Source organism: Somniosus microcephalus, chromosome 15, assembly GCF_052327205.1.
Source record: "Somniosus microcephalus isolate GS21.2 chromosome 15, FLI_Smic_1.0, whole genome shotgun sequence".
Classification (NCBI taxonomy): Eukaryota; Metazoa; Chordata; class Chondrichthyes; order Squaliformes; family Somniosidae; genus Somniosus; species Somniosus microcephalus.
This window is the reverse complement of record NC_141001.1, coordinates 24,502,199-24,646,377: the sequence shown is the minus strand read 5'-3', so window position 1 is coordinate 24,646,377 and position 144,179 is coordinate 24,502,199.

Below are 144,179 nucleotides of genomic sequence, written 5' to 3'. Positions count from 1 at the left end.
GTGGGAGTATCTTCACCACACGGACTGCAGCGGTTCAAGAATACGGCTCACCACCACCTTCTCAAAGACAATTAGGAATGGGCAATAACGTCCACATCCCATGAGTGAATTTTTAAAAATCTCATGCGCAAATGCTATTCATTTCATATCTCTTTCCTTGTCATCATTACCTTCAATGTCTTCATTCCACAAGCTCTGTGCTGCTGGGCGAGCAGCGAGCAGCAGGTGAGGTTACACTGGAAGCTGTAGTTGCAGATCTGCACACAGGCGGCTCAGGGCATTGGGTCGTTCTTCACTGAATGAAGCAGCCGTGGAATTCGGCAGCCCCCTGGGCTACTGAGCAGCCATTTCTCGGACAGCGCTTCTCACCTCCATGACATGAGGAAAGGGCCAGAAAAAATGCCCTAAAAGTTACCTGCTTCTCTGTTCCCTGGCCAGCATGCTGCAGCTGACAGGAAACCAATTTGTATGGTCGAAAACATGCAAAATCAAGAACCAAATCTTTGTCTCAGCATTGCTGCCTCAACACATTGCTGCGCTGATTGCCAGAGCACTGAACAGATATAAAATAGACCTTGCAGCACTAAGCAAAACGCAGCTTGCTGAAGTTAGCTAATTTAAGAAGACGTGCTGATTTTACTTTCTTCTTGAGTGGCTTGCCCAAAGAGGAACATTGTGAGGCTGGTGTTGGCTTTGTTATCAAGTTCAGTACCACAAACAAACTTGAGAACTTTCCCAAAGGTATCAATGACAACCTGATGACACATAGATTGCCACTCGCTGGGAAATGTCATGCCACCATCATCAGCGCCTATGACCAATCTAGACAAAATCAAAAACAAGTTCTATGATGATCTAGATCGCGCTATCTCTCAGGTTCCTAAGAATGACAAACTCATCGTCCTGGGCAACTTCAACGTTCGGGTGGGGTCACACGATGAAACATAGCGGGGCCTCATTGGCAAACATGGCATTGGAAATTACAATGGCAATGGCCTCCTGCTTCAAAGAAAATTAATCAAACACAGCCTGATCATCACCAACACCATCTTCTGGTTGTCAAATAAGAACAAGACATCTTGAATACAATCTTGTTCTAAACAATGGCATCTGATTGATTACATCTTAGGAAAAAGAACATCAACGATGTCAAGATCATCAAAGCAATGAGAGGTACTGAATGTTAGACAGACCATCATCTCATTCACACAAAACTCAACATTTACATTAAACCTCCTCAGAGGCCCCAGGGCAAAAAAACACCCAAGAAGTTAAATCTGAGCAAACCCAAGTCTGTTTGCTCAAGACAAGAACTCTGCAGTTAATTCAAAACCATTTGGCCAAGGCAGCATCCGTGGAGCGAGAAACGGAGTTAACGTTTCAGGTCGAAGACCCTTCGTCAGAACTGGAAAAAAAGCAGGAAGAGGGATAGATTTTAAAGCAAGTGGGGGCTGGGAAAAGGGGGAGGGGATGAAAAAACAAAAGGGAAGGTCAGTGATGGGATAGAAAGCAGGAGTGATTAGGGGACATTGAGAGATATTCAAGGACAAAGGATGGCTCTGGATGAAGTGTGAATGGCGCTGGCAGAATGAAGGACAGCTGCCATGTGGGAGGGAAGAAAAAAACCTAGACCAAAGTGTGGATTAAAAAAAAGAAAGGGAAAATATATATATATATATATATGTATGATAGGGGCCGAGGTTATGATCTGAAATTGTTGAACTCTATGTTGAGTCCAGAGGGCTGTAAAGTGTCTAATCGGAAGATGAGCTGCTGTTCCTCAATCTTACGCTGAGCTTCCGTGGAACAATGCAAGAGGCCAAGGACAGTGAGGTCTGAGTGGGAGTGGAGCGGTGAATTAAAGTGACAGGCCACCGGGAGCTCGGGGTCATCCTTACGGACTGAACAGAGGTGTTCCGCAAAGCTGAGTTTTTCCAGCGTTTTCTGTTGTTGTTTTGGATTTCCAGCATCCGCAGTATTTTGCTATCGTATTCAAAACCATTTGATCGCTGTAAATACAGCTTCTGGTGATACTGAAGCTGACTGGAACTGCTTTACAGATGCAGTCCACAGTACAGCTTTCAAAGTCTTTGGCCAAATTATTCGTAAACATCAGAACTGGTTTGATGAAAATGATAATGACATAAGAAGGTGATATGAGAAACACAACCTGCACTCATCATGGATAAAGGACAAGTTGTTGAGATACCGCGGCAAACGTGGGAGTCGAGACCAGAGCTAGTAAAACAGAACAGCTTTTTATTTCAGCCTCATGGCAAAACAGGAACTGGAAGAGCCCGCGCCTGACTTAAATACTCCCCAGACAGGAAGTGCTCCCGGCAGCCTGTCCCTGTGGGAAACAAGTTGCTGGAGGAAAGGGCCCCCGGTTGGGGGCGTCTGCTTAAACTGTCCGTACCGCCGTGAGCGGATTGTGTCCAGTGGTGGCGTGTCGCCACAGAGCTCCCCCCAGAATCCGCTTAGGAGGAGTGGACGAGTCGTGACGGTGGTCTGATGGTTCTGCCGCAGCGGCTCTGCGTCATCGCCGGTCTAGTTGGCGGGGCCTGGCGGTTCGCCGCCGGCTGTGCTGGCTTGCTGGTGGGACGGCCTCTAGTTGGAGGCCGGGCCACGGGGACCTGTTCCCCTGGTTCTGTGTGTGCTGGTTTGAGCCGGTCGATGGAGACTGTCTCGACCCTGACGCCAAGTCGCAGCTTGAAGACCTTGTCCCCGGTTTGTAGTACTTCGTACGGTCCGTCGTACGGGGGTCGCAGGGGTCCGCGGTGCGCGTCGTGTCGCACGAAGATGAAGCGCGCCTGCTGTAAATTTGGCGGAACGTGAGGTGCAAGTTCGCCGTGTCGGTTGACCGGAAGTGGGGCGAACTGCTGAGCGGAAGAGAAAAAGTTGAGCCGCTGCTGGTCGGCCGACCAAGGCGTGGTAGCCTCCGGAAGGAATTCGCCTGGGACGCGCAGCAGTTGTCCGTAGACTAACTCCGCTGCCGAGGACTGGAGGTCTTCTTTGACCGCGGTGCGCAGGCCTAGTAGTACCCACGGTAGGCGGTCAGTCCAGGTACTGTCCTGCAGGCCGGCGCGGAGTGAGGCCTTGAGTGACCGGTGGAAGCGTTCACAAAGCCCATTGGCCTGCGGGTGGTACACCGTGGTTCGGTGGAGCGTCACACCGAGGTTGCGTGCTGTGGCCGTCCAGAGTTCGGAGGTGAACTGGGCGCCTCTGTCGGAGGTTATGTCGGCCGGTACGCCGAACCTCGCTACCCAGGTGTTAACGAACGCCCTGGCGATGTCGGCTGTGGTGGTGGATGTCAGCGGCACTGCCTCAGGCCAGCGTGTGTAGCGGTCGACCATCGTGAGGAGATAAGTCTGGCCTTACGATGGCGGCAGGGGCCCGACGATGTCGATGTGTACGTGGTCGAAGCGGCGGCTGGGTACCTCGAAGTCTCCCAGGGGTGCTTTTGTATGCCGTTGTACCTTAGCCTGTTGGCAGGCGAGGCAGGAGGTGGCCCAAGTCCGAACATCTCTGCTGAGGCCGCGCCAGACGAAACGCTGGGAGAGGAGTTTGACGGACGCGTGGGAACCCGGGTGGGAGAGCCCGTGGAGCGCGTCGAAGACGCGGCGGTGCCAGGTCTCAGGGCCGACCGGCCTGGGTTGGCTGAGTGTGATGTCGCAAGTAACTGCCGTGGCTTCGGGCCCGTGCGCGACCTTGGCTAGGCGTAGCCCTGGCAGGCTGGTAGCCGCCGAGAGGAGGTCTGGGTCCGTGAGCTGGGCCGCTGCTAGTTGCGCGTAGTCGACCGCGAGGTGATTCGCGCAGATGGCGGGACGGGAAAGGCAGCCGGCGACAACGTTGTCTCTACCGGAGACGTGCTGGATGTCCGTGGTAAACTCGGACATGGCCGTGAGCTGGCGTTGCTGCCGAGCGGACCAGGGTTCGGTGTGCTTGGCCATCGCGTATGTGAGTGGCTTTTGGTCCACGTACGCGGTGAAGGGGCGGCCTTCCAGGAGGAACCTGAAATGGCAGACCGACAGGTCGAGCGCGAGAAGCTCGCGGTCGAAAGTGGAGTATTTGACCTCCGGGGGGCGCAGTTGGCGGCTGTAGAAGACAAGTGGCTGCCACGCGCCATTAACCCACTGCTCGAACACGGCCCCGACCGCGTGGTCGGAGGCGTCGGTGGTGAGCGCGACCCGGGCGTCGGCCCTCGGGTGCGCGAGCAGAGTGGCGTCGGCGAGCGTGTTTTTGGTGGCATCGAAGGCGGCTGACGTGTCAGTGGTCCAGGCTACGGCCATCTTGCCGGATTTACCTCGGAGGGAGTCGTATAGGGGCTTCATGAGGGCTGCAGCTCTGGGGGTGAACCTGTTGTAGAAGTTCACCATCCCGAGGAACTCCTGGAGGCCCTTGATGGTTGTGGGGCGGGGGAACTGCTGGACGGCCTGCACCTTGTTGGGCAGGGGGACGGCCCCAGCAGGGGTGATGTGGTAACCGAGAAAATCGATCTCGGTTAGGCCGAATTGGCACTTCGCCGGGCTGAGGATGAGCCCGTGTTGGGCTAGGCGCCCGAACAGGACGCGAAGGTGTTCGAGGTGTTCCTGTTTGGAGGAGCTGGCCACGAGAATGTCGTCTAGTTAGACGAATAGGAAGTTCAGGTCCCGCAGGACCGAGTCCATAAGGCGCTGGAAAGCCTGGGCTGCATTCTTGAGGCCGAAGGGCATCCTCAGGAACTCGAACAGGCCGAATGGGGTGATGACGGCCGTTTTGGGGATGTCCGCGGGGTGTACGGGGACTTGGTGGTAACCGCGCACCAGGTCGACTTTGGAAAAGACGGTTCGTCCGGCCAGTCGGGCCGAGAAGTCCTGGATGTGAGGCACCGGGTATCGGTCGGGGGTGGTGGCATCGTTAAGGTGGCGGTAGTCCCCACAAGGGCGCCAGCCTCCGCCGGGTTTAGGGGCGATGTGGAGGGGCGAGGCCCAGGGGCTGCTGGAGCGGCGGATGATGCCGAGTTGTTCCATGGTGGTGAATCGGCCCGCGCGATTTCCAGCTTGGCCGGGTTGAGCCTGCGGGCGTGGGCAGAAACTGGAGGGCTGGTGGTGGGGATATAGTGCTCCACCCCGTGTTTGGCGGCTTTGGCCGAAAAGGTCGGGTTGGTGAGGGCAGGAAACTCGGCTAGGAGTGCCGAGTAGTCGTCCACGGCCCTGGCGAGGCAGTAGGTCGTCGGGCCAGCCGAACGGTCCGGGGTAAAGGCACCGGGGATGGTGGCCATAGTGTTGGCGTCGACGAGGCGGTGCCTCGGAATGTCGACAAGGAGGCCGTGGGCGCGTAGGAAGTCGGCGCCGATGAGTGGGCAGAGGACCTCGGCGGTGAGGAACTCCCAGCGGTAGCGGCGGCCCGCGAGGTCGAGCGTGACCATGCGGGTGCCATATGTGCGGATGTCCGAGCCATTGGCGGCGGCCAGCGTGATACCTTGTGTGCCGCATTGGATTTCGAGGGCGGAGGTGGGGCTGATGCTGTGCTGGGCCCCTGTGTCGCACAGGAATCGGCGGTTGGTTCTGTCGTCAGTGACGTACAGTAGAGGCCCCTTTTGCCCCACGGCCATCGCGGGGGCCGGTGCGGGGGGGAATTGAAGGTACACGGTGGCGTGCAGCGTTGGGCCTTAGTGCCAAAACGGGTGTGGTAGTAACAGTGGCCCGGAGTGGTAGGGCGGGCGGGCCTGGTGGGCTGGGGAGACCGCGTGGTCGTTGCCGCGAGGTCGGGCGTGACGTCGCGCGCGGACTGTGCAGAGAGCAGCCGGTCGGCCTTTCCTGCTATGTCATTCAGGTCCGTGGAGCCGGACTCCACAATGAGCGGGCGGATGCTGGCGGGAAGCTGCCGAATGAAAAGCGTGCGAAAGAGGGCGCCGGGGGGCTTGTCGTCCGCGAGGGACAGCATGTGGGAAAGCAGGTCTGATGGTGAAGCGTCACCGAGACCGGGGAGGTCAAGGAGTTGGCAGTGGCGCTGGTAAGAGGACGTTTGAAATTTTTAAGGAGCGCGGCCTTCAGATGTTCGTACTTGCCAGTCTGTGGTGGGTCCTGCAGCACTGCCCAAACTTTGGGGACGGTAGCGTACGTGAGCGAGGAGACGAGGTAGTCGTACCTCGTGGTGTCGCCTGTGATGCCTTTCAGACGGAATCTGGACTCGGCTTGAACGAACCAGGCTTCGGCCAAGTTTTCCCAAAAGTCTGGTAATTTAACCGTGACTGCATTTGTATCCGCCATGCTAGCTTAGGATTCGTCCTGAGCGTCGGGGTCACCAGTGTTGAGATACCGCGGCAAACGTGGGAGTCGAGACCAGAGCTAGTAAAACAGAACAGCTTTTTATTTCAGCCTCATGGCAAAACAGGAACTGGAAGAGCCCGCGCCTGACATAAATACTCCCCAGACAGGAAGTGCTCCCGGCAGCCTGTCCCTGTGGGAAACAAGTTGCTGGAGGAAAGGGCCCCCGGTTGGGGGCGTCTGCTTAAACTGTCCGTACCGCCGTGAGCGGATTGTGTCCAGTGGTGGCGTGTCGCCACAAAGTCATAGAAACGTAGAAGATAGGAGCAGGAGTAGGCTATTCGGCCCCTCGAGCCTGCTCCGCCATTCAATGCGATCATGGCTGATCATCCAAATTCAGTACCCTGTCCCTGTTTTCTCCCCATATCCCTTGATCCCTTTAGCCTTAAGAAATATATCCAACTCCTTCTTGAATATATTTAATGAATTGGCCTCTACTGCCTTCTGTGGCAGAGAATTCCACAGGTTCACCACTCTCTGGGTGAAGAAATTCCTCCTAATTCTTGTCCTAAATGGCTTACCCCTTATCCTTAGACTGTGACCCCTGGTTCTGGACTCCCCGACCATCGGGAACATCCTTCCTGCATCTAGTCTGTCCAGTCCTGTCAGAATTTTATAAGTTTCAATGAGATCCCCTCTCATTCTTCTAAACTCCAGCGAGTATAAGCCCAATCGACCCAATCTCTCCTCATACGTCATTCCTGCCATCCCAGGTATCAGCCTGGTGAATCTTCGCTTAACTCCTTCCATGGCAAGAACATCCTTCCTCAGATAAGGCGACCAAAACTTCATACAATACTCAAGATGTGGTCTCACCAAAGCCCTGTACAACTGCAGCAAGACATCCTTGTTCCTGTACACAAACCCTCTCGCTACGAAGGCCAACATACCATTTGCCTTCTTAACCGCCTGCTGCACCTGCATGCTTACCTTCAGCGGCTGGTGCACAAGGACACCCAGGTCTCATTGCATTTCCCCTTCTCCCAATCTATTGTCATTCAGATAATAATCTGCCTTCCTGTTTTTGACACCAAAGTGGATAACCTCGCATTTATCCACGTTATATTGCATCTGCCATGCATCTGCCCAATCACCCAACCTGTTCAAATCATCCTGGAGTTTCTCGGCATCCTCCTCACAGCACACACGCCCACCCAGCTTTGTGTCGTCTGCAAACTTGGAGATATTACATCTAGTTCCTTTGTCTAGATCATTAGTATATATTGTGAATAGCTGGGGTCCAAGGACCGATCCCTGCGGTACCCCACTAGTCACTGCCTGCCACTTGGAAAAAGACCCGTTTATTCCAACTCTTTGCTTCCTGTCTGCCAACCAGTTCTCTATCCAAGTCAATACCTTGCCCCCAATCCCATGTGCCTTAACTTTACACGCTAATCTCTTATGCGGGACCTTATCGAAAGCCTTCTGAAAGTCCAAATACACCACATCCACTGGTTCTCCCTTATCTATTTTACCAGTTACATCCTCAAAAAATTCCAGTAGATTAGTCAAGCACGATTTACCTTTTGTAAATCCATGTTGACTTTGTCTGATCCTGTCACTGTTTCCCAAGTGCTCTGCTATTACATCTTTTATAATGGACTCTAGCATTTTCCCCACTACCGATGTCAGGCTTACCGGTCTATAATTCCCCGTTTTCTCTCTACCACCTTTTTTGAATAGTGGGGTTACATTAGCTACCCTCCAATCCATTGGTACTGTTCCAGATTCCATCGAATGTTGGAAGATGATCAGCAATGCATCTACTATTTCTAGTGCCACTTCCTTAAGTACCCTAGGATGTAGATTATCAGGCCCTGGGGATTTATCGGCCTTCAATCCCGTCAATTTCCCTAACACCATTTCCCTACAAATACTGATTTATTTCAGTTCCTCCCTTTCATCAGACCCTATGTTCCCTGAGATCTCTGGGAGGTTATTTGTGTCCTCCTTTGTGAAGACAGAACCAAAATATGTATTTAATTGGTCTGCCATTATAAATTCCCCTGATTCTGACTGCAAGGGACCTACGCTTGACTTCACCAATCTGAACGCGGCGCTGTATGTATAGCTGACGCGTCCCTACGGGGAACAAGCATTCCATTGTACTTGTTACATATGGCAAGTAAATCTAATCTGAATCTGAATCTGAATCTGAATATCTATAAAAAGTCATCAAACAAGAAGAAGCAAGCTTATTACTACATGCGTAAACATGTCCAGACCGAACTAAGGATTGTGTATGACACCTGGTGGAACACAAAGGCAGATGAATTGAAGTTCTATGCTGACCAGAATGACATGAAGAACTTCTATAATATACTTAGGACAGTATATGGCCCACAATCTAGTAGCTCTGCTTCTGTTATGAGATTTGATGAAACCACTCTTATCACAGAGAAAAATCAGATCCTGAAATGATGGGCTGACCATTTACAAAACCTTGACAAGGTTGTCGATCAGCTGACTCCATGAGTCATTGGGCCTTAGGAGGCCATGTAATGGTTGGAATTCCTGGTGTAGCCTGAAAACACCCCCAAAGCTGGCTTTTCATGAATGGTGGGTGGGCGGAAGACTTAACCTTCCCCCCACCGCCCTCACCTAACTCCCCTACCCAAACTGAATTTGGGTCAGGTTTTACATGGGGTGGAAACCTGATGGATCTGGGCGATCCATCCACTCTACATCCTCTCCAGCCCCAAAGTTTCCGATCCTCAGCCCTAAAGTATGGGGCTTGACAATCTCTGAGTTGTCTCTTCTACACCCTCATGTGAAGAACTGGAGTTGTGAAGCAGCTCAAACCTGACTGACAGCTGATCTGCTGTACATTACTGAGTCACTAGCCTCTGTGCAAGTGGGCCACATATCCAACAGACAAGTCATCATTTTAATCAAACGCCTGGGACCGAGCCAGGGTGCCCAAAGTAGACAGGCTGTCAGCAGAATATATAATGGTGCAGTGTGGACATCCTACCAGTGATGTCACTGTTGCATTCTGTAAGTACAATATCATCTCATATATTTACACAGCATGCGAAAGACATCTTGAAGCAGAACAGGCAATTAGGATGGCAAGGGGGTTGGAGTACAATTGTACAGGGCTTTGGTGAGGCCACACCTGGTGCACTGTTTTGGTCTCCTTGTCTGAGGAAGGAGATAGTTGTCTTAGAGGCAGTGCAACAAAGGTTCACTAGATTGATTCCTGGGACGAGAGGGCTGTCCTATGAGGAGAGATTGAGTTGATTGAGCCTATACTCTCTGGAGCTCAGAGGAATGAGAGGTGATCTCATTGAAACATAAGATTCTGAGGGGGAATTGGCAGGGTAGATGCTGAGAGGTTGTTTCCCCTGGCTGGAGAGTCTAGAACTAGGGGGCATAGTCTCAGGATTAGGGGTCGGCCATTTAAGACTGCAATGAGGAGGAATTTTCTGATTAGGCACTTTGCAGCCTTCCGGACTAAATATCGAGTTCAACAATTTCAGATCATAACCTCGGCCCCCATTACTTTTTTACTTATAATTTTTTCCACCCCTTTGTTTTGGGTCTTCTTCCCCCCCCCCCCTTTCCTTTTGTTTCTCTCTCCCACCTGGCAGTTGTCTCCGATCCTGCCAGGACACTTCACACCTAATCTCAGCTGTCTTTTGTCTTCACTGGCCCGTTAGCATCTCGTCTGGTTTCGAATACCTTTTATTGTCTCTTTTACTTCTTTTGTTCAATCGCAGCCCTGCCTTCGATCTATTTTCTTTTCTTTCCAGTTTTGAAGAAGGGTTTTGACCCGAAACGTCAACTCAAATTTCTCTCCACGGATGTTGCCTGACCTGCTGAGTTTTTCCAGCAATTTCTGTTGTTATTTTGGATTTCCAGCATCTGCAGTATTTTGCTATCAATCAATACACAGGACTCCTTTTAAAATGTTAAAACACAGACTAATGATTCATCGTCCTGCAGTAATCTTACCAGCACAGGCTCCGAGATCAGCTTATGATGACCTGTGAAGCCTTCCAAATTGGATATGCCCAGATCTGTCAGTGATTGCAGGGCCCTGTGGGAGAGTAAATGGAGCAGAGGGAGGGGGATTGGGCCTTGTGCCATTAGCAGCACTTACCAGCTCTCCTCAGACCACCAGCAGCTTCCTCCCATTACTGAGCCTGACAAGCTGACAGCAGCCTTCACAAAGAGGCCCCAGAGGAAGACTGCACCAACCTTGAGCTGAAAGTGCTCAGGCTCCTCTCCTCCAATTGGGGCGTATCTGTGCTTTCAATCAAATGCCAAGCTGTATTTGAGGAAGCAGAGCGTCTCCTGAATACTTGCTCAGTTCATTCAAATCTATAGTGCAGCAGCATCTTCATTCGACTGTTTGTTGGAATGTGGCAGTGCTTTTAGCAGCAGAATCAGTCTATGTCTTCAAAGTTAATTCTTGACATGTTGTAGGTGGGGGATGGAATGGGGGGGGGGGCAGTGGGGGGGGGGGGGGCCGGCGGGTAGATCTTGAACCTGCCACCTGGGTGTAAGAGACGTTGCGGATTGCAACTTTTCTTTCCACTGAAATCGATGAAGTTTCTAACACGGGCAGCAGTTCCAGGCGACAGGTTATACTTCCACCCCACTGATTTAAAGGAGCTTGACCGCAGAGTGTCACAGGGTGGCTGTTGATTGGTCCAAATGTTCCACATCGCCACGGTCCTTTTCTGAGCGACACTGTTATGGGGATATGCCAATGGTTGGAAGGGGAGGCGACTATGTACATCCCTGGAATGGGGCAGGGAGACCAGAGGGTGAGTGAGCCAAGCTATTTTCAAACTCACCTCGTGCATTGATAGAAGTCGATTGGCCGCCCCATTCCCAGTTACAGGAAATAAACCACATTGGGAAATCACAAGGAGAGGAAAACACTTAGCGATGAGCATACCCTCAAAAATATGTATATCTTTAAACCAAGCGCAAAGCCGCTACAATTTCAGGTTTTTCTAGAGTGATCTGTTTTCTCAACAGTCAACAGGTATGCCTCACCCCGTGTTCCAGAAGCTGCACTATTCCTATCTTTTTCGTGCTCCTGAACTCCTAAATTAACAGTTACCCCACTTGCAATAGTTCGTTTACTGGATGTAACATAGACTCACACTGCATTAAAAACCCTCTTCAAAATGACTGATTACCAAACACATCGGGGTTTATAAACAAACGCACTGACTGACCATATTTATATACAATTAGTAGTAACATGAAGCACAAACATAACTAAATACCAATAGTACAATGTAGGGTATGGTAGCATTGTGGTTATGTTACTTTACTACTAATTCGGAGACATGTGTTCATAATCCCACCATGGCAGTTTGTGATTTTGAATTCAGCAAATTAAATAAATCTGGAATAAAAAGCTAGTATCAGTACTGGTGACCATGACGCTATCGGATTGTCGTAAAAGCTCATCTGGTTCAATAATGTCCTTTAAGGGGAAGAACCTGCCGTCCTTACCGGGTCTGGACTATATGTGACTCCAGACCCACAGTGACTCTTAACTGCCCGCTGAAATGGCCTAGCAAGCCACTCAGTTGTAACAAACCACTACAAAAAAGTGCAATAAGAATAAAACCGGACGGACCACCCTGCATTGACCTAGGCATCGGATTCAGACACAACAACGGCACACCCAGCCCAGCTGACCCTGCAAAGCCCTCCCCACTAACATCTGGGGACTTGTGCCAAAATTGGGAGAGCTGTCCCACAGACTAGCCAAGCAACAGCCTGACATAGTCATACTCACAGAATCATATCTTTCAGCCAACGTCCCAGACTCCTCCAGCACCATCCTGTCCCACCGGCAGGACAGTTCCATTCTCAATTCCACAGATAATGAATTGGATAAGTACTTGAATGAAAACAGTTTGCAGGGCTACAGTGAAAGGGTGGGGGAGTGGGACTAGCTGAAGTGCTCTTGCAGAGAGGGCCCTGACCGTTTTTCAGCAAACCCCTGCTGAAAGTGTGTGGTCAAACAGTCCTTTGACTCTCACTATCAAAGGTAACACATGAAGAATGACCATTTCAGTAATGCAGGGGACCCTTGAAACTATTCCACAAGAAGAAGTCAACGACCTCGATTTTAACTCAGCTGCGGGCTTTTGGCGTGTTCCCCGAATTCCGTGTTTCCCACACGAACCTAAACGGATGTGGGAGATTGATGCAATTTTAACTCAATTGGCCAATTGATTTCCAACGTGTGGGAAGCCTTTGCAAATGGGTTTTTCATGACTGAAAGTCCCCTCCGATGACGTCATCATTGCTGCTACATTTAAGGTCCACAGCAAGCCTTGCTTCTTCTGCAGACTGCCAAGCTTTCTCCATTTGATGGCACAGGAAGCTGCAGGAACAATGGCCAGCGGGAGGCCAAGAGCAGCTCCTAAGTTTGATGAGGCAGCACTACAGGCATTGGTGGATGGGGCTAGGGCCCACAGGGAGGTCCTGTTCCCTTCATCAGGGAGGAAGAGGCCTCCCAGTCAGACCAAGGCTGTGTGGATACAGGTGGCTGGGGAGGTCAAGTCCTTGGGGGTCACACGGCGCACCTGGATGCAGTGCAGGAAAAGATTCCATGACCTTCAATGCACTGGAAAAGTAAGTATGAAGTTCCCATCACCCTCAAACTGATCCCCATTGCCTTTCCTCATCAGCACTCAGCTTTAGCAATCTCTTCCTCCACATCCCACTTGATACTCACATCCATGCACCCTTACCCATTCCCTCTCTATGCTCACAATCACATAACTATTCCACCATGCAGCCCTCACGCTCCCTATCACTCTGATGCTTTGATCACAACTAACAACACACAGGGAGGGCCCTTTGTCTTGCAACCTCACTCCATCTTTGTCTCCTTCAAAGTATCTATGCTATGCAATCTCTGCACTCACTCCTTCATTCTCACTCAACCTCCACTTGTCTCCCTCATTGCAGGAAAAGAGAGCTCACAATAAAAGGGAAAGAGCGAGGACAGGAGGAGGCCCACCCCCAGTAGCCCAGCTCACCCCCTGGGAGGAAGCCATCCTGGAAATGGTCAGGGTTGAAAAAAAATGCGCACATTGGGGACGGACAGACGGGTGCATCACAGCAAGCTGGTGACAGAATAGTTTTCCATCTCTCTCATTGATATTGCATGAGTCGCTGATAATGATTCTGAAGCGAAAACAGATGGACTTATGATCATCTGCAATATGTAATGTGCATGTAACCTTGACCTCACATCTCTAACTCTTTCCTTTACTCCCCCACAGGACCATCGAGAGGCATCGTCCCCACTGTCCAGGAGGAAGAGCCTGAGCTTCCAGACTCCTCAGAGGAAGCTGCAACTTCTGAGGGCGCAGCGTCAGCAGAAATAAGCGCACCCAGCACCAGCGCAGACATTCACACCTCGGTGGGACCTTCGGGACATAGAGTAGTGTTGTCACCTGGTGTATCACAGCTCACAAGTGAGCATCAGCAGATTGTGGAGACAGGGACAGCAGCTCCTCCTGCAAGATGTGGGAACTCAGGGACACTTCCTGTGTCCCTGACAACTACGTGTGCAGGAAGTGCACCCAGCTGCAGCTACTGACAGACCGCATTGTGGCACTGGAGCTGCGATTGGATGCATACTGGAGCGTTTACGATGCTCGGGATATTGTGAATAGCACGTTTAGGGAGTTGGACACACCACAGGTAGAGGTTGGACAGGAAGAAAGGGAACGGGTGACCAACAGGCAGAGTACTAGGCACAGGCAGGTAGTGCAGGGGTCCCCTGTGGCCATCCCCCTCTCCAACAGATATACCACTTTGAGTACTGTTGGGGGGGATGGCTTATCAGAGGAAGGCAGCAGCAGCCAACCTCCTGGCACGAGGGGTGGCTCTGCTGCACAGAATGGGAGGAAAAAGAGTGGTAGAGCTATAGTAATAGGGGATTCAATTGTAAGGGGAATAGATAGGCGTTTCTGCGGCCGCAAACGAGACTCCAGGATGGTGTGTTGCCTCCCTGGTGCAAGGGTCAAGGATGTCTCCGAGCGGCTGCAGAACATCGTGGAAGGGGAGGGTGAACAGCCAGTTGTCGTGGTGCATATAGGCACCAACGATATAGGTAAAAAGCAGGATGAGGTCCTAAAAGCGGAATATAGGGAGTTAGGAGGTAAATTAAAAAACAGGACCTCAAAGGTAGTAATCTCAGGATTGCTACCAGTGCCACGTGCTAGTCAGAGTAGAAATAGAAGGATACTTCAGATGAATACGTGGCTAGAGGAATGGTGCCAGGGGGAGGGATTCAAGTTCCTGGGGCATTGGAACCGGTTCTGGGGAGGTGGGACCAGTTCAAACCGGACAGTCTGCACCTGGGCAGAGCTGGAACCGATGTCCTAGGGGGAGTGTTTGCGAGTGCTGTGGGGGAGGGTTTAAACTAAAATGGAAGGGGGTTGGGAACCTGAGCAGGGAGACAGAGGAAAGGGAAACAAGGATAAAAGCAAAAGATAGGAAGGAGAAAAACAAAAGTGGCAGTCAGAGAAATCAACGGTTTAAATCAAACGTGGCCACAGTAAATAATAATTCTAATAGGTCTAAGAGCGTTAAAAAACAAGCCTGATGGCTTTGTGTCTTAATGCGAGGAGCATTTGTAATAAGGTGGATGAATTGGCTGCGCAAATAGAGGTAAACGAATATGATTTGGTTGGGATTACGGAAACATGGCTCAAGGATGGCCAAGACTGGGAACTCAACATCCAGGGGTATTCGATATTCAGGAAAGATAGGCAAAAAGGAAAGGGAGGAGGGGTAGCAATACTGGTTAAAGAAGGGATTAACACAATTGTAATGAAGGATATTAGCTCTGATGAGGTGGAATCTGTATGGGTAGAATTGAGAAATACTAAGGGGGAAAAAACATTAGTGGGAGTGGTATATAGACCTCCAAACAGTAAGGCGGAGGTTGGGGATGGCATTAAAAGGGAAATTAAAGATGCGTACAATAAGGGCACAGCAGTCATCATGGGTGACTTTAATCTACATATAGATTGGGCTAACCAAATTAGTAACAATATTGTGGAGGAGGAATTCCTGGAGTGTTTACGGGATGGTTTCCTGGACCAATATGTCGAGGAACCAACCAGAGATCAGGCCATCTTAGACTGGGTATTATGTAACGAGAAAGGATTAATTAGCAATCTTGCTGTACGAGGCCTCTTGGGTCGGAGCGATCATAATATGATCGAATTCTTCATTAAGATGGAGAATGAAGTAGTTGACTCAGAAACTAGGGTCCTCAATTTAATAAAGGAAACTACGATGGTCTGAGGAGCGAGTTGGGTAGGATTGATTGGGGAATGGCACTCAAAGGGTTGACGGTGGATAGGCAATGGCAAACATTCAAAGACCAAATGGATGAACAACAGAAGTTGTTCATCCCAGTTTGGCATAAAAATAAAACAAAAAAGGTGATTCAACCGTGGCTAACAAGGGAAATTAGGGATAGCATAAGATCCAAGGAGAGGACATACAAATTGGCCAGAAAAAGTATTAATCCTGAGGATTGGGAGCAGTTTAGGATTCAACAAAGGAGGACAAAGGGATTAATTAAGAAAGGGAAAATAGAATATGAGAGTAAGCTTGCAGGGAACATAAAAACTGACTGTAAAAGCTTTTATAGATATGTAAAGAGAAAAAGATTGGTGAAGTCAAGCGTGGGTCCCTTGCAGTCAGAATCGGGGGAATTTATAATGGGGAGCAAAGAAATGGCAGACCAACTAAATACATATTTTGGTTCTGTCTTCACAAAGGAGGACACAAATAACCTCCTAGAAATACCGCGGAACATAGGGTCTGATGAAAGGGTGGAACTGAAATAAATCAGTATTTGTAGGGAAATGCTGTTAGGAAAATTGATGGGACTGAAGGCCGATAAATACCCAGGGCCTGATAATCTACATCCCAGGGTACTTAAGGAAGTGGCCCTAGAAATAGTAGATGCATTGCTGGTCATCTTCCAGAAATTGATAGACTCTAGAACAGTACCCATGGATTGGAAGGTAGCTAATGTTAGAACATAAGAACATAAGAAATAGGAGCAGGAGTAGGCCAATCGGCCCCTCGAGCCTGCTCCACCATTCAATAAGATCATGGCTGATCTGATCCTAACCTCAAATCTTCTATCACTCTGCACCCACCCGAACCCATGTGATCTCCCAGGAGAGGCGAAAAACCAGATAAAAGACCCCATGGCCAATTTGGGAGAAAAAAATCTGGGAAATTCCTCTCCGACCCATCTAGGCGATCGAAATTCTTCCAGGAGATCACTCTGTCCCTATATTTTCTACAGTACTTACCTTCTGTAAAGGCGATCTCCACCCCAGCCAGGAACAGGAATAAAACCACCTCCTGAAATCTAACACAGAATTAGAACACAGTAGGAGCAGAACCAGGCTACACGGCCCCTGGGCCCTCTCCACTACCCACAGGGCCATGACCATTCCTAACCTAGACTCATGTCCAATTTCCTGCCCGCTCCCCATAACCCTTAATTCCCCTTACCTCTAGGAAACTATCTATTTCTGTTTTAAATTTATTTAATGATGTAGCTTCCACAGCTTTCTGGGACAGCAAATTCCACAAACCTACCACCCTCTGAGTGAAGAAGTTTCTCCTCATCTCAGTTTTGAAAGAGCAGCCCCTTATTTTAAGATTATGCCCCCTAGTTCTAGTTTCACCCTTCATTGGGAACATCCTCACCGCATCCACCCGATCAAGCCCCTTCACAATCTTATATGTTTCAATAAGATCGCCTCTCATTCTTCTGAACTCCAATGAGTAGATTCCCAATCTACTCAACCTCTCCTCATATGACCACCCCCTCATCCCCGGGATTAACCGAGTGAACCTTCTTTGTACTGACTCGAGAGCAAGTATGTCTTTTAAGTATGGACACCAAAACTGTATGCAATATTCCAGGTGCGGTCTCACCAATACCTTGTACAACTGAAGCAATATCTCCCTATTTTTATATTCCGTCCCCCTAGCAATAAAAGCCAACATTCCATTGGCCTTCTTGATCACTTGCTGCACCTGCATACTAACTTTTTGAGTTTCGTGCACCAGGACCCCCAGATCCCTTTGTACTACAGTACTTTCCAGTTTCTTGCCATTAAGATAATAACTTGCTGTATCGATTTGTATGTGGGTTCAATGACGACACATTCATGAAAGAGAATGTCTTTTAATCTAAAGTATGTTCAACTCTGTTAACAGCATTACAGGAGACACCATCTTAGAGATCCATCTAAAACGAAACTAAAACTCTCTCTCTCTCACATGCCCTCTGCTGGTCAGGCATAAATAATCAAACAGGCAAATATGCTGATAAGGCATGATAATCAAACAGGCAAATACCATCACTATTTGCTGATATCATTACATCTCCCTTTCTTAAAACAAAAGTATTTTACTTTTATCTAACTACATGTTTTCTTTGTATTACTCTGCATTTTAACTTTAACACTTAATGAACTTACATTATCATTATCATGATCAAGGTTTTTTAACCTTATTTTGTGTGTTCACATGAAATATGTAAATACACTAGAACTTGAAGAATGAATAAGATAACATTACTTCCTTCTATAACAATAGTCCTTAAATTTGCTCAATGGGTCTCTCAGGAGGCTTCACGTGTCTTGAGGATTTTCTGGTTGATTGTCCTTGAATCTGAGTTGTTGCCTCAGATGATGGTTTCTCAGCTGTGTGATCAGGTTGTTCAACAGTATCAGTCTTTTGACCTGCTGTGTGATCAGGTTGTTCAACAGTATCAGTCTTTTGACCTGCTGTGGCTGGTCCCATGAGAAGATCCCGACGATTTCTTCGCAGAACAGCACCCTCATCTGTCTGAATGGTGTATGATCTTGGTTGAACTTCACTCAGGACAGTTCCCTTCTGAGTCCATATGTTTGTTTTGTCTTTGAACCTTACTTGGTCACCAGTGTGGAGTTCAGGTAGGTTTTGTGTTCCTCTGTCATAGTAGTACTTTTGCTTTTCTTTCTGTTGTTCTTTGAACTTCCTCACTTTCTCCCCCTCTTTTGTTTTCAGGAGGTTCTCCGGGATGGGTAGGTTTGACCTTAGCAGACGTCCCATAAGGAGTTGGGCTGGTGACATACCACACTCGAGCGGCATTGTGCGGTACACAAGCATGCTCTGGTAGAAGTCAGTTCCACTGTCTTTTGCCTTGTACAGCAGTCTTTTCACTGTCTGGACCGATTTTTCCACTAGTCCATTGGACTGTGGAAAGTGAGGACTTGACGTTGTGTGGACAAAGTCCCACTCTTTGGCAAAGTGTTGGAAACTTGCATTGTAAAACTGGGGTCCGTTGTCTGTGAAGACCTCGCTTGCCACGCCATGTCTGGAGAATATGGCTTTCATACACGTTATCACAGCATCTGCAGTGGTGGTGTACAGTCTACAAACCTCTGGATACAGGGAGTAATAGTCTGTGACGACAAGATAGTCCTTCCCTTGACATACGAATAGGTCAGCGCCTACCTTCTGGTAAGGTCTGTCTGGCGCTGGGTGTGGCTTTAGTGGTTCTACCGGATTGCTTGCTCGATATTTCAGGCATATTGTGCAGTTTGACACCTCATTTGTCACATCTTGGTTGATTTGTGGCCAGTACATCGCCTCTCGTGCTCTTTTCTTACACTTTTCGATTCACAGATGTCCTCCATGGATCCTTTTTAGCATCTCTTTTCTCAGACTCTTTGGGATAACTATTTTACTTCCTTTGTAGATGATGTCTTCGACCACTGATAGTTCCGCCCTGCAGTTCCAGTACTCTGCCATGTCAGGTGAGCAGTCTTGCTTCATGTTGGGCCATCCATCCAAGATGCTTTTCCTCAGTCGTCTCATTGTTTCATCTTTGTTTGTCTCAGTCTTTATGAGCTCCATTTTTGCATCTGCTATGGGCAGTGCACTTGTGATCATGTCCACATAGGCGTTCACTTTTTCATCCATTTTGGTGTTTGTGGGCTCACTTGGGTCAACAGCTCTGAACAACGTGTCTGCTATATACATCAGTTTACCCGGAGTGTACGCAACATTCAGTGTATAGCGTTGCAGCCTGATCATCATTTTTTGTATTCTAAGCGGACAGCTATTTAGTGGCTTTTGGAACAATGCAATCAAGGGCTTATGGTCAGTCTCTACACTGATTACTTGTCCTGCCACAAACTGGTGAAATCTTTCACAGGCATATGTGATGCTGAGCAGCTCCTTTTCTATTTGAGCATATCGCGTCTCCGCGTCTGTCATTGAGCGCCATGCATATGCAATAGGTTGCCAGTAGTCATATTTTTGCAGAAGAATGGCACCGAGCCCACTCTGTGATGCATCTGATGATATCTTGATGGGTCTCGCTGGGTCATAAAACCTCAGAACTGGTTCCTCTGTGGGCAGTTTCTTTAGATCGCTCCATGACTTCTCATGCTCATGATTCCATTCCCATTCTATGTTCTTTTCAGTTAGTCGTCTCAGTGGCGCCATCTTTTCTGAGAGGTTGGATATGAATTTACCCATATAGTTGATCATTCCATTAAACCTCTGCACGTCCTTTTTGCATTGTGGCTTTGGCATATTCTCAATGGCGGACACCTTTCTGGGATCTGGTCTGATGCCCTCACTGCTAAGGATATCTCCCACGAATGTCAGTTCTGTCACCCCGAGCTGGCATTTCTCTCTATTCAGTTTCAGGTTTGTTTTCCTTGTTGCTTCCAGCACTTTTTCCAGTCTCTCGTCATGCTCAGTTCTCGTGGTTCCCCATATTATGATGTCATCCATTGATGTATCAACTCCCTCCAGGTGCTCATAGATCATATGGATAGTTTTGTGATACACTTCAGGAGCTGAGGCAATGCCAAATGGTAACCTTAGGAATCTGTATCTGCCAAATGGACTGTTTAACGTGCACAGTCTTGAACTTGCCTCGTCCAGTTTCATCTGCCAAAATCCTGATGATGCCTCTAACTTGCTGAAATACTTTGCATTTGCAAACTGTGACATGATTTCCTCACGTGTAGGAAGCTTGAAATGCTCTATCTTTATTGCTCTGTTTAGATCTCTTGGATCCAGGCAAATTCTGAGCTTTCCATTCTTTTTGTCCACAATGACGAGGGAACTCACCCACTCAGTTGGCTCATCTATCATCTGAATCACGTTCAGGCTTTCCATCCTGTCCAACTCTGCCTTCAGTTGCTTTTGAAGAGCAAACGGAACTTTTCTGCATGGATGTATGACCGTTGGCATACTTTTATCTACTTTGATTGTGTGTTCTCCTGGAAGGCAGCCTAGACCCTGAAATAGGTTGTTGTACTCTTTCATGAGTTCATCATAGACTGTCTCTCCTTCGCTTTCCACAATGAGGACTCTCTTTACCAGGTTCAGTCTCTCACAGGCTATTAAACCTAGTATGGCCTGCACATCCTTTGGCACCACGATTAATGCTAGCGTGTGCTCTCTGTCCTTGTGTGTCACTTTGACAATGCATCTTCCTTTCACTGGTATATCAGTACCTGAGTATCCTGTCACTTTCACTTTTATTCCATGTATCTTTGGTCTGGGTCTAATTTTCTTAAAATCAGTCTCTGATATCACATTAACTTGTGCTCCAGTATCCAATTTAAATGGAATGTGTATGTCATTCACTTTTAGTGTCAACATCCAGTCTCTTTTTTCTTCTTTGTTTTCAGACACAACATCTACATAGAATTCCTCTATCTCGCTTTCATCTACTGCATGGACCTTGCTTTGTTGCGCTTGGTTCTTACAGCAACGGGCATAATGGTTGTTTTTGTTGCAACTATTGCATTTTTTACCATATGCTGGACACTTTCTTGGTGTATGCTGTGTACCGCATCGACTACATGGCTTTCGATTGCCCCTTTCATGTTTGTTCGCTGGCCACGCCTCTTTTTTCACATTGGCGCTCTTTTTGTTAAACGGTTTGTGTCCGTTCTTTCTCACTGCATCCACGTTGCAGCTATTGTCACTGAACAGCTCCTTTGCCTGCGACTTCAGTCTCTGTAGCCCTACACAGTGCTATGGCTTTTCCCAGGTCTAGATTTTGCTCTCTTAGCAGTCTTTCCCTTAGACCATTATCTGGAATACCACACACCAGTCTGTCTTTTATCAGCGAGTCTGTCAGTCCCCCAAATTCACATGTTTTGCTTCGGTTTCTCAGTTCAGTCACATACTGATCAATAGTCTCACCCGTTTTCTGTACACGTGAAAAATCTGTGCCTCTCAAACATCACGTTACGTTTAGGTATGCAGTAGGCCTCAAACTGTTCCATTATTTTATCTAGCTTCATATTGTCTCCATCAGCAGCGAATGTGAAGCTATTATACACCTCCAGCGCTTCATCACCCACGACATGTAAGAACACTGACACTTTCATTTTATCACTTTTCTCGTCAGCTCCGATTGCCGCTAAATACAACTCCAAACGTTGTTTAAACCTCCTCCAATTTTGAGCCACATTACCTGTCAACTGAAGCTTTGCCGGTGGGTATAAACCTTCCATTTTGCACTTCGTTGGCTATTCTCCAATGGTAAGTAACGATGTTCTCTTTTGGCTTGCTAATATGTGGAGAGCTGATTTAACTTCAGATTTTTCCTCTTCATCTCTTTCAATCACTTCTGACACCATGTATCGATTTGTATGTGGGTTCAATGACGACACATTCATGAAAGAGAATGTCTTTTAATCTAAAGTATGTTCAACTCTGTTAACAGCATTACAGGAGACACCATCTTAGAGATCCATCTAAAACGAAACTAAAACTCTCTCTCTCTCACATGCCCTCTGCTGGTCAGGCATAAATAATCAAACAGGCAAATATGCTGGTAACGCATGATAATCAAACAGGCAAATACCATCACTATTTGCTGATATCATTACACTTGCTCTATGATTTTTCCTGCCAAAGTGCATAACCTCACACTTTCCAGTATTGTATTCCATCTGCCAAATCTCTGCCAACTTACTTAGCCTGTCTATGTCCCTTTGCATGTTTTTTATGTCCTCCTCACTCACTACTTTCCGTCCCATCTTTGTATCATCTGCAAACTTTGATATGTTACACTCGGTCCCCTCCTCCAAATCGTTAATATAGATTGTAAAGAGTTGGGGACCCAGCACTGACCCCTGCGGAACACCACTAGTTACTGGTTGCCAATCTGAGAACGAACCATTTATCCCAACTCTCTGCTTTCTGTTAGAGAGCCAATCCTCCACCCACGCCAGAATATTACCCCCAATCCTGTGATTTTTTATCTTAAGCAATAATCTTTTGTGTGGCACCTTGTCAAATGCCTTTTGGAAGTCTAAATACACTACGTCCACTGGTTCCCCTTTATCCACCCTGTATGTTACTTCCTCAAAAAACTCAAGTAAATTTGTCAAACATGACTTCCCCTTCATGAAACCATACTGAGTTTGTCCTATTAAATTATGTTTATCCAAATGTCCCGTTACTGTCTCCTTAATAATGGACTCTAACATTTTACCAACCACAGATGTTAGGCTAACAGGTCTATAGTTTCCAGCCTTCTGCCTACTACCCTTTTTAAATAAGGGTGTTACATTAGCAGTTTTCCAATCTGCCAGGACCTTTGCTGAGTCCAGGGAGTTTTGGAAAAGTATTACCAATGCATCCACAATCCCTACCGCCACTTCCCTCAAGACCCTAGGATGCAAGCCATCAGGTCCAGGGAACTTATCTGCCTTGAGTCCCATTATTTTACCAAGTACCACTTCCTTAGTGATTTTAATCGTATTTAGTTCCTCCCCCCCTAGAGCCCCCTGTTTGTCCAGTGTTGGGATATTCTTAGTGTCCTCTACTGTAAAGACTGATACAAAATAATTGTTCAGTGTTTTTGCCATCTCCATGTTTCCCACCATTAATTTCCCGGTCTCATCCTCTAAGGGACCAACATTTACTTTAGCCACCCTTTTGCTTTTTATATAACTATAGAAACTTTTGCTGTCTGTTTTTATATTTTTTGCTAATTTACTTTCATAATCTATCTTCCCTTTCTTAATCAATCTTTTAGATATTTTTTGCTGTCTTTTAAAGACTTCCTAATCTTCCATCCTCCCACTAGATTTGGCTACCTTATATGCCCTTGTTTTTAGTTGGATACTATCCTTAATTACTTTACTTAGCCACGGATGGCTATCTTTTCTTTTACACCCTTTTTTCCTCAGTGGAATATATTTTTTTTGGAAGTTGTAAAATAACTCCTTAAATGTACACCACTGATCATGTATCGTCTTACCCTTTAGTCGATTTTCCCAATCCACTTTACTCAATTCCGCTCTCATACCTTCATAGTCTCCTTTATTCAAGCTTAGCACACTTGTTTGAGATCCAACCTTCTCACCCTCTAATTGAATATGGAATTCAACCATGTTATGGTCACTCATTCCAAGGGGATCCTTTACTAGGACATTTTTAATTAATCCTGTCTCATTACACAGGACCAAATCTAAGGTTGCTTGCCCCCTGGTCGGTTCAGTTACATACTGCTCAAGAAACCCATCCCTAATACACTCAATGAACTCATCCTCAAGGCTGCTCTGCCGAATTTGATTTGTCCAGTTAATATGATAATTAAAATCCCCCATAATTATAGCTGTTCCCTTATTACAAGCCTCAACTATTACCTGATTAATACTCCGTCCAACAGAGTTGCAACTGTTCGAAGGCCTATAGACTACCCCCACTAGTGTTTTTTTTCCCTTATTATTCCTTATCTCCACCCAAACTGTTTCACTATCCTGCTCCTTTGACCCAATATCATTTCTCTGTATTATAATGATTCCTTCCTTTATTAACATAGCCACCCCACCTCCTCTCACTTCCTGCCTGTCCTTCCTGATTGTTAAATAACCTGGTATGTTTAATTCCCAGTCGTGGTCACCCTGCAGCCATGTTTCTGTAATGGCCACAAGATCATACCCATATGTCGTTATTTGTGCCGTTAACTCATCCATTTTGTTACGAATGCTACGTGCATTCAGATAAAGAACTTTCAAATATGTTTTGTAACACTTAGTTCCTGTTTTTTCCCTTTTTAGTACTTTACTTTTTACTCCATACCTTCTGTCCCTTCCTGACACATTCTGTTTTTTAATTCCCCCACTGCTACCTAAGTCTATGACCTTCTCTGTTGTCATTTCTATTATTTGCTCTCTAGAAACCTCCCCCCCACTAATTAGTTTAAAGCCCTCTCTACAGCCCTAGTTATATGATTCGCCAGGACTCTAGTCCCAGGAGTGGCCAAGTGGAGTCCGTCCCAACGGAACAGTTCCCTCCTGTCCCAGTACTGGTGCCAGTGTCCCAAGAAGCAAAACCCATTTCTCCCACACCAGTCTTTGAGCCACGCATTTAACTCTTTAATTTTATTTATCCTAGCCTAATTCGCTCGTGGCTCAGGTAATAACCCAGAGATTATTACCCTTGAGGTTCTGTTTTTTAATTTGACCCCTAGCTGCTCATACTCCTTTAACAGAACCGTCTTCCTTGTCCTATCTACGTCGTTTGTACCAACATGGACCACGACAACTGGATCCTCCCCCTCCCACTCCAAGTTTCTTTCCAGCCCAGAAGAGATGTCCTTAACCCTGGCACCGGGCAAGCAATACAGCCTTCGGGACTCCCACTCTTGACTGCAGAGAACCCTATCTATCCCCCTAATGATACTATCCCCTATCACTACAACATTTCTTTTTACTCCCTCCACTTGAATGGCCCCCTGTACCACGGTGCTGTGGCCAGGTTGCTCATCCTCCCTGCAATCCCCACTCCCGCCCTCACAGGGAGTAAGAACCTCGATCCTGCTGGACAAGAGCAAGGGCTGCGTCTCCTTCAACACTACATCCTGGATCCCTGTACCTTCCTCACTCATAGTCACACCGTCCTGCCCCTGACCACAGACTACATCTGCAGTAATTAACTTCATAGGTGTGACCATCTCCTGAAACATAGAGTCCAGGAACTTCTCCCCCTCCCTGATGTGTCGCAGTGTCTGAAGCTCGGTCTCAAGCTCCATAACATGGAACTTGAGTTCCTCTAGCAGCAAACACTTGTCGCAGATGTAATCACCGTGAGCCTCAATGGGGTCCACCGGCTCCCACATCTCGCAACAGTAACACATCACCTGCTCCATTCTATATAATTAATTAAATTTCTTATTATTAGTTATGAAGACCCTGCCCGGATATAGATGATAATATCACACCACTATTCAAAAGGACTTACCAACTTAAAGGTATAAAAGAGAAGAGAAGGAAGAAAACCAACCAACCAGCTGATCACCAACCTCCTCCTTGAATACTGTCTGTGGGGCCTGTTTGGTTGACTCGTCTCGCTGCTCCGCCTCCGCAGTGCTGTCTAAGCCTGGGAGTGGGAGAAAAACAGAGCAAAAAACACACCCTCACCTCCCACTTGCCCGAATTCTCCCACTTACCAATACTCCAGCAGCACTCAATGCACAAAGCACTCCGTGCACAGCACTAGCCCTGCCCCTTTTATACCCGGATTCTACTTCCGGTTTAAACTGCCCAATAGTTTAATATAACCTTAAAAAATTAAACTTACTTCAAATAATTGACTTTTTAACACACTAAAATTCACAAAATACACTTAAATGATTTTTCTCCCACTTACCAAAACTCCAGCAGCACTCAATGCACAATTCAATAAAAGGTGGCAGAGAAAAAGCGGGGAATTATAGATCGGTAAGCCTGACATCGGTAGTGGGGAAAATGCTAGAGTCAATTATAAAAGATGTGACAGCAGAGCACTTGGAAAGCAGTGACAGGATCGGACAAAGTCAACATGAATTTACAAAAGGTAAATCATGCTTGACTAATCTACTGGAATTTTTTGAGGATGTAACTGGTAAAATAGATAAGGGAGATCCAGTGGATGTGGTGTATTTGGACTTTCAGAAGGCTTTTGATAAGGTACCACATAAGAGATTAGCGTGCAAAATTAAGGCACATGGGATTGGGGGCAAGGTATTGACTTGAATAGAGAACTGGTTGGCGGACAGAAAGCAAAGAGTTGGAATAAACGGATCGTTTTCCGAGTGGCAGGCAGTGACTAGTGGGGTACCGCAAGGATCAGGCCTAGGACCCCAGCTGTTCACAATATATATTAATGATCTGGACGAGGGAATTGGATGTAATATCTCCAAATTTGCAGACGACACAAAGCTGGGTGGGAGGGTATGCTGTGAGGAGGATGTCATGAAACTCCAGTACGATTTGGACAGGTTGGGTGATTGGGCAGAAACATGGCAAATGTACTATAATGTGGATAAATGTGAGGTTATCCACTTTGGTGGCAAAAACAGGAAGGCAGATTATTATTTGAATGGCAATAGATTGGGAGAAGGGGAAGTGCAAAGAGACCTGGGTGTTCTTGTGCACCAGTCGCTGAAGGTAAGCATGCAGGTGCAGCAGGCGGTTAAGAAGGCAAATGGTATGTTGGCCTTCGTAGCAAGAGGGTTCGAGTACAAGAACAAGGATGTCTTGCTGCAGTTGTACAGGGCCTTGGTGAGACCGCACCTTGAGTATTGTGTGCAGTTTTGGTCACCTTACCTGAGGAAGGACGTTCTTGCCATGGAGGGAGTGCAGTGAAGATTCGCCAGGCTGATACCTGGGATGGCAGGAATGACGTACGAGGAGAGATTGTGTCGATTGGGCTTATACTCACTGGAGTTTAGAAGATTGAGAGGGGATCTCGTCGAAACCTATAAAATTCAGTCAGGTCTGGACAGACTAGATGCAGAAAGGATGTTTCTGATGGCCGGGGAGTCCAGAACCAGGGGTCATAGTCTAAGGATAAGGGGTAAGCCATTTAGGACTGAAATGAGGAGGAATTTCTTCACCCAGAGAGTGGTGAACCTGTGGAATTCTCTGCCACAGAGGACGGTGGAGGCCAGTTCATTAAATATATTCAAGAAGGAGTTGGATATATTTCTTGAGGCTAAAGGGATCAAGGGATATGGGGAGAAGGCAGGGACAGGGTACTGAATTTGGATGATCAGCCATGATCTCATTGAATGGTGGAGCAGGCTCGAAGGGCCGAATGGCCTACTCCTGCTCCTATCTTCTATGTTTCTATGTTTCTATGGAGAGTCCTCGTCGGAGGGCGCAGGACTCTGCCAGCTCGGCTCAGCTGCATGTCGACCCTCTGCCTCTGGGTCCATCCATAAGATCAGAGGTGATGGAACTCCATGCACAGATGCAGGAGTCTCTGGCAGGTTTTGTCTCTAGGGTCGCTGCGAGTGTGGAGCGAATGGAGGAGTCCATAGCGAACATGAGCAGAGCCTTTGTTGTGCATCAACACGGAAAGGATGGCTACCTACGTGGAAATGATTGCTGCCTCCGTGGTAAGGCTGGCTACGGTAGAGGAAAGGAGGGCTACGGCCATGGAGGAGGTTAGTCACCAGGGTATGGAAAACATGGTGAGTGTTCAGAATAGAATGACATCTCTTGAGGAGCGATGGGCATCTATTGAACATAGAAACCAGACCTTCGTGGAAGTCCTTCTGAGTAGGACTGCCATTGCAGATACGGGTCCCCATGGCCCCCGTGATGTGCAGCAAGGTGCTCTCCAGCCACTTGTAGGCACGGAGGGGGAGCTGACCCATGAGAGGGAGGTTGGTGGCAGACCTCAAGGAAGTGGGTGTTCCTCTCCAGGCGTTCACATTTCCATGCCACTGCAGAGCCCTCGGTCAGAGCCCCACCGGAGTCCACACCTAAGTGAGATAGACGTCTCAACCCCTGCACAGCCACAGGAGCAGCAGACTGTTGACGAGCCCTCACAGGCTCACCACCCCAGAGGACGCCCGCCAAAGGTGTCGAGACAGGAGCAGCAGGAAAGTGAGCAAGGGGCCTGCCTCCACATCTGCTGAAGCCACAGGGGAACCACGATGTAGGAGCATGCGTAAGAGGAAAATAAAGCACAAGTAGTCACAAGGGTAGTCACTTGGGTGAAATTTTATGTATTGTTAAAAAAGCCATCAGATGAATTCTGTCAATAAAAAGTCTGATGGCTACTGCTGTATTTGTGGCATGTGTCATTTCGCAAATGGGACTTTCACATTGAGGGCTTAGAATTACTTGCAATTGTCAGTATGCTGGACAAATAGCTAGGAATCCGCAGGGTCTTGGCCAATGTCGATACTCAAGTAAGAAACTGCGAGGCAAAAGTGCTTGATTGGCTAGGCTAAGCAAATCTGGCCAGGATGAGTGTGTTCCTTGCATCCCGGGCAGCGATGATCTGGTGTAATGATGCCGCTGGTTGTTGGTCCTCTGCAGGATGGTCATTTTCGCTCCTCCTCCTCCCCCTCATCATCTGAGGAGGGTATGTGAGGAGCCACTTAGTCCTCAGGAATCTGCAAACCACGACGATTCTGGAGACCCTGGCTGCTGAGTACTGTAGGGCTCCACCTGATCTATCTAGGCATCTGAAGCGCATCTTCAGCAAACCGATGGTTTGCTCGATAATGGATCTGGTGGAAATGTGGCTGGAGTTGTAGCGCTCCTCAGCTTCGTTGGCTGGCCTCCTCAACGGCGTCATTAGCCAAGTCCTCAGGGGATAGCCCTTGTCTCCAAGTAGCCATCCGTGAAGTTGGTCTGGCAGCCTGAATAGCGGAGGCACACTAGACTGGCGCAGTATGAAGTAGCCATGGCAACTGCCAGGGTACATGGCACAAACATGCAAAATCTCCTTCTTGTGGTCACACACCAGCTGAACGTTAAGGGAGTGGAAGTCCTTGCGGTTGACAAAAATACCTGGATTGCGATGGGGTGCCCTAAGGGCCACATGTGTGCAGTCAATGACGCCCTGCACCCTTGGAAAGTCTGCCAGATGAGCTAATCCAACCACTCACGCCGTCACACTTGCGCGATCCTTGGTGAAATGGATGTGATTATGCACAAGGGCAAAGAGGGCATCGGTTACCTGCGTGATGCAAGTGTGTGAGGCCGCCTGGGAAATGCCGCTGATGTCTGCTGATGATCCCTGGAATGAGGCTGAGGCAAAAAGGTTGAGTGCGGTGGTGACTTTGATGGCCACTGGTAATGCTTGTCCACCTGGTCCTCTGGGCAGCAGGTCTTGCTGTAGCATTGCGCAGATGTCAGTCACTGCCTCTCGCGAAAGTCGGAGCCGCCATTGGCACTGCTGCTCAGTCATGTTGAGGTAGCTGACCCTGTGTCTGTAGACCCGGTTTGGGGGGTATCTCTGCGCCGACGGGCTTCCAGGCGCTGGCCCCTTCTGGCCTGTGCTGCCTCAGGTGGGTGAGCAGCAGCCTGTCGCTCCTGCTGCTGCTGTTGCTGTTGTTCCTGTTCTGCTGCTGCCGCACCTGGTGCTCGAGCTCCTCTAATGCCCAGAAGGGAAGGAAAAAAATGGCTCCTATGCTTCTGGCATATGCCTCCATTGAGTTAGCGCTGAGTGAAGGTGGCGAGAGGGGTTTCCCAGGAGTTCACACTGGAGATGGGTGTGAGGCTCCAACCTTCCACAGGTGTGGTTAAGCCTGGTAAAAGTTGCCCCAGGCCTGAGACACAAAATCCTGCCACCTGCAAATGATGGCTGATCAAATCTCCTCTTTAATGGTTGACCTGCAGCTGATAGTCAGAAAGCCAATAGTGCTCCCGCCAGGTTTCACAGTCATGATTCCCACCAGGCGTGTTTTACATGGGAAAAGGGTTAAAAGTGCAAGGGACTGTTAAAATGGCATTATAGAGGCCACTTAGTGGTGGTGAAGGGCCTTAAAGACCAGTCCCGCCTGTTGGATGCGGGACGGATTCGGGACCATCAGACACGCCTGAGTAAAAATGGCTCGGAGTCGGGAACCAGGCCGGCTGGGGGGGGGGGGTCACCAGTTTTTGCAATTTTAACCCCCCGCACGCCTCCAAGCCCGCCTCCAGGGCTCAGTTAAAATCAAGGCCAACACCTCCAGGAATATGGGGGAGGGAGGGTTTAAATGGTGGAAGAAAATGGCAGCAAAATAAATAATAATACTGTGCTTTATCCCAACAGTCTGGGATAGAATCTAGTGTAGATCTAATGGGATGAAAAGGCTCCGTCTGCTGGTGGCAAGGATCCTGTTTGGGATAAATTTGGGCCAAACTCAACCGACTGCCCGCTGGGCACAGGTTACAACACAAAACTGCCCCTCAGATTGGCCCAGTAATGGGTTGTGCTGGATCTGGAAGTGTCACACGAGAGCAGTAAGAGAAGCACCTCTGAAGTAGGGGATTAGGAAAATCTCTCCCTAAACTCCTCCACCTTACTACCTCTCTTCCCCTGCCCCCCTTCAAACTTCTTTTGTATCTAACCTGTGCGATACCTTCTGGGAGTGTTTGATGAGACAATGTTATGACAGCTTTACTCTGTATCTAACCCGTGCTATACCAGACCTGGGAGTGTTTGGTGGGAGAGTGTTATGGCAGCTTTACTCTGTATCTAACCCGTGCTATACCTTCTGGGAGTGTTTGATGGGACAATGTTATGGCAGCTTTACTCTGTATCTAACCCGCGCTATACCAGCCTTGGAGTGTTTGTAGCTGATTCAGGTGACAAAAGTATTCATTCCTTGTGACTGGATACTTCACCTATAAATAGTTTTAAACAAAGGAAAAATCACAAGGCTTCCTGTCTGAGCGTTCAGTGACAGTTTTCATGTCTCCTCAGCTTCCTCCAGTACATAATCTGTAGTGAATTTGTCGGGCTCTTCTGAAGATCTATGACACTTCTCTATTCACAGCTAGCACTGGTTGTGCCCGGACACTAAAGGTTGCGGGGATAGAACGACTTGCAGAGTTGATCATTGATTTTCATTTTTTTCCCATTTTCTCAATCCCCTGTGAACTCAGTCATCATGAATAATGAATGAAATGCTCCCTCTCCAGGCTGCTTGTGGTGACCTAACATAAGCTGCCACTTCAAAGGCAGCATTCATGTGATACAATGACAGACAATGAAAGGACATGTTTGTCTCGAGAATTTCCAACCCTGCTGACAGTGCCGATTGCTGCAAGGACTAAGGGTTTCTGTTTGACTTTCAGTCTCATTAGACTGTTACTGAATCACGTCACAGGACATTATCTCTATAGCAACCCCCATTTTAAACTCTTAAAGTGGAAACTTTGTCATTAGGGGCCTTTTATGGAAGGAGTTCAACCACAGACACCCATTAACAGAAAGACTGACCACAGACACCCATTAACAGAAAGACTGACCACAGACACCCATTAACAGAGAGACTGGCCACAGACACCCATTAACAGAGAGACTGACCACAGACACCCATTAACAGAGAGACTGACCACAGACACCCATTAACAGAGTGTCAGGGCGAGGCTGGTTCTGGACCCAAGTGCAGAGACGAGGCTTGAGGCAGGTATAAAGTTCAAACAAAGTACTTTACTTAATAAACACAAAGATACAATTACACTTTAGAAGCTCTGACAAGCAACCACTTGGCACAAAGGCTTGTCAAGACTGAGCACAGAGAAGGGGAAAAACAGAACTTATATACCACAAATCACAGGTGAAACTCATAAGCCCAATAACAGTCAATTAGGGATTTAACACAGGGGTAACCACTCATGAAGGTGCCACCTAGGGGTTACTAGGAGAACTAACCGGCACCCTGACACAAGCTCAGTCTGTTCCTTGCAGTCAGAGGAGCAGGTTGTGTGGCTGAGCTGCTCCTGCTGCTACTGTGGGGAGAGAGTGTGTGGTTGCCTTGGCCTGGGAGTAGAGTGGAAGGAAGGAGTGACCCCAGGCCACCACCACTACAACCTTCCCACACCAACCCATCTACATCATCGACAGAGGTGCCTGGAGAGGAAGGAGTGGAGGACAGAGGAGGAGGCCAGCATTACACCTGGAGAGGCCTCTTTTTCATCACTGCCTCCCAATTCGGCCTCCAGCCCAGGAGAGGGAGAGAGGGAGAGAGGATACAAACAGCTCCACTTGGAAGGAGGGGAGGAGCTGCAACTCCAACATCTGCAGGTGGGTGTCTCTGTGTATTCCCCCTAAAGACTTTTGCATTCTAGGCGGGGGGAGGAAAAGAAGACGGTTCGAAAGCCTGGGCTGGGTTGGCTGGAGCCTGCCCAGGTGAAGCTGCTTCCCTCATCGAAAAGACCTGGTGTGGGCTGAACCTGGGCTGTCTCCAGTCTGCCCAGGCGAAGACATCTTCTCCCCCTGCCCGAAGACCACCTGAAAAGACTTTGTTTATACCATCGGGGGAGTACACCCTGCCGACACCCACCCACCGCCTATCATCGTCCAGTGGGGACCCTGCCTTTGCGGCCCCCCCCCTCCTTCCCACCCCCCTCTCTCTCTCTCTTTGTCCTATCTCTGCCTCTCCGATAGGCACCTCCCTTATTAATTTCCCAATTGAGCAGAGGGAAGAAAGGGCCCCCTCCCAATTCATACCATCAAGGGGAGAGGTGGCCCAGTACATTTACGCTCCCTCTGCTCAGGAAAGACCTTGTTACACCGAGGCCATTTTTAACACCTTCGGGCCTGTGACTTTTGGGGTGTGTGTAGCTCTTTTTTAAAATCCACCCCACGATGGCATCTACATCTGCGGCGGCGACGGGGCCGGCGAGAACTTATGCGGCAGTGGCGGCCAAAGCTGCGGCCGCTCCCGCTTCCGCTGCTGCCCCGTCGCCGTTCCGATTGCTGACTGAAAAACTTGGGGTGAAGAGCTACACCCACCCCAACATGACTATTGAGGCGTGCGTAAAGGCTATGGCCGGGGTTGTCGGCCCTCCGGCCATAGTCGCCGCCTCAAAAATGTATGGGAAGGCTGTCTTTTTCCTGGAGTCCGAGCGGGCGGTGGCCCTGGCCATCGCTCAGGGGCTCACCGTGGGCGGGACTTTCCTGCCGGTGGACCCGCTGGAGGCCACCGCGCAGAGGGTAGTTTTATCAAACGTCCCGCCCTTTATCACCTGTGAGCTCCTCCTCCCCCACCTACACCAACTCGGGGAGGTGAGGTCGGGGATTTCCCCGATCCCGCTCGGACTCCGGGAGAGCAGCCTTCGCCATGTCTTCTCCTTCCGGCGCCAGGCCTTTATCCAGCTGGCGCGGGAGGGGGAGACGGACGGGGCTTTCACGGTCCTCCACGGGGGGACCTCGTACCGCGTCTTCTGGACGACGGACGGCGTGCGGTGCCACGCCTGTAGGGAGGTGGGGCACGTGCGCAAAAACTGCCCCGCCTCCAAGGCCGCCAAGTCATCTGCCATGGCCAAGGCTGGCGCCGCCGCCGCTCCTCTCTCCGGGTCTAGCCGCGCCCCCGCTCGATCCAACGCTACCGGGGCGCGGTCGTCGTCGGAGGTCGATGCCATCCTGGCCTCCGGCGGGGGGGAGGAGGGAGGTCCCGTCCGAAAGAAGGCGCGGGACAAGACGCGAAACCGTGGGGTGGGTCCCCCCGCGGAGGGCGTCCCCCACAACATGGAGCCCCTGACGCCGGAGAGCGTCGCCGCGCTAATCGCGGAGTGCGGAGGGGGGGGGGCCCTCGTGGCCGAGCCTGTGGCCGCAACCGCCGAGGCGGTAATGCCAGAACCTGCGGCCGGGCTCGGGCCCGGGGGACCCAAAGAACTCGCTCCTCCTGAAGGAGCAGGGGAGGCCCCTGAAGAAATGGAGGCCTCCCTTTACCCCTCCGCGCTTAAAAGAAGGCGCGACCCCCTGGATGAGGAGGAGGACCGGGAGGAGGAAGGTCCCTCCGGTCAGGGGGAGTCGTCGCCCGCCGCGGGCGCTGCGCCCCACCCCACCGCTAACACCATTACGGGCGAACGGCAGGGGTCGCCTGTCCCTGAGGAGGCTGAGGCAGAAGCGTCTGCCCAGCTCGTGCCTCCCGGGGATGGGGACGAGACCCTGCCCGTGGGGGGGGTCGCGGAACAACCCGCGGCGGGTATTCATCCAGTACTGGTGGCATTGCCCCTCGACGGGTCGGGCGGCCAGGGGACCGGGTCGGGCGGGTCGTCTGAGGACGAGCCCGCCCGGAGCGACCCGGATTTTTCCCAGGTGCTGCTCGACCTCGTCGAGGTGTGTCAGAATTTTCCCCCGTCTGCTGGGTCAGAGGCCGGTGGCGTCGCTGAGGAGGGCCCTCGGTCTGTGTCTCCGGCGCCGGGCGGCTTGGAGGAGGTCCGGTTTTTGTATTCTCCGGTCTCTCCGGCCTCTCCGGTCGTTCCGGCGCCTGGGGCGGAGGGGGTCTCCGAACCGCCGCCGCCTGCTGGCCCGGCCCCCCTAGAGGAGCCCGGGGGGGAATCCTCCGCTACCGATCCTGGGGGTGGGATCCGGGCGGAGGCGGGGCCGGCTGTCGCGGCCGGGCCGCCCGATGCGCATTGCGTGGTGGACGGTTCGGCCGCCGGTGGCGACCCCCCGGAGGAGGACGGGGACTCGGTGGTGGGGGCGGAGGAGGACTTAGAGTCCGTCGCCGACGAGGCGATGGATGACCTCGCGCCCCTCGCCGGGACCCCCCTCGTTCTTATTCCCATCAGGGAGCTCCGGGAATTTGTGGCCACGAGCCAGGGTCGCCGCAGGACCCAGCAGGCCCTCGACAGATGGTCGGGGCTGGCGCTGCTCATCGGGTCGGCCCGCGTCGCCTACAAGACCATGGGTGCGGACGCGGGCGTGAGCCCGTCCGAGCTGTGTCGGTTCCGGGCATTCCTCACCGGGCTGCTAAGGGAGTGGCGGTCGGCTAGCGGCCGCCCTCCCTTCCCCCGTTAGGTTTAAGTAGGGGTTGGTTGTGCTTCTGAAATGAAGATAACCATAGCCAGCCTCAACGTCAACGGCAGCAGGGAGGCTAGCCGCAGATTTAATAACTTTTCGGTCCTTCGGGACGGGAAGTATGCGGTGTGCTTCCTGCAAGAAACCCACACCGTTCCGGGAGACGAGGCCACGTGGCTCCTGGAGTGGCAAGGAGGGGTCAACATGAGTCACCTCTCCAATGTTTCCAGTAGGGTGGCTATCTTGTTGGCCCCGCATTTTCAGCCGGAGATCTTGGGGGTCAAGGAGCTCGTGCCGGGCCGCTTGCTCCAGGTCACTGTTCGCCTGGGGGGCGTGCCGTTCCATCTAGTGAATGTGTACGCCCCCGGGGCCGGTGCGCAGCAAGCGCGCTTCTTTGAAGAAGTGTCCACTCTTTTGGGCTCCATCGACGCGGGCGAGTGCGTCGTCCTCGGGGGGGATTTTAATTGTACCCTCGAGGCGAGGGACCGCACGGGTACCCAGCCGAGCCCGGCGTCGGTGGGGAAGTTGAGGGACCTGGTCGGGTCCCTCGACTTGGTGGACGTCTGGCGTAATCTCCATCCCGACTCCAGCGCCTTCACTTTTGTGAGGTCTGGGGGAGGAGCGTCCAGGATCGACCGCCTCTACATTTCCCGGGCATACGTCTCCTGCGTTCCGACGGCTTCCGTGCGGCCGGTGCCGTGCACGGACCACCACCTGGTGTGGGCGGAGCTCGTGCCGCCGCGCGCCGGGGGGCGGTCCGCGTACTGGCACTTTAACAACCTGCTGCTGGAGGACGCGCGGTTCCGGGATTCGTTCGGTCGGTTCTGGGCCGGCTGGAGAAGGAAGCAGGGGGGCTTCCCCTCCTTGAGGCTATGGTGGGATGTGGGCAAGGCTCACATCCGTCTCTTCTGTCAGGAGTACGCGAAGGGGTCGACCAAGAGGCGGGAGGCCAGGGTCGGGCAGTTGGAGAAGGAGGTGCTCGACCTGGAGTCCCGTCTCGGTCAAGTCGCCGAGGACCCGGCCCTGCGGCTGGCGTACGAAGAGAAGAGGGGCGCGCTGAAGGACCTGCAGCTCGTCGGGTCCCGAGGCGCGTACGTGAGGTCGCGGATCCAGTTCCTGCGGGACCTGGACCGCGGCTCCCCCTTCTTCTACTCGCTGGAAAAAAGACGGGGGGTCCGTAAGCAGCTTTTGGAGCTGCTGGCCGACGACGGATCTCCGGTCCCGGATCCGGAGGGAATCCGCGCGGAGACCCGCGCCTATTACGGGGCTCTGTTCTCTCCGGATCCGTCCAGCGAGGACGCGCGCGGAGTTTTGTGGGAGGACCTGCCGAAGTTCGGCCTGGAGGGCGCCGAAAAATTGGACGCTCCTCTGAGTTTGGAGGAGCTGTCCGGCGCCCTCCGCCAGCTCTCTAGGGGGAAGTCCCCGGGGCTGGACGGGCTGACCGTGGAGTTCCACAGGGCGTTCTGGGGCGTCCTGGGGGGCGACTACGTGCGGGTCCTGGGGGAATGTTTGGTGACCGGGGAGATGCCCCTCTCGTGGCGCAGGGCGGTGATCGTCCTGCTGCCTAAGAGGGGTGATCTCCGCCTCCTTAAGAACTGGCGCCCGGTCTCCCTCCTCAGCACGGATTATAAAATCTTTGCCAGGGCCATGTCTGTTCGCCTTGGCACCGTGCTGGCCCGCATGATCCATCCCGACCAGTCCTACACGGTCCCGGGCCGGACCATTCACGATAATATCCATCTGGTCCGGGACCTGGTCCACCATTCCCAGAGGGCTGGTCTGTCGGTCGCCTTCCTTTCCCTGGATCAGGAGAAGGCGTTCGACAGGGTGGATCACGAGTATCTTTTCGGGACTCTGCGCGCTTTCGGGTTCGGGACGCATTTTGTCGCCCGGATCCGACTTCTGTACGCTGCCGCGGAGTGTCTGATTAAAGTTAACGGGTCCTTGACGGCGCCCCTTCGCTTCGGGAGGGGGGTGCGTCAGGGATGCCCCATGTCCGGCCAGTTATACGCCATTTGCGTGGAGCCTTTCCTGCGCCTCTTGCGGAAGAGGTTGGCGGGATTGGCTCTGCAAGGGCCGGGCGTGGAGGTGGTCCTCTCGGCTTACGCCGATGACGTGCTCCTTGTGGTCACGGATCCCGTTGACTTGCGGAGGATGCGGGAATGCCAGCAGATTTACTCGGACGCATCCTCCGCCAGGATCAACTGGGGGAAATGTTCCGGACTCCTGGTGGGTCAGTGGCAGGTGGACTCTCTGCCGGAGGAGTTCAGGCCCTTCGCCTGGAGTACTACGCACCTCCTCTACTTGGGAGTCTACCTCAGCCCGGCCGAGGACGCCTGGCCGGCGAACTGGCACGAGCTGGAGGCCAAAGTCGCCGCTCGCTTAGGACGCTGGACAGGATTGCTCCGAGTGTTGTCCTACAGGGGTCGGGCGTTGGTCATAAACCAACTGGTGGCCGCCATGTTGTGGTACCGGTTGGTTACTCTGACCGCCCCCCCTGCGTTTGTCGCCAGGATACAGAAGAAGCTCGTCGACTTCTTCTGGAACAACAGGATGCACTGGGTCGCTGCCGCGGTTCTGAGTCTCCCGCTTAGGGAGGGCGGTCAGGCGTTGGTGTGCCTCCGCACCCAGATTGCGACTTTCCGTCTTCGGACGCTGCAGAGATACCTGTACGTCGAGAATCCTCCAAGATGGTGTGCGCTGGCGACGTATTTTTTCCGCCAGCTGCACGGCCTCAATTACGACACGCAGCTCCTGTTTTTGGAGGGGAGCGGCAGGCGTGAGAGCCTGCGGGAGCTGCCTGTCTTTTACCAGGAACTACTATGGGTTTGGAATCACGTCGCCTCCAGGCGGAGCTCTCCCCCGTCAGGAGCGGCGGCTGTCCTCCGGGAGCCGCTGTTCAGGAATCCGCACCTACACGTCCGCGAGTTCGGGTGGCTGGCGGAACGCAGGGCTGTGCCTGCCAGGGTGACTAGAGTCGGGGACCTACTCGATGGCGGAGGAGCGGGCTGGATGGCGCCAGAGGAGCTGGCGAGGCGCATGTCGTGGGACGACGTCCGGCTCGCGGTCAATGCCATCGGGGCGGTGAAAGCGATGCTGCCCCCCGGCGCCACGAGGTGCGTCGAGGCGGCTCGGGCACGTGGGGAGATCCCGTCCGAGCTTACTCCCGTTCGGATGGAATTCCTTATCGGCGCCTTTCCCCGAGACTCCCCTCGGAGATCGGCGCCTCACAACTTGAGCCGTCTCGAGGAAATACCCTCCGTGCTTTTTCATTCTGCGCGGAGGGGTTTCCTGTACGGGCTGCTCTTGCACACCTTCCACTTTGCCATCTTCGCCTGCCGTCCGGACACGCCGTGGCGTGCCGTTTTACCTCCGGACGGAGGCGGAGGTCCCCAATGGGGGGCTCTCTATGCGGGAGTCCTCCCTTGTTCTATCGGGGATTTGGCCTGGAGGGTGTTGCACAGAGCAGTCCCGTGCAATAGATTTTTAAGTAGGTTTACGGACTCCCAGACCGCCTGTTTGTTTTGCGGTCTGGAGGAGTCCGTCTTTCACGTTTACACGGGGTGTGAGAGGTTGCAGCCCCTCTTCCATTTTTTGAGGGGGCTGCTCCTCAAATTTTGGTTGCACTTCAGTCCCACGCTCCTGATCTACGGTCACCCCGTGCGGAGGGGAGCGGGCGGGTCGGAGGACCTCCTCGTGGGCCTGCTCCTGGGCCTGGCCAAGAAAGCCATCAATTGGTCCTGGCAGCGGGCGAGCGAGGGGGTCGTCCGACCGGATTGCCTCCCCCTCTTCCGTGGCCATGTTCGCGCCCGGGTGGCCCTAGAGATGGAGCACGCGGTGTCCGCCGGCACGCTCGAGCTCTTTCGTGACCGGTGGGCGCCGCGGGGACTGGAGTGCATTGTTAATCGGGACAACCAAATTTTAATTTGATTGGTGGAGGGTTATTTAAAAGGGTAATTGGGTTGTTTTGTCACCTTATTTGTGAAATTGTTTCTTTTTTTGGGTCCAATGAAAAGAGAGGGGTAACCACTCATTACCCTCCGTGCTTTTTCATTCTGCGCGGAGGGGTTTCCTGTACGGGCTGCTCTTGCACACCTTCCACTTTGCCATCTTCGCCTGCCGTCCGGACACGCCGTGGCGTGCCGTTTTACCTCCGGACGGAGGCGGAGGTCCCCAATGGGGGGCTCTCTATGCGGGAGTCCTCCCTTGTTCTATCGGGGATTTGGCCTGGAGGGTGTTGCACAGAGCAGTCCCGTGCAATAGATTTTTAAGTAGGTTTACGGACTCCCAGACCGCCTGTTTGTTTTGCGGTCTGGAGGAGTCCGTCTTTCACGTTTACACGGGGTGTGAGAGGTTGCAGCCCCTCTTCCATTTTTTGAGGGGGCTGCTCCTCAAATTTTGGTTGCACTTCAGTCCCACGCTCCTGATCTACGGTCACCCCGTGCGGAGGGGAGCGGGCGGGTCGGAGGACCTCCTCGTGGGCCTGCTCCTGGGCCTGGCCAAGAAAGCCATCAATTGGTCCTGGCAGCGGGCGAGCGAGGGGGTCGTCCGACCGGATTGCCTCCCCCTCTTCCGTGGCCATGTTCGCGCCCGGGTGGCCCTAGAGATGGAGCACGCGGTGTCCGCCGGCACGCTCGAGCTCTTTCGTGACCGGTGGGCGCCTCGGGGACTGGAGTGCATTGTTAATCGGGACAACCAAATTTTAATTTGATTGGTGGAGGGTGATTTAAAAGGGTAATTGGGTTGTTGTCACCCTATTTGTGAAATTGTTTCTTTTTTATTTGGGTCCAATGAAAAGAGAGGGGTAACCACTCATTACCCTCCGTGCTTTTTCATTCTGCGCGGAGGGGTTTCCTGTACGGGCTGCTCTTGCACACCTTCCACTTTGCCATCTTCGCCTGCCGTCCGGACACGCCGTGGCATGCCGTTTTACCTCCGGACGGAGGCGGAGGTCCCCAATGGGGGGCTCTCTATGCGGGAGTCCTCCCTTGTTCTATCGGGGATTTGGCCTGGAGGGTGTTGCACAGAGCAGTCCCGTGCAATAGATTTTTAAGTAGGTTTACGGACTCCCAGACCGCCTGTTTGTTTTGCGGTCTGGAGGAGTCCGTCTTTCACGTTTACACGGGGTGTGAGAGGTTGCAGCCCCTCTTCCATTTTTTGAGGGGGCTGCTCCTCAAATTTTGGTTGCACTTCAGTCCCACGCTCCTGATCTACGGTCACCCCGTGCGGAGGGGAGCGGGCGGGTCGGAGGACCTCCTCGTGGGCCTGCTCCTGGGCCTGGCCAAGAAAGCCATCAATTGGTCCTGGCAGCGGGCGAGCGAGGGGGTCGTCCGACCGGATTGCCTCCCCCTCTTCCGTGGCCATGTTCGCGCCCGGGTGGCCCTAGAGATGGAGCACGCGGTGTCCGCCGGCACGCTCGAGCTCTTTCGTGACCGGTGGGCGCCGCGGGGACTGGAGTGCATTGTTAATCGGGACAACCAAATTTTAATTTGATTGGTGGAGGGTTATTTAAAAGGGTAATTGGGTTGTTGTCACCTTATTTGTGAAATTGTTTCTTTTTTATTTGGGTCCAATGAAAAGAGAGGGGTAACCACTTATTACCCTCCGTGCTTTTTCATTCTGCGCGGAGGGGTTTCCTGTACGGGCTGCTCTTGCACACCTTCCACTTTGCCATCTTCGCCTGCCGTCCGGACACGCCGTGGCGTGCCGTTTTACCTCCGGACGGAGGCGGAGGTCCCCAATGGGGGGCTCTCTATGCGGGAGTCCTCCCTTGTTCTATCGGGGATTTGGCCTGGAGGGTGTTGCACAGAGCAGTTCCGTGCAATAGATTTTTAAATAGGTTTACGGACTCCCAGACCGCCTGTTTGTTTTGCGGTCTGGAGGAGTCCGTCTTTCACGTTTACACGGGGTGTGAGAGGTTGCAGCCCCTCTTCCATTTTTTGAGGGGGCTGCTCCTCAAATTTTGGTTGCACTTCAGTCCCACGCTCCTGATCTACGGTCACCCCGTGCGGAGGGGAGCGGGCGGGTCGGAGGACCTCCTCGTGGGCCTGCTCCTGGGCCTGGCCAAGAAAGCCATTAATTGGTCCTGGCAGCGGGCGAGCGAGGGGGTCGTCCGACCGGATTGCCTCCCCCTCTTCCGTGGCCATGTTCGCGCCCGGGTGGCCCTAGAGATGGAGCACGCGGTGTCCGCCGGCACGCTCGAGCTTTTTCGTGACTGGTGGGCGCCGCGGGGACTGGAGTGCATAATTAATCTGGACAACCAAATTTTAATTTGATTGGTGGAGGGCTGGTTAAAAGGGTCATTGGGTTTTTGTCAGTTTATTTGTGAACTTGTTTTTGGTCGAATGAAAAGAGAGGGGTAACCACTCATGAAGGTGCCACCTAGAGGTTACTAGGAGAACTAACCGGCACCCTCACACAGAGAGACTGACCACAGACACCCATTAACAGGGAGACTGACCACAGACACCCATGAACAGAAAGACTGACCACAGACACCCATTAACAGAGAGACTTACCACAGACACCCATTACGATAGCAAAACACCTCGGGGGAGAAATTCAGTTGTTTGCGCCACCTGTTAGCGCCTTAAGATGGCGATAAGTGGGGCGCGAGGCGGCTAGCGCCCGGGCACGGCGAGACCTGCGCCTCTCGCGAAATTGAGTGGACATTTAGCGGCGGCGCTAAACCGCAGCGCCTGCTCAGCTGTGCACGCAGATCCTGACGTCATTTCATGGTGCAACGCCCTTGGGGCGCCCTGAACCGGAAATTCAGTGGCGCCCCCCTCCTTTCCACCAGGCGCTCCCAGCGACTGGTTGACTGGAATGGTTCCCAGTCGCTGTGGGGCTGGGAGGGCGCTATTTAAAGAGGGCTCTTCCTGGCTTCTTTGTGGTAGCCATTTTTGGATCACTCCTTCTGTGAGAGAGAGAGAGATTTGCAGAGAGACAAAGGGAGAGAGCTTTCTGCATTGAGTCAGAGCTCGCTGAGGTATTTTTGGCTTCTGACCAGAACTTTGTAGTTGGTTTGCTTTTTCACTGGCATAACCTTGAGTGGCCACATACTATGGGGGCTGCAATGGGTGGGAACGTTGGGCTTCTCCATTTCATTGAGAGGGCTCAGAGACGCAGAGAGAGAGTGCCAATCATGGCCAGGTGGAGGAGGGCCAACAGGCGTCGGCACACGAGACCTTACCGTCCCAGGGTTTTCCGCCTCAACATGTCTGAGGAGCAGTGTTTTCGGAGGCTGCGATTCAGCAGGGAAGTGGTCACTGAGCTCTGCTACCTGCTTCAGCCAGATCTGCAGCCTCAACTGAGGAGCAGGACGTCTCTGTCGGTGGCAGTGAAGGTGACAGTGGCTCTCAACTTCTATGCCACCGGCTCCTTCCAATCCGCTACTGGAGACATTGCCAATATCTCCCAGTTCGCGGTGCATTGCTGCATCCGTCAAGTCACGAATGCCATCTTTAAAAGGAGACGTCAGTACATTGCCTTCCCCATGACCCCAGACAAGCAGCAAGAGCGCGCAATGGGATTTGCAAGAATAGCGGGTTTCCCCATGGTCCAGGGCGCCATTGACTGCATGCACCTGGCTTTGCGGGCGTCGCAAGAGAATGCCGAGGATTACCGCATCCGGAAGGGGTTCCATTCGTTGAACGTCCAGTTGGTCTGTGACCACAGACAGCTGATAGTCACTGTCAATGCCCGCTTTCCAGGCAGCAGCCACGACGCCTTCATCCTGCGCCAGACTTCTGTGGCAGACCTTTTCGAGGCCCCGGCTCACCAGGAGGCTGGCTTCTCGGGGACAAGGGCTATCCTCTGTGCACCTGGCTGATGACCCCGCTCCATTCGCCCAGCACCCCTGCTGAAGAACAATACAATGAGAGCCATCAAGCGACCAGGAACATCATTGAGCACACAATCGGCGTGCTGAAGCAAAGGTTCCGCTGTCTGGACCATTCCGGGGGAGCCCTTCAGTACTCACCTGAGCGAGTCTCCCATTTTGTTGTAGTGTGCTGCATGCTGCATAACCTGGCAATCCTCAGGACTCAGCCACTGCCACCAGACATTGGAGCACCAGCAGAGGAGGAGGAGGAGGAGGAGCAGCACCAAGACGGGAGGGAGGCACAAAGTGCAAGGGCCATCCATCAGCAACTTATAGCAAGTCGGATCTAGGCCCCCTCTGAGGGAATGGCTTCTGCCATTCAAAGAACATGAATGGAACCGTGCCGCAACCCCTAAGCCGGTCAAGGTAACAAATAGTTCAAAGAGCAAACATGCACATTCTGAATAAAGACACTTCTTTATTTAACAAACTGTGTGCCCTTCCCACATGACAAAGTAATAGAGAGAAACCCCCAAAAAAAGCAGTCAGTCACATAACTGGCTCTCACAACCTGGAGACAAGGAACGAAACAGTAACCAAAAAATGACCACAATCCTTGGCCTTCAATAAAACATTTAACAGCATTTTGCCACACCCCCTACTTTTTGCCCTTCGAGGGTGATCTGCCTCGCTTGCGAGATTTGCCCCTTCCCACCCTGCAGCTCCTCCGCAATGGGACCCCAGTGGCTGCAGCAAGGCTGGGGGAAGGCTGCTGAGTGTCAGAAACTGAGACTGCAGATGCCCTTGAGGGACGGCCTGGACCAGCTCTGGGCCTGGAGGGCCCGGCTGCTGACTGCTCCAACTCTGCATGGGCGGCAGCAGTCTGTCCTACAGGTGGTGGCAGCTGCAGTGGAGAAGTGACAGTGTTGGCAGCAGGAATGCTGTCATCCTGACAGAGGATAGCAACTCCCTGGTCAGACGACACACTGGCACTCCCACGGGGCAGCACTGCAACATGCGGAGCAATCTTCTGGAGCACAGATTGCTGGCCTGCTGCGGCGCGGCGAGGGCCCCGGCGATTCGTGCCCGATCCAGCGAGGGTGGCAGCAGTCAGTGCTCATGTGGCCTCAATCTGCGTCTGCATGAGACCAGCCACTGACTGCATTGCACCACTAAGCACTTGCGTGGCAGCCGCCTGTGCTGCGCCAAAGTCCTGGAGACTCCTTGCCTGTGCTGCGCCGAAGTCCTCCTTGCCAGTGACTCAATGGATTCGGGCATCCTTGCCACTGCAGCCATGAGCTCAGTGTGCCTGTGCTCCGCCTGGGCGCTCATTTCAGCGAGGAGCCACACCTCTTCTGCGCACACTGTAGCAGGACTCGAGGCCAGACTCTCCCTCCGGGGAGAAGGCCGCCGAGCTTCCCTACCCCTCCCCCCGCGTTGCTGCAGCCCGCTGGCAGCCCCAGAGCTTCACCCTCCTCAGACCATTCCCCCCTGCTCCCCTCCCGGGAAGACGTGTCCCCATTATGGCCATGGGCTGCCTCCTCGTCATCGCCTTCAGAGTCACTCACAGTGGCAGCTTGAGGGCTCGCCTCCTCACCTGACGAATCAGCATCTGAAAGCAGGGAGGTGCAAGAGTGGCTTTAGCGTGAGGACAGGGTGGCAGCGAGGGAGGCATGAGTGCTGCAATGCACTGTATTGGTTCGATAGTGGCAAAGGATGCTGGTGTGAGGCACAAGTGGAAGGAGAGAGGTCAAAAGGTGATGACCTTACCATTGCTGTCCAGAACGGGGTCGGCATCTCCAGTGGCGACGGGACCAATCATCTGGCCTGCCATAATCCGCTGGACTCGCTGCTCCAGATTGGTGAGGGCTTGAAGGTGAGGCCGGCCTCTCCAGGTCCGTCGCTACTGCCGCCTGTTATGGGCCAGCTTGCCCTGCAAGAGAAAGGACGGGCTCTGAGTACAGTGTGAAGCCCTGATCTTGGCTGCACTGCCTCCCATGGTGGAATAGCCCTTACAGTGTGAAGTCCTGATCTTGGCTGCACTGCCTCCCATGGTGGAGTAGCCCTTACAGTGTGAAGCCCTGATCTGGGCTGCACTGCCTCCCATGGTGGAATAGCCCTTACAGTGTGAAGCCCTGATCTTGGCTGCACTGCCTCCCATGGTGGAATAGCCCTTACAGTGTGAAGCCCTGATCTTGGCTGCACTGCCTCCCATGGTGGAATAGCCCTTACAGTGTGAAGCCCTGATCTTGGCTGCACTGCCTCCCATGGTGGAATAGCCCTTACAGTGTGAAGCCCTGATCTTGGCTGCACTGCCTCCCATGGTGGAATAGCCCTTACAGTGTGAAGCCCTGATCTTGGCTGCACTGCCTCCCATGGTGGAATAGCCCTTACAGTGTGAAGCCCTGATCTTGGCTGCACTGCCTCCCATGGTGGAGTAGCCCTTACAGTGTGAAGCCCTGATCTGGGCTGCACTGCCTCCCATGGTGGAATAGCCCTTACACTGTGAAGCCCTGATCTGGGCTGCACTGCCTCCCATGGTCGATTAGCCCTTAAAGTGTGTAAAGTGCTGAATGTGCGTGTGAGTTTCATGAAAGGCCCATAGGTGTTGGATGAGGGCTGGGCATTGGGGCTTTCAGGACCCTTTGGCCATAAAGTGAGGTGGACATGCAGGGATGAAGAGGATTCTGAAAAGTGTACTCACCCTGACGACCCGAGTGAGGTCGTTGAACTTCTTCCTGCATTGCACAGGTGTCCGAGGCACCATGCTGCTGGAGGTCACTCTGTGAGCCACCTCCCTCCAAGCTTTTCGATAGTCGTTGGGCAGTGGCCTCCTGCCACTGTCCGGGAACAGGATAGATCGCCTGCGCTCCACCGCGCCTACCAGAACCTGCAAGGCCCCCTCGCTGAACCGCTGCGCTCGTTCCCTGGCCCTCTCCATGGTCCTAGGCGTAAGAATGTGGCAGCAGGTCTGTCCAGGCCAAGAATCAGGGCTCCGATGCGCAGGGTGTGGCTGCAATCCAAGATCGAACCTCCCCTTTAAGTGCTGACCGGCGCCAGCGTGTCTGCGTGCAATCGCTAACTGGCTGCACCTGCGCTGCGCCCGCCCTCGGTGGTAGCGCCTCACTTACATACATTAACAGGGAGACTGACCACTGACACCCATTAAAAGAGAGACTGACCACAGACACCCATTAACAGTTAGATTGACCACAGACACCCATTAACAGAGAGACTGCCACAGACACCCATTAACATGGAGACTGACCACAAACACCCATTAACATGGAGACGGATCAGAGACGCCCATTAACAGGGAGATTGACCACAGACACCCATTAACAGAGAGACTGACCACAGATACCCATTAACAGGGAGATTGACCACAGACACCCATTAACAGAGAGTTTGACCACAGACACCCATTAACAGAGAGACTGACCACAGACACCCATTAACAGAGAGACTGACCACAAACACCCATTAACATGGAGACTGATCAGAGACACCCATTAACAGGGAGATTGACCACAGACACCCATTAACAGAGAGTTTGACCACAGACACCCATTAACAGAAAGACTGACCACAGGCACCCATGAACAGAGAGACTGACCACAGACACCCATGAATAGAGAGACTGACCACAGACACCCATTAACAGGGAGATTGACCACAGACACCCATGAACAGAGAGACTGACCACAGACACCCATTAACAGGGAGATTGACCACAGACACCCATGAACAGAGAGACTGACCACAGACACCCATTAACAGGGAGACTGACCACAGACACCCATTAACAGAGAGACTGACCACAGACACCCATTAACAGGGAGACTGGCCACAGACACCCATAACAGAGAAACTGACCGCAGACCCCCATTAACAGAGAGACTGACTGAAGACACCCATTAACAGTTAGATTGACCACAGACACCCTTTAACAGAGAGACTGACCACAGACGCCCATTAACAGAGAGACTGACCACAGACACCCATTAACATGGAGACTGACCACAAACACCCATTAACATGGAGACTGATCAGAGACACCCATTAACAGGGAGATTGACCACAGACACCCATTAACAGAGAGACTGACCACAGATACCCATTAACAGGGAGATTGACCACAGACACCCATTAACAGAGAGTTTGACCACAGACACCCATTAACAGAGAGACTGGCCACAGACACCCATTAACAGAGAGACTGACCACAAACACCCATTAACATGGAGACTGATCAGAGACACCCATTAACAGGGAGATTGACCACAGACACCCATTAACAGAGAGTTTGACCACAGACACCCATTAACAGAAAGACTGACCACAGGCACCCATGAACAGAGAGACTGACCACAGACACCCATGAATAGAGAGACTGACCACAGACACCCATTAACAGGGAGATTGACCACAGACACCCATGAACAGAGAGACTGACCACAGACACCCATTAACAGGGAGATTGACCACAGACACCCATGAACAGAGAGACTGACCACAGACACCCATTAACAGGGAGACTGACCACAGACACCCATTAACAGAGAGACTGACCACAGACACCCATTAACAGGGAGACTGGCCACAGACACCCATAACAGAGAAACTGACCGCAGACCCCCATTAACAGAGAGACTGACTGAAGACACCCATTAACAGTTAGATTGACCACAGACACCCTTTAACAGAGAGACTGACCACAGACGCCCATTAACAGAGAGACTGACCACAGACACCCATTAACATGGAGACTGACCACAAACACCCATTAACATGGAGACTGATCAGAGACACCCATTAACAGGGAGATTGACCACAGACACCCATTAACAGAGAGACTGACCACAGATACCCATTAACAGGGAGATTGACCACAGACACCCATTAACAGAGAGTTTGACCACAGACACCCATTAACAGAGAGACTGGCCACAGACACCCATTAACAGAGAGACTGACCACAGACACCCATTAACAGGGAGACTGATCAGAGACACCCATTAACAGGGAGATTGACCACAGACACCCATTAACAGAGAGACTGACCACAGACACCCATTAACAGGGAGACTGACCACAAACACCCATTAACATGGAGACTGATCAGAGACACCCATTAACAGGGAGATTGACCACAGACACCCATTAACAGAGAGACTGACCACAGATACCGATTAACAGAGAGACTGACCACAGACACCCATTAACAGGGAGATTGACCACAAACACCCATTAACATGGAGACTGATCAGAGACACCCATTAACAGGGAGATTGACCACAGACACCAATTAAGAGGGAGACTGACCAAAGGAGTGAGAGTCGGCAGGAATCGCGGATCGGCGGCTGTATAAAAGGCTCCAGAGACCCAGGTAGGCCTCAGTGTGGAGCGACAGTCGGCAGGAATCGCGGATCAGCGGCTGTATAAAAGGCTCCAGAGACCCAGGTAGGCCTCAGTGCAGAGCGACAGTCGGTAGGAATCGCGGATCGGTGGCTGTATAAAAGGCTCCAGAGACCAGGTAGGCCTCAGTGCGGAGCGAGAGTCGGCAGGTATCGCGGATCAGCGGCTGTATAAAAGGCTCCAGAGACCCAGGTAGGCCTCAGTCCGGAGCGACAGTCAGCAGGAATCGCGGATTGGCGGCTGTATAAAAGGCTCCAGAGACCAGGTAGGCCTCAGTGCGGAGCGAGAGTCGGTAGGGATCGCGGATCGGCGGCTGTATAAAAGGCTCCAGAGACCAGGTAGCCTTACCAGTCTCCAGTCTCCGAACTCCGAGGGAAGGAGAGAAGTAAAAAGTAATCGAAGTGTGACATCACCAGAAAACAGGTAAGAGATTGGTTGGTGAGTATTTCTCTCTTTTTTAAACTTATACTCTGATTTAAGTTTCTAAAGTCTCTGTGGTGTAGCGGGGACTGTTTGTAATCCAGGGCCCTTAAATATACCATTTAACTGTAGTGTAATTGGTGGGATTGATTTGATTTAATTTAATTGCAATTGATTAAAGGGTAAGTCATGACAGGACAGCCCGGTGCCGCGCTATGCTCCTCCTGCGCTATGTGGAAACTCAGGGACACTTCCTGTGTCCCTGACAACCATGTGTGCAGGAAGTGTGTCCAGTTGCAGCTACTGGCAGACCGCATTGCGGTGCTGGAGCAGCGATTGGATACATACTGGACCATTCGCGATGCTGAGGACGTCGTGAATAGCACAATTAATCAGTTGGTCACACCGCAGGTAAAGGTGGCACAGGCAGAAAGGGAAGGGGTGACCAACAGGCAGAGTAGTAGGCGCAGGCAGGTAGTGCAGGGGTCCCCTGTGGCCACCCCCCTCTCAAACAGATATGCCGCTTTGGATACTAATGGGGGGATGGCTTACCAGGGGAAGGCAGCCGCAGCCAACTTCCTGGCACCAGGGGTGGCTCTGCTGCACAGGACGGGAGGAAAAAGAGGGGTAGAGCTATAGTAATAGGGGACTCTGTTGTAAGGGGAATAGATAGGCGTTTCTGTGGCCGCAAACGAGACTCCAGGATGGTGTGTTGCCTCCCTGGTGCAAGGGTCAAGGATGTCTCAGAGCGGCTGCAGGACATCTTGGAAGGGGAGGGTGAATAGCCAGTTGTTGTGGTGCATATAGGTACCAACGATATAGGTAAAAAATGGGATGCGGTCCTAAAAGCTGAATATAGGGAGTCAGGAGGTAAATTAAAAAATAGGACCTCAAAGGTAGTAATCTCAGGATTGCTACCAGTGCCATGTGCTAGTCAGAGTAGAAATAGAAGGATATTTCAGATGAATACATGGCTAGAGGAATGGTGCCGGGGGAGGGATTCAAATTCCTGGGACATTGGAACCGGTTCTGGGGGAGGTGGGACCAGTTCAAACCGGACAGTTTGCACCTGGGCAGTGCCAGGACCGATGTCCTAGGGGGAGTGTTTGCTGCTGTTCTGGGGGAGGGTTTAAACTAAAATGGCAGGGGGTTGGGAACCTGAGCAGGGGGGCAGAGGAAAGGGAAACAAGGATAAAAGTAAAAGATAGGAAGGAGAAAAACAAAAGCGGCAGTCAGAGAAATCAACGGTTTAAATCAAACATGGCCACAGTAAATAATAATTCTAATAGGTCTAAGAGCGATAAAAAATCAAGCCTGAAGGCTTTGTGTCTTAATGCGAGGAGTATTCGTAATAAGGTGGATGAATTAGCTGCGCAAATAGAGGTAATCGAATATGATTTGATTGGGATTATGGAAACATGGCTCCAGGGTGGCGAAGGCTGGGAACTCAACATCCAGGGCTATTCAATATTCAGGAAAGATAGGCAAAAAGGAAAGGGCGGTGGGGTAGCATTACTGGTTAAAGAAGGGATTAACACAATTGTAAGGAAGGATATTAGCTCTGATGATATGGAATCTGTATGGGTAGAACTGACAGATACCAAGGGGCAGAAAACATTAGTGGGAGTGGTATATAGACCTCCAAACAGTAATGCGGAGGTTGCGGATGGCATTAAAAGGGACATTAGAGAAGCGTGCAAAAAGGGCACAGCAGTCATCATGGGTGACTTTAATCTACATATAGATTGGGCTAACCAAATTAGTAACAATACTGTGGAGGAGGAATTCCTGGAGTGTTTACGATATGGTTTCCCGGACCAATATGTCGAGGAACCAACCAGAGATCAGGCCATCTTAGACTGGGTATTATGTAATGAGAAAGGATTAACCAGCAATCTTGTTGTACGAGGCCCCTCGGGTCGGAGCGATCATAATATGATCGAATTCTTCATTAAGATGGAGAATGAAGTAGTTGACTCAGAGACTAGGGTCCTGAATTTAAATAAAGGAAACTACGATGGTCTGAGGAGCGAGTTTAGTAGGATTGATTGGGGAATGTCACTCAAAGGGTTAATGGTGGATAGGCAATGGCAAACATTCAAAGACCGCATGGATGAACTACAGAGTTTGTTCATCCCAGTTTGGCATAAAAATAAAACAAAAAAGGTGACGCAACCGTGGCTAACGAGGGAAATTAGTGATAGCATCAGATCCAAGGGGAGGACATACATATTGGCCAGAAAAAGCAGCAAACCTGAGGATTGGGAGCTGTTTAGGATTCAACAAAAGAGGACAAAGGGATTAATTAAGAAAGGGAAAATAGAATATGAGAGTAAGCTTTCAGGGAACATAAAAACTGACTGTAAAAGCTTCTATAGATATGAGAAGAGAAAAAGATTGGTGAAGTCAAGCGTAGGTCCCTTGCAGTCAGAATCAGGGGAATTTATAATGGGGAACAAAGAAATGGCAGACCCATTAAATACATATTTTGGTTCTGTCTTCACAAAGGAGGACACAAATAACCTCCCAGAAATGTCGAGGAACATAGGGTCTGATGAAAGGGAGGAACTGAAAGAAATCAGTATTTGTAGGGAAATGGTGTTAGGGAAATTGATGGGATTGAAGGCCGATAAATCCCCAGGGCCTGATAATCTACATCCTAGGGTACTTAAGGAAGTGGCCCTAGAAATAATAGATGCATTGCTGATCATCTTCCAACATTCGATGGAATCTGGAACAGTACCCATGGATTGGAGGGTAGCTAATGTTACCCCACTATTCAAAAAAGGTGGTAGCGACAAAACGGGGAATTATACACCGGTAAGCCTGACATCGGTCGTGGGGAAAATGTTAGAGTCCATTATAAAAGATGTAATAGCAGAGCACTTGGAAAACAGTGACAGGATCGGATAAAGTCAACATGGATTTACAAAAGGTAAATCATGCTTGACTAATCTACTGGAATTTTTTGAGGATGTAACTAGTAAAATAGATAAGGGAGAACCAGTGGATGTGGTGTATTTGAACTTTCAGAAGGCTTTCGATAAGGTCCCACATAAGAGATTAGCGTGTAAAGTTAAGGCACATGGGATTGGGGGCAAGGTATTGACTTGGATAGAGAACTGGTTGGCAGATAGAAAGCAAAGAGCTGGAATAAACGGGTCTTTTTCCGAGTGGCAGGCAGTGACTAGTGGGGTACCGCAGGGATCGGTCCTTGGACCCCAGCTATTCACAATATATATTAATGATCTAAAAAAGGGAACTAGATGTAATATCTCCAAATTTGCAGACGACACAAAGCTGGGTGGGCATGTGTGCTGTGAGGAGGATGCCGAGAAACTACAGGATGATTTGGACAGGTTGGATGATTGGGCAGAAGCATGGCAGATGCAATATAACGTGGATAAATGTGCAGTTATCCACTTTGGTGTCAAAAACAGGAAGGCAGATTATTATCTGAATGGCAATAGATTGGGAGAAGGGGAAGTGCAACGAGACCTGGGTGTCCTTGTGCACCAGTTGCTGAAGGTAAGCATGCAGGTGCAGCAGGCGGTTAAGAAGGCAAATGGTATGTTGGCCTTCATAGCGAGAGGGTTTGAGTACAGGAACAAGGATGTCTTGCTGCAGTTGTACAGGGCCTTGGTGAGACCACATCTTGAGTATTGTATGCAGTTTTGGTCACCTTATCTGAGGAAGGATATTGTTGCCATGGAAGGAGTTCAGAGAAGATTCACCAGGCTGGTCCCTGGGATGGCAGGAATGACGTATGAGGAGAGATTGGTTCGGTTGGACTTGTACTCGCTGGAGTTTAGAAGAATGAGAGGGGATCTCATTGAAATTTATAAAATTCTGGCGGGACTGGACAGACTAGATGCAGGGAGGATGTTCCTGATGGTCGGGGAATCCAGAACCAGGGGTCACAGTCTAAGGATAAGGGGTAGGCCTTTCAGGACAGAAATGAGGAGGAATTTCTTCACCCAGAGAGTGGTGAACCTGTGGAATTCTCTAACACAGAAGGCAGTAGAGGCCAATTCATTAAATATATTCAAGAAAGAGTTGGATATATTTCTTAAGGCTAAAGGGATCAAGGGGTATGAGGAGAAAGCAGGGACCGGGTAGTGAACTTGGATGATCAACCATGATCGCATTGAATGGGGGAGCAGGCTCGAGGGGCCGAATAGCCTACTCCTGCTCCTATCTTCTATGTTTCTATGTTAAAGACACCCATTAACAGAGAGACTGGCCACAGACACCCATTAACAGAGAGACTGACCACAGACACCCATTAACAGGGAGACTGACCACAGACACCCATTAACAGAGAGACTGACCACAGACACCCATTAACAGGGAGACTGACCACAGACACCAATTAACAGAGAGACTGACCGCAGGCAGCCATTAACAGAGAGACTGGCCAAAGACACCCATTAACAGGGAGACTGACCACAGACACCCATTAACAGAGAGACTGACCACAGACACCCATTAACAGGGAGACTGACCACACACACCCATTAACAGAGAGATAGACCACAGACATCCATTAACAGAGAGACTGACCACAGACACCCATTAACAGGGAAACTGACCACAGACACCCATTAACAGAGAAACTGACCACAGACACCCATTAACAGAGAGACTGACCACAGACAGCCAATAACAGGGAGACTGACCACAGACACCCATTAACAGGGAGACTGACCACAGACAACCATTAACAGAGAGGCTGACCACAGACACCCATTAACAGAGAGACTGACCACAGACACCCATTAACAGAGAGACTGACCACAGACACCCATTAACAGAGAGACTGACCACAGACACCCAATAACAGAGAGACTGACCACAGACACCCATTAACAGAAAGCCTGACCAAAGACACCCACTAACAGAGAGACTGGCCATAGACACCCATTAACAGAGAGACTGACCACAGACACCCATTAACAGGGAGACTGACCAAAGACACCCATTAACAGAGAGACTGACCACAGACACCCATTAACAGGGAGACTGACCAAAGACACCCATTAACAGAGAGACTGACCACAGACACCCATTAACAGGGAGACTGACCAAAGACACCCATTAACAGAGAGACTGACCACAGACACCCATTAACAGAGAGACTGACCACAGACACCCAATAACAGAGAGACTGACCACAGACACCCATTAACAGAAAGCCTGACCAAAGACACCCACTAACAGAGAGACTGACCATAGACACCCATTAACAGAGAGACTGACCACAGACACCCATTAACAGGGAGACTGACCAAAGACACCCATTAACAGAGAGACTGACCACAGACACCCATTAACAGAGAGACTGACCACAGACACCCATTAACAGAGAGGCTGACCACAGACAACCAATAACAGGGAGACTGACCACAGACACCCATTAACAGAGAGACTGACCACAGACACCCATTAACAGAGAGGCTGACCACAGACAACCAATAACAGGGAGACTGACCACAGACACCCATTAACAGAGAGACTGACCACAGACACCCATTAACAGAGAGACTGACCACAGACACCCATTAACAGAGAGACTGACCACAGACACCCATTAACAGGGAGACTGACCAAAGACACCCATTAACAGAGAGACTGACCACAGACACCCATTAACAGGGAGACTGACCAAAGACACCCATTAACAGAGAGACTGACCACAGACACCCATTAACAGAGAGACTGACCACAGACACCCATTAACAGAGAGACTGACCACAGACACCCAATAACAGAGAGACTGACCACAGACACCCATTAACAGAAAGCCTGACCAAAGACACCCACTAACAGAGAGACTGGCCATAGACACCCATTAACAGAGAGACTGACCACAGACACCCATTAACAGGGAGACTGACCAAAGACACCCATTAACAGAGAGACTGACCACAGACACCCATTAACAGAGAGACTGACCACAGACACCCATTAACAGGGATTCAAAACATAATGTGAATATCGCCCTGATTATATGACATAAACCTCAGCCCTGATCTAATATTCAGTAAGCACATCTCTTCACTATATCATAGATACCACTCCCTCGATTTAACATGGTGGGCTGGATTTTCGTTGAGGAGGTGGGTAGGAGGCGGGACTACAACTTTCGGGGTTGTCGTCCCGCCTCCATGAAGTTGTAGCCAACCCACGCGATTTTGACTTGATTGACCTTATTGAACCCGCCCAGTGGGCTCAGCAGGCCAATTAAGGGCCACCCGGCAACAGGTGACGTCACAGATTGACATTTCATCTGTCAAGAGCTTTTGACAGATGAAATATCAGCGTTTGACAGCTGTTTGAAGCTGTCAAACACTGACAATCTGTACTGCAAGTTAATTCCTTCCTCTCAGGATGATTTAGAGATCTCTCTGGAACAGAAAGCTGAATGCTGCAACTTTTGACAGCTCGCAGCCATTCTGCTTTCTGTGCCGATGAGATGAGGGACTCCCGAGACCTGAAGGAAGGAAGGCTGTAAAGGTAATTAAAACTTCTTCAAACACTTTAAACACACCAAACACACTTACCTCTGCGCAGACACGATGGGCCGAAGGGCCTCTTTCTGTGCTGTATAACTCTATGACTCTATGACTCATGCACCCATCACTCACCTGAGCACCGGACATCTCGACCCCTCCAAGCCCTTCAGCCCGACGGTCCGCCTTGCTAACTTGGTGTGGTTTGGAGCCGTCAGGAATCCCACACTTCAAGAATGAAAATAGGGATTAGGCTAAAAACTGCCTGTTAACTACCTGTTAACAGGTAGTTACTTGTCATTAATCCCCTTCCCGCCTTGGGGAGGCGGGTCCCAGTGCGGGTTGGGTACCCGCCTCCTTTGAAACTGGCATGGAGGCGGGTTGGGGGCGGGATGGGTTTGTGCCCCCCGATTTCAAGATTTTAACCCCCCACACGCCTCCAATCCTGCCTCCACGGCTGAATGAAAATCCTGCCTGGTGTATCTCCCTCACTATATCACATCTACCCCACCCTCGATTTAACACGGTGTGCATGTCTCCTTCCCTATATCACATATAGACCGCCCCTGATCTAACACAGTGTGCGCCTCTCCCTCACTATACCAGCCAAATGCCTTACTCCTGCTCTAACATACAATACATACATCCCCTTCTTTATATCTGACATAGGTGTAGTGTATGTAACCTGTACTACCTTAAGAGGATACCTTAAAGTGATGGACTACTTTTTAATGGCTCCTGTACATTGTAGTACCGGTGGTGACCACACCGGTATATAAACCCTGCGGAGCAAGTGTACCTCAGTTCCTGCCTTGACCCTCAATCACTAAAGACCTGTTTACTTACTTCTGTTGTCTGTGTCCTGTTATTCATCATAACTGCACTTGTAAACACAGACTCAACAGTGGCGATGAGTCTGATCATACCTAGCGGCAGTTTTGCATCACCTCCCCCAGTACTGATTCTGGGGTCCATTCCAAGGAGGATCGCACGGGAGGCCATCGAGAACCCGGTTTGGTCTTCTGGCCACGAAGTCCAACGTCAGCAACAGGCAGTGATCATCCCTTCTTCGACAGCGGCGGGTAAGCCCGATCGAGCGGCATGGGGGGGAGGTCGGCCGAGTTGTCAGAGGGAGAAGGGGAGGAAAAACAAAGAGAAAGGGCGGAGGACACGACCGCAGCCGGTGTCAGGGGCCGGACTGCAATTGGGGCAGAGACGCGCAGCAGCCAGAAAGGCACTTTATTGCCACAAGGACCGCGGGAGCGGCGGGGCAACAGCGCAACAGCGCAGAAGAAGCGCTGAAAAGCAGTTTTAAAATAAACTGCAATCGGGGCAGAGACGCGCAGCAGCCAGGAAGGCGCTTTATTGCCTCAAGTACCGCGGGAGTGGCGGGGCAACAAGAGCAGCAGCGCAAGGAAGCGTATACACGGGAAAAGAAAGGCAGGAAGGACAGCTGGGAGGCGTGGACAGCAACAGCGCGGAAATCACCATCTTGAGTCGACGGGGCAAGAAGACAAGCGTGGCAAAAGCCGCCAAGCGCGGGAAAAGCCGCCATCTTTAATAAAAAAAGAAAGTCATCATATTAAATAATATCCGAAGGGAAAGAAGAATCTCAGCAAGGATGCCGAAAACGGGTAACATCACTGCCTTCGACAACGATGTGGAAGATTGGGCCACTTATGTGGAACGCATCGAAGTTTACTGTAGTACGAATGATGTACCGAATGATAAGAAAGCACTAACCCTATTAAACTCGATGGGTGCGAAGACGTACGGGTTATTAAGGAACCTGGTAACCCCAGACAAACCGGTAAAAAAGAGTTTTGCGGATATTGTTACTATCCTGCAAGAGCATTTAAACCCCACACCGCTGTTGATAGCGGAACGGTTTAAATTCTACAGAAGAATTCAACATAAAGAAGAAAGCAACGCTGAATTCCTAACAGAACTGTGCAAGTTAGCAAAGTACTGCCAGTTTGGAACAGGACTAGCAGACGCACTGAGAGATAAGTTTGTGTGTGGGCTCCTAAGGGAAAGAACTAGAGGAAAAGGATCTTACGCTGGACAAAGCTTTCAGCATTGCAGCATCCCACGAGGCAGCAGCACGGGGCGCTGCAGAGATACAGCAAAGGCCACTGGAATTCAGCACCAATGAAATGGTATTGGGCGCAGTAAAGTGCTATCGTTGCGGAAGGACAACGCATGACCAGAACCAGTGCTGGTTCAAAAACAAAGAATGCAGGCAATGTGGCAAACTTGGTCACATAGCGAGAGTATGCCGGTCAGGAAAGAAGACCAGCAGCAAAAAGTCACCACAGGAGAAGTACAAAAAGTACACAAGGTGACAGAGAACAGTTCGGATGAACAGAAGACGGATTCAGACTCCAGCAGCAAGGAACTGGGTTGTCTGAAAATACATAATGTGGGTAACACAGCAGACCACCAAACTATCTGGGTCATGCTCCAGATAGCAGGAGTCCAAGTGAAGATGGAGCTGGACACAGGGTCGGCATTAACGGTCACAAATAAGCAAGACTACAAAAGGTTATTCTTGCATTTTCCCCTGAGGGATACGAAGATTGTATTGAAAACATACACGGGGCAAAAAGTATACCCCAAAGGAAAAATAAAAGTAAATGTGGTCTACAATGGTAAAGAAAGTCAGAAAATGGACTTGTACGTGTTACCTGATGGAGGTCCGCCACTACTAGGACGGGAATGGATCAGGCGAATAAAATTGGACTAGCATTCCATAAAAGCACTGACTGTGGATGCCTGTAGGGAGGACAACGTCAAACCTAAACGACTGTCCAAAATCTTAGACGATGCTAGGGAGGTGTTCCAACAGGGACTGGGAACACTGAAAGGAATTACTGCAACCATCAAGGTTGAAGAACAAGCAAAGCCAAAATTTTTCAAAGCCAGACCGGTGCCCTATGCGATACGACCTGCTGTGGAAGCAGAGCTGGAAGGGCTAGAACGTTCAGGGGTACTGTCGAAGGTGGACTGGAGCGAATGGGCTACACCCATTGTTCCTGTCATGAAGCGTTCGTTGAGCAACAAGCCTGGGGAACCTGGGAAGGTTCGCATCTGTGGCGATTTCAAGATCACTGTTAATCCAGTTCTTCACACGGTGCAATATCCGCTTCCGCGGATCGAAGATATCTTCACTTCGCTGTCTGGTAGAAAGCACTTCACCAAGATAGACCTGGCGCAGGCGTACCTACAGATGGAAGTTGATGAAGCGTCACGACAGTATCTCACGATCAACACACATAAGGGCTTATATCAGTATAATAGGCTGGTTTTTGGAGTGGCATCGGCTCCAGCGATTTGGCAAAGGGCCATGGAGCAGGTATTGCAGGGAATCCCAGGCACACAATGCTACCTGGATGACATCCTGATTACAGGAGATAATGATAATGATCACCTCGCGAATTTGGAGCAGGTGCTCATCAGATTGAAAGAATATGGGCTAAGAGCTAATCGCCAGAAATGCGAGTTCTTTCAAAAGCGAATCTCATACTGCGGCCACGTCATTGACCAGGAGGGGCTCCATAAGTCCCCTGACAAGATCAAAGCTGTAGTCAAGGCTCCAGCACCGGAAAATGTATCCCAGTTGAGGTCGTTCCTCGGGTTGGTTAACTATTACCACAAGTTTCTTCCAAATTTATCCACGGTGTTACACCCACTAAACATTCTTTTGCAAACGGGAATACCATGGAAGTGGAGCGATGATTGTAAGCGGGCTTTTCAAAAGAGCAAGGCATTGATCACCTCTAAGGAAGTGTTGGCTCACTTTAACCCAACGCTACCTATTCGCTTAGCTTGTGATGCATCTCCATATGGTATCGGGGCAGTGCTCTCACATAAGTTTCCAGATGGCTCGGAAAGGCCAGTCGCTTTTGCATCCAGATCATTGACCTCCGCTGAGCGCAATTATGCTCAGATAGATAGGGAGGCTCTCAGCCTCGTGTGGGGAGTTAAGAAATTTAACCATTACCTGCACGGCCAAAAGTTTACGCTGCTGACAGATCACCAGCCGTTGGTTTCCATTTTTAACCCTAAGAAGGGTGTTCCGGTAATGACGGCGCAGAGGCTTCAGAGATGGTCCCTTTTCCTAGGGGCACATCAGTATGATATTGAGTTCAAAGGTACAAAGCAGCATGGTAATGCTGATGGGCTGTCGCGCCTGCCACTACCTACAGCGGAAGAGGCACCGGCAGTTGACCCTGTCGAGATATTTCAATCGTCCATCATCGAATGCTTACCAGACACCAATGTGGATATTGAGAGAGAGACCCGAAATGACCCGACACTGTCTCGGGTCTATGACTTGACAGTGAAGGGATGGCCAGCACATGGCGAACCACTGTTACCAGCATTCTCAGCCAGACGAGAACAGCTGTCCGTATGTCAAGGGACATTGATGTATGGAACAAGGGTGATTATTCCTCCTAAATTAAGGGAGAGAGTTCTAAAAGAATTGCACGAAGGTCATCTGGGGGGAGTCAAGATGAAAAGCCTTGCTAGGGCTTATGTGTGGTGGCCAGGTATAGACAAACAAATAGAGGACCTGACTAAAAGCTGCTCAGGGTGCCAAAAAGTTCAGAACGCACCTCCAATTTCACCGCTGCATCCGTGGGAATGGCCTTCAGCCCCATGGCAACGTGTGCATATCGACTTTGCAGGTCCATTCATGGATTCCATGTTTTTGATAGCGGTAGACGCACATTCTAAATGGCCAGAAGTGATTAAGATGTCGACCACTACCTCTGAGAAGACGATTGCAGTTCTAAGAACCATATTTGCAAGGAATGGATTGCCGGAGCAAATATGTTCAGACAACGGACCACAGTTCGTGTCAGAAGAATTCCAGAAATTCATGAAAAAGAATGGGGTGAAACACTATACATCTGCCCCATATCATCCGGCTACAAATGGGTTGGCCGAGAGATTTGTACAAACGTTCAAAAAGGCAATAAAGGCCATGAGTGAAGATCATATTCCACTACAACACAAGGTGGACAATTTCCTAATGGCGTATCGAAACACCACGCATGCAGTGACAAATCAAAGCCCTGCCATAATGTTCTATAACAGAAGGTTGCGGTCCCGGTTGGATTTGTTAAAACCCAATGTGCGACGGGAGGTCAAAAACAAGCAATTCCAGCATGTAAATAAAAAGGCCACTCGTAGTTTTGAAATAGGACAACCAGTGATGGCCAGGGACTATAGGGATGATAAATGGCAACCTGGAACAATTTGTGCATGACAGGGACCTTTGATGTACACGGTAGACGTTGGAGAGAACGTAATACGACGTCATGCTGACCAACTTGTGGAATCGAGCACAAGGGTCGACCCCATGTCTACGGCAGAGACACCAGTTGAAGAACTTATTGAGCCTGTAGCATCTACCTCAGACTCGAACGTATTGGATGATGTTGAATCCATAGGAGATCAAGTGGATGAGTCACCCCAGCAACGGGAACCAGAGATCCCTGAAAAGCGTAATCCGGGTGGATCAGGAGGCCTCCTCAGAGACTGAATCTTTGAACAGTTCTTGTGTGTAAATTGTATATATGTATATTATTCATGTAGTGTATTAATTGGGGTGTCCACTGTTAAGCTAAAAGGGGAGGAATTGTAGTGTATGTAACCTGTACTACCTTAAGAGGATACCTTAAAGTGATGGACTACTTTTTAATGGCTCCTGTACATTGTAGTACCGGTGGTGACCACACCGGTATATAAACCCTGCGGAGCAAGTGTACCTCAGTTCCCGCCTTGATCCTCAATCACTAAAGACCTGTTTACTTACTTCTGTTGTCTGTGTCCTGTTATTCATTATAATTGCACTTGTAAACACAGACTCAACAATAGGAATGGTGCAAACGAAGGAAACAGGCATCCCAGCAGCTCTCAAGGACCTGCCAGTGGTCAGTTGTTGAGTAGCATTAAAGAGAAGAATTTGCCTTTGTATAGCGCTGTTGCAAAAAACATTTTTTTGCCTCTGTTGAATTTTTTAACTAATATACCTGTAATGCTTGAATCAGCATGCAAGAGGTTAATTCCCATAGGTACACGCACTATTTTATTTTAGTTTATTTTGGCCCACACAATAGTAGTTTTTAGTGTTGATCAGTTAATCATCCTGGGTGATATTATTTCCAATTCCAAACATGTCATAGTATTGTTAGGGATGGTCCAATTGTCCCATAAAAGTACCGTGGAGACACCTGACTGTCTGAAGGTTTTTTTAATTCATTCGTGGGATGTGGGCATCACTGGCAAGGCCAGCATTTATTGCCCCTAATTCTCCCTTGAGAAGGTGGTGGTGAGCCGCCTTCTTGAACCGCTGCAGTCCGTGTGATGAAGGTACTTCCACAGTGCTGTTAGGGAGGTAGTTCCAGGATTTTGACCCATCGACAATGAACGAACGGCGATATACTTCCAAGTCAGGATGGGTGTGACTTGGAAGGAACTTGCAGGTGATGGTGTTCCCATGCGCCTGCTGCCCTTGTCCTTCTAGGTGGTAGAGGTCGCGGGTTTGGGAGCTGCTGCTGAAGAAGCCTTGGTGAGTTGCTGCAATGCATCTTGTAGATGGTACACACTGCAGCCACGGTACGCCGGTGGTGGAGGGAGTGAATGTTTAAGGTGGTGGATGTTAAGTATGTGTATTGTATTGAACAATTAACACAAAGACTTAAACGTATAACTCAAACAGGCCTTTACTGGTTGGAGGTAGGGACTGCACGTAGGTCTTTACTTCATGCCCACAGGCGGGAACTGAGGGGAGATCAGTACCCACAGTACTATTTATACCCCTATGGCCAGGAGTGGTACTGCGTATCACTACGCCCTACAAGTAGTGCAGTCCTGTCCATAGGTTCAAGTAGCACACATATTACATACACAACATTCCTCCCTTCTTAGCTTTACAGTCATCTCCCCATTTAACATAACGTAATAACATATATACATATATAACTTCAGGTTTACATAACAGAATAACATAGATACATAACTTCATGTCAAAACAGATCACAGATTCAGTCTCTGCGGGAAACAGTTCACAGATTCAATCTCTGTGGTGTAGTCGGTTCACGTTGCTGGAGTGACTCATTCAATAGTCCTTCCATGGATTTAACAGTTTGAACTTCCGAACTGAATTGGCTCCGTTCGGAGGGACCACGTGTGTGATCTGGTAGAGGTAATAATGGTTCAGATGGGTCATCTTCTGTTTCGACTTTTCCTTTTCTGCTTCTTGGAGACTCTCTGGGCTCCATTGTCAGCTGCCACAGCTGCCAGCTGCATGCGCAGTTCCTCCTTCTCTTCCTCCTGTTTCCGTCGTAGAGCCAGCTTCTCCCGATGTTCCGTAGACTTTTGGTGCTCCTCCATGATTTCTGCACTTTGGGAGTCGAAGTTACAAGCTGGGCAGGACAGGACATCGTAATATTCGGTGTCGTCCACCAGGTCATGGTAATATTCGGTGTCGTCCTGAGCTAGACCAGTGAGAGGGTCGTCTATTTCCTCCATACCCAGCTGGACGTTAGCCAGCTCTTGTTCCAAATCCAGACATCTTTCCTGAAGAGACTTCTTCATGTGTACCTCTGCATCCAGCTTTTTCTGGGCTTTCAGCAAGTCGTTTACTAATGACCTCATTTGAGATTTTACTACTTCAACTTCTTTTGGAGATTGATTGATCGGACTATTCAATCCCTCTACCGGAGCAGCTGTTTCAGCGGTCTGTTGTTCTACGTTGACGTGAGTCAGCGTACTTTTGGCATCCAAGGGCTGCTTTGTTGCAGTCATCTCAGTCTGTGTTGCCACCTCAGCTCTTCCAATAACCTTTGAGAGCTCCGAACCCCTTTCGTTTGAATATTGAAGTTCGTGTTCAAGTTTTTCCCATTTCAGAGTCCTGTCCTTCAGCATATGCAGGAGTTGGCTGACCGTTAACTCCTCTGACATCAGACGTTTTGTGTGCTCCTGCTCCATTTTCTCCATCAGCTGCTTCTGTTGTCTTTCCAGGTTCTCCAACTCTAAAGCAAAGAACTCTTTCGTTGCATTCAACTCTTGCTCAAAACGGCGAAGCATTTGTTCTAATTGCTGTTGTAGTTTGAAATGGAGTTGAGTTCGAGCCCGGTGTCCCTCAGAAATGGGCACATCAGTAGACTTGCCAGACTCAGAATCCACAGTTAAACTATGTTGTTGTTGCTCAGTGGAATTCTGTGCTGAAACTTTGTCTTTTGCACCTGAGTTGGGCTTACCATCATCCGTTCCAGAGTCTGGGCCGACTATCTTCACCGAGTTCTCACTCGTTATTGTTTGTAGGAAATGCCAGTCCATATTCATTTTCCTAATCCACTCCCGTCCTAGTAGTGGAGGACCTCCTTCAGATATCACATATAAGTCCATTATTTGACTGTCTTCGCCCTTGTGGACCACTGCAACCTCTATTTTCCCGATGGGGTACACTCTTTGCCCCGTGTATGTTTTCAATATAATCCCCGTATCCTGTAGGGGAATATGTTGGAATAACTTTCCGTAATCTTTCTTATTTATGACCGTCAATGCCGATCCAGTGTCCAATTCCAGTTTTACTTGGACTCCTTCTATCTGAAGAGTGACCCAAATTGTCTGGAGGTCTGCACCCTTACCAGCGTTGAGTACTCTTAAGCTAGCCAGTTCATTACAGCTTAAGCTAGCCAGTTCATTACTGCTAGCGTCTGAATCGGACTCCTGTTCGGTCACCTTGTGTACCTTTGCGTATTTTCCTTGCGGTGACTTCTTGTTGCTGGTCTTCTTCCCTGACCTGCATACTCTAGCTATATGTCCAAGCCTACCACAAGTTCTACATTCTTGGTTTTTAAACCAACACTGGTTCTGATCATGCGTTGTCTTTCCACAACGATAACATTTGCCAGAACTCACACCCAATTTGTGTGCACTGAGCTCCGGTGACCGTAGCTGCATTACTGCCGTGCCTCTCGCTGCGGCTTCGTGTGCTGCTGCCATAGTGACCGCCTTCTCAAGCGTCAGCTCATTCTCCTCGAGCAGTCGCTTTTGTGTATCCTGTTTAAATAAACCACACACAAATTTGTCTCGTAGTGCATCTGTCAGTCCCGTTCCAAACTGGCAATATTTCACTAATTTACGCAATTCCAGCAAATATTCAGCATTGCTTTCATGCTGTAGCTGCCTTCTGTCGTAAAATTTAAATCGTTCCGCTAGCATCAGCGGCGTGGGGTTTAGATGATCTTTCAGGACAGTAACAATCTCATCGAACGTCTTATCCGCCGGTTCATCTGGTGATAACAGGTGTTTCAATTGCCCGTATGTCTTCGCACCCATTAAATTTAATAATGTTAGAGCTTTATCTTGGTCACGAATTTTATTGGCCTTACAATAATTTTTTACTCTTTCAACATATATGGCCCAATCTTCGAGATCACTATCAAAGGTGCTAATATTCCCGTGTTTAGGCATTGTAGATTTGCAATTTCTCAGATTTTATTTTCTTTACTTGTTATCAAAGATGGCTGCTTCCCGCTCTTGCCGTCGTCCTCCGCCCACAAAATGGCGGTTTTCCCGCGCTTGGCGGTCTTCACCCGTCCCCCGACGCCGTCTCCCTTCAGCCCCTGAGTGCGGCCCTTATCAGCGGATGCGATCGCTGGATCGTGAAGTGGCTTCCGACCGAAGCGGCTCTCGCACCTTGAGCTTCTGCAGCCGCCGCGCCTTTCAGTCCGAGTGCGGCCCTTATCTTTGGTCCCGATCGCTGGCCCGCGCTGCGCCTCGCACTTGAAGCGGCTCCCGGCCTCTGGCTCACCCGCTCGCGCGGCTCTTGCTCGCTCCCTCCCGGGCTCTGGCTTACCCACGAGGTTATGGAGGCTTCAGGGTCCCAATGCCTGTCGCTTCCAGTCGCTGGAAGCTGTCAGGATTTCTGCTGCCCTTCAGTTTTGAGTGGGGTGTTGAGGATTGAAACCTCTCTTCAACGTCCTGTCTTTGGACGAAGCCGCCGTGGAATAACTGCCGCAGGGTTCGAACCGACTCATCGCCAGTGTTAAGTATGTGTATTGTATTGAACAATTAACACAAAGACTTAAACGTATAACTCAAACAGGCCTTTACTGGTTGGAGGTAGGGACTGCACGTAGGTCTTTACTTCATGCCCACGGGCGGGAACTGAGGGGAGATCAGTACCCACAGTACTATTTATACCCCTATGGCCAGGAGTGGTACTGCGTATCACTACGCCCTACAAGTAGTGCAGTCCTGTCCATAGGTTCAAGTAGCACACATATTACATACACAACAGTGGATGGGGTGCCAATCAAGCGGGCTGCTTTGTCCTGGATGGTGTTGAGCTTCTTGAGTGTTGTTGGAGCTGCACTCATCCAGGCAAGTGGAATGTATTCCATCACACTCCTTACTTGTGCCTTGTAGATGGTGGAAAGGCTTTGGGGAGTCAGGAGGTGAGACACTCGCCACAGAATACCCAGTCTCTGACCTTCTCTTGTTGCCACAGTATTTATGTGGCTGGTCCAGTTAAGTTTCTGGTCAATGGTGACCCCCAGGATGTTGATGGTGGGGTATTCGGTGATGGTAATGCCGTTGAATGTCAAGGGGCGGTGGTTCAACTCTCGCTTGTTGGAGATAGTCATTGCCTGGCACTTGTGTGGCGCGAATGTTACCTGCCACTTATCAGCCCAAGCCTGAATGTCATCCAGGTCTTGTTGCATGCGGGCATGGACTGCTTCATTATCTGAGGAGTTGCGAATGGCACTGAACACTGTGCATTCATCAGCGAACATCCCCATTTCTGACCTTATGTTGGAGGGAAGGTCATTGATGAAGCAGCTGAAGACGGTTGGGCCTAGGACACTGCCCTGGCAGCGATGTCCTGGGGCTGTGATGATTGACCTCCAACCACCACATCCATCTTCCTTTGTGTTAGGTATGACTCCAGACAGTGGAGAGTTTTCCTTTTGATTCTCATTGACTTCAGTTTTGCTAGGGCTCCTTGATGCCACACTCGGTCAAATGCTGCCTTGATGTCAAGGGCAGTCACTCTCACCTCACCTCTGGAATTCAGCTCCTTTGTCCATGTTCGGACCAAGGCTGTAATGAGGTCTGGAGCCGAGTGGGCCTTGCAGAACCCAAACTGGGCATCTATGAGCAGGTTATTGGTGAGTAAGTGCCGCTTGATAGCAATGTTGACGACACCTTCCATCAATTTGCTGATGATTGAGAGTAGACTGGTGGGGCAGTAATTGGCCGGTTTGATTTGTCCTGCTTTTTGTGGACAGGGCATACCTGGGCAGTTTTCCACATTGTCGAATAGATGCCAGTGTTGTAGCTATGCTGGAATAGCTTGGCTAGAGGCGTGGCTAGTTCTTGAAGACAAGTCTTCAACACGGCAGCCGGGATGTTGTCGGGGCCCATAGCCTTTGCTGTATCCAGTGCGTTCAGCCATTTCTAGATATCATGTGGAGTGAATCGAATTGGCTGAAGACTGGCTTTTGTGATGGTGGTCCTCAGGAGTAGGCCGATATGGATCATCCACTCGGCACTTCTGGCTGAAGCTGGTTGCAAACGCTTCAGTCTTGTCTTTTGCACTCACGTACTGGGCTCCACCATCATTGAGGGTGGGGATATTCAAGGAGCCTCCTCCTCCCGTTAGTTGTTTAATGGTCCACCATCATTCATGACTGGATGTGGCTGGGCTGCAGAGCTTTGATCTGATCCGTTGATTGTAGGGTTGCTTAGCTCTGTCTGTAGCATGCTGCTTCCACTTGTTAGCAGGCATGTAGTCCCTTGTTGCAGCTTCCTCAGGTTGGCACCTAATTTTTAGGTTCGCCTGGTGCTGCTCCTGGCTTGCTCTTCTGCACTCCTTATTGAACCAGGATTGGTCCCCTGACTTGATGGTAATGGTAGAGTGAGGGATGTGCCAAGCCATGAGGTTACAGATTGTGGTGGAGTACAATTCTGCAGTTGCTGTTGGCCCACAGCGCCTCATGGATGCCCAGTTTTGAGCTGCTAGATCTGTTCTGAATATATCCCATTTAGCACAGTAGTAGTGCCACATAACATGATGGAGGGTGTACTCAGTGCGAAGACAGGACTTCATCTCCACAATGACTGTGCGGTGGTCACTGCTACCAATGCTGTCATGGGCAAATGCATCTGCGACAGGTAGATTGGTGAAGACGAGGTCAAGTAGGTTTTTCTCTCATGTTGGTTCTCTCACCACCTGTCACAGGCCCTGACTAGCAGCTGTGTCCTTCAGGACTCGGCCAGCTTGGTTAGTAGTGGTGCTACCGAGCCACGCTTGGTGATGGACATTGAAGTCCATTCTATGCCCTTGGTACTCTCAGTGCTTCTTTCAAATGGGTTTCAACATGGAGGAGTACTGATTGATCAGCTGAGGGAGGTGGTAATCAGCAGGAGGTTTCCTTGCCCATGCTTGACCTGAAGACATGAGACTTCATGGGGTCCAGAGTCAATGTTGAGGATTCCCAGGGCCACTCCTTCCTGTCTGTATACCACTGTGCCACCACCCCTGGTGGGTCTGTCCTGCCGGTGGGACAGGACATACCCAGGGATGGTGATGGAGGAGTTTGGGACATTGGCTGAAAGGTATGATTCTGAGAGTATGATTATATCAGGCTGTTGCTTGACTAGCTCTCCCAATTTTGGCACAAGTCCCCAGATGTTGGTGAGGAGGACTTTGCAGGGTCGACTGGGCTGGGTGTGTCATTGTCATGTCCGTACCCGGTGCCGAGGTCAATGCTGGGTGGTCTGTCCGGTTTCATTCTTATTATTGATTTTCGTAGCAGTTTGTTACAACTGAGTGACTTGCTAGACCATTTCAGAGGGCAGTTAAGAGTCAACCACATTGCTGTGTGTTATGTATTGTGTGTTCTCCTCCCGCCTGTGGTGGCGCTGTCACAGCAGATAAATGGTTGGGTGTTCTCTTGGTTAAGTTTAGTTCTCTTTGTTCAGAACTCTCCTTTCTGAATAAAGCACTTCATGTTTGAATCTCTGGGTTCTGAGTTCTAATTGTGTCTAGGTAGAAAGGTACCGACACAACACTGTGGGTCTGGAGTCACATACAGGCCAGACCAGGTAAGGCCAGCAGATTTCTTTCCCAAAAGGACATTAGTGAACCAGATGGGTTTTTACAACAATCCGCTAGTTTCATTACTAGCTTTTTTCCAGACTTATTTAATTTACTGAATTTAAACTCCCCAGCTGCCATGGTGGGATTTGAACTCACGTCTCTGGATCATTAGCCCAGGCCTCCAGTGTTCTATTCAATTTCCTGTGCATGTGTGCACCCAGGCAGACTCCAAGAGGGGTCCTGCTCACACATCAAAGGATAGGCCCTTAATCCAGAGGTAGTAACTTTGATTGACAGCTATTTAAGAGTCCTTCGATGAGCAGCCTTAATTGGCTGCAGCCCCTTTGATTGACAGCTCAGGGGGCAAAGGCTTTCTCTCACAGAGTTATGTTGGCAGTTTTCAGTCAGAAGAAGGGAGTCAGGACATTTGTAAGTCACAGCCACCAGCTGTAATGCTGAGTGGTTTAAAATTCAGTGCCAGGTCTGGCGAGAGAGAATCAGGCTAGACTGAGGTGATATAGAAAGTGAGCGTATATATTTAGAGAGAAAACGATTTGCACTTTAGTTCTTTTACGTACTGGGGAGTGTAGGGAAAATAAACCTCACTGTGAAACCTGCACATTGTTCGTTTATCCACCTCATATGGCTCAAATTATTCATTGGTTCAAGCATCGTCTGAACTCGCTGCGAGGACTTTTCCAATCTGCCATCCATAGAGAGTCGCGAGTTCGTGTGGCAGCATGTGTTGTACGCCAGTAGCTGGTGGTCTCTGTTGTGATCCCTGGTTTAAGCTATCGCTTATCTAGATAGTGAGCCAAACAGAGCATAGGGACATGACAGCCACTTACAAGACTGGCTGCTGATGCAGAAAATACCTAGCGTTAAAAACCTAAAATCTGTGACGAGCACCTTATTACATGTCTCAAAGAGCATTGCAACCAACTTTGAAGTACTGATGGGATGTAGGGAAATGCAGCAGTGAAACTGCACACAGCAAGGTTCCACAAACAGCAAACGGACAAATAAGCAGTTTTTGTGTTTTCTGATGGTATTGGTTCAGGGAGGAATATTGGCCGAGACATTAATTTAGAATAGGTCTCCAGCTGTGGAAGGTGCATGGCATGCGGAATCTCTGGGGGGGCGGGGGAGGGGGTGGTACTGGAGGAACCTTACAGAATAGTTTATAAAAAAATTAACATTACCCCAATTATATGAAAAATGGCAAACCTGTATCGGTAAATGATGAGTGCTTTCAAACCTGAGGAGCACCTTACAAGTTACTCTCAAGTCAAGCTAAACCATGACACTTTGCCTTTAAAAATAAACCGGCTAATTAGTGGTTCAGAATCCTGTGTCACAGAGGTGCGGGGCATGGATTCACCCTTGCAATTTTCCAATGACCACTGGGCTAGTAATCTAGAGGCCTGGACTATTGATCCAGAGACGTGAGGTCAAATCCCACCATGGCCACTGGGGAATTTAAATTCAGTTAATTAAATAAATCTGGAATAATTACTAGTATCTGCCGCCCTTACCTGGTCTGACCTATATGTGACTCCAGACCCACAGCAATGTGGTTGACTCTTAACTGCCCTCTGAAATGGCCTAGCAAGCCACTCAGTTGTAACAAACCTCTACGAAACACCACATGGGCTGCAGCGGTTCAAGAAGGCAGCTCACCACCACCTTCTCAAGGGCAATTAAGGATGGGCAATAGATGCTGGCCTTGCCAGCGACACCCACATCCCATAAAAACAAACAATTGGTCTATGGCACCAGCGAAAAGTGGGCTGATAGCCAATCGGAAGCTGGTTTTGAACAGGAGCTTTTCTGGTTAATGAGTTCCCTATCTCTAATGCTTTACTTAGAGTCCTACTGCTCTGCAGACCAGGAGATAAAGCTAAATCTAAGTTTGGTTCTCTCTCTCTCTCATTCACACATATAACTATATGCATTTATATAGTGCGTTTAACGTAGAAAAAAGACCAAAGGCGCTTCAAAAAGAAAAAAATGGAAACTACAGAGCCCTTCGTTTTACATCAGTGACTGGCAAAATAATGGAATTGATCATTAGGAACAAAGTTAAACTGTATCGAAAAGCACAGAGCCTGGTAAGTGGCAGCCAACATAAGTTCAGAAGGGGTCGATCCTGCCCGGCCAATTGCCTTGACCCTTTTTTTTAAGGAAGTGACATTCCAAGTGGATATCGGAAAGCCCCATGATGCAGTGTGCCTTAAGTTTCAGGAAGCCTTAAATAAAGTTTCACATGAAGGACTGTTCTACAAGCCCCAGAACATGGCTATCCTCACATGAACTGGCTGGAAGCGAGGATGCAGTGGGTATTAGTTAGGGGTGGGTTTTCAGGCTGGGGAGGTGTGTTGGGTGGGATGCCCCTCTCAGAATCACAGAAACCCCACAGTGCAGATAGAGGCCATTTTGGCCCATCGAGCCTGCACCGACACATATCCCACCCGATCCCCGTAACCCCTACACCTAACACATATCCCACCCTATCCCCACGCATTTAATCCCCCTGACACTAAGGGTCAATTTATCATAGCCAATCAACCTAACCTGCACATCTTTGGACTGTGGGAGGAAACCGGAGCGCCCGGAGTAAACCCACGCAAACACGGGGAGAATGTGCAAACACGGGGAGAATCTGCAAACTCCACACAAACAGTCGCCCGAGGCCGGATTCGAACCCGGGTCCCTGGCGCTGTGAGGCAACAGTGCTAACCACTATGCCACCGTGCTGCCACCCTCTGTATCTAGTCTGCATCAATGGCCTAGATGCAGAATTATGGCAGATGAAATTTATCACAGATAAATGCAAGGTGTTAGAGATTGAGTTTGAGAAATACACAAAATAATGGTTTAGATTATTTCTGAGACCACACCTGGAGTACTGTGCACAGTTTTGGTCTCCTTATCTGAGGGAGGACATACTTGCCTTAGAGACGGTGCAACAAAGGTTCACTAGATTGATCCCTGGGTTTTCCTATGAGGAGAGATTGAGTAGATTGGGCCTATACACTCTGGCGTTTAGAAGAATGAGAGGTGATCTCATTGAAATATATAAGATTCTGAAGGTGATTGACAGGATAGATGCTGAGAAGCTGTTTCCCCTGGCTGGAGAGTCTAGAACTAGGGGGCATAGTCTCAGGATAAGGAGTCAGCCATTTAAGGCTGAGATGAGGAGGAACTTCTTCACTTAGAGGGTTGTGAATCTTTGGAATTCTCTACAGGGTTAGTATGACCGATAGTGTGCAGAGTAAGGGGAACCCAGGTAAGAAAGGGAAGGAGGATCCACAGAAACAGATCCTATCCAACAGGTACAATGTACTTGCTACCTGTGAAGATAAGGATAAAGGCTGTCAGAAGGACAGCCAGAATGCGGACCATGGCACTTTGGAGCAGGAAGCTGCCCTAAGTGGGGAGGAGGAGAAGAGGAAGTGTAATGTGGTAGTTGTAGGGGATCTATAATTAGGGAGACAGATAGCCTCCTTTGTAAGCAGGATCAAGAGTCCCACATGATATATTGCCTACCTGGTGCCAGGGTGAGGGACATCTTGAACTGGCTTGAAAGGATATTGGCGAGGGAGGGGGAGGATCCAGTCATTTGTAGTCCATGCTGGGACCTTCAACATAGGGAAGAGTAGGCAAGAGGTCCTGTTTGGGGAGTACCAGGAACAAGGAGCTAAATTAAAGAACAGGATCTCAAGGGTTATAATCTCTGGAGTACTACCTGAGCCATGTGCAAATTGGCATAGGGATAAGCTGATTAGAGAAGAGAACTCGTGGCTAAAGGAGTGGTGTAGGAAAGAGGGGTTCCATTTCATGGGGCACTGGCACCAGTATTGGGACAGGAAGGAACTGTACCATTGGGATGGGCTCCACCTGAACTGGTCTAGGACCAGGGTCGTAGCTTAAAGGATAAATAGGACGGTCTCAAGTACTTTAAACTAGTAAATGAGGGGGAGGACTTGTAATGTATGTACATTTAAGGGGAGAACTACTTTTTACAGCTCCTGTATACTGTAGTACCGGCAGTGACCACACCTGTATATAAACCCTGAGTAGTGATCTGTACAGTTAGTTCTAGAGTAACCCTCATTCAGTAAACACCTGTTGAATCGTTCCCTGCAGTCTGTTGTCTGATTATTGAAGGACACAACATTAAGATACACGGATCTAACATTGGCAACGAGGATGGGATTCGAACCTACCTGCAACTCTGCATCACCTCCCAGGGATTCGCTCCTGGAGAACAGTGGAAGAAGGTCGAGTCCAGAAGCACGGGCGTCGACCACGGGCAACCGCCCAGTCATCCAGCGGAGATTTGAGCATTGCAGGGGAGGCTGTCGAGAGCCAGGCTTGGCTTTCCAGTCACGGTGGTCCAGCGAAACGGGCTGGCAACAGGTACTGCGCAGACCCTTCCCGGACAGCGACGGGCTAGAGCCCGACCGAGTGGCACAGAAAAAGGCCGAGCAGCGTCGACGGGGGAGAGAGAGAGGGCAGAGCGCACAGGGTGCAGCCGGTGTTCAGGACCGAGCGGCGTCAACGGGGGAGAGAGACGAGAGAGAGCAGAGCGCAGCCGGTGTTCAAGGGCCGAGCAGCGTCAACGGGGAAGAGAGACGAGAGAGAGCAGAGCGCAGCTGGTGTTCAAGGGCCGAGCAGCGTCAACAGGGGAGAGAGGCGTGCAGGAAAACGCGAGGCGCTGCCATTGCCACGAGGACCGCAGAGAGCGGCGTTGGCAGCAGCGCAGGAGCAGCGCACAAAACCCACAGGGCGTCGCCATTTGCCACGAGGACCGCCGAGAGCGGCGTTGGCAGCAGCGCGGGAGACGCCATTTTAAGACGCAGCGGGGAAGAAAGGAAAGCGCGGGAGATGCCATTTTAAGCCGCAGCGGGGAAGAAAGGAAAGCGCAGGAGACGCCATTTTAAGCCAGTCTAACCACACCCAAAAATGCCGAAGAGTGGCAGTATCACAGCGTTCGACAATGAAGTTGAAGATTGGACGACATATGTCGAACGCATAGAAGTATACTGCAAGGCGAATGAAGTGCCAGATGACAAGAAAGCGCTGGTATTGTTGAATTCAATGGGTGCAAAAACGTATGGCTTACTACGAAACCTAGTAACCCCAGAGAAGCCAGTAGAAAAGGATTTTGAAAACATAGTGTCAATCCTACAGGACCACTTAAACCCCACACCGCTGCTGATAGGAGAAAGATTTAAGTTTCACAAAAGGAACAAGCATAAAGATGAAAGTAATGCTGAGTATTTAACGGAACTGCGCAAGCTATTGAAACACTGCCAGTTTGGAATGGGACTAGCAGATACTTTAAGGGACAGGTTTGTGTGTGGGCTTCAAAGTGAAGGAACCCAGAAACGGCTTCTATCAGAAAAGGATCTTACGCTGGACAAGGCTTTCAGCATTGCAGTATCACACGAAGCAGCAGCACGGGGCGCTGCAGAGATACAACGGAGACCGCAAGAATATGGCACAAATGAAATGTCATACGGAACAGTGAAGTGCTATCGCTGCGGTAGAACACACGACCATAATGATTGCTGGTTCAAGGACAAAGTGTGCAGACAGTGTGGGAAAGTAGGACACATAGCAAGAGTCTGCAGGTCGGGAAAGAAAACCAGCAGCAAGAAATCTCCACAGGAGAAGTACAAGAAGGCACATAAGGTGACGGAGAGTAGTTCAGACGAACAGAAGAGTGATACAGACTCCGGAAGCAAGGAGCTGGGTTGTCTGAAACTACTTAATGTGATCAAAACAGAGGATCACCAAACTATCTGGGTCACGGTCAAGATAGCAGGAGTCCAAGTGAAAATGGAATTGGACACAGGATCAGCCCTAACAGTCATAAACCGAAGGGACTACAAGCGGCTATTCTCACATATACCCTTGAGAGATACAGAGATTGTCTTGACGTGCACGGGGCAAAAAGTCTACCCCAAAGGAAAAATAAGGGTCAACGTTATATATAACGGCAAGGAAACACCAAAAATGGACCTATATGTATTGCCAGATGGGGGGCCACCACTACTAGGACGTGAATGGATCCGGAAGATACAGCTAGATTGGCATTCCATACAGGCACTGACTGTGGCTGACAAAAAGGATGATGACGTCACACCTGGGCGACTGTCAAAGATCCTAACTGATGCGAAAGAAGTGTTCCAGCAAAGACTCGGAACACTAAAAGGCATGACAGCGATGATTAAAATTGAAGAAAACGCAAGCCCAAATTTTTTTAAGGTCAGACCAGTACCTTATGCGATCCGCCCAGCCATCGAAGCAGAGCTGGAGAGTCTGGAACGTTCAGGTGTACTGTCCAAGGTAGACTGGAGCAAGTGGGCTACACCCATCATCCCTGTGATGAAAAAGTCGTTGAGCAGCACGCCTGGGGAACCAAGGAAGGATCGCATCTGTGGGGACTTTAAGGTAACAGTGAACCCGGTCCTTCACACCGTACAATATCCACTTCCATGGATTGAAGATATTTTCGCCTCGCTATCTGGTGGGAAACGCTTCACTAAGATTGATCTGGCCCAGGCGTATCTGCAAATGGAGGTAGAAGAAGCATCAAAAAAATACCTCATAATCAACACCCATAAAGGTCTCTACCAATACAACCGGCTGGTATTCGGGGTAGCATCAGCTCCGGCTATTTGGCAGAGGGCAATGGAACAAGTCCTGCAAGGGATCCCAGGGACCCAGTGTTATTTGGACGACATCGTGGTCACGGGCGAAAATGACAGTGATCACCTTGCCAACCTGGAGCAGGTGCTCACTAGATTGCAGGAATATGGGCTCCGAGCTAACCGCCCCAAATGCGAGTTTTTTAGAAAACAGATCTCGTATTGTGGCCACGTTATCGATAAAGAGGGGTTACATAAGTCCCCAGAGAAGATTGAGACAGTAGTCAAGGCACCAGCACCGGAAAATGTGTCACAACTGAGGTCGTTCCTCGGGCTGGTAAACTACTACCATAAGTTCTTGCCAAATTTGTCTACAATACTACACCCACTGAACACCCTACTGCAAACTGGGGTGCCATGGAAGTGGAGTGACGAATGTAGACGAGCTTTCCAGAAAAGCAAAACACTAATCACATCGAAAGAGGTATTGGCCCATTACAACCTGGCATTACCAATTCGGTTGGCATGTGATGCGTCACCCTACGGCATTGGAGCAGTGCTGTCGCACAAATTCTCGGACGGCTCAGAGAGGCCAATAGCCTTTGCGTCACGATCATTAACCTCAGCCAAGCGTAACTACGCCCAGATTGACAGGGAGGCCCTCAGCCTAGTGTGGGGAGTGAAAAAGTTCAATCACTATCTGCACGGGCAGAAGTTCACCTTGCTGACTGACCACCAACCACTTGTCTCCATCTTTAATCCAAAGAAGGGCGTTCCGGTGATGACTGCGCAACGGCTACAAAGATGGTCCCTTTTTCTAGGGGCGCACCAATATGAAATCGAGTATAAGGGCACGAAACAGCTTGGAAACGCTGATGGGCTATCACGCCTGCCACTGCCTACTGCGGAGGAAGCTCCAGCAGTGGATCCTGTCGAAATATTTCATTCGACTATAATTGAATGCTTGCCAGTAACTAACGCTGGTATAGAGAAGGAGACCCGAAATGACCCGACACTGTCTCGGGTATATGATTTGACGGTGAAGGGATGGCCAGCACATGGCGACTCACTGTTGCCAGCATTCTCATCCAGAAGAGAACAGCTGTCAGTATGCCAGGGGACCTTGATGTGTGGATCCCGAGTGGTAATTCCACCCAAGTTAAGGGAGAGAGTGCTCAATGAGCTTCACGAAGGTCATCTGGGAGGGGTAAAAATGAAAAGCCTAGCCAGGGCTTATGTGTGGTGGCCGGGAATCGATAAACAAATCGAGGACCTGACAAAGAGCTGCTGAGGATGCCAGAAAGTCCAAAATGCACCACCACAGGCCCCTCTACACCCATGGGAGTGGCCCTCATCTCCATGGCAACGGGTGCATATTGATTTTGCTGGTCCATTCATGGACTCAATGTTTTTAATAGCCGTGGATGCGCACTCGAAATGGCCTGAGGTCATCAAAATGTCCTCCACCACCACGGAGAAAACTATTGCAGTCCTACGGTCCATTTTTGCCAGGAATGGCTTGCCAGAACAGATTTGCTCCGACAACGGACCACAGTTTGTGTCCGAAGATTTCCGGAGGTTCTTGAAAAAGAATGGGGTAAGGCATTACACATCCGCCCCATATCATCCAGCCACAAATGGATTGGCTGAGAGGTTCGTACAAACCTTTAAGAAGGCAATAAAGGCTATGTACAATGACAACATTCCGTTGCAGCACAAGGTGGACAATTTCCTGTTCGCCTACCGGAATGCGACACATGCAGTCACCAACCAGGCCCCAGCCATGATGTTCTTTAACCGAAGGTTAAGATCTCGCCTGGATTTGCTCAGACCAAATGTACGAAGAGATGTTGAGAGTAAGCAATTCCAGCGCATCCATGAGAAGCCAACAAGGAGCTTCAATGTAGGGCAACCAGTCTTGGCCCGCGACTACCGAACAGAAAAATGGCAGCCAGGAACGATATGCACATGGCAGGGCCCACTAATGTACACAGTGGACGTTGGGGAGAGCATCGTGAGACGCCATGCTGACCAGATCCTAGAGTCACAGGAACAAGTCAACCCCATGTCTCGCCCATACGTACCTGGTGAGGAACCCGACGTACAGGTCGCATCTACCCCAGAAAAAGTAGCATCGGAAGCTGATGAACCAACCGACGACAGGGGGCCAGAATCGCCTCCGCACCAAGAGCAAGACACTCGGGAAAGGCGCTATCCAGAAAGGATCAGGAAGCCTCCCCAAAGACTGAATTTATAAATAGACTATTTTCAGCTAATGTTGCATGTTAAAAGTGTTAATTGTAATTAGTTTGATATTTAATTGTTAAATGAGTGTTATGGTACTGTTAATCTAAAAGGGGAGGAATTGTAATGTATGTACCTTTAAGGGGGAGAACTACTTTTTACTGCTCCTGTATACTGTAGCACCGGCAGTGACCACACCTGTATATAAACCCTGAGTAGTGATCTGTACAATTAGTTCTCGAGTAACCCTCATTCAGTAAACACCTGTTGAATCGTTCCCTGCAGTCTGTTGTCTGATTATTGAAGGACACAACATTAAGATACACGGATCTAACAGGACTCAGGTGGAAATTATAGTACAAGTAGCAGTTCAAAAACAAACAAAAAGGAAGAGAGTAGAGTAACAGTCAGAAATTGTGCTTTAGGCACTACATGTAAATGGAAAACTAAAAGATGTAAAGTGATTAAACCAGGAGAGAGAAATCAGAAACAAGTGAGTAAAACATTAGAGCTGAAGGACAGCCTCGGGTGTGTGGCCCAAATAAATGTGCTTTATACAAACGCACGGAGTATAAGGAATAAATTGAATGATCTGCGGGTGCAAATTCAAATTGGAGGGTATGACATGGTAGCCATTACTGAGACAGGGCTGCAAGACGGTCAGGACTGGGAACTAAATATACCAGGTTATAAGGTCTACAGGAAATATAGGGAAAATGGCAGGGGGAGGAGTAGCCTTAGTGATTAAGGATGAAATCACTTCAATGATAAGAGAGGATATAACGAGAGGTAAGCAGGCAGTGGAGACTTTATGGGTAGAATTAAGAAATAGGAAAGGATTTAAGACTGTAGTGAGAGTTGTGTATAGGCCCCCTGGTAGCAGCTGTGAAGTGCTAGATTGTATAAATGCAGAGATTAGACAAGCATGTAGTAAAGGCAGAGTGGTTTTAATGGGGGATTTTAACTTTCATATAGATTGGGATAAGCAGACTAGCACCTGTCAGAAAGGTAGTGGATTTCTTGAGTGTGTCTAGGATAGTTTTCTACAACAATATGTCCAAGAGGCAACAAGGGGGCAAGCCATATTAGATTTAGTAATGAGTAATGAGCCAAATTTAGTTAACAGCCTAACTGTGGGTGAACATTTATCCAATAATGATCATAACATGATCGAGTTCAATGTAGCATTTGAAAGGGAGAAACGTGAAACAGCTACTAAGATTCTAGATTTGGGTAAGGCCGACTTCAATGGGATGAGACAGAAACTGTCCACAGTAAACTGGGCAAATCTGTTAATGGGTAAAATGACAGAAGATCAGTGGGAGATGTTCAAAAATTAATTTAAAGTGATACAGAACCAGTTTATACCCCTGGGGGGCAAGAGTTCTACTTGCCCAAAAAAACAACCATGGGTGACTAAAGAGGGAAGAGACAGCATAAAACTAAAAGAAAAAGCATACAAAAATGCAAAACATAGCACAGATTCTGGTGAATGGGAAAGATACAAAGAACAGCAAAGAGTCACAAAATAGATAATAAGAGCTACAAAAACAGAGTATGAAAAGAAACTTGCAAGGAATATCAAAATCAATTCAAATAATTTTTACAATTACATTAGGAAAAAGAGGGCAGTCAGGAGCAATGTTGGCCCCTTAAAAACTGAAAGCGGTGATATTGTCAATGATGAGGAAATGGCAGACAAGTCGAATAATTACTTTGTGTCAGTATTTCCAGTGGAGGAAGAGGATAACATGCCAGAAATTCCAAGGAAACTAATATTGAATCAGGGACAGGGATTCAATAAAATTAACCTAAGTAAAATAACAGTAATGAAGAAAATAATGGCACTAAAGAGTGACAAATCCATAGGACCATCCCAGGGTTTTAAAGGAAGTAGGCGAGCACATCGCAGACACACCAACTATAATCTTCCAAAGATCTCTCGATTCAGGAACCGTTCCTTTAGATTGGAAAATTGCGCACGTCACTCTGCTATTTAAGAATGGTGAGAGAGGGAAACCAGGGAATTAACCTAACATCTGTTTTCAGGAGATTGCTAGAGTCTATAATTAAGTGTGACATAACACCGCGGAAATTTTCAGTTGATCAGAGACAGCCAGCATGGATTTGTGAAAGGTAGGTCATGCCTGACAAAGCTGACTGAATTTTTTGAAGAGGTGACTGAAGTAGTGGACAAGGGAATGTCAATGGATGTTATTTATATGGACTTCCAGAAGGCATTTGATAAAGTCTCACATAAGAGACTGTTAACTAAGGTAGAAGCCCACGGAATTGAGGGCAAATTATTGACCTGGTTAGGAAATTGGCTCAGTGGCAGGAGACAGGCAGTAAGGATAATGGGTAGGTACTCAAATTAGCAAAATGTGACTAGTGGTGTCCTGCAGGAATCTGTGTTGGGGTCTCAACTATTCATTGTATTTATTAACGACTTAGATAATGGTATAGAAAGTGATATATACAAATTTGTTAATGACACAAAGATAGGCAGCATTTCATAGAAACATAGAAGATAGGAGCAGGAGTAGGCCATTCGGCCCCTCGAGCCTGCTCCGACATTTAATGAGATCATGGCTGATCATTCAAATTCAGTACCCTGTCCCTGCTTTCTCCCCAATATCCCTTCATCCCTTTAGCCTTAAGAAATATATCTAACTCCTTCTTGAATATATTTAATGAATTGGCCTCAACTGCCTTCTGTGGTAGAGAATTCCACAGGTTCACCACTCTCTCGGTGAAGAAATTCCTCCTCATCTCAGTCCTAAATGGCTTACCCCTTATCCTTAGACTGTGACCCCTGGTTCTGGACTCCCCCGTCATTGGGAACAGCCTTCCTGCATCTAGTCTGTCTAGTCCTGTTAGAATTTTATAAGTTTCTGTTGTGTATTTTGAATTTGTATTAGAATTGTCCCACATGGGATACCGTAGTGGTGATTTGCAATGCACAATGGGAAATGTAGTGCATTGAGTGAAGAAGCACATTGTAAATAAAATGGGCGTTAACTAAACTCTCCACCCCGGAGTCCTTCTTAATTGTTATATAGGTAAGGGTATAAAACCCCTTGAGACACAACAGTGTCAATGAGATCCTCTCTCCTTCTACTAAACTCTAGATAAGCCTAATCAACCTAATCTCTCTTCATACATCATCCCTGCCATCCCAGGTATCAGTCTGGTGACTCTTCGCTGCACTCCCTCCATGGAAAGAACATCCTTCCTCAGATAAGGCGACCAAAACTGCACACAATACTCAAGGTGTGGTCTCACCAAGGCCCTGTACAACTGCAGCAAGACATCCTTGCTCCTGTACTCTAATCCTTTCGCTATGAATGCCAACATACCATTTGCCTTCTTAACCACCTGCTGCATCTGCATGCTTACCTTCAGCAACTGGTGCACAAGGAGACCCAGGTCTCATTGCACTTCCCCTTTTCACAATCTATTGCCGTTCAGGTAATAATCTGCCTTCCTGTTTTTGCCACCAAAGTGGATAACATCGCATTTATCCACATTATACTGCATCTGCCATTCATCTGCCCAATCACCCAACCTGTCCAAATCATACTGGAGTTTCTCTGCATCCTCCTCACAGCACACACGCCCACCCAGCTTTGTGTCATCTGCAAACTTGGAGATATTACATCTAGTTCCCTCGTCTAGATCATTAATATATATTGTGAATAGCTGGTGTCCTAGCACCGACCCCTGCGGTACCCCACTAGTCACTGCCTGCCACTCGGAAAAAGACCCATTTATTCCAACTCTTTGCTTCCTGTCTGCCAACCAGTTCTCTATCCAAGTCAGTACCTTACCCCCAATCCCATGTGCTTTAACTTTACACGCTAATCTCTTATGCCGGACCTTATCGAAAGCCATCTGAACGTCCAAATATACCACATCCACTGGTTCTCCCTTATCTATTCTACCAGTCCTCAAAAAATTCCAGTAGATTAATCAAGCATGATTTACCTTTTATAAATCCATGTTGACTTTGTCCGATCCTGTCACTGTTTCCCAAGTGCTCTGCTATTACATCTTTTATAATGGACTCTAGCATTTTCCCCACTACCGATGTCAGGCTTATCTATAATTTCCCATTTTCTCTCTATCACCTTTTTTGAATAGTGGGGTTACATTAGCTACCCTCCAATCCATGGGAACTGTTGCAGAGTCTATAGAATTTTAGAAGATGACCAGCAATACATCTACTATTTCTAGGGCCACTTCCTTAAGTCCACTAGGATGTAGATTATCAGGCCCTGGGGATTTATCAGCCTTCAAGCCCGCCAATTTCCCTAACTCCATTTCCCTACAAATACTGATTTCATTCAGTTCCTCCCTCTCATTAGACCCTATGTTCCCCGATATCTCTGGGAGGTTATTTGTGTCCTCCTTTGTGAAGGCAGAACCAAAGTATGTATTTAATTGGTCTGCCATTTCTTTGTTCCCCATTATAAATTCCCCTGATTCTGACTGCAAGGGACCTACGCTTGACTTCACCAATCTTTTTCTCTTCACATATCTAAAGAAGCTTTTACAGTCAGTTTTTATGTTCCCTGAAAGCTTACTCTCATACTCTATTTTCCCCCTCTTAATTAAACCCTTTATCCTCCTTTGCTGAATCTTCAACTGCTCCCAATCCTCAGGTTTGCTGCCTTATCGGGCAAATTTATATGTCCTCTCCTTGGATCTTATGCTATCCCTAATTTCCCTTGTTAGCCATGGTTGAGTCACCTTTTTTGTTTTATTTTTATGCCAAACAGGGATGAACAAATTGTGTAGTTCATCCATGCGATCTTTAAATGTTTGCCATTGCCTATCCACCGTCAACCCTTTAAGTAACGTTTCCCTATCCATTCTAGCCAACTCACGCCTCATACCATCGTAGTTTCCTTTATTTAAATTTAGGACCCTAGTCTCTGAGTCAACTACTTCACTCTCCATTTTAATGAAGAATTCTATCATATTATGATTGCTCCTCCCCAAGAGGCCTCACACAACAAGATTGCTAATTAATCCTTTCTCATTACATAATACCCAGTCTAAGATGACCTGATCTCTGGTTGGTTCCTTGACAAATTGGTCCAGAAAACCATCCCATATACACTCTAGGAATTCCTCCTCCACGGTATTGTTACTAATTTGGTTAGACCAATCTATATGTAGAATAAAGTCACCCATGATAATTGCTGTGCCCTTATTGCACGCATCTCTAATTTCCCGTTTAATGGCATCCCAACCTCAGCATTACTGTTTGGGGGTCTGTATACAACTCCCACTAATGTTTTCTGCCCCATGGTATTTCTCAGCTCTACCCATACAGATTCCACATCATCAGAGCTAATATCCTTCCTTACTATTGTGTTAATCTCCTCTTTAACAAGCAATGCTACCCCACCGCCTTTTCCTTTTTGCCTGTCCTTCCTGAATATTGACTACCCCTGGATGTCGAATTCCCAGCCTTGTTCACCCTGGAGCCCTGTCTCCATAATCCCAATTATATCATATCCGTTTACATCTATTTGCACAGCTAATTCATCCTCCTTATTACAAATGCTCCTCGCATTAAGACACAAAGCCTTCAGATTGATTTACACCCTTGATTTCTCTGCCTTCCACTTTAGCTTTGCTCCTTCCTGTCTTTTGAATCTATCCTTGCTTCCCTTTCCCCTGTCTCCCTGCACAGGTTCCTAACCCCCTGCTATTTTAGGTTAAACCCTCCCCAACAGCACTAGCAACACTCCCCTAGGACATTGGTCCTAGTCCTGCCCAGGTGCAAACCATCCAGTTTGTTCTGGTCCCACCTCCCCCAGAAATGGTTCCAATGTCCCAGGAATTTGAATCCCTCCTCATTGCACCATTCCTCTAGCCACATATTCATCTGAAATATCTTTCTATTTCTAATTAGTACGTGACACTGGTAGCAATCCTGAGATTACTGCCTTTGAGGTCCAATTTTTAAATTTACCTCCTAACTCCCTATATTCAGCTTTTAGGACCTCATCACATTTTTTTACCTATATCGTTGGTACCTACATGCACCACGACAACTGGCTGTTCACCCTCCCCCTCCAGAATGCCCTGCAGCCGCTCCGAGACATCCTTGACCCTTGCACCAGGGAGGCAGCATACCATCCTGGAGTCTCGTTTGCTGCCATAGAAACGCCTATCTATTCCCCTTACAATAGAATCCCTTATCAATATAGCTCTCCCGCTCTTTTTCCTCCTGTCCCGTGCAGCAGAACCATCCATGGTGCCAGGAAATTGGCTGCTGCTGCCTTCCCCCGATAAGCCATCTCCCCCAACAATATCCAAAGCAGTATAGCTGTTTGAGAGTGCGGTGGCCACAGGGGACCCCTGCACTACCTGCCTGCTCCTACTACTCTGTCTGGCGGTCACCCATTCCCTTCCTGCCTGTGCAGCCTTTACCTGCGGCGTGACCAACTCCCTAAATGTGCTATCCACAATGTCCTCAGCATCGTGAATGCTCCAGTATGTATCCATTCGCAGCTCCAGCGCCAAAATGCGGTCTGCCAGTAGCTGCAGCTGGATACACTTCCCGCACACATGGTCGTCAGTGTTAAATCCGTGAATCTTGATGTATGGTGTCCTTCAATAAATAGACAGAGACTGCAGAGGAACAATCAACAGGTGTTTACTGGATGAGGGTTACTCTAAAACTAACAGTACAGATCCCTACTCAGGGTTTATATACAGGTGTGGTCACTGCCGGTACTACAGTATACAGGAGCTGTAAAAAGTAGTTCTCCCCTTAAAGGTACATACACTACAATTCCTCCCCTTTTAGATTAACAGTACCATAACATTCATTTAACAGTTAACACTTTTAACATGCAACATTAACTGAAAATAGTCCATTTATAAATTCAGTCTTTGGGGCGGCTTCCTGATCCTTTCTGGATAGCGCCTTTCCTGAGTGTCTTGCTCTTGGTGCGGAGGCTATTCTGCCCCCCTGTTGTCGGTTGGTTCATCAGCTTTCGATGCTACTGTTTCTGGGGTAGATGCTACCTGTATATCGGGTTCATCACCAGGTACACGAGACATGGGGTTGACTCATTCCTGTGACGCTAGGATCTGGTCGACATGGCATCTCACAATGTTCTCCCCAACATCCAATGTGTACATTAGTGGCCCCTGCCGTGTGCATATCGTTCCTGGTTGCCATTTCTCTGTTCGGTAGTCGCGGGCCAAGACTGGTTGCCCTACATTGAAGCTCCTTGTCGGCTTCTCATTGATGTGCTGGAATTGCTTATTCTCAACATTTCTTCGTACATTTGGTCTGAGCAAATCCAGAGGAGATCTCAACCTTCGGTTAAAGAACATCATGGCCGGGGTCTGGTTGGTAACTGCATGTGTCGCATTTCTGTAGGCTAACAGGAAATTGTCCACCTTATGCTGCAGCGGAATGTCGTCATTGCACATGGCCCTTACTGCCTTTTTAAAGGTTTGTACGAACCTCTCAGCCAATCCATTTGTGGCTGGATGATACGGGGCGGATGTGTAATGCCTTACCCCATTCCTTCTCATAAATTTCCGAAACTCTTCGGACACAAACTGTGGTCCGTTATCAGAGCAAATCTGCTCTGGCAAGCCGTTGCTGGCAAATATGGTCCGTAGGACTGCAATCGTTTTCTCCGTGGTGGTGGAGGACATTTTGATCACCTCAGGCCATTTCGAGTGCGCATCCACGGCTATTAAGAACATTGAGTCCATGAATGGACCAGCAAAATCAACATGCACCCATTGCCATGGAGAGGAGGGCCACTCCAATGGGTGTAGAGGGGCATGAGGTGGTGCATTTTGGACCTTCTGGCATCCTGAGCAGCTCTTTGTCAGGTCCTCAATTTGCTGATCGATCCCCGGCCACCACACATAAGCCCGAGCAAGGCTTTTCATTTTCACCCCTCCCAGATGGCCTTCGTGAATCTATTTGAGCACTCTCTCCCTTAACTTGGGTGGAATTACCACTCGGGATCCACACATCAAGGTCTCCTGGCATACTGACAGCTGTTCTCTTCTGGATGAGAATGCTGGCAACAGTGAGTCGCCATGTGTTGGCCATCCCTTCACCGTCAAATCATATACCCGAGACAGTGTCGGGTCATTTCGGGTCTCCTTCTCTATATCCGCGTTAGTTACTGGCAAGCGTTCAATTATAGTCGAATAAAATATTTCGACAGGGTCCACTGCTGGTGCTTCCTCCGCAGTAGGCAGTGGCAGGCGTGATAGCCCATCAGCGTTTCCATGCTGTTTCGTGCCCTTATACTCTATTTCATATTGGTTCGCCCCTAGAAAAAGGGACCATCTTTGTAGCCGTTGCGCAGTCATCACCGGAACGCCCTTCTTTGGATTAGAGATGGAGACAAGTGGTTGGTGGTCAGTCAGCAAGGTGAACTTCTGCCCGTGCAGATAGTGGTTGAACTTTTTCACTCCCCACACCAGGCTGAGGGCCTCCCTGTCAATCTGGGCGTAGTTACGCTCGGCTGAGGTTAGTGACCGAGACGCAAAGGCTACTGGCCTCTCCAAGCCGTCCGGGAATTTGTGCGACAGCACTGCTCCAATACCATAGGGTGATGCATCACACGCCAACCGAATTGGTAGTGCTGTCTTGAAATGAGCCAACACCTCTTTTGATGTGATCAATTCTTTGCACTTCTGGAAAGCTCGTTTACATTCGTCATTCCACTTCCATGGTACCCCCGTTTGCAGTAGGGTGTTCAGTGGGTGTAGTACTGTAGACAAATTCAGCAAGAACGTATGGTAGTAGTTCACCAGCCTGAGGAACGACCTCAGTTGTGACACGTTTTCCGGTGCTGGAGCCTTGACTACTGCCTCAATCTTTTCAGGGGACTTATGTAACCCCTCTTTATCAATAACGTGGCCGCAATACGAGATCTGCTTCTGGAAAAACTCGCATTTGTGGCGATTAGCTCGGAGCCCATATTCCTTCAATCTAGTGAGCACCTGCTCCAGGTTGGCGAGGTGATCGCTGTCATTTTCGCCCGTGACCAGGATGTCGTCCAAATAACACTGGGTCCCTGGAATCCCTTGCAGGACTTGATACATTGCCCTTTGCCAAACAGCCGGAGCCGATGCTACCCCGAACACCAGCCGGTTGTATTGGTAGAGACCTTTGTGAGTGTTGATCGTGTGGTACTGTTTCGAGGCTTCTTCTACCTCCATTTGCAGATACGCCTGGGCCAGATCAATCTTAGTGAAGCGTTTTCCTCCAGATAGTGAGGCGAAAATATCTTCAATCCGCGGAAGCGGATATTGTACCGTGTGAAGGACTGGGTTCACTGTCACCTTAAAGTCCCCACAGATGCGAACCTTCTTTGGTTCCCCAGGTGTATTACTCAACGACCTCTTCATTACAGGAATGATGGGTGTAGCCCACTCGCTCCAGTCCACTTTGGATAGTATTGCTGAATGTTCCAAACCTTCCAGCTCTGCTTCGACGGCTGGGCGGATCGCATAAGGCACCGGTCTGGCCTTAAAAAACTTTGGGCTTTCATTTTCCTCTATTTTGATCGTCGCTGTTATGCCTTTTAGTGTTCCGAGTCCCTCCTGGAACACTTCTTGTGCGTCAGTTAGCATTTTTGACACTCGTCCAGGTGTGACGTCGTCATCCTTTTTGGCATCTACCGTCAGTGCTTGTATGGAATGCCAATCTAACTGTATCTTCCTGATCCATTCACATCCTAGTAGTGGTGGTCCTCCATCTGGCAATACATATAGGTCCATTTTTGGTGTTTCCTTGCCGTTGTATATCACGTTCACCCGTATTTTTCCTTTGGGGTAGACTTTTTGCCCCGTGTACATCTTCAAGACAATCTCTGTATCTCTCAAGGGTATATGTGGGAATAGCCGCTTGTAGTCCCTTCGGTTTATGACTGCTAGGGCTGATCCTGTGTCCAATTCCATTTTCACTTGGTCTCCATCTATCTTGAGCGTGACCCAGATAGTTTGGTGATCCTCCATTTTGATTACATTATGTAGTTTCAGACAACCCAGCTCCTTGCTTCCGGAGTCTGTATCACTTTTCTGTTCGTCTGAACTACTCTCCGTCACCTTATGTACCTTTTTGTACTTCTCCTGTGGAGATTTCTTGCTGCTGGTTCTCTTTCCCGACCTGCAGACTCTTGCTATGTGTCCTACTTTTCCACACTGTCTGCACACTTGGTCCTTGAACCAACAATCCTTATGGTCGTGTGTTGTTCTGCCGCAGCAATAACACTTCACTGCTCCATATGACATTTCATTTGCGCCATATTCTTGCGGTCTCCGTTGTATCTCTGCAGCGCCCCGTGCGGCTGCTTCGTGTGATACTGCCATGCTGAAAGCCTTGTCCAGCGTAAGATCCTTTTCTGATAGAAGCTGTTTCTGGGTTCCTTCACTTTGAAGCCCACACACAAACTTGTCCCTTAAAGTATCTGCTAGTCCCGTTCCAAACTGGCAGTGTTTCGATAGCTTGCGCAGTTCCGTTAAATAATCAGTATTACTTTCGTCTTTATGCTGGTTCCTTTTGTGAAACTTAAATCTTTCTGCTATCAGCAGCGGTGTGGGGTTTAAGTGGTCCTGTAGGATTGCCACTATGCTTTCAAAATCCTTTTCCACTGGCTTCTCTGGGGATACTAGGTTTCGCAGTAAGCCATACATTTTTGCACCCATGGAATTCAACAATACCAGTGCTTTCCTGGCATCTGGCACTTCATTCGCCTTGCAGTACACTTCTATGCGTTCTACATATGTCGCCCAATCTTCGACTTCATTGTCGAACGCTGTGACACTGCCACTCTTCGGCATCCCTGGATGTGGTTAGACTGGCTAAAAATTGCTTCTCCCGCGCTCTCCCTTCTTCTCCGCTGGCTCAAAATGGCGTCTCCCGCACTTTCCTTTCTTCACCCCGCGGACGCAGCTCAGCCATTGAACACCGGCTGCGCTCTGCGCGTTTTCCTGCACGCCTCTCTTATTGACGCCGCTCGGTCCTGAACCCCGGCTGCGCCCTGTGTGCTTTACCCTCTCTTTTTTTTTTCCGTCGACGCCGCTCGGTCTTCAACCCCGGCTGCGCCCTGTGCGCTTTACCCTTGCCCTTACCCCGTCAACGCTGCTCGGCCTTTTTCTGTGCCGTCGGTCGGCTCCAGCCGCCGCTGTCCGGGAAGGGTCTGTGCCGTACCTGTTGCCAGCCCGTTGCGCTGGATCGTCATGACTGGAGAACCAAGCCCAGCTCTCCACAACCTCCTCTGTGATGCTCAAGTCTTCTCTGGATGGTCGACACCCGTATTTCTGGACTCGGCCTTCTTCTTTCACTGTTCTCCAGGAGCGAATCCCTGGGAGGTGATGCAGAGTTGCAGGTAGGTTTGAATCCACTCGTCGCCAATGTTAAATCCATGAATCTTGATGTATGGTGTCCTTCAATAAATATTGAATGGTGGGGTACCGCAAGGATCAGTCCTAGGACCCCAGCTGTTCACAATATATATTAATGATCTGGACGAGGGAATTGGATGTAATATTTCCAAATTTGCAGACGACACAAAGCTGGGTGTGAGGGTAAGCTGTGAGGAGGATGTCGTGAAACTCCAGTACGATTTGGACAGGTTGGGTGATTGGGCAGAAACATTGCAAATGTACTATAATGTGGATAAATGTGAGGTTATCCACTTTGGTGGCAAAAACAGGAAGGCAGATTATTATTTGAATGGCAATAGATTGGGAGAAGGGGAAGTGCAAAGAGACCTGGGTGTTATTGTGCACCAGTCGCTGAAGGTAAGCATGCAGGTGCAGCAGGCGGTTAAGAAGGCAAATGGTATGTTGGCCTTCGTAGCAAGAGGGTTCGAGTACAGGAACAAGGATGTCTTGCTACAGTTGTACAGGGCCTTGGTGAGACCGCACCTTGAGTATTGTGTGCAGTTTTGGTCACCTTACCTGAGGAAGGACATTCTTGCCATGGAGGGAGTGCAGCGAAGATTCACCAGGCTGATACCTGGGATGGCAGGAATGACGTATGAGGAGAGATTGTGTCGATTGGGCTTATACTCACTGGAGTTTAGAAGATTGAGAGGGGATCTCATCAAAACCTATAAAATTCTGTCAGGTCTGGACAGACTAGATGCAGGAAGGATGTTTCTGATGGCCGGGGAGCCCAGAACCAGGGGTCATAGTCTAAGGATAAGGGGTAAGCCATTTAGGACTGAAATGAGGAGGAATTTCTTCACCCAGAGAGTGGTGAACCTGTGGAATTCTCTGCCACAGAGGGCGGTGGAGGCCAGTTCATTAAATATATTCAAGAAAGAGTTGGATATATTTCTTGAGGCTAAAGGGATCAAGGGATATGGGGAGAAGGCAGGGACAGGGTACTGAATTTGGATGATCAGCCATGATCTCATTGAATGGCGGAGCAGCCTCGAAGGGCCGAATGGCCTACTCCTGCTCCTATCCTATCTTCTATGTTTCTAGACAGAGACTGCAGAGGAACAATCAACAGGTGTTTACTGGATGAGGGTTACTCTAAAACTAACAGTACAGATCCCTACTCAGGGTTTTTATACAGGTGTGGTCACTGCCGGTACTACTGTATACAGGAGCTGTAAAAAGTAGTTCTCCCCTTAAAGGTACATACACTACAGTCAGGGACACAGAAAGTGTCCCTGATTTCCCACATAATGCAGGAGGAGCATGCCACGGGACCGAGCTGTGCTGCCATGACTTACCCTTTAATTAATTCAAATTAAAGTAAATCAAATCAATACCACTAATTACACTATAATTAAATGATATACTCAAGGGCCCTTGTTTACTAGCACTCCCCGCTACATAACAGAGACCTTAGAAAGTATAAACCACAAAAATTAAGACCATCTAAACTTTATAAACTATGGCCTAGAAATTCATTGACGCCACTTTTGGGGCGCTAAAGTGGGGCGTCCGCTAAAGTTTGCGGCCGCCGCCAAATCGATGCCACTTCTCCGATATTCATTAGCTTCGCCCTAGGAGTTCGGGCGAGCGCTAAAACTGCTGCTGGACGCCTCTCTTTGGGCGCTAAGCCGGAGGTGGTGATCGATAGCGCCGAGGCCGGGCACAGCGCAGGTGCGGCCATCTCGTGATTGACAGCAGACACCCTGGCGCCGGCCAGCTCTTAAGGGGGAAGGGTCGACTGTGTCTGCTGCCATGCCCTGGATAGTGGAGCCCTCCAGCTAGGCCTGACCACTGCTGCTGGACCCAAATAGCGCCTGAAGACATGGAGAAGGCCCGTGAACGTGCGCAGCGCTTCTCAGAGCGTGATCTGAGTGTGCTGCTTGCTGCTGTGGAGAAGAGGTGCCATGTTTTGTACCCGGACAATGGCAAGAAGGCGACGGTCCGCGTCTACAGGAGAGCCTGGAGGCATGTCGCCAGCAAGCTGTCAGCCAACAGCGACGTCCCCAGGACCGGTGCCCAATGCCGGAAAAAGTTAAATGACCTCACACGCATTGCCAGGGTGAGTACCCTTTCCAGTGACCTCCTCATCCTTGCATGTGCACCTCACATTATGGGCAAAGGGACCTGAAAGCTCTAATGGCCAGCCTTCATCCAGCAGCTATGGGACAGGCATGAGCATCAATTGCACATTCTGCACTTAACACACTGGCCAAGCTATTCCACCATGGGAGGCATTGCACACCAGATCATGGCGACACACTGGCCAGGCTATTCCACCATGGAAGGCAGTGCACACAAGATCATGGCGACACACTGTACTTAGAGGCCGTCCTTTCTCTTGCAGGCCAAGCTGGCGAATAATCACAAGAGCCGGACTGCGACCGGGGGAGGCCGACCCCATATCCAGCCACTCACCGACCTGCAACATCGCGTGGAGCGCCTCATGGGTTGCCGGGTGATTGGGCCCGTTGCATGTGGAGATGCCGACCCTGTTCTGGGCAGCAATGGTAAGGACATCACCTTTTGCACCTCTCGTCCCACTTGCGCATCAGATCTACATCCTTTGCCACTGTCCGACCAATGCGCTGAATGCCACCACTCATGCATCCCGCACTGATGCCCTCTCCTCACTCTAAAGCTACTCTTGTGCCTTCCTGCTTTCAGATGGTCAAGAGGAGGTCCCTCAACTTGCCAGTGACAGACCCTCCGAAGAGGAGCAGGAGGAGGAGCAAGAGGAAGGTGGCCCATCAGGGGAACCCTCAGCCGCGGCCACCCAGGCCAATGTAGGGGACACGTCTTCCCTGGAGGGCAGCGTGGCGGAAGTGTCGAAGGGGAGGGGAGCTCCTGGGACCTGCGGGCTGCAGAAAGGCGGGAGGGGGGTGGAAGCTCGGCGGCCTTCTCCCCAGAGGGGGGATGCGTCGGAGGGGAGTCCAATTGCTGGGCCCAGCGGCCTCCAGCAACGCAGGAAGGGTCGGCCAGCTCGGCGGCCTTCTCCCCAGAGGGAGAGTCCGGCCTCCAGTCAGGAGATGCTCTTCGCCGAGGAGATGGAACGCCTCGAAGACTTGTCCGCGGACTCGGAGCGCCGGCACACGGAGCTCATGGCGGCAGTGGCACGGTTGCCTGAGTCCATCGATTCCCTCTCTCGGAGTGTGGCCGAGTTCGGGCCCTCAGAGGCCACCAGTCGGGCGGAATACCGGGCAGATCAGGCAGCGAGTCGGGCGGAATTCGGGGCAGCTCTGTCAGCGACTGGCCACGTGATCAGTGGTGCCGTCCAGTCACTGGCTGCTCTGATGCGGTCAGTGAACAGGTCAACACGGGCACTCACTGCTGCCACACTCGCTGTGTCAGCCAGGCATTGCCAGGGCACCCGGCGCGCTGCAGCAGCACAGCGGTCTGTCCCTCGGCAGATTGGTGCGCATGCTGCAGTGCTGGCCCGGGCGAGTGCCAGTGTCTCAGGCGACCAGCGAGCGCCTGCCATCTGCCAGCTTGCCGCCATTCCTCCAGCCGCCATTGCCAGTCCCCCAGTGGAGCTGCCAGGAGCTGCTGCAGCGACTGATGCTGGCCAGCCACAGCTGCAGCAATCAACAGCCGCCCGCTCGACGGCCAGACCTCGACTAGGCCGACCCCCAAGGGCATCTGCCGTCACGACATGTGCCCCTCAGGAGCCTGCCCCCAGCCTTGCAGCAGCCAATGGCCTTACTTTGAGGCGGAGCAGCAGGGCGGACAGGGGCCACCCAAAAATGGCCAAGGCATCGCCCTAGCGGGCCAAATAGTCAAATGTGTGGCCATTTGTGTTTGTTTCTTGAGGCCGAGAATTGGATGTTTGTTTTTTGAAGGCCGATGATGTGATGTTTGTTTTGGACGAAGGCCGAGAATGACGGCCATTTTAGTTGCCCTATTTTGTTAATCCTCTCCAGGTTGTGGGAGCGAGTAATGTGTTTGAGTGTTTTTTGGGGGTTTCGTCTGTTTTTGGTTTTCATGTGGGAAGGGCCCAGAGTTTGTACAATAAAGCATTTTATTTATTCACATTGTCCATGTTTGATCTTTGAAGTGTTTGTTGCCTTAACCGGCTGAGGGCTTGCGGAGCGGCTGCAATCATGTTCTATCATTGGCACAAGCTATTCCCTGACAGGGGGCCTAGAAGTGACGTTCAATAAGCCGCCGACGGGCGGCCCTTGGACCTTGTGCGTCCCTCCTGGGCTGGTACTCCTCATCCTCATCGTCCTCATGCTCCTCCTGCTCCTCCTCCTGAGGTGGTGGTCCAATGTGAGGTGGCAGTGCCTGAGTCCTGCAGATAGCCAGGTTGTGCAGCATGCAGCAAACGACGACGAATTGGGAGACTCGATCCTGCGAATACTGGAGGGCTCCCCCGGAGCGATCGAGACAGCGGAACCGTTGCTTGAGCACGCCGATTGTTTGTTCTATGAGGTTCCTCGTCACTTGATGGCTCTCGTTGTATGCCTCTTCAGCAGGGGTCGTGGGCGCGCGGAGCGGGGTCATGAGCCAGGTACACAAAGGATAGCCTTTGTCCCCGATAAGCCATCCTCTTGGGGAGGCTGTGCCTGGAACATGTCAGCCACAGTTGTCTGTCGCAGGATAAAGGCATCATGGCTGCTGCCTGGAAAGCGGGCATTGACAGCTAGGATGCGCTGCCTGTGGTCACACACCAGCTGTACATTGAGGGAATGGTAGCCCTTCCGGTTGCGGTAATCCTCGGCATGCTCAAGAGGTGCCCGCAAAGCCACATGCGTGCAGTCAATGGCGCCCTGCACCATGGGGAAGCCCGCTATTCTTGCAAACCCCACTGCACGCTGCTGCTGCTTGTCCAGGGTCATGGGGAAGGAGATGAATTGATGTCTCCTTCTGAAAAGGGCTTCGGTCACCTGGCGGATGCAGCAATGCACGGCGAACTGGGAGATGTTAGCGATGTCCCCAGTAGCGGATTGGAAGGAGCCGGAGGCATAGAAGTTGAGAGCCACCGTCACCTTCACTGCCACCGACAGAGACGTCCTGCGCATCAGCTGTGGCTGCAGATCTCTCTGAAGCAGCCGGCAGATGTCTGCAACCACCTCCCTTCGGAATCGCAGCCTCCTAACACACATCGCGGCAGACATGGTCAGATAGGAGGTCTGCTGGCGGTATACCCTGCGTGGGTAAGGCCTCAGTTGGCGACGCCTGTTGCCCCCTCTGCGTCTAGCCAGGGCTGCCACTCTCTCACGGCGTCTGTAAGCCCTTCTGGCATAAGGCTGAAATTCAGCGTTGGCACCCAATGCAGCCCCCATTATATGCTGGCAAACACTGAGCTCTGAATGAAGGCAAAGATAATTGGTAAGCTCTGGCCTGAGCCAAAAATACCTGTCCAAGTTTTGGTCCAAACCAGTAAACTCTCCTCCTTGGTCTCTGTCCAAAAAACCGTTGCACAAGAGTGAATGCTGCAAAATGGCTGGCCTTTATACTGCTGGGTAAGTGCCCTTTAATTTGCGCTCCCCGCGGCCCGGCTGGGCTGTGTACCGTTCCACTTCACAGTCGCTCGGGCCGCCCGGCGCACAATGGGCCGGCGCGATTGAAGTTCCGGTTCGGGGCGCACAAAGGGCGTTGCACTAGTAAATGACGTCATGATCTGCGCACGCAGCAGGGCGCGCGCTAAGACTTTGCGCCGGCGCTAAATGTGTACTGAAGTTGGGGCGAGGCGCAGATCCCGCTGCGCCCGGGCGCTAAGCGCCTAGCGCTCGAGATCTACTCCTCCTAAGGCGCTAACGGCTGGCGCGCCCAACTGAATTTCTAGGCCTATTAACCTTAACTGTCAAACTATAGAGTAGTATAAATACTCACCTGGCCGCACTCACCCAATCAGCTGCTTCCTCTTGCCCGCGTCACTTTTTGAATCGTGACGTGGCTCTGGAACGCTGCCGCCGGTCTGCGAGATTGGTAAGCCTCTGAAAAAAGCCCACAAAAGTGAGTTTAAATACTCACTGTAACGCCGCTCTCCTGCTGCTCTCGACACTGGCCTCTGTAGACAGTGTTGATGAAAGCATAAAGTTACAAAGGGATATTGGCAGATTAATTGAATGTGCAAAATTGTGGCAAATGGATTTCAATGTAGGCAAATGTGAGGTCATCCACCTTGGACCTAAAAAGGGTAGAACAGGGTACTTTCTAAATGGTGAAAAGCTATAAACAGTGGCGGCCCAAAGAGACTTGGGGGTCCAGGTACACAGATCATTAAAATGTCATGAACAGATGCAGAAAATAATCAAAAAGGCTAATGGAATGCTGGCCTTTATATCTAGAGGACTAGAGTACAATGGGTTGAAATTATACTGCAGCTGTACAAAACCCTGGTTGGACCACACCTGGAGTACTGTGAGCAGTTCTGGGCACCACACCTTAGGAAGGCTATATTGGCCCAGAAATTTGTGTCCCAACGCGTCAGTACGCACGGGGTACTCACGCGTAGGCCCAACGAAAGTGCCAGTCTCGTGCATGCACTGCGTATGCGCGGGAAACCGGCACTTCCGTTCCCCTGAAAGAAGGGGTTCAGAGTTCGAACGCGTGCACAGGAGAGGCAGCACGTGCGCATTGAACTTACGTTTTTTTTCCAGGTTTCTCCGGGAGGGTAAGTCTCCAGAAGTTAGACATGTAAAAAACAGGCGCAAGGCCTGCTTTTAACACGGTAAGTGGTGAATTAATTAAAATTAAAACATTTTTTTCACAGGTTTATTATTTTTAAATACTTTAAAGAAAGGTAAGTTTATTTTTAGCCCCGTTAGAAAATGTAATTAATTTGTTCAAAAATTTAAATTATTGTTTAAAAGTTATTTCATGTAATTTATAGTTATTTTAAAAATGTGATTTAAAAAAAAAAATTATTTGAAGTTTTAGTGATGTTTTGGGGCTCATAGTATTTATAGGTTTGACAGCTCTTCCTGTCAAACTTATGAATGAAGCATTCCCTGCTACCATTGGCTCTCCATGGCCCACGTGATCCCAGGGGACGCATCGAACTAACTGCGCCCCTGGGGATACGCAGGCACTGCGCGCCGGCAGTTGGAGCAGGCCCAGGATCGCAATTCCATGGGGGCCCACAGCTCAATGGCCGGCGCGCAAGGTAAGTGCAGGTCGGAGGCTTGCACCCGCGGGAAGCCTCCGACCCGAATTTCTGGGCCATTAACTTTGGAGGGAGTGCAGTATAGGTTTACCAGAATGATACCCAGACTTCAAGGGTTAAGTTACGAGGAGAGATTACACAAATTAGGGTTGTATTCCCTAGAATTTAGAAGGTTAAGGGGTGATCTGATCGAATATAAAGGGGATCAAGATATAAAGGGGAACAGATAGGGTAGATAGAGAGAAACTATTTCCACTGGTTGGGGATTCTCGAGCTAGGGGGCATAGAACCAAACCCTTTCAGCAGTGAAATTAGGAAACACTTCTACACACAAAGGGTGGTAGAAGTTTGGAACTCTCTTCCGCAAATGGCAATTGATGCTAGGTCAATTGTTAATTTTACATCGGAGATTGGTAGCTTTTTGTTAACAACGGTATTAGGAGATATGGGTCAAAGGCGGGCACATGGAGTTAGGTCGCAGGTCAGCCATGATCTCATTGAATGGCGGAACAGGCTCAAGGGGCTCAATGGCCTCCTCCTGTTCCTACGTTCCTATGTTCCTATCCCAGAGGGCTGTGGATGCTCAGTCATTGAGTATATTCAAAGCTGAGATTAGATAGATTTTTGAATGCTAGGGGAATCAAGGAATATGGGAATCAGGCGGGAAAGTGGAGTTGAGGTCGAAGATCAGCCATGATCTTATTGAATGGTGGAGCAGGCTCGAGGAGCCGTTTGGCTTACTCCTGCTCCTAATTCTTATGTTCTTATGTTCTTAGTTAAAAAGAACTGCAAGAAATGCTGAGACTGTATCGACAACAGATTGCTATAGCACTCCCAAAGGCCAGCCAGCACATTTTACATTTAGATTCGCTTTATTCCCCCAAACTGGAGACTCGTTCTCTTTTTGTGTCTTGCTAACCCAAACATCGATGTTCTCTGTGTATCTTTGGGATTGTAATATGTAGCAGGCTGAGGGTCACCTTGAGAGGGGCTGGTAGAAGTTTGTGCTTTCATGACTTCAGTCTGAGCTTCCATTGCAGCACGCAGACTTTGGGTGGCTTGTGCTTGTCCTGCTTTGCAAGCTGAGACTTCAGCCATCAGACACAACATAATGGTTGGGTCCACATGTGTGTTAATGGATCTACCCAGACCTTCTACACTGGAAAGGATTGGCTCCAAACTCTGCCCAAAGCCACGTGCAAGGCTGGAGCTGGACTCCTCCATGCTCCTCGACATTGCATTCAGGCCTTCTGCAAGCCTGCCAATGCACCAAGCATTTCATTGTGCAAACCCATCAGCGTTCTTTTGTTGGCCACCCCATCAAGGTCCTCATCTGAGTTCTGAGCAGCAGAACTCGTGTGCAACCTCGCCCTCCGGGGAGCTGGCACCTGAGTTACCCTTTCCCCCGGCCCTGGCTGCAAGCCACACGTGCTCTGGTGACTCACCAGGTGCAGATCCCGCATCTAAACTATCCTCAAAAGTACGCGGAGTGTCAGTATCTGAGCTGCTGGCTGGGAGTGTGAAATCGAGTGACGGTGTTTCTTCCTCTTCTTCTTGACTCTCCTCTCCCTCTTGTTGTTTGACCAATGGCTGGGCCTGCTGGATTTCTTGGGTGTCTGAAATGAGAAAGGCACATGGGTAGGGTTGTGGTGAGGGGAGGGCGGGAAAGCAAGAGGTGCATGCTTACACCATGTGCAACTTGTACATCAGAAGATATTGTGGGATGATGGAAAAGTGGGATGTGTGATGGAGGATAATGGATGAGGATACTGGCATCTTGTATTCCTTCAGCCCCACCACTGGCCACGGGCTCAGCCATGCCCCTGCCAAGAATGGCCAGCACCATCTCCTCCAAGGGGGTGAGGTGATGCAGGCGAGCCCGTCCCCCGACGGATAAGGTCTGCTGTTGTCTGTTATGCAACACCTTTTCCTGTTAGAGAAAGGGAAGTGTGTCAGTGAGTGTGGTTTAATGTGTTTGGGTGATGTGCATGTCATGGTTGAATAGTTGAAAGTGTGTTCAAGCTGTGAGGTGTGGCTGTGAGTCTTGCAGCAGTGGTAAGTGTGTGTGGGTGAGGTGAAGCTATGAGTGTGAGGTATGAGTCGTGTTTGGTAGAGATTGTTGGTAGGTGACTGATGGTGTAGTGCATTGAGCAGTGTGTGAGGTTGGTGGTGCAGATGGTGCGATATGGTATTTGAAGATGAATTTACTGACCTTGACACACATGTGAGGTCATTAAACTTCTTCCTGCACTGAGACCAGGTCCTTGCGGCTATACTGCTGGCAGTGACCACATTGGCTGTCTGGTCCCACTGGAGTCTTGTCTACTGCCCGGAGGGCCTCCTGACCTCCTGCTGGAAGAGGACCTCTCATCATGGAGTTAACCTCCTGGACCAACGCCTCCAGTGCTGCATCAGGGAAACTTGGAGCCCTTTCTCTGGCCTGGTGAGCCATTACTCAATCTTGTTTTTCTGATAGCAGCCTTCACAATTACTTCCACCACCTGTTGCAGGCAGAAGCTCCCCTTTAAGAGGTGCAGACTGCCTTTAAGAGTGCAGGCTAGCTTTGGTTGGAGCTAGCCTCGCACGAACTTGGGCCCCCTGCTGAGCGTTCAGCCACTCAGCAGTGCATTCTGCACTCAGTTGAACGCTACAATCATGCAATTTTTCGTGCTGCCTGCAGTCCTCTGAATGGGCACGGGTTGCTGTTGCATCACAATCCCTATGCCCGATTTCAGGGTTATCGAACTTCTAGGCCAATAGTTTTACAGATAAAGATGCTTACAACCTCATCAGTCGTACAACTCGAAACTCAGAAAGGTCGAATTCTTCTGCTTCGGGGTACTAAGGAGAATTTAGGGTTAATTCTTCGCTGATGTGCTTCTTGGTGTTTTTCTGGTCTGTTTCGTAGACTTTCTAAAAATGGTTGCTTTTATACCCTTCCTGCTGGTGCAAAAACAAGCTGCTGGTAGTTTTCCAATCTCGCTCTTGGTTTAAGCGGCAGCTTTGTAATTGATGCCTCTGCTGATGCCAAATGGTCAGCACCATTTGGCCGATATAGGCGGCGGTCTGTGATAAGTGCAGACAGTGTAAGGGGTGGGGACTGTACCTCAGTACAAGGAGGAGTAAGACACAATTTTATTTTTATTTCACAGAGCCCTTGTAGCGAGTGGGCATTGAGATGGAGGGAAAGGAAATCTGTTAGAAAGGGAGAGAAAGAGGTTGCTGGGTAGAGGCCTTGGCTGCTGTGTCTGGTGCCCCTCATCGACATGTCCCAAAGCATCTGCTCCTTCTCAGGCAAGGTGTCAATGGTCCTCTTACTCCCTTCCCCTGAATCCAGACCCCAGCCTACAGGTTCTCTCTCGCCCAGCTCTGCTGGAGAAGTTCCCAGACAACTGAATAGGAAACTGTGAGAGCTGTTTTCCCTTTCACAAGTAAACAAATTAAGACTAAAATTTAATTTGATACTCCAAGAACATAAGAGATGGAGAAAGTAGGATAAAAGAAGAGTACAGATTATTTTAAATCGATTGGTGTACAATGAATATGGTGATGCCGTATAATTCTCACCATTCCACATTCCCAAAGTCTCGGTGACATCCGTAACCTGGAATAGGACAGTGTCAGAACAATTTATGTTGTTTTTATGTTGTCATTTGGGCACCATCCCAATATGGAGGCTTTTCCCGAAATAATCCATCCCAGTACAGAGTCTTTTCCCAAATAATCCATCCCAGTACCGAGTCTCTCCCAAATAATCCATCCCAGTACAGAAGGGGTAATTTTGACTTTGTGCAATAGTGTAAAACGAGCTGCCGATTCTCCATCACTTGTTTTACACTATCGCACAAAGTCAAAATGACGAGTCTCTCCCTTCAACAAATAAAGTAGCTGTGGCCCTGACCCTCCCTGACTTTGACACTAACACCTCACTAAACTTATTCCTAAATCTAACCTGGGAAGATCTGTTTCTGTAATAAGATTGTGGGAGGGGGAGGGGGAGGAGTGCAGATTTATTTTGTGACACTTGTATTGTTGGGATTAGTGCTCGAGTCCAGCAGGCGCGAGAAGAATCCATCCAGCCCCTGCTTGATGCTGTCACCGGGTGTAAATCGCGGAAAATTGTTCCACTCTCTGGCACTGACCTACATAAGAACATAAGAAATAGGAGCAGGAGTAGGCCAATCAGCCCCTCGAGCATGCTCCACCATTCAATAAGATCATGGCTGATCTGATCCTAACCTCAAATCTTCTATCACTCTGCATCCACCCGAACCCATGTGATCTCCCGGGAGAGGCGAAAAACCAGATAAAGACCCAATGGCCAATTTGGGAGAAAAAAATCTGGGAAATCCCTCTCCGACCCATCTAGGCGATCGAAATTCTTCCAGGAGATCACTCTGTCCCTATATTTTCTACAGTACTTACCTTCTGTAAAGGCGATCTCCACCCCAGCCAGGAACAGGAATAAAACCATCTCCTGAAATCTAACACAGAATTAGAACACAGTAGGAGCAGAACAAGGCTACACGGCCCCTGGGCCCACTCCACTACCCACAGGGCCATGACCATTCCGAACCTAGACTCATGTCCAATTTCCTGCCCGCTCCCCGTAACCCTTAATTCCCTTTACTTCTAGGAAACTATCTATTTCTGTTTTAAATTTATTTAATGATGTAGCTTCCACAGCTTTCTGGGGCAGCAAATTCCACAAACCTACCACCCTCTGAGTGAAGAAGTTTCTCCTCATCTCAGTTTTGAATGAGCAGCCCCTTATTTTAAGATTATGCCCCCTAGTTCTAGTTTCACCCATCATTGGGAACATCCTCACCGCATCCACCCGATCAAGCCCCTTCACAATCTTATATGTTTCAATAAGATCGCCTCTCATTCTTCTGAACTCCAATGAGTAGAGTCCCAATCTACTCAACCTCTCCTCATATGACCACCCCCTCATCCCCGGGATTAACCGAGTGAACCTTCTTTGTACTGACTCGAGAGCAAGTATGTCTTTTCTTAAGTATGGACACCAAAACTGTACGCAGTATTCCAGGTGCGGTCTCACCAATACCTTGTACAACTGCAGCAATACCTCCCTGTTTTTATATTCCAACCCCCTAGCAATAAAAGCCAACATTCCATTGGCCTTCTTAATCACTTGCTGCACCTGCATACTAACTTTTTGAGTTTCGTGCACCAGGACCCCCAGATCCCTTTGTACTACAGTACTTTCCAGTTTCTTGCCATTAAGATAATAACTTGCTCTATGATTTTTCCTGCCAAAGTGCATAACCTCACACTTTCCAGTATTGTATCCCATCTGCCAAATCTCTGCCCACTTACTTAGCCTGTCTATGTCCCTTGTTTTTTATGTCCTCCTCACTCACTACTTTCCGTCCCATCTTTGTATCATCTGCCTCCTTCACTGCCACTAATACACCAAAGGTCACACACAAAACAACAAAGGGAATAAGGAGAGAATCCATAAAAAAAGAAAGACTTGTATTTATATAGCGCCTTTCATGACCACCGGACGTCTCCAAGCACTTTACAGCCAATGAAGTAATGAAATAAGTCACAACCTCAATACAGAGAGCATGAAAATGACGAAGCTGTCAGAAACCCAACGTCTATTTAGTTACAGCCAGTCGAGAGCTTGACATTAATGCTCTTGCATTGAAGAGTGATGGCAAGGGAGGGTGGTGGGGTGGGGTGGGGGGGCGGGGGGTGGAGTGGGTTCACAAGTTACTTCACAAATCCTCCCTAGCCATGTGAACAATAGCTAGTTGTAACAAAGCCTGAATAGAAATGTTGACAGGAGCTGAAGAGTTGATGCTAGGGTTTCTGAATGAGTAATGATTCCGAAAGCAAAGGCTTCCTGTGAAATAAGACTAAAGAATGGATAATGGTAAGGATGAGGTTTCAGGTGGGTGCATCTAGACTATTGATCAGTCAGATCTGTGTGGATGGAATTCTGATACAAGTAATTAATTCCTTGCAGTTCTCCTGCATCATATGAATCCTTAGCCTTCGCGTGGTCACTCAGTTGGAATCACAAAGACCAGCTCCCACTCTCCTGTGTTATGATTCCCATCATTGCTATGATTTGGGCATTTGCCTTGTACCCATTGACCTTCCTCAACCACCTCCATGCCCCACCCAATTGGTTGTGTTGAATGAAGGAGCCCCTAAGATCCCAATTGGCTATATGTTCCATGGCCTTCAGTCACAAAGCTCGCTGTTGATCAGTTTTGCACAGTCTATTCCACATTCGCAGCAACGCACATCACAGGAATACCCTGTTATAAGAACATAGGAACAGGAGTAGGCCATTCAGTCCCTTGAGCCTCCTTCTCCATTCAATTAAATCATGGCTGATCTGTATCTCAACTCCATTTACCCGCCATTTACCGTTATGTTTTAAGGGTTTCACCAGATACTCTCGTTCAGCATATTTCCTATTATCTGGAGTGTGACTTTACACACCCAATATTTGGTAACGTGTCTGCCCTGACCTAGTGGGTAACATTCTTGCCTTTGAGTCAGAAGGTCATGGGTTCAAGTCCCACTCCAGAGTGTTGAGCACATAATCTAGGCTGACACTCCAGGGCAGTACTGAGGGAGTGCTGCACTGTCAGAGGTGCCATCTTTTGGATGAGACATTAGACCAAGGCCCCAGCTGTCCTCTTAGATGAGTGTAAAAGATTCCGTGGCACAATTCGAAGAAGAGCAGGGGAGTTCTCCCTGGTGTCCTGACCAATATTTATCCCTCAATCAACACCAATCAAAAACAGATTAACTGGTCATTTGTTTTATGGCTTTGTGAGACCTTACTGTTCACAATATTGGCTACACTAAAAAAAAAAGTATTTAATTGATTATGAAATGCTTTGGGATATCCTGAGGACATGAAAGAAGCTAAAGAAATGCAAGTTTATTCCTTCTTAACGTAGTGAATCCAGGGGTCAAACAGAAACCCATATTATTGTAATTAGCTTATTGAATGTGTCACGAGCCCTTGTGCTCTTTTGGATTTTGGATAGACAAAGAGCATGCGACTCAGTCAGTAAACTCCTAGAAAGGTTCATCAACAGTACAGCTTAAACAGCAGCAGAGGATCAATGCAGTTTAGTCCATTGTTTAGGTATACTTCCTGCTTGAATGCAAAAATAATAAAACACTTCACTAACTCTACTAATAACAGTGAATCTGGACCTATGTTTATAATGCAAACGTGTCTGTGAGGATTACTCTGTCCTCGAGGACTCTCAAGGTATATGCCTCTAACTCAGTGGAGTGGATCTTGACTTTGTGCAATAATGTAAAACATGCAATAGTGAGTCGACAGCCTGTTTATATCTCTCTCCCGATTTTTATTTCCATGACTTCAATGGGAGAGATGTAAAACGGGCTGTAGACTCGTTATCACACTTTTTACACTATCACACAAAGTCAAGAGCTACCCCAATGAATCCAGAAGAGCTGGGAGCACGTTCCATGGAATATGTCTCTCATATCCTTTTGAAGTTCAAACTGGGATTACAGGAAATCAAAAGGCATCTTCCACAGTTGATCAAAGCTGTCAAGTTAAAGTAATTGTTTCCTGAAGCTCAACTAAATGCTAGACAAACGCAAGTCCTTCACCTTAAATTGATTGTTTGTCAGAGCAAAGCAAGCAGTGTGAATTAAATGGTTTCTACTTGCTTTGCAATCAAAATGTATTTGCATAAGAACGATGCCTAGTGCATATGTAAGGCGCTGGACACATCTGGTGACTATGTGAATATTGCAGCTCACCATTGGTACAGTAAACATAATTAAAGTGACCAGACGCATCTCATAAATAATAGATATTAAAAATATAGGGGTAGCTTTTGACTGTGCAATAGTGTGAAACAGGTGGTAGTGAACTGACAGCCCATTTTACAAAAAGAAAATATTGCAGATGCTGAAATCTGAAATAAAAACAGAACATGCTGGAGATACTCAGCAGGTCAGGCAGCATCTGTGAAGAGAGAAACAGAGTTAACGTTTCAGGTCGAGACCTTTCGTCAGAACTGGAAAAAAGCAGGAAATGGAACAGATTTTTAAGCAAGTGTAGGGGCTAGGAAATGGGGGAGGGGATGAAAGAACAAACGGGAAGGTCTGTGATAGGATAGAAGGCAGGTGAGGTTAAGCGACATTAAGAGATATTCAAGGCAAAAGGAGATGGTAATGGGACAGGTTAAGAGACAAAGGATGGCTCGAGATGAAGCCTATTTTACCATCTCTCCCAATTTTTATTTCCATTGACTTTAATGGAATGGTAAATCAGGTGTGGTGTATAACGAGAGGCTAATTCAATACGCTCGGTTTATACCATCGGTCAAGGTTAAAATGACCCCCATAGATATTTGTCTGATTCAAAAGAGCCAAGAGCTGCCCAACAACGGGGGGAAAAGGCAAAATCGATCGAAGAGTTCCCCAGACTCCTGGGCAGAGATACCTTTCGTGCAGACAATTGGGGGCAGGGGAAGGGGAACTTCAACTACAGCAGGAGGCGCAAAATGGGCAGTAATAGGTTGGCCCCTCAATACCCTCACTATACACCCAGCCCCCTCACTATACACCCTGCCCCCCTCACTATACACCCTGCCCCCCTCACTATACACCCTGCCCCCCCTCACTATACACCCAGCCCCCCTCACTATACACCCTGCCCCCCCTCACTATACACCCAGCCCCTCTCACTCTACACCCTGCCCCCCCTCACGATACACCCAGCCCCCCTCACTATACACCCTGCCCCCCCTCACTATACACCCAGCCCCCCCTCACTATACACCCTGCCCCCCTCATTATACACCCTGCCCCCCCTCACTATACACCCTGCCCCCCCTCACTATACACCCAGCCCCCCCTCACTAAACACCCTGCCCCCTCACTATACACCCTGCCCCCCTCACTATACACCCTGCCCCATCACTATACACCCTGCCCCCCCTCACTATACACCCTGCCCCCCTCACTATACACCCAGCCCCCCCTCACTATACACCCAGCCCCCCTCACTATACACCCTGCCCCCCTCACTAAACACCCTGCCCCCTCACTATACACCCAGCCCCCCCTCATTATACACCCAGCCCCCCTCACTATACACCCTGCCCCCCTCACTAAACACCCTGCCCCCTCACTATACACCCTGCCCTCCCTCACTATACACCCTGCCCCCTCACAAAACACCCTGGCCCCCTCACTATACACCCAGCCCCCCCTCACTATACACCCTGCCCGCTCACTATACACCCTGCCCCCCCCTCACTATACACCCTGCCCTCCCCTCACTATACACCCTGCCCCCCTCACTATACACCCTGCCCCCCTCACTATACACCCTGCCCCCCTCACAATACACCCTGCCCCCCCACTATACACCCTGCCCCCCTCACTATACACCCTGCCCCCCTCACTATACACCCTGCCTCCCCTCACTATACACCCTGCCTCCCCTCACTATACACCCTGCCCCCCCGCACTATACACCCTGCTCCCCCTCACTATACACCCTGCCCCCCCTCACTATACACCCTTGCCCCCCCTCACTATACACCCTGCTCCCCCTCACTGTACACCCTGCCCCCCCTCACTATACACCCTGCCCCCCCCTCACTGTACACCCAGCCCCCCCTCACTATACACCCAGCCCCCCCCCACTATACACCCAGCCCCCCCTCACTATACACCCGCCCCCCCTCACTATACACCCTGCCTCCCCTCACTATACACCCTGCCCCCCCTCACTATACACCCTGCCTCCCCTCACTATACACCCTGCCCCCCCCTCACTATACACCCTGCCCCCCCCTCACTATACACCCAGCCCCCCCTCACTATACACCCAGCCCCCCCCCACTATACACCCAGCCCCCCCTCACTATACACCCAGCACCCCCCCCACTATACACCCAGCCCCCCCCCACTATACACCCTGGCCCCCCCTCACTATACACCCTGGCCCCCCCTCACTATACACCCTGCCCCCCCTCACTATCACCCTGCCCCCCTCACTATACACCCTGCCCCCTCACTATACACCCTGCCCCCCCTCACTATACACCCTGCCCCCTCACTATACACCCTGCCTCCCCTCACTATACACCCTGCCCCCCCTCACTATACACCCTGCCCCCACTCACTTTACACCCTGCCCCCCTCACTATACACCCTGCCCCCCCTCACTATACACCCCTGCCCCCCCCTCACTATACACCCTGCCCCCCCCATTATACACCCTGCCCCACCTCACTATACACCCTGCCCCCCCTCACTATACACCCTGCCCCCCCCACTATACACCCTGCCCCCCTCACTATACACCCTGCCCCCCTCACTATACACCCTGCCCCCTCATAATACACCCTGCCCCCCCTCATTATACACCCTGCCCCCCTCACTATACACCCTGCCCCCCCACTATACACCCTGCCACACCTCACTATACACCCTGCCCCCCACTATACACCCTGCCCCCCCTCACTATACACCTGCCCCCCTCACTATACACCCAGCCCCCCCTCACTATACACCCTGCCCCCCCTCACTATACACCCAGCCCCCCCTCACTATACACCCTGCCCCCCCTCACTATACACCCTACCCCCCTCACTATACACCCTGCCCCCCCTCACTATACACCCAGCCCCCCCTCACTATAAACCAGCCCCCCTCACTGTAAACCCTGCCCCCCCTCACTATACACCCTGCCCCCCTCACTATACACCCTGCCCCCCCTCACTATACACCCTGCCCCCCTCACTATACACTCTGCCCCCCCCTCACTATACACCCTGCCCCCCCTCACTATACACCCTGCCCCCCCTCACTATACACCCTGCCCCCCCTCACTATACACCCAGCCCCCCCTCACTATAACCCCTGCCCTCCCCTCACTATACACCCTGCCCCCCCCTCACTATACACCCTGCCCCCCCCACTATACACCCAGCCCCCCCTCATTATACACCCTGCCCCCCCGCTCACTATACACCCTGCCCCCCTCATTATACACCCTGCCCCCCTCACTATACAACCTGCCCCCCTCACTATACACCCTGCCCCCCCACTATACACCCAGCCCCCTCATTATACACCCTGCCCCCCCTCACTATACACCCTGCCCCCCTCATTATACACCCAGGCCCCCCTCACTATACACCCTGCCCCCCCTCATTATACACCCTGCCCCCCCTCATTATACACCCTGCCCCCCCTCACTGTACACCCTGCCTCCCCTCACTATACACCCAGCCCCCTCACTATACACCCTGCCCCCCCTCATTATACACCTGCCCCCCCTCATTATACACCCTGCCCCCCTCACTATACACCCTGCCTCCCCTCACTATACACCCTGCCCCCCACTATACATCCTGCCCCCCCTCACTATACACCCTGCCCCCCCTCACTATACACCCTGCCCCCCCTCACTATACACCCTGCCCCCCTCACTATACACCCTTCCCCCCCTCACTATACACCCTGCCCCCCCTCACTATACACCCTGCCCCCCTCACTATACACCCGCCCCCCTCACTATACACCCTGCCCCCCCTCATTATACACCCTGCCCCCCCTCACTATACACCCTGCCCCCCTCACTATACACCCTGCCCCCCTCACTATACACCCTGCCCCCCCTCACTATACACCCTGCCCCCCCTCACTATACACCTGCCCCCCTCACTATACACCTGCACCCCCCTCACTATACACCCTGCCCCCCCTCACTATACACCTGCCCCCCCTCACTATACACCCTGCCCCCCTCACTATACACCCTGCCCCCCTCACTATACACCCTGCCCCCCTCACTATACACCTCTGCCCCCACATTATACACCCCTTCCCCCTCACTATACACCCTGCCCCCCCTCACTATACACCCTGCCTCCCCCCTCACTATACACCCTGCCCCCTCACTATACACCCTGCCCCCCTCACTATACACCCTGCCCCCCCCCTCACTATGCACCCTGCCCCCCCCTCACTATACACCCTGCCCGTCTGATTGTCCTTTGCCTTCAATGGAAAGGATGATCGGGTGAGGTGTATAACAGGCGGCCGAGCCGCTCCTGCCTGTTTTGCACCCCCTGCTGAGTTGAATTTCACCCCCTTTGTGTAAAATTCCTCCATCGATGACATCACGGAGGAGCGGGGGGGCGTAGGTGATGGGCAGAAATCTCCATCAGTAGGTGTGAGCGAGAAAAGGCCTTTCAGCCCATTTAACTCAGCCATTAGTTTAGGCCTACACTCAGAGCCCACTCAGCCCATTTTCACCAAACGACACCCAATGGCGGCTTCACTGCAGAAGGAACAGTGCACAAAATACATAGTGCCGGCTGATTCTGGACAGCCATTATAAACAATGAAATGCAAGAAGGAACGACCCAGTAACTGCTCTGACACCTCTGGAACATTTAGCTTTTTTTTGGCCATTCACATGGATACACTCCTCTTTCAGTAATCATAATAATAAAAAATATATTTCCAACGAATTCTAAATTTGCACATGGGCTTAATGTTTAGTCATTAAACTGCAAAGTAAATTGAGCACTTTACCTACCGAGAATAAGTGTTATTGACTGTTCCTAAAACCTGTCACAACCAGTTAGCTTCAAAAGTGCTTCATTCCACTACATGTTACCTGATTCAGAAGGTGTTGGAACACTCAATGTGTGGGAGATAGAACAGACAGCCTCAGTCTTTATCAGTTGGTGTGGTGAGCTGTAAGTTGACATTGCTATAGCATTATGGGAGCATCAACAAAAAAAACTTGCATTTATATAGCGCCTTTAACATAGTAAAACGCCCCAAGGCGCTTCACAGGAGCGTTATCAAACAAAATTTGACACCGAGCCACATAAGAAGATATTAGGGCAGATGAAAGAGGTAGGTTTTAAGAAGAGTCTTAAAGGATGAAAGAGAGGTAGCGAGGTGGAGAGGTTTAGGCAGGGAATTCCAGAGCTTAGGGCCTTGGCAGCTGAAGGCACGGCCACCAATGGTGGAGCAATTAAAATTGGGGATGCGCAAGAGGCCAGAATTAAAGGAGCGCAGATATCTCGGAGGGTTCTGGGCTGGAGGAGATTACAGAGATAGGGAGGGGCGAGGCCATGGAGGGATTTGAAAACAAAGATGAGAATGTTAAAATCAAGGCTTTACTTAACTGGGAGCCAAGTCAGAGTATGCCGGGAGGTCATCTTACCTTCCAATGGGCAGAAGAGACATCACCAGAAGACCAAGACAGCCTGGTTGCAGAGGAGGTCACAAGGAGGGATGTGTTCAGGAGTATCTGGGTGCAGTGCCGCAAACTTTTCAATGATCTCATTAGATCAGGACACATTAGTACAAAGCCACACTCAACTGCATCCTGCTGTGCCACTCAAAACATCTCCATCACTCTCCTTCCCTTCCCTACTCCTGCACATCCTTACTCACACCAACATACCTTGCACATCCACCCATCCCTCTCTCTATCTACATTATCACAACCCCATCTCACTAGCCACCCCTTACACTAGCCCTCATCCTAGTGCAATCATAATAACTAACAACACATAAGGGTAGCCACTTGGGAGTTTTATGCAATGTTTATGTAAAGTTTATGTTAATGTGGTGTCAAACATAAAAATCTTTATGCCCTAGCCCTGAACTCGCACCTTTCTCCAGTTTCTCTCCAATCTCCCCTCTTGACTTCTCCGCGCTCATCCTGTCTATTAGACCCACTTCCTGCTCCCTCGACCCTATTCCCACTAAACTGCTGACCACCTAACTTCCTTTTCTGGCTCCCATGTTAGCTGACATTGTTAACGGGTCGCTCTCCTCAGGTACTGTCCCCCTCCTTCAAATCTGCTGTCATCACTCCACTCCTCAAAAAACCAACCCTTGACCCCTCCGTCCTTGCAAACTACCACCCTATCTCCAAACTCCCTTGCCTCTCCAAAGTCCTTGAACGTGTTGTAGCCTCCCAAATCCATGCCCATCTTTCCCGGAACTCCATGTTTGTATCCCTCCAATCCGGTTTCCACCCCTGCCACAGTACCGAAACGGCTCTCAGCAAAGTCACAAATGACATCCTTTGTGACTGTGATAAAGGTAAACTATCCCTCCCCATCCTTCTCGACCTGTCTGCAGCTTTGGACACGGTTGACCACTCCATTCTCCTCCAATGCCTCTCCACCATCGTCCATCTGGGTGGAACTGCAATTGCCTGGTTCCATTCTTATCTATCTAATCATTACAGAAAATCACCTGCAATGGCTTCTCTTCCCACTCCTGCATCATTACCTCTGGGGGTCCCCCAAGGATCTATCTTTGGCCCCCTCCTAGTTCTCATCTATGTGCTGCCCCTTGGCGACATCATCCGAAAACACGGCGTCAGTTTCCTCATGTACGCTGACGACACCCAGCTCTACCTGAGCACCACTTCTCTCGACCCCGCCACGGTCTCTAAATTGTCAGACTGCTTGTCCAACATCTAGTACTGGATGAGCAGAAATTTTCTCCAATTAAATATTGGGAACATCAAAGCCATTGTTTTCAGTCCCCGCCACAAACTCCGTTCCCTAGTCACTGACTCCATCCCTCTCCCTAACGATACAGAGAAGATTAGCATCTGTCTGAGGCTGAACCAGACTGTTCACAACCTTGGTGTCATATTTCACACTGAAATGAGCTTCCGACCACTTATCCATGGCATAACTAAGACCGCCTATTTCCACCTCTGTAACATCGCCCATCTCTGCACCTGCCTTAGCTCATCTGCTGCTGAAACCCTCATCCATTCCTTTGTTACCTCTCGACTTGACTATTCCAACGCACTCCTGGCTGGCCTCCCACATTCCACCCTACGTAAACTTGAGGTGATCCAAAACTCGGCTGCCCATGTCGTAACTCGCACCAAGTCCCGTTCACCCATCACCCCTGTGCTCGCTGACCTACATTGGCTCCTGGTTAAGCAACGGCTTGGTTTCAAAATTCTCACCCTTGTTTTCAAATCCCTCCATGGCCTCGCCCCCTCCCTATCTCTGTAATCTCCTTCAGCCCCACAACCCCCCGAGATATCTGCGCTCCTCTAATTCTGCCCTCTTGTGCGTCCCTGATTTTAATCGCTCAACCATTGGTGGCCATGCGTTCAGCTGCCTAGGCCCTAAGCTCTGGAACTCCCTCCCTAAACCTCTCCACCTCTCTACCTCGCTTTCCTTCTTTAAGACGCTCCTTAAAACCTACCTCTTTGACCAATCCTTTGGTCATCTGCCCTAATTTCTTATGTGGCTCAGTATCAATTTTTTGTCTTATTACGCTCCTGTGAAATGCCTTGGGACATTTTACTATGTTGAAGGTGCTATAAAGATACAAGTTGTTGTTGTTGTTGCATTTTCAACACTTTCTGGTCTTGGACAGATTCATGTACACCTTTGGAAGTGGCTTAGTGAGCTGCAGTGAATGGTGAGACATAATGGTACCCCCCGCAATGGTGATGAGTATGAAAGGAATGGCTTGGTCATTGTAGGGATGTTTTATGGTGTTGATGTGGGGTGGTGCCAACCTGGCGCATCATGTGGCAGCCATATGGGTGTACAGCGTAAAGTTAACTAAATCTGGCCATAGTGAAGCCATCCCTGGCCTCCTGGGCAGCAGTGTGCTCAGGTGCTGATGCCCTCTGTCCTGTGCAGCATCAGGTGATTGGGGAGAAGGTTGGTGTTGTTATTGGTGCTGTTGGTGTGCCTGGTGCTGCTGGTGTTGGTGCTGATCGTGGTCTGATTCCGACGATCAAGGCGAGACAGTATAAACGGCACCCCTGTTGATGGAATAGATGGCAGGTGAAGTACAGATGACAGAAGCATTCTGTCAATGGTGAGAGAGTTCTTCCAATGAGGTGACACTGGATGGAGACTTTGCTGGAAAGACTTGCAGCCTGCAGAATCTGTGCTGGAAATGGACTGAGCAACAGCTTCTGCCTGAGGAAAGTGATCATCTGTCAGGTGGAAGCTTTCATTGAACATTTCATGCTGTCAAGTAATCAGCTGGAGCAATGGCCACTGAACTCCCACCTCAGTTTGACAGATGTGATTCCCGAGCTGCGTGAATCCCATGGCCATGCAGGGAAATTTTTAAAGTAAGCGATAAAAGGCTCTTAAGTGCCTGTCAACTACGTGATAATCATTTCAATTGGGTCACCCGCCGCTGGCGGTCGGGTCAGCTCCACGATGACAGACCCGCCTGGGGAAAGGCATGTGGGAGCGAGATGACAGTGGGTTCCAGACCCACTGTGAAAAATAACAACATTCCCACCCAACCCGCCACCAATCGGGCCTGCTACCACCCCAGAAAATTCCGACCAAAGTAATACATCACAAGGAATGCAGGGTGACGTCCCTAGGTCATGTAAGTCGGTGTATAAATGCAAGTGTTTCTTTCTTCTTTTACTCCAGCCAGGACTCAATGTTGGTGATGTGTCCAGAGTAATGACTGCTGTTAATCTGTTGCTGATGGATAGGGTGCAGCATGGTCTGGGAATCACCCTGGTGAATCTGAAGGAGCAGGCTGACCTGCCTTCAATCCTCACTCCACCATCCATAAATTTATGGCTATTACCCTGCACAATAGAGTCATTCAAGAGTTATTTACTAATGGTTAACTAATTTATCCAGAATCAAGCAGGTCTCCTAAACTACGCAGCATTTTTCCTTTTCTTTATGCTAATGGAAGTACAGAAAGAATCCTTTCTATTAGAATGCGGCACTGAATTCCTTTAGCCAGCATGAACTCAGTTGCTAATGGACTTGAGACTACAATAAAACCACCTACACTATAACCAGTAGGGGGATTCCTACATGGCTGGCGGGGTGGTCCACAGCCCTGGGGTCTATCCACCTTTCTTCCACCACATTTCCGGGTTACAAGAACATAAGAACATAAGAAGCAGGAGCAGGAGTAGGCCATACGGCCCCTCGGGCCTGCTCCGCCATTCAATAGGTTCATGGCTGATCCGAACCTAGACTCACATCCACTTCCCTGCCCGCTCCCCATAACCCCTATGTGGTAAACCACTGTTGTTAGTATTGTTGTTCACCACTGTTGTTAGTACTGTTGTTCACTGTTAGTACTGTTGTTCACTCTTGCATATTGTTGTACTTGTCTGTGCATGCCTCAGCTGACTCCGCCCCTGGCTCCACCCTCATGGCTGGGTATAAAGGTCGCTGCTCAGAAGCCTCCGGCCCTTTTGGATACCAGGCAACCACAAGAGGCATGCTCTGTTCTTTGGTAATAAAAGCCTGTTTATTACTTTCTCAATCTCCAGTCTTTTGTAGCAATTGATAGTGCATCAATTTTATTACCAAAGTTAAATGTTGGCTGCGGATGCTGATCAACCGATGGCGCAAAACGCTGAGCAGCAGGCGCTGCTGCGAGCCCTCAGACCAACATGCCTGGACCTAGACCCCCAAGAAGCGGGTTCGTCGACTAAATTCGCACAATGGCTGCGTTGCTTTGAGGCGTATCTGGAAGCCTCGACCGTGACTCTTGATGAAAATAAACTGAAAATCCTGGCCTCGAAGGTGAGCCACCAAGTCTATACTTTAATCCAAGATGCGACGACCTACGCGGCGGCTATCGACCTACTGAAAGGGCAGTATGCACGCCCGGTTAACACGGTCTATGCCAGGCACCTTTTAAGATCTCGCAGACAGCAGCCCGGGGAATCGGTGGAAGCCTTCCTACGGGCACTGCGGGTACTCGGACGCGGCTGCGACTGCAAGGAAGTATCGGCCGCGGCACATGCGGAGGGACTGATACGAGACGCTTTCGTTGCGGGTCTAAGGTCCGACTACTCCCGGCAGAGGCTGCTGGAGAAGGGTGAAATAGACCTGACAAAGGCAGTGTCCCTCGCGCTCTCGCTCGACGCGGCCCACAGAAATATGGACGCTTTCTCCCCTCATCGCCCCGCGCCGTGGACGCCGCAATCTTGGGCCATGGGACCGCCACCTCCGACTGCTGCAGCGATGTCCAAGGCACAAAAATGCTATTTTTGTGGCCAAGCTAAACACCCTAGAGCACGCTGCCCCGTGAAGAATGCTACCTGCTCCGGCTGCGGGAAGAAAGGTCACTACGTTAGCGCCTGCAAAGGGAAGACCGCTAACGCCAGCAGCGCTGCGTGCGAACCGTGGGCGCAACCATCTTGTCCGCCACCTTGGGCTCCCCCAGCCGCGTGGGGATCGGGACCGTGGGCGCCGCCATTTTGTCCGCCATCTTGGACGCCTCCGACTTCGGTTACGGGGGACCCGGACTCCACCACCGCCTCATCGGACGACCGCATCGACACGCTTGAACATACGCTGGCTTCCGTGACACTGGATCAATCTCTCCCGCATCAACTGTCCAGGTCCATGATGGACATTACGGTAAACGGCCGTGCCACTACCTGCCTTTTTGACAGCGGGAGCACGGAGAGTTTTATACACCCCGACACGGTGCGCAGTTACTCTCTCCCGGTCCTGCCGACGCTTCATCGCATCTCTATGGCTTCCAAAGCCCAGTCAGCGGACGTCGGTGGCTACTGTATGGTGACTCTTTCAGTGCGGGGTACTGAATACAAAAATTTTAAACTTCTGGTCCTGCCCCATCTCTGCGCTGCCGTCCTACTGGGGTTGGATTTTCAGTGCCACCTTAAGAGTGTCACTTTAGCGTATGGTGGACCCCTCCCCCCTCTCACAGTCTGCAGCCAGCAGTTTTTAAATCGCCCGCCGCGCGCCATTTGCAGCCTCTCCACCCTTAAAGTCTCCCCCCCCTCCTTGTTCGCTAACCTCACCTGCGACTGTAAGCCCATCGCTACCAAAAGTAGGCGTTACAGTGCCGGGGATAGGGGTTTCATTAAATCCGAGGTAGCGAGACTCCTGAAGGAAGGGATTATCGAGAGCAGCAATAGCCCATGGCGAGCACAAGTGGTGGTGGTGAAGGCTGGCGGCAAACAGCGCCTAGTTATTGACTACAGCCAGACGATCAACCGCTACACCCAGCTGGATGCATATCCACTCCCCCGCATATCTGACATGGTCAATCAGATAGCACAATACCGGGTGTTCTCGACGATTGATCTGAAGTCGGCATACCACCAGCTCCCCATCAGGGCTGAGGACCGCCAGTACACAGCTTTTGAAGCTGACGGTCGGCTCTATCACTTTCTCAGAGTTCCCTTCGGCGTCACCAACGGAGTTTCTGTCTTCCAACGGGAGATGGACCGGATGGTTGACCAGAACACGCTCCAGGCCACTTTCCCATATCTAGACAACGTCACCATCTGCGGCCACGACCAGCAGGACCACGACGTTAATCTAGAGAAATTCCTCCGGACGGCCCAGCGGCTGAATCTCACATACAACAAAGACAAATGTATGTTTCGTACTACGCGCCTTGCTATTCTTGGCTGCGTAGTGGAGAACGGAGTCATCGGCCCAGACCCCGATAGAATGCGCCCCCTTATGGAGCTCCCCCTCCCCCACTGCCAGAAAGCACTGAAGAGATGCCTGGGGTTTTTCTCTTACTATGCTCAGTGGGTGCCCAACTATGCGGATAAAGCCCGACCCCTCATCAAGTCCGCCTCCTTCCCCCTGACAGCAGAGGCCTGTGCAGCCTTCACTCTCATAAAAGGAGACATTGCGAAGGCCACAATGCACGCTGTGGATGAGTCCCTCCCTTTTCAAGTGGAGAGCGACGCATCCGACTTTGCCCTAGCTGCAACCCTTAACCAGGCGGGGAGACCCGTGGCCTTTTTCTCAAGGACCCTCCAGGGCCCCGAGATTCGACACTCCTCTGTCGAAAAGGAGGCCCAGGCCATTGTGGAAGCCGTGCGACATTGGCGGCATTACCTGGCCGGAAAACGATTTACCCTGCTCACTGACCAGCATTCAGTGGCTTTTATGTTTCATAATAAGCAGCGGGGCAAAATCAAGAATGACAAGATCTTAAGGTGGAGAATCGAACTCTCCACCTACAATTACGATATCTTGTACCGGCCCGGGAAACTCAATGAGCCCCCAGATGCCCTATCACGTGGTACGTGCGCCAACGCGCAGGTTGATAGATTACAGACCCTCCACAATGACCTCTGCCACCCGGGGGTCACCAGGTTCTTCCATTTTATCAAATCCCGTAACCTGCCCTACTCCATCGAGGAGGTCAGGACCATGACCAGGAACTGCCAGATCTGTGCCGAGTGCAAGCCGCATTTTTATAGGCCAGACAGAGCGAGCCTGATCAAAGCCACGCGCCCCTTCGAGCGGCTGAGCATCGATTTTAAAGGGCCCCTCCCCTCCTCTGACCGCAATGTGTACTTCCTCAATATAATTGATGAGTACTCCCGTTTCCCGTTTGCCATCCCTTGCTCGGACATGACCAGTACCACGGTCATTAAATGTCTGAATGACCTCTTCGCCTTGTTCGGTTTCCCTAGCTATATCCATAGCGACAGGGGCTCATCTTTTATGAGCGACGAACTTTGGCAGTACCTGCTCGCGAGAGGCATTGCTACAAGCAGGACCACCAGCTACAACCCCCGGGGTAACGGCCAGGTGGAAAGGGAGAATGCGACAGTCTGGAAGGCAGTCCTTTTAAACTTAAAATCTAAGGGCCTTCCGACCTCCCGCTGACAGGAGGTCCTCCCTGCGGCGCTCCATTCCATTCGGTCGCTGCTCTGTACACCCACCAATGCCACTCCTCACGAGAGAATGTTCTCCTTCCCCAGGAAGTCCACGTCGGGGATTTCGCTACCAACATGGCTGACTTCTCCAGGTCCCGTCCTACTGCGGAAGCACGTGAGGATCCATAAGGCGGACCCCCTGGTCGAGAGGGTGAGCCTCCTCCACGCCAACCCGCAGTATGCTTACGTGGTGTACCCGGACGGGCGGGAGGACACAGTCTCCATTCGAGACCTCGCACCTGCAGGTGCTCCTGAAACACCCTCTTCGCCACCCACCGCTACTCCTGCCTACCCCCAGGACACAGTCCCCGCACGAGACCTCGCACCTTCGGGTGCCTCTGAGAGACCACCATCGCTACCTCCCATTACCCATGCCCTGACCCCTGTAGACGGCATGCAGCAGCCCCAGGGTCCGCCACCTGCTACACCTCCTCTGAACGAGACACCGGGTTCACCGTTGGATGCTGCACCATCACCGCCGCTGCTGCGACGCTCAGGACGGCTTACAAGGCCTCCTGATAGACTTCAGTACACAAATTTTTAGTGCACTTCACCCCGCCGGACTCAATTCTAAACAAGGGGTGAATGTGGTAAACCACTGTTGTTAGTATTGTTGTTCACCACTGTTGTTAGTACTGTTGTTCACTGTTAGTACTGTTGTTCACTCTTGCATATTGTTGTACTTGTCTGTGCATGCCTCAGCTGACTCCGCCCCTGGCTCCACCCTCATGGCTGGGTATAAAGGTCGCTGCTCAGAAGCCTCCGGCCCTTTTGGATACCAGGCAACCACAAGAGGCATGCTCTGTTCTTTGGTAATAAAAGCCTGTTTATTACTTTCTCAATCTCCAGTCTTTTGTAGCAATTGATAGTGCATCACCCTAATTCCCTTATCAGCTAGGAAACTGTCTATCTCCGTTTTAAATTTATTTAATGTCGCAGTTTCCACAGCTCTCTGAGGTAGTAAATTCCATAGTTTTAATACCCTCTGAGTGAAGAAGTTTCTCCTCATCTCAGTTTTGAAAGGGCAGCCCCTTATTCTAAGATTATGCCCCCTAGTTCTCGTCTCACCCATCAGCGGAAACATCCTCCCCGCATCCACCCGATCAAGCCCCCTCACAATCTTATATGTTTCGATAAGATCGCCTCTCATTCTTCTGAATTCCAATGAGTAGAGGCCCAACCTACTCAACCTTTCCTCATAAGTCAACCCCCTCATCTCCGGAATCAACCGAGTGAACCTTCTCTGAACTGCCTCAAGAGCAAGTATATCTTTTCTTAAATATGGAAACCAAAACTGTACGCAGTATTCCAGGTGTGGCCTCACCAGTGCCCTGTATAACTGAAGCAAGACTTCCCTGCTTTTATACTCCATCCCCCTTGCAATAAAAGCCAAGATTCCATTGGCCTTCCTGATCACCTGCTGTACCTGCATACTAACCTTCTGTGTTTCATGCACCAGGACCCCCAGATCCCTTTGTACTGTAGCACTATGCAGTTTCTCTCCATTTAGATAATAACTTGCTCTTTGATTTTTTTCTGCCAAAGTGCATTAAAGGGTAAGTCATGGCAGCACAGCTTGGTCCCATGGCATGCTCCTCCTGCACTATGTGGGAAATCAGGGACACTTCTTGTGTCCCTGACGACCATGTGTGCGGGAAGTGCATCCAGCTGCAGCTACTGACAGACCGCATTGCGGTGCTGGAGCTGCGAATGGATACATACTGGAGCATTTGCGATGCTGAGGACATCGTGGATAGCACGTTTAGGGAGTTGGCCACACCGCAGGTAAAGGCTGCACAGGCAGGAAGGGAATGAGTGACCACCAGGCAGAGTAGTAGGTGCAAGCAGTTAGTGCAGGGGTCCCCTGTGGCCATGCCCCTTTCAAACAGATATACCACTTTTATGGGAGCATTGTTAGAATCTCCATGTTTCCCTCAACCTCTGCTATTCTGCTGTAACTACTTACACCTCCTCTAGACCTATCCTCTTTACTTGTCCCATGACCACCCCCTTTTGCCTTGCACCATCATCCCTTTTGTCATTTACTCACTCTTGCTCTCCACCCTATCACAGACCTTCCCTTTTATTCGTTCCCTGCCACTCCCTCTCCCTTTCACTGCCTCTGTACTTGTTTAAAAGCTGTTCATCTCTAACTTCTTCCAGTTCTGATGAAAGGTCATCGACCTGAAGCGTTAACTCTGTTTGTTTCCAGCATTTTCTGTTTTTATTACAGAGTTCCAGCATCCGTAGTATTTTGCCACGTATTTTTACCTTTTGTTCCTAAGAGTTCAATACGCTATTTTTATCACCTTCAGCAGCTGCTAATAAACGGCAGCTGCTCCTGATTCTGCTTTGGCTAATTCAGTCCTGTACATATTCAAAAGTGGGAACATCCGAGAATCAGCCAATCACTGCACACCAGGTTATTTCACCCAGTTTAAGCAACTAAATTGACCTAAACTTGCATTAATAGGAAATATTTCCTTCATCCCAATGTGGAGACCACAAAGCTGAGTCAAAATGGCCCAAAGGAAGAATGTGCCAGACCTGCTTTACAGATTTGATAGTTGGGGTCATTTTAACCTATCACGCCCGGCGGGAAACTGAGTGGATCGAACCTCCATGCGCTTTACACCTTGCCCGGTTTTCTTTTCCATTGAAGTCAATGGCCCAGAACTTGGTGTCGGGGGCTTGCCGCGCGTGCAAGCCCCCGATCTGCACTCACCCTGCGCGCTGACATCTGAAGCCCGGGCCTGCTTGCATTTCCTGTGACAGGCCCGGTTCAGATGTCAGCGCTGTGCTTACCTGATCCAGTGGCGTAGTTAGTGCGATGTGCCGGCTGGGATCAGGTGAGCACTGTACAACCAATCAGGGGAGGGGAAGGTTCATTCATGAGTTTGAGAGTAAGAACTGTCAAACTCATGAAAACTACGGGGGCCCAAAACACTATTTAAACTTTAAATAAAAATTTAAAAAACATCCCAATCATTAAATTAAGTATAAATAAGTTTAAAAAAATAATTTAAACAATAATTATTTTTTTGAAAAAATAAATTTTTAATAAAAAGGGTCTAAAACTAAACTTATCTTATTGTAGATTCTTTAAAATAATAAACCTGTGGAAAAAAAAATTCTAAACTGCAATAAAACACCACTTACCTGTAAAAATAAATACTTACGTGTGCTTTTTACAAGCGCAAAGACCGGAGGCCTTTACACATGCGCAAATCCCCCAAAACAGAGGAAATCCAAGACGCACGTGCTACCCCCTACAGCGCACGCGCTAGCCTCTTCACCTCTTGGGTTAGAGGAGAGGAAATGCCGGTTTTCAGCGCATGCGCTGTGCATGCTGAAAACCGGCATTTCCTCCGGCCAGACGCGTGAGTACCCCTTCCGTACTCACACGTTTGGGGAGGAATTACTGCCCCATTATAATTCGGGTGGGGCGTAAAACGGGTGGCTGATCCGATCCCGTCAATTTCCAGCCGGATGGGTTAACTCCTAACTGACCCAACTGCTGCTGGTACATAGGTCCCCGGCCCTAGACCGGTTCCTGCTGGCAGCTCACACACTCCAGTGAATAAACGTGCAATGGATACACTGGCCACTGTTGATGTGGGGAGGCCTACACGTAAGGCTGGGGAAGTGTTAGCCCCAATTTGCAAGAATGGCAAAAATGGGACTGAGCTGGGCCATGAAACAGGCCACTGTGCTTAATTCTATAACATTAGTTCCCTCCTCTCTCCCCAACTTGAATAGCCTACTGGCACAGGAGGGGTGAAAACTGAAACTCTCTCCCTCAAAAGGCTGTGAGATGCTGGGTTAATGGAAATGTTCAAGACCACGATCAATAGATTTGTGTTGAGTACAGGTATCAAGGGATTATGGAACAAAGGCGGAAAAATAGAGCTGACGCACAGATCAGCCGTGACCTAATAGAATGGCGGAGGTCTGAATGGCCTACTCACGTTCCTATGTTTATATTCCCAGGGAGCTTGGCCTATAGCACACTGGGCTGAGAGAAGTAAACTCCAGTGAAACAACAGCTTTTAAATGGCTTAAGCTGGTTCTTAAAAGGGAAGTGGTGGTGGCAGAAACGCTGACTAATTGTTCACAAGAGCATTGTGGAAACATGTGGGCAACACTGCTTCCTTTAATAATAAAGGTCCTGCTGCAGGAGGTGAGTCAAAGGAAGATGACCCTATTTGTGAAAGGACACCACTGTTGCAAGTTTCAGTTTGCCCTAGATGGTCTCTCCAATTCAGCCTTCTTGGTTACTTCTGTAAGCGGTCCTAGTGTCTTATGTTCAGGAGTGTTCCCGAACAGCCCAATATCTAACTGTATGCTGGTATAACCCAAGGGTGCAACAATAGGATGCCCTTGGCCTAAACCTGAAGGCTAAAAATGCAGGAGGTCAGCTTTTGTAGTTAGAAGCAGATTGAAAGAAAGGGTAATGCCAAAAACAAGTAAGTCAGCCCAGGAAAGGGACAGGGTTTATTATTTTCCCTTTCTTTTGGAGAGAGAAGTTAGATTGACCTAAGTAAGTGGAACTTGCTTTGACTGGTATTTGGTATGTTCACTTACAGTCAGTAAAATAAAACTGTTTAAGGAATTGTATCCGGTCTCTCTTCACCAAGTGTTTCACAGTCCACCTTCAAAAAGATTGGAGGCGCATATGTGAAATCATGTGTGAAAGACTTGTGCCCTAAATTTCCTTGGACTCTCTGCCACTGTCCCACCATAACTTTGCAGGAAAACCCCTTTACACCGTTGTTCCAGCAAAGTTCCGGCGACCCAGCGGCAGAAAGCCCAGGTAAATTCAGGGCCGTGTTATCAAGTGCAGATCTCCGCTCAAAGCCTCACCTCTGACCCTTTTCTCTCTCTGATAATTCTGGCCCCAAGAAGCAGAGGAGCAAATGAGCCTAACACTTTCTCTGTGCAGGAATTCACCGGCAGGCCTATAAAGTAACCAAACATTTCCTCTCCCAATGGTGAGAATGTGGAACTCGCTACCACAGGGATTGGTTGAGACGACTAGCATAGATGCATTTAAGGGGAAGCTAGATAAGCACATGAGGGAGAAAGGAATAGAAGGATATGTTGATAGGGTGAGATGAAGTAGGGTGGGAGGAGGCTCGTGTGGAGCATAAACCAGTTGAGCTAAATAGCCATAAATTCTATGTAATTCTATGTTTTCCACAGACACCTCATGCCGTGCTCACACGGATAGAATCGTCCTCACCTCAATTGATGTGAATATTAATTTGGGCAATTGAGAGGAGATGACAACTTGCTTTAACATCCCTTGTCATCCTGGCTCCTCTGGCTTCAATACATAATTCTCCAGCATCTGCAGTCTGCGGCTTTATTTCAAACCTATGCAAATTCATTTTTGTTTTAAAATGCAACACTTGAAAGTAATTCAATCCTAAAATCTTTTCTGTGAAGAAGGAAAGCAAAAATAATCAAGATTGCTAACACATGACAGCCATCTCGTGTGAAGGCCGAGGTGTAAGCTGCACAGCTGGCGGTAGACGACCAAGCCAGTTCAGCCAGTCCACCAGGTTGCTCAGCCTAGGTGCAACAGAGGAATAGGCGTGCTGGTAAAATAAGCAACGCAAAGGAACATTTACTCACTTTTGCACACTTTCCTGTTGGTTCCCCTGAAGCACAGCACAAACATAAGTTGCGATTTACTGTGCTGTCTGGGAGGTGCCGATTAAACCATTGCCCTTTTGCACAACCATTGCCCTTTTTCACAACCATCGCACTTTTTCACAACCAATGCCCTTTTACACAACCATCACTCTTTTGCATAACCATTGCCCTTTTGCGCAAACATCTTCTTCTTCTTAGGCAGTCGCTCGGAACCGAGGATGACTTGCTTCCACATTAAAAATGAGTTCTCAGGTGACTGATGAGTCCAATGTGGGACCTACAGTCTCTGTCACAGGTGGGGCAGACGGTGGTTGAAGGGGCGGGTGGGTGGGGTGCTTGGGTTGACGTGCACTCCTTGCACTGCCTGTGCTTGGCTTCCGCTTGCTCCCGGCGAAGAGACTTGAGGTGTTCGGCGCCTTCCCGGATGATTCTCCTCCACTTTGTGCGGTCTTGGGCCAGGGATTCCCAGTTGTCGGTGGGGATGTTACACTTTTTCAAGGAGGCTTTAAGGGTGTCCTTGAAGCGTTTCCTCTGCCCACCTGGGGCTCTCGTGCCGTGCCGGAGCTCCGAATAGAGCGCTTGTTTTGGGAGTCTCGTATCGGGCATGCGGACAATGTGACCCGTCCATCGGTGCTGATTGAGCGTGGTCAAAGCTTCGATGCTGGGGATGTTGGCCTGAGCAAGAACACTGATGCAAACATCACCCTTTTGCACAATCATCGCCCTTTTGCGCAACCATTCATATAGGCCATGGGGATCTTAAAGGAGCCCTGATGCCCACACAAGTGACATCTGCCAAACTCCTGCACTGGTCGGGACCCTGACACCAGGTGGAAGCTCTACACACTGTCAGCAGGGATGGAGTGGGAAATGGAGCCACTCCATGTTAAACACTCATCCGCTCCCAAGCAAGGAGAGTTAAAATCCAACCCCCCAGGTCCTGTGTGCCTTTTCCACCACTGCTACACATTGTTCTGACAGTTTAAGGACGTTTGTCATTAAAAATAAAACAAATTGTTTTCCTGCCTTACTTCTTGCAGACTCTTCCCATTTATTTTGTACTCCCACGCTTTGTTTCCCTTCTTCAGATGCATGACCTTTTATTTCTCTACATTAAACAACATCTCCTGGATTTTTTTGGTCCAATTTCCAAACCTGTACAGAGCCCTCTGCAACTGGTTCCCTTGTTCGCCATTATTAATGACCCTTTCCAATTGGGTATCATCAGCTAACTTGGAGATCATTATTGCCATCCCTTCCTACAATCATTCATCTGCATCAGAAACAAAAATGGCCCAGATCGTTAGTCACCACTTTCTAAATACACGTTGCTTCCTTTGCATCCTCTGACCCAACCAGTTAGTTAACCATTTCCTCCCCTTGTGTGCTTTTCTGCCTTATAAAATAATCCCCTAAGCAGTACTGTAGCAAAGGCTTTGCCACATTCTAGGTATATTAGATTTACTCAGTTTCCCTTGTCAACTAACTCTGTTATATCCTAACAGAACTCTAGTAGGTTTGTCAAACAACATCTTTCCCTTTAAAGCTATGTTGACAACCTTTTATCGTGTCATATTTCTCTGGATGTTTTGCTATTTTCTCTTTTATGACGATTATCTTTCTATTATTTTCCCAACTATTTCGGTCTACAGTTCTCGGTGTTATCCTGTCATCCCTTTTTATAACTTGGCACCACATTTGCTTCACTCCAATCTGCTCCCATATTTAGCAATTCCGTAAAGCTATCCATCAGGATGTGACTGATTCTATTTGTTATTTCTTTTAATGTTCTCTTTTGAAGTCCTTCTGGGCTGGGTGTCTTGCTCTCTTTTATCCCTTAGTATGTCTATCATCTTTCTGAGTTTAAAAATCTGAGCTCTACTCTCTTCTCCAACATTGTGATTGTCGCCAGCTTTCTGCTCCCTAACTTTGAATATAGCCACCATTCCTATGCCATTGCACAAGCGCAAGTCTAATTGATCCCTTCTTTTTTTTATTTGTTTATGGGATGTGGGCATCACTGGCAAGGCCAGCATTTATTGCCCATCCCTAATTACCCTTGAGAAGGTGGCGGTGAGCCGTCTTCTTGAACCGCTGCAGGCCATGTGGTGAAGGTACTCCCACAGTGCTGTTAGGTAAGGAGTTCCAGGATTTTGACCCAGCGACGATGAGGGAATGGCGATATATTTCCAAGTCAGGATGGTGTGTGACTTCGAGGGGAACTTGGAGGTGGTGGTGTTCCCATGTGCCTGCTGCCCTTGTCCTTCTAGATGGAAGAGGTCGTGGGTTTTGGGAGGTGCTGTCAAAGAAGCCTTGGCGAGTTGCTGCAGTGCATCTTGTAGATGGTACACACTGCAGCCACAGTGCACTTGTGGTGGAAGGAGTGAATGTTTAAGGTGGTAGATGGGGTGCCAATCAAGCGGGCTGCTTTGTCCTGGATTGTGTCGAGCTTCTTGAGTGTTGTAGGAGCTGCACTCACCCAGGCAAGTGGAGAATATTCCATCACACTCCTGACTTGTGCCTTGTAGATGGTGGAAAGTCTTTGGGGAGTCAGGAGGTGTGACACTCACCGCAGAATACCCAGCCTCTGACCTGCTCTTGTAGCCACAATATTTATGTGGCTGGTCCAGTTAAGTTTCTGGTCAATGGTGACCCCCAGGATATTGATGGTGGGGGATTCGGCGATGGTAATGCCGTTCAATGGTTAGACGCTCGCTTGTTGGAGATAGTCATTGCCTGGCACTTGTGTGGCGCGAATGCTACCTGCCACTTAGCAACCCAAGCCTGAATGTCGTCCAGGTCTTGTTGCATGCGGGTATGGCCTGTTTCATTATCTGAGGAGTTGTGAATGGCACTGAACACTGTGCAGTCATCAGCGAACATCCCCACTTCTGACCTTATGATGGAGGGAAGGTCATTGATGAAGCAGCTGAAGATGCTTGGGCCTAGGACACTGCCCTGAGGAACTCCTGCAGCAATGTCCTGGGGCTATGATGATTGACCTTCAACCACCGCAACCATCTTCCTTTGTGCTAGGTATGACTCCAGCCAGCGGAGAGTTTTCCTCCCCCCGATTCCCATTGATTTCAGTTTTACTAGAGCTCCTTGATGCCACACTCGGTCAAATGCTGCCTTGATGTCTTGTGGCATATAACAGTCCATAATAATTTATTTCTTATTCCCACTATAATTTTCCCAATTAATTCCTCCCAAATTGAAATCCCCTCATAATCGTATTACCCTCTTATGCATTGCCCTGATTTGAACAGAAAGTGTAAAATCCAAACTCTCTGCCTGATTTGATGGATTATGACAGATTCCTATAGCTATTTCCCCCTTTTCTCATTCAAACTAATCCACAATGTTTCTAGATCTTCTGTAGCTGAGCTGCCCAGCACAAGGGAACATAGGAATGTGCACGACTGGAGGAAACCATTTTGGCCCATTGGCAGGTCCCAGGTGTTATGTATTGTGTGTTCTATTGTGTGTTCTCCTCCCACCTGTGGTGGCGCTGTCACAGGAGATAAATGGTTGGGTGTTCTCTGTTAAGTTTAGCTCTCTTTGTTTGGAACTTTCCAGAACTTCCTTTCATTCCAATAAAGCACTTCATGTTTGAATCTCTGAGTTCTGAGTCCTAAATTGTGTCTAGGTAGAAAGATACCGACACCACAACAAGTGGCAACGAGGAGCGGATGAATCTGCGTACGTTACGGGTGCAGTGAGTAAACAGAAAATTTAATTTGAAACGTGAGATGGCTACTATATTAGGAAACATCGGTGATTTTTATGAAAATGCGGAGCAATGGAGCACTTATACAGAACGTTTTGACTATTTTGTATTGGCGAATGCGGTGGCAAATGAAAAGGTCGTGCCTGCCTTTGAGTGTAATCGGGCCGAAGACATTCAATTTACTTCGCAGCTTCGTGCAACCAGATAAGCCAGGAACTAAAACATATAAGCAACTAGTGGAAATTCTTGGAGCACATTTTTCACCAAAACCTCTGGTTATTGCTGAGAGATTTAGATTTCATAAACGGAATCAAGAGGAGGGGGAATCAGTGACAATGTTTATTGCTGCTTTAAAAAGGTTGTCAGAACACTGCCAGTTCAAGGAGGTGCTGAATGACACCATTAGAGACAGACTTGCGTGTGGTCTGCAAAATGCAGCCACACAGAAGCGCCTTCTTACTAAGTTAGTGTCTCCATGGAGATGGCGGAAAAGGAGGCTCACCAGTTGAGTTCAACAGGGAGAGTTCACAAGGTGTCGTCTGAACCTAAAGGTGTGCGGAACGGCACATGTTACCGTTGTGGGAAAACGGGCCATCACGCTAATGACTGCTGGTGTACGGAGCTGGAACGCCGAAATTGTGGCAAAAAGGGTCACATTGAACGCGCCTGTAGAGGTAAAAAAAGAACAGACAGAGCTGGGAAGCATGGAAGCAAAATGTCTGTATTTGGACAAGAGAGGAAAAAGAGTGTTCATTCAGTGCAGTATGATGGAACAAGCAAAACAGAGGGGAGCGACACCTCTGAGGAGGAAGAGGTGCACATACTGACGGTTGCAGGTGATTTAAATGGCTACTGGGTGTCACCACTGATGGAGGGACAATCAGTGCGGATGGAGGTGGACACAGGCGTGGCTGTGTCCCTTGTTTCAGACACTGCAACAAAATGCTAAAGCATCTTACCCTTCAGCCAACAAACATTGTGCTAAAGACGTATACCGGCGAACCTGTGGCCATGAGAGGCGTCATTGAGGTGACAGTTAAATTGAACGGACAGACTGCAAAACTGCCACTATATGTGGTAAAGGGAAATTATCCATCGCTACTGGGACGTGCGTGGCTAGAGAAAATCACGCTGGACTGGCCTGCAGTCCGCATGATGTCAAAAGGGGAGTCAGGTCTGACTGCAGTGTTAAACAAACATGCAGAACTCTTCAATGGGGAACTTGGGAGCATGAAAAAGATCAGCGTGAGACTGAACATTAAACCTGACAGCAAGCCAAAGTTTCACAAGGCCCGACCTGTACCCTATGCAATTAGGCCAAAAGTTGAGGCTAACTTGGAGGCCTTCGGGGGAGGAGCAGCAGCGGAGGAGTTTCTTTTCAGCAGGGCAGGAACCGGGAGGAGCGGGAAGTCGGCGTAGGACCAAGGGGACAAGACCGGGAAGTCAGTGAAAGACCAGGGAGGTAAGACTAACTGGTAAGTACTTTCCTCAAACCTTCCTAGAAAGTAAAACCAAAACTAGTGGGATTTGGTTAGTTTAAAAAGGAATAAGAGGAGTACAGTATACATTGGTCTAAGTAAGCTTCGGGAAAACAAAAGTCGATAAATAAACTAAAACTAGAAAATTAAAAAGTAATATAAGGGTTAAGTCATGGCAGTAGAGCTCGGACCTGTGTCATGCTCCTCCTGTAACATGTGGGAAATCAGGGACGCTTCCTGTGTCCCTGACGACTATGTGTGCGGGAAGTGTGTCCAGCTGCAGCTCATGTGGGACCGCATGACGGCCCTTGAGCTGCAGATGGACTCACTTTGGAGCATCCACGATTCTGAGAGGGGTGTGGATAGCACATTTAGTGAGTTGGTCACACCGCAGGTTAAGGCCAGCGTAGACAGTACATGGGTGACCAAAAGGCAGAGCAAGGGCAGGAAGGTAGTGCAGAAATCCCCTGGGGTTGTCTCCCTTAGCAACAGGTTCACCGTCTTAGGTACTGTTGTCGGGGGGGGTGACGCATCGGGGGAAGGCACCAGCAGCCAGGCTCATGGCACCATGACTGGCTCTGTTGCAAAGAAGGGAGGGAAAAAGAGTGGCAGGGCTATAGTAATAGGGGATTCGATTGTAAGGGGAATAGATAGGGGTTTCTGTGGTCGCGACCGAGACTCCAGGATGGTATGTTGCCTCCCTGGTGCAAGGGTCAAGGATGTCTCGGCGCGGGTGCAGAACATTCTGGAGGGGGAGGGGGAACAGCCAGTTGTCGTGATACATGTTGGTACCAACGACGTAGCTAAAAAAAGGGAAGAGGTCCTACAAGTAGAATTTAGGGAGTTAGGAGCCAAGCTAAAAAGTAGGACCTCGAAGGTAGTAATCTCTGGATTACTACCAGTGCCACGTGCTAGTAAGAGTACAGAGAACAGGATAGTTAGGCTAAATACGTGGCTTGAGCAGTGGTGTAAGAGGGAGGGTTTTAAATTTTTGAGGCATTGGAACCAGTTTTGTGGTAGGTGTGACCTATACAAAAGGGACGGTCTACACCTGTGCAGAGATGGAACTGATGTTCTCGGGGTAATTTTTGATAAAGCAGTTCGGGAGCATTTAAACTAGTATGGCAGGGGGCTAGAAACCTATGTAGTGAAATAGAGGAAAGTGAAAGGCAGACAGAAATAAATGGTAAAAGGGTGAGGAACAAAAAACAAAGGGCCAAACTAATTCATAAAAAATGTGAGCATAAAAAAAGCCTGAGGGTTTTATACCTTAATGCGAGAAGCATCAGGAACAAGGTAGATGAATTAGCTGTGGAAATAGAGGTTAATAATTATGATCTAATTGGGATTACGGAAACATGGTTGCAGGGTGAGCAGGGCTGGGAGCTTAACATACAGGGGTATTCAGTATTTAGGAAGGATCGACAAAAAAGAAAGGGAGGAGGGGTAGCATTGCTAGTAAAAGAGGGGATAAATGCAATTGAAAAGAAGGATATTAACTCAGTTAATACAGAATCTATATGGGTGGAGCTAAGAAATAGCGAGGGGCGAAAAACATTAATAGGAGTGGTATATAGGCCTCCAAATAGTAAAATAGAGGTTAGGGAGGGCATCACGAGGGAAATTAGAGAAGCGTGCAATAAGAGCACAGCTGTCATCATAGGTGACTTTAACTTACATATAGATTGGACTAGCCTAATCAGTAAAAATAATGAGGAGGAGGAATTCCTTGAGTGTTTAAGGGATGGTTATCTGGATCAATATGTCGAGGAACCAACTCGGGAACAGGCTATATTGGACTGGGTACTGTGCAATGAGAAGGGACTAATCAGTAATCTTGTTGTACGGGGACCCTTGGGTCAGAGCGATCATAACATGATCGATTTCTCACTCGAAATGGAGAGCGAAGAAATTGACTCAGAGACTAAGGTCCTGAATTTAAACAAGGGGAATTATGATGCCATGAGACGGGAACTGAGTAGGTCTGATTGGACAACGTTCCTGGGAGGACTGGAGGTAGATAAACAATGGCAAACATTTAAAGATAGAATGACAAAATTGCAAAAATTGTTTATACCAATCTGGCATAAAAGGAAATCTAAAAAGGTGACTCAACCGTGGATAACAGGGGAAATTAGAGACAGCATAAAATCCAAAGATAGGGCGTATAAAATAGCCAAAAAAAGCGCCAGAGCGGAAGATTGGGAACAGTTTAAGATAGAGCAAAGGAGGGCAAAGGGCATGATCAAGAGGGGCAAAATAGCTTACGAAAACAAGCTGGCGGAAAATATAAAAACTAACTCCAAAAGCTTTTATAAATATATCAAAAGGAAAAGACTGGTGAAAACCAAAGTTGGTCCATTGCAGTCAGATACGGGGGAATATATAATGGGAAATAAGGAAATGGCAGATCAACTAAATGCATACTTTGGGTCAGTCTTTACGAAGGAAGACACAAAAAACCTCCCTGGGATATCGGGAAAAATAGGGACATTGGCAAAGGAGGAACTGACGCAAATCAATATCTCTAAGGATATGGTGTTAAGGAAGCTAAAGGGATTGAAGGTGGACAAATCCCCAGGGCCTGATAACATGCATCCTAGGGTACTGAAGGAGGTGGCCCTAGAGATAGCGGATGCACTAAGGATGATTTTTCAGAATTCATTAGACTCGGGAACAGTGCCGATGGATTGGAGGGTAGCTAACGTTACCCCACTATTCAAAAAGGGGGGTAGGGAAAAAGCAGGTAATTACAGACCTGTAAGCCTTACATCAGTTGTGGGCAAAATGCTGGAGTCCATCATTAAGGATGAAATAGCGGAGCACTTAGCAAATGGGGACAGGATAGGACAGAGTCAACATGGATTTACAAAGGGTAAATCGTGCTTGACTAATCTATTGGAATTTTTTGAGGGAGTAACTGGTAGAATAGATGGGGGAGAGCCAGTAGATGTGGTGTACCTGGACTTCCAAAAGGCCTTCGATAAGGTCCCACATAAAAGATTAGCATGGAAAATTGAGGCTCATGGGATAAAGGGGAAAGTTTTGGCGTGGATAGGGAACTGGCTGTCAGATAGAAAACAGAGAGTTGGAATAAACGGCTCATTTTCTGAATGGCAGGCAGTAACAAGTGGGGTACCACAGGGATCTGTCCTGGGCCCCCAGCTGTTCACAATTTACATTAATGACCTGGATCAGGGAGTCGGATGCAGCATTTCCAAATTTGCAGACGACACTAAACTAGGAGGGGGGGTGGGCTCAGAGGAAGAGACCAGGAAGCTCCAGAGCGATTTGGACAGACTGGGCGATTGGGCGGATAAATGGCAGATGCACTATAATGTGGACAAGTGCGAAGTTATCCACCTTGGGTGCAGGAACGGGAGGGCAAATTATTATTTAAATGGCAATAGATTGGGAGAGGGGGAAGTACAGAGAGACCTGGGTGTTCTTGTACACCAGTCACTGAAGGCGAGCATGCAGGTGCAACAGGCGGTCAAGAAGGCAAACGGTATGCTGGCCTTCATAGCAAAAGGGTTAGAATACAGGAACAGGGATACCTTGCTGCAGCTGTACAGGGCACTGGTGAGACCACACCTCGAGTACTGTGTACAGTTTTGGTCGCCTCATCTGAGGAAGGATGTTCTTGCCATGGAGGGGGTGCAGCGGCGATTCACCAGGCTGATACCAGGAATGGCGGGAATGACCTATGAGGAGAGACTATGTAGTTTAGGGATGTACACACTGGAGTTTAGAAGATTGAGAGGGGACCTCATAGAAGTGTATAAAATTCTGACAGGTCTAGACAGACTGGATGCAGAAGGAATGTTTCCCTTGGCGGGTGAGAACAGAACTAGAGGACATAATTTAAGGATAAGGGCTAAACCATTTAGGACAGAGATGAGGGGGAATTTCTTCACTCAGAGAGTGGTGAACCTGTGGAACTCATTGCCACAGAGGGCAGTGTACGCCAGCTCATTAAATATATTTAAGAGGGAATTAGATATATTTCTACGGGCAAAAGGGGTTAAGGGTTACGGAGAGAAGGCGGGGACGGGATACTGAATTAAAGGATCAGCCATGATCTCATCGAATGGCGGAGCAGGCACGAAGGGCCGAATGGCCTACTCCTGCTCCTATCTTCTATGTATCTATGTATCTATGTATCTTAGTCGAGAATGGAGTCCTGGAGCCTATGAGCGTGAGCAAATGGGCCACACCCATTGTTCCTGTCCTGAAAAAGGATGGATCTGTTCGAATCTGCGGGGATTTTAAAGTGACTATTAACCCGGTGCTGTCTGCGGAACAGTACCCTCTTCCCCTCATTGATGATCTTTTTACGGGCCTGGCCGGAGGGCAAAAGTTCAGCAAAATAGACTTATGCCAGGCTTATCTACAAATGCATGTCGATGACAAATCAAAGGAGCTGCTGACAATTGTGACACACGAGGGGCTATACAGGTACTGCCGCCTTCCGTTTGGAATTACGTCGGCCCCTGCTCTATTCCAAAGGGCAATGGATCAGATTTTGAGTGGACTGCCAGGAGTCCAGTGCTACCTGGATGACATCCTTGTCACTGGGACAAATGAGGAGGAACATCTTCTGAACTTGGATGCGACACTACAACGACTGAAAGAGTATGGACTCAGAGTTCGTAAAGACAAATGTGAATTCTTTCAGTCTTCAGTTGAGTACCTGGGGCATGTGATTGACGCTACTGGCCTGCATAAGGCGCCGTCAAAGGTCAAGGCGATCGTGGAGGCCCCAGCACCCCAGAATGTGAGCCAGTTATGTTCATTTCTGGGGCTACTTAACTACTATGGGAAGTTTATTCCAGACTTAGCAACATTGCTGAAGCCGTTACATCAGTTGCTATGTCAAGGCAAAACATGGAAATGGACTGAACTGTGCAACGAAGCTCTCACCCAAGCAAAGAAAGCATTGCTGAAATCGGAGGTCCTGACACACTTCGACCCAAAGCTACCCGTGCAGCTAGCATGTGATGCATCACCATATGGTGTGGGAGCAGTCATATCCCACATCATGCCTTCGGGTGAAGAGAAACCTATCGCCTTCGCATCACGTACCTTGAACAAGGCCGAGAGTAACTATGCGCAGATCGAGCGCGAGGCCTTGGGAATCGTTTTTGGAATTCGAAAACTTCATCAATACCTGTTTGGGAGAAGGTTCACACTCCTGACGGACCACCGTCCATTGACTTCAATCTTCGGGCCCCACACCGAAATTCCGTCTCTTGCTGCAAGCAGGATGCAAAGGTGGGCTTTACTGTTGTCAGGACACACATACGACATCAAATATCGCAAATCAGACTTGCACGGCAACGCAGACGGTCTCTCGAGGCTACCCTTGCCTGTTACTCCCCCAGAGCCTCGTCAGATAGACATCTTCTACTTTAGACAAGTGGAGGGAGCACCTGTCACTGCAGTTCAGGTGCGAAGGTACACCCGCAACGATCCAGTCCTGTCTGAGGTAATGGACGATGTCATTTGAGGGAGAGCTATAGGAGATTCTCCTAATTTGAAACCTTACGTTTCAAAAAGAAATGAGCTCTCCGTCCAGGCAGGTTGTCTTCTTTGGGGACGCCGTGTCATCATTCCGCCGCCTCTGAGGGAACCTATACTGCAATAACTTCATACAGGCCACAGTGGGATGGTTCGGATGAAGGAAATGGCAAGAAGCTACTTCTGGTGGCCAGGCCTCGATGGGAATATTGAGGAGAAAGCCAAAACATGTTCCCCATGTCAAAGGGTCCGGAATGTTCCACAGCTGGCAACCTTACACCCCTGGGATTGGCCTGCAGAAGTGTGGCAGAGAGTACATGTGGACTTCGCCGGTCCTTTCGAAGAGAAGATGTTTATGGTGGTTGTGGACGCTCATAGCAAGTGGCCAGAGGTCACTGTGATGAGGTCTACCATGGCAGAGAAAACAATTGAGAAACTTGGTGAGATGTTCAGCCGTTATGGCTCACCGGAACAACTCGTAAGTGACAACGGTCCACAATTTGTATCACAGGAGTTTGCAACCTTCCTGCATGTGAATGGTGTCCAACACATCAGGTCTGCGCCCTATCATCCCTCTACTAACGGCCAGGCAGAAAGGTTTGTGCAAACTTTGAAGCACGCCTTGAAGGCATCGCAAGGTCAGGGCTCAATCCACCAACGTCTGAACAGCTTCCTGTTGTCCTACAGGAACGAGCCGCATGCCACAACCAAAACTTCCCCCACTTCGCTCATGATGAAGAGGCAGTTGCGGACAAGTTTTGACTTATTCAAACCTCCAAGGGCAGAACAGGTTGTCCATTGTCAACAACAAGCTCAAGTTGAAAAGAGAGAGAAAAGAGCCAAGGAGAGACGGTTTCACCCTGGAGAGCACGTCCTAGCTCGAAACTACAACACTGGACCGAAATGGGTTCCTGCTACGGTGATTGCGCAGACGGGCCCTGTGTCTTACACGGTTGAGATTGCTGAGGACGTCGTCTGGAGAAGACACACAGATCAACTGTTGCTAGGAGCAAAGACAGCCACAGAGGCTCCAACGGCTGGTTGGCCTGAACTGTTTCCAGATGATACCGCAAACCAGCATCCTTTGCCACAGTGCTCTTCTCCAACACAAGAAGTCAAAGAGACTGTTCCACCTGTGCAAACTCCTGACTTTCGGCTGACACAGGCACCTTCTCCATCCAGGCCTGTGTCAATGCCTACTGCTGTGGAAGCCAGCGATGACCGCCGGTATCCTGTCAGAGAGCGGCGGCCTCCAAGACGCTTGGATCTGTAGGCTTAGTGACTTACCCACAAGACTGGGGCAGAATAAACCCCAGGGTAAAGTCAGGGTTTGAGGCAGTCTACCTCTACCCTAGGTTCGTTGAGTGCATTGAAAGTAACTTACCTGTTGAGGAATAATGTGGACCTTCCATTTAAGAGGGGAGGAAATGTTATGTATTGTGTGTTCTCCTCCCACCTGTGGTGGCGCTGTCACAGGAGATAAATGGTTGGGTGTTCTGTTAAGTTTAGCTCTCTTTGTTCGGAACTTTCCAGAATAAAGCACTTCATGTTTGAATCTCTGAGTTCTGAGTCCTAAATTGTGCCTAGGTAGAAAGGTACCGACACCACAACACCAGGGTCTAGGGAATATCATATGAAATGGACATTTTGGTCTGTTTCCACCTACCGCCAGTCTTGCAGAACTACTTAGTCATATCTAGGTTTTAGTTACGCTTCACACCAAGAGGAGCGTATATCCCTAATACAAAAGCAAAATACCGCAGACGCTGGAAATCAGAAATAAAAACAGAAAATGCTGGAAATACTCAGCAGGTCAGGCAACATCTGTGGAGAGAGAAACAGAGTTAATGTTTCAGGTCCCGATTTTTATTTCCATTGACTTAGCAAAGTCGAAATCTACCCCATTCTCTTCTGAAGCTGGGATTTGAGCGCGTTATTAGGGCAAAGGAATGGGAGCTTTATCCCATGTTGCTGTTGCTGATAGGGGACAGGTAGAAAAGGGTCAGCGTAGAAGAAGTGGAAATGTCTTCCACGCCACAGCGCTGGGACCCCTTGGACTCTGAGCGCAAAACAAAATTCACAAAAATAAAGTGAAAGGATCGAAAAAGAAGGAAATCCACTTACAAAACAGTATTAAGTCAATGAAAATTAAGTCAAAAAAATATGAAAACACGTTTTAAAATGTTCTAAAATAAAAGCAGAAAATGCTGGAAATGCACAGTAGGTGTGTCAACACCTGTAAAGAGACAGGAGGTGTGTCAACATCTGTAAAGAGAAAGACAGGTTAACATTTGGTTGGGGTGAAAGTTTTTTAAATGTTCCGTTTTATTGGACATAGCAACAACACTTCTAAAAAGAAGTTAGTGCCTTGGTTACAGTAATTTGGGGCCTGGAACAAAAGGATATCGATTCACTTGGTTGCGAAGGTCATGGTTTGTCCTTGTCTCAAAGCCATTCAAGGCAAGAAATTATTAATAGGACCTGTAGTGTTCTCAACTGAGGGCTTCATCAAACATTGATGAGGAGAAGAGGAGCAGATCTTGTTACCATCCATTACACAGCACTTAGCAACATTGTGTGTGTAACTAATAAAAGAGACTTCTCTGCTGATTCAGGCAATACAGAGATTCTTTCGGCTCGGCCTGACCCAACATCATGCTTTAAGCTTAGCCCTGGGTGAAAATCCCCTCTCATGCCAGTGAGGCATTTGAATTTTTTATGTAGGCCCTCTGTCTGAGTGAGGTGGTCCAATCAGAGGAAAATTACAGAGAGAGTATTTGAATGCACTATCATGCAGCCCCTGGCCAGGGAGTGGAGGTTTCTGTGCCTTTGTCTAATCCAGTTCCTAGATGAGAGAGAAGGGTAGACTTTAACTATCAGGTGTCTGGTCCAGCTGGCAGGAAGGCAGGTCTGGGTGGGGGGAGCCCAGGGTGGCAGTGATGCTCATTACTCTTCTGGAGCCTGGAGGAGCACCCTCTGGTCCCAGAAAAATAATTTTTCACTTACTTTTTTGTGCCCTCTTCCTTTTCATCGCCATGTTTTACTGAGAGGAGTGTCCACTCCACCCAGAAAGCCATTTAAATGACATTGGGGTCCTATGTACATTGCAGGACCCCAATATGCATGGATTAATGAGGCTCCCACCTGAAACAGGCAGATACCTGGGCTGCTCATTGCAAGGCCCCAGGCAAAATGGCAGCAGAGCGAGATTGGGGAAGTTAGTTGACCATCTCAATTCTAATTCCGATATTGCCCTATTTCCGCCCGGCGGAGGGAGTTAAAATCTCCCCTAAAGTGTTCAGGTCCCACCTCCCCCAGAACATGTCCCAATGTGCCAGGAATCTAAAGCCCTCCCTCCTGCACCAACTCTCCAGCCACGCATTCATCTGCTCTATCCTCCTATTTCTGTACTCACTAGCTTGTAGCACAGGGAGCAATCCAGAGATTACTACCTTTGAAGCCCTGCTTATTAATCTCTTTCCTAGCTCCCTTGAAATCTGCTTGCAGTACCTCATCCCACTTTCTACCTATGCTGTTGATACCAATATGGACCACAACCTCTGGCTGTTTACCCTCCCCCCTCAGAATGTTCTGCAGCCACTCAGTGACATCCTTGACCCAGGCACCAGAGAGGCAACATACCATCCTGGAATCACGTCTGTGGCCACAGAAACGCCTGTCTGCTCCCCTAACTATTGAATCCCCTATCACTATTGCTTTCCCGATCTTCCTCCTCTCCTCCTGTACAGCTGAGCCACCCGTGTTGCCATAGACTTGACGCTGGCTGTACTCCCCAGAGGAACCATCGCCCTCACCAGTATTTAGAACAGAATATCGGTTAGGAGTGAGATGCACTCAGGAGACTCCTGCACTACCTGCCTGGTTCCTCCTTGTCTGTCTGGCGGTCACCCATTCCCTCTCTGCCTGCACACTCTTAAGCTGCGGGGTGACCACCTCCTGAAACATGCTATCCACGTAGCTCTCAGCCTCACGACTCGGAGCTCGAGCTTCTCCAGCTGACGACACTTCCTACACATGTGGTTGTCCAGGACATGGAAAGCGTCCTGGAGTTCCCACATGGCACAAAATGCACATTCCACAGGACTGAGGTGCCCTGCCATGATTCTATTTAATAGACTATTAACTAACTTAACAGAAATAAACTCAAGACTTGAAAAAAACAATCACCAGCTACTCACCAATCAGTTATTAATTTAATAAAGTATGTTATAGTTTTCCTGCTTAGTTTAAACCACTGTCCTAGCTTAGAGAGAGAAAAAAGTTAATACTCACCCACCAATCACCTATCTGCTGTCCTGTGATGTCACTCTTGTTTTTTGTTGTTTTTGAGTTTGTCGGAGAAACTGCCTCCTCGCTGCCGCGCTGTCCTCAGATCCCGCTCCGTTTATCTACTGTCTCCTTAGCGTTGCTACTACTCAGGTCCACATTGTCTCGGTCTCCTGCTCTTTTCATCTACTGTCTCCTCGGTGTTGCCGCATTTCAGTAACCCACTACCAGATCTCTGAGGGGTGCCCAGCAGTGAAAAGTAAAACCCGATGTGCCTATGCTGTGATTGGCAGGTGGCAGGGTTTACTGACAGAAATGTAGGTCAGGTTCATGCCTCTTTTTCAAAATTTCCACTAGAAGTGGGAGTGGGCTGTGCATGTCCACAATATGGAGAGGCCCCAGGCTCCCGGACCCAGGCCCCCGACTCCAGGATATGGGCCTGGAGCAGGGGTGCAGCCTCGAGGAAGGTGGAAGTGCCTCTATACCCAAAGTCCACACCCAACTGACCTCCCAGAGCTAGGGTGCCCTAAACTGCACACAATATTATAAATGTGGCCTCACTCGTGAACTATACCTAATGTTTGATTAACTTTGTTCATAAAAGTTTCACAGAAGTAGGTAAGCTCATTAGCATAGAAACATAGAAACATAGAAGATAGGAGCAGGAGTAGGCCATTCGGCCCCTCGAGCCTGCTCCGCCATTCAATGAGATCATGGCTGATCAGCCAAATTCAGTACCCTGTCCCTGCTTTCTCCCCATATTCCTTTAGCCTTAAGAAATATATCTAACTCCTTCCTGAATATATTTAATGAATTGGCCTCAACTGCCTTCTGTGGTAGAGAATTCCACAGGTTCACCACTCTCTGGGTGAAGAAATTCCTCCTCATCTCAGTCCTAAATGGCTTACCCCTTATCCTTAGACTGTGACCCCTGGTTCTGGACTCCCCGACCATCGGGAACATCCTTCCTGCATCCAGTCTGTCCAGCCCATGTTGGCTATTATAATATATTATAATTTCACATTGATATATTTGATTATACTTGATGGAATTCTTCTACAATAAATTGTTAAAAGTGTTACTCTCCCTTTGCAGCATGAGTAGAATCAGAAAACAGGAACTGAGAAGTGAAACTTTTTTCAACATTGAGGCTCATTACACTCTCAGTCAAATCAGTCCTTATTTCCGATACCAGTGCTTGAGACAGAGGGCTGGATTTTAACTTTGCGATGCACTGGGGGGGAGGTGGTGGCGGGGGTCCAATAGCGCGTGGGAAACTCAGAAGTAAGTGCAGCGTGTCTGTCAGTGGCTTTTTAACCCAGCCACTGCATTACCATATCATTTCCAGGTTTCCCGACCAATTTACGTGAGCAGGCGTGATGACCACCCGCATGAAACGATTTCAATTCCAGTGTTTAAAGGGACACTCCAAACATGCAATTTGATGGAGTTTGGATCTGGAAGCGCAACAGAAGGAATTGGCAGAATGGAGTCCAGACGTTAAAAGGCTGCGCCTCGTTTTAGTGACGCCTCCCTGGATGTACATCTGGGGACTGAGGGGCCCACAGGGAGATGCTCTTCCCTACTGATGGGAGGAAGAAGCCTGCGGGTGAAACAAAGAGGGCTTGGCTGGAGGTTGCCCAGGAGTTCAGCAGCAGGAGCGTGATGCCACGCTCATGGATTCAATGCCAAAAGCGGTTGAATGACCTAAGCAGGGCAGGAAAGGCGAGAGCAATGGCACATTTAGCTACATCCTGATGTGTATATCATGCCAGCCCCCTCACTCTGCCTTCTCCAGCCTACTCCAGCACATCCATCCCTCTCTGTCTATGCACTTCCTCACGCGCCCATCTGTAAAGTCCGTGCCTCAATAATACACGGACTTTGGGAGAACAATTAAACAGGTATTTACTGAACAGAGGGTACTCTTTTGTTTGGACCCAAAAAAAACCCCAAAACAAATTGGACTGTAAATTAACAAAAGTTCAACTAAAACTTAACAATCAAATAAAAATTGGGTTTTCCAGGTTGATGATGCACTCCAGTCCCCGCGGCACCCACCGGTCGCAGAAATACTCAAGCGTGCCGGCGGACACCGCGTGCTCCATCTCCAGGGCCTCCCGGGTGCGAACATGGCCGCGGAAGAGAGGAAGGCAATCCGGCCGGATGACCCCCTCGACCGCCCGCTGCCTGGACCAATTGATGGCTCTTTTAGCCAGGCCCAGGAGCAGGCCTACAAGGAGGTCCTCCAACCTGCCCGCTCCCTTCCGCACCGGGTGACCGTAGATCAAGAGCGTGGGACTGAAGTGCAACCAAAAATCGAGGAGCAGCCCCTTCAAGTAGTGAAAGAAGGGCTGCAACCTCTCACACTCGACGTAAATGTGAAACACGGACTCCTCCAGGCCGCAAAAAATGCAGGCGGCCTGGGAGTCCGTGAACTTACTTAAAACCATATTGCACGGGACCGCTCCGTGCAACACCCTCCAGGCCAAGTCCCCAATGGAAACAAGGGAGGACTCCCGCGTAGAGAGCCCTCCATTGGGGACCACCGCCTCCGCGGGTCGGCAAGACGCCACGCCAAGGCGTGTCCGGAAGGCAGACGAAGATGGCAAAGTGGAGAGTGTGCAGGAGCAGCCCGTACAGGAAACCCCTCCGCGCAGAATGAAAAGGCACGGAGGGTATTTCCTCGAGACGGCTCAAGTTCTGAGGCACAGGTTCCGGAGGGGAGTTTCGGGGCCGGGCACCGATGAGGAATTCAGTCCGAACGGGGATAAGTTCGGACGGGATCACCCCACGTGCTTGAGCCGCCTCGATACACGTAGTGGAGTCGGGGCCCAGTGCCGCTTTCACCGACTCGATGGCTTCGACCGCGAGCCGGACGTTAGCCCAGGACAGGCGCCGCGCCAGCTCCTCCGGCGCCTTCCAGCCCGCTCCTCCACCATCGAGCAGTTCCCCGACTCTGGTCACCTTGCTAGGCACAGCCCTGCCCTCCGCCAGCCGCCCGAACCCACGGTCGTGGAGGTGCGGATTCCTGAGCAGCGGCTCCCGAAGGAGAGCCGCTGCTCCTGACGGGGGAGAGCTCCGCCTGGAAGTGACGTAGTTCCAAACCCAGAGCAGTTCCTGGTAGAAGACAGGCAGCTCCCGCAGGCCGGCACGCCTGCAGCCCACTTTCACAAACAGGAGCTGCATGTCGTAATTGAGGCCGTGCAGCTGGCGGAAGAAATACGTCGCCAGCGCACACCATCTCAGAGGATTCTCGATGTACAGGTATCTCTGCAGCGTCTGAAGACGGAAAGTCACAGCCTGGGTGCGAAGGCACACCAGCGCCTGACCGCCCTCCCTAAGCGGGAGACTCAGAACCGCGGCAGAGACCCAGTGCTTCCTTTTGTCCCAGAAGAAGTTGATGAGCTTCTTCTGCATCTTGGCGACAAACGCAGGGGGAGGGATCAAAGTGACCAGCCGGTACCACAACATGGCGGCCACCAGCTGGTTTAAGACCAGCGCTCGACCCCTGTAAGACAACACTCGGAGCAGTCCTGTCCAGCGTCCTAGGCGAGCGGTGACTTTGGCCTCCAGCTCTTGCCAGTTCGCCGGCCAGGCGTGCTCAGCAGGTCTAAGGTAGACTCCCAAATAGAGGAGGTGCATGGTGCTCCAGGCGAAAGGCCCGAACTCCTCCGGCAGGGAGTCCACCCGCCACTGACTCACCAGGAGTCCGGAATATTTCTCCCAGTTGATCTTGGCGGAGGATGCGTCCGAGTAAATCTGCTGGCATTCCCGCATCCTCTGCAAGTCAGCGGGATCCGTGACCATGAGGAGCACGTCATCGGCGTAAGCCAAGAGGACCACCTCCACGCCCGGCCCTTGCAGAGCCAGTCCCGTCAACCTCTTCCGCAAGAAGCGCAGGAAAGGCTCCACGCAAATGGCGTATAACTGACCGGACATGGGGCATCCCTGACGCACCCCCCTCCCGAAGCAAAGGGGCGCCGTCAAGGACCCGTTAACTTTAATCAGACATTCCGCGGCGGTGTACAGAAGTCGGATCCGGGCGACGAAATGCGTCCCGAACCCGAATGCGCGCAGAGTCCCGAAGAGATACTCGTGATCCACCCTGTCGAACGCCTTCTCCTGATCCAGGGAAAGGAAAGCGACCGACAGACCAGCCCTCTGGGAGTGGTGGACCAGGTCCCAGACCAGATGGATGTTATCGTGGATGGCCCGGCCCGGGACCGTGTAGGACTGGTCGGGGTGGATCATGTGGGCCAGCACGGTGCCAAGGCGAGCAGACATGGCCCTGGCAAAGATTTTATAGTCCGTGCTGAGGAGGGAGACCGGCGCCAGTTCTTAAGGAGGCGGAGATCGCCCTTCTTAGGCAGCAGGACAATGACCGCCCTGCGCCAAGAGAGGGGCATCTCCCCGGTCACCAAACTTTCCCCCAGGACCCGCGCGTAGTCGCCCCCCAAGACGTCCCAGAACGCCGTGTGGAACTCCACGGTCAGCCCGTCCCGCCCCGGGGTCTTTCCCCTGGAGAGCTGGCGGAGGGCGCCGGTCAGCTCCGCCAGGCTTAGCGGAGCGTCCAATTTTTCGGCATCCTCCGGGCTGACCTTTGGTAGGTCCTCCCACAAAAATCTGCGCGCATCCTTGCTGGACGGATCCGGAGAGAACAGAGCCCCATAATAGGCGCGGGTCTCCGCGCTGATTCCCTCCGGATCCGAGACCAGAGATCCGTCGTCGGCCAGCAGCCCCAAGAGCTGCTTACGGACCCCCCATCTTTTTTCCAGCGAGTAGAAGAAGGGGGAGCCACGGTCCAGGTCCCGCAGGAGCTGGATCCGCGACCTCACGGATGCGCCTCGGGACCCGATGAGCTGCAGGTCCTTCAGCTCGCCCTTCTTCTCGTCGTACACTTTCTGCAGGGCCGGGTCCTCGACGACCTGACCGAGACGGGACTCCAGGTCGAGCACCTCCTTCTCCAACCGCCCGACCCGGGCCTCCCGCCTCTTGGTCGACCCCTTCGCGTACTCCTGACATAAGAGACGGACGTGAGCCTTGTCCACGTCCCACCATAGCCTCAAGGAGGGGAAGCCCCCCCGCTTCCTTCTCCAGTCGGCCCAGAACCGACGAAACGAATCCCGGAACCGCGCGTCCTCCAGCAGCAGGTTGTTAAATTGCCAGTACGTGGACCCCCCCGCATGGACGCCGCCGGAACGCAGGAGACGTACGCCCGGGAAATGTAGAGGCGGTCGATTCTGGACCTTCCCCCCCCAGACCTCACACTAATGAAGGCGCTGGAGTCGGGGTGGAGATTTCGCCAGACGTCCACCAAGTCGAAGGACCCGACCAGGCCCCTCAGCTTCTCCATCGCCGCCGGGCTTCGCAGGGGACCTCAACGGTCCCTCGCCTCATGGGTGCAGTTAAAATCCCCCCCCCGAGGATGACGCACTCGTCCGCGTCGACGGAGCCCAAAAGAGCGGACACTTCTTCGAAGAAGCGCACTTGCTGCGCACCGGTCTGAGGGGCGTACACGTTCACTAGATGGAGCGGCACGCCCCCCAGGCGAACAGTGACCTGGAGCAAGCGGCCCGGCACGTGCTCCTTGACCCCCAAGATCCCCAGCTGAAAATGCGGGGCCAGCAAGATAGCCACCCCGCTGGAATTGTTGGAGAGGTGACTCATGCTGACCCCTCCTTGCCACTCCAGGAGCCACGTGGCTTCGTCTCCCGGAACGGTGTGGGTTTCTTGCAGGAAGCACACCGCATACTTCCCGTCCCGAAGGACCGAGAAGTTATTGAATCTGCGGCGTGCCTCCCTGCTGCCGTTGATGTTGAGGCTGGCTTTGGTTATCTTCATGTCAGAAGCATAGTGCAAACTCTACCTACACCTAACCGGGGGAGGGAGCGCAGCCGCTGGTCAGCCCCCACTTCCTCAGCAGCCCAGTGAGAAACATTCTGAGCCGACGCAGCTCGAGCGGGTCCACGCCCTCGTCCGCGCCCATGAATTTAACGGCGGCGCGGACGGACACGATGAGCAGCGCCAGCTCCGACCACCTGTCGAAGGCCAGCCGGATCTTATTGTGCTGGCCCTGGCACGTGGCCATAAAGTCCCGGAGTTCCCTTACGGGAATGAGGAGAGACTCGGCGAGGGGCACGAGGTCATCCAGCGCCTCATTGATGGTGGAGTCCAAATCGTCCTCCGTGCCCATCACCGAGTCCCCATCCTCCTCCAGGGGGTCGTCACCAGCGGCCGACCCATCCGTCATGCAGTGCGCAGTAAACGGCTCGGCCGCACCAGGCGGCCCCGCCTCCGCCCGGATCCCACCCCCAGGATCGGCGGCAGAGGATTCCTCCCTGGGCTCCTCTAGGGGCACCGGGCCAGAAGACGGCGGCGGTTCGGAGTCCCCCCCCGGCCTCAGACGCCAGAAGGACCAGAGAAACCGGGGAGAGAACAATTCCCAGCTCTTCCAGTACGTCCGGCACCAGAGACGCAGCCAGGGGGCCATCCTCCTCCCCGCCACCAACCTCCGACCCAGCGGATGGGGTATTTTGAATTAAACCCTCTACCAGGTCGAGCAGCCCCTGGGAGATGTCCGGGTCGCATTGGGCGAGCTCATTTTCCTCGAGCTCGCCCGACCCGGACCCCAGGCCGCCCGACCCGGCGAGGGGTAACGGTACATATAAAATGTCAATTTCCGCGGGTTGATCCGCGACCCCCCCCCACGGGCAGGGTCTCATCCCCATCCCCGGGAGGCACATGCCGGACAGACCCATCTGCCTCAGCCTCCCGAGAGACAGGCGACCCCTGCCGATCGCTGGTGATGATGACAGCGGCGGGGGGGGGCGCAGTACCCGCGGCGGGCGACAACTCCCCCTGCTCAGAGGGACCTTCCTCCTCCCGGTCC